Source organism: Nicotiana tomentosiformis, chromosome 8 (assembly GCF_000390325.3).
Source record: "Nicotiana tomentosiformis chromosome 8, ASM39032v3, whole genome shotgun sequence".
Classification (NCBI taxonomy): domain Eukaryota; kingdom Viridiplantae; phylum Streptophyta; class Magnoliopsida; order Solanales; family Solanaceae; genus Nicotiana; species Nicotiana tomentosiformis.
Genome location: NC_090819.1, coordinates 6,691,303 through 6,835,481, shown reverse-complemented (window position 1 = coordinate 6,835,481; position 144,179 = coordinate 6,691,303). Strand labels below are relative to the sequence as shown.

General features: G+C 38.8%; 7 protein-coding genes across 9 annotated transcripts; 6 read left to right on the top strand and 1 right to left on the bottom strand.

Annotated features, from left to right (window-relative positions):
* The first annotated feature begins 44,531 nt into the window (after positions 1-44,531).
* Positions 44,532-47,115, top strand: LOC138897027 (uncharacterized). The gene is made up of 6 exons (XM_070182981.1): positions 44,532-44,611; positions 45,043-45,437; positions 45,701-45,976; positions 46,085-46,279; positions 46,977-47,055; positions 47,106-47,115. Exons 1-6 carry the CDS (start codon positions 44,532-44,534, stop codon positions 47,113-47,115), a joined length of 1,035 nt encoding a protein of 344 aa, XP_070039082.1.
* Positions 47,116-78,069: 30,954 nt separating this feature from the next.
* LOC104121701 (tryptophan synthase beta chain 1) lies at positions 78,070-82,920 on the top strand. The gene is made up of 5 exons (XM_009633759.4): positions 78,070-78,541; positions 79,615-79,971; positions 81,649-82,091; positions 82,238-82,332; positions 82,538-82,920. Exons 1-5 carry the CDS (start codon positions 78,197-78,199, stop codon positions 82,711-82,713), a joined length of 1,416 nt encoding a protein of 471 aa, XP_009632054.1. The 5' UTR covers positions 78,070-78,196; the 3' UTR covers positions 82,714-82,920.
* Positions 82,921-84,515: 1,595 nt separating this feature from the next.
* LOC104121703 (uncharacterized) lies at positions 84,516-95,039 on the top strand. The gene is made up of 17 exons (XM_033652964.2): positions 84,516-84,809; positions 84,942-85,082; positions 86,016-86,107; positions 86,452-86,548; positions 87,595-87,638; positions 89,836-89,924; positions 90,326-90,417; positions 90,500-90,646; positions 90,907-91,054; positions 91,149-91,225; positions 91,823-91,894; positions 92,163-92,210; positions 92,302-92,429; positions 92,522-92,678; positions 92,816-93,026; positions 93,120-93,207; positions 94,341-95,039. Exons 1-16 carry the CDS (start codon positions 84,693-84,695, stop codon positions 93,164-93,166), a joined length of 1,707 nt encoding a protein of 568 aa, XP_033508855.1. The 5' UTR covers positions 84,516-84,692; the 3' UTR covers positions 93,167-93,207; positions 94,341-95,039.
* On the bottom strand, positions 94,206-105,286 carry LOC104121702 (homeobox-leucine zipper protein PROTODERMAL FACTOR 2-like). 3 transcript variants are annotated; one of them, XM_033652962.2, is made up of 9 exons: positions 105,198-105,286; positions 104,617-104,681; positions 103,554-103,994; positions 103,230-103,334; positions 102,545-102,745; positions 102,252-102,438; positions 96,140-96,405; positions 95,595-95,690; positions 94,206-94,820 (listed from the first exon to the last, which is right to left on the bottom strand). In XM_033652962.2, the coding sequence occupies exons 2-9, from the start codon at positions 104,662-104,664 to the stop codon at positions 94,446-94,448; spliced, it is 1,719 nt and encodes a 572-aa protein (XP_033508853.1). In that variant the 5' UTR covers positions 104,665-104,681; positions 105,198-105,286; the 3' UTR covers positions 94,206-94,445. The 3 variants fall into 3 exon arrangements, with proteins under 3 accessions (XP_033508853.1, XP_009632057.1, XP_033508854.1); XM_009633762.4 differs by having other exon boundaries at positions 103,230-103,331; positions 105,198-105,282; XM_033652963.2 differs by lacking the exon at positions 105,198-105,286 and adding an exon at positions 105,079-105,156.
* Positions 105,287-115,669: 10,383 nt separating this feature from the next.
* On the top strand, positions 115,670-117,523 carry LOC104121704 (vascular-related unknown protein 4-like). The gene is made up of 3 exons (XM_009633765.4): positions 115,670-116,110; positions 116,651-116,713; positions 117,245-117,523. Exons 1-3 carry the CDS (start codon positions 115,772-115,774, stop codon positions 117,380-117,382), a joined length of 540 nt encoding a protein of 179 aa, XP_009632060.1. The 5' UTR covers positions 115,670-115,771; the 3' UTR covers positions 117,383-117,523.
* Positions 117,524-122,827: 5,304 nt separating this feature from the next.
* On the top strand, positions 122,828-123,370 carry LOC138897026 (uncharacterized). The gene is made up of 2 exons (XM_070182980.1): positions 122,828-123,136; positions 123,272-123,370. Exons 1-2 carry the CDS (start codon positions 122,828-122,830, stop codon positions 123,368-123,370), a joined length of 408 nt encoding a protein of 135 aa, XP_070039081.1.
* A 2,271-nt stretch (positions 123,371-125,641) lies between these two features.
* LOC104121705 (rab GTPase-activating protein 22-like) lies at positions 125,642-131,476 on the top strand. The gene is made up of 13 exons (XM_009633766.4): positions 125,642-126,138; positions 127,622-127,717; positions 127,896-127,999; positions 128,076-128,248; positions 128,385-128,462; positions 128,816-128,938; positions 129,028-129,116; positions 129,347-129,452; positions 129,792-129,889; positions 130,008-130,265; positions 130,410-130,493; positions 130,909-130,975; positions 131,211-131,476. Exons 1-12 carry the CDS (start codon positions 126,025-126,027, stop codon positions 130,927-130,929), a joined length of 1,344 nt encoding a protein of 447 aa, XP_009632061.1. The 5' UTR covers positions 125,642-126,024; the 3' UTR covers positions 130,930-130,975; positions 131,211-131,476.
* Positions 131,477-144,179: the final 12,703 nt, after the last annotated feature.

The window sequence follows — 144,179 nt, the reverse complement described above, 5'->3', positions numbered from 1 at the left end:
ATCTGAATGCTCGACTGGTAGCTATTATTATAAGCAAACTCCGCAAGTGGCAAGAAATGATCCCAAGAACCTCCAAAGTCTATAACACAAGCGCGGAGAATATCTTCCAATATCTGAATAGTGCGCTCTGACTGTCCATCTGTCTGTGGATGAAATGTTGTACTCAACTCCACCCGCGTGCTTAACTCATGCTGTACAACCCTCCAGAAATGTGAGGTAAACTGCGTACCTCGATCTGAAATAATAGACACGGGCACACCGTGAAGGCGAACAATCTCACGAATGTAAATTTCAGCTAACCTCTCTGACGAATAGGTAACTGCCACTGGAATGAAATGTGCTAACTTGGTCAACCTGTCCACAATGACCCAAACTACGTCAAATTTTCTCTGAGTCCATGGAAGCCCAACAACAAAATCCATAGTGATACGCTCCCACTTCCACTCAAGAATTTCTAACTTCTGAAGCAAATCACCAGGTCTCTATTGCTCGTACTTAACTTGCTGATAATTCAGACATCGAGCTACATATGCAACTATATCTTTTTTCATTCTCCTCCACCAATAATGTTGCCGCAAATCTTGATACATTTTGGCTGTACCTGGATGAATAGAATACCTGAAACTGTGTGCTTCTTCAACAATTAATTCACAAAGTCCATCCACATTAGGCACACAAATACGACCCTGCATTCGTAGAACCCTATCTTCCCCCACAACAACCTATTTGGCATCACCGTGCCGTACCGTGTCCTTAAGGACAAGTAAATGAGGATCATCATACTGCCTCTCTCTGATGCGCTCATGTAAAGAAGACCGAGCGACTATGCAAGCTAGAACCCGACTGGGTTCTGAAATATCTAACCTCACGAACTGATTAGCCAAAGTCTGAACATATGCAGCTAATGGCCTCTCACCAACGGGAATATACGCAAGACTGCCCATACTCACAGCCTTTCTACTCAAAGCATCGGCCACCACATTGGCCTTTCTGGGGTGATACAAAATGGTGATATCATAGTCTTTCAGAAACTCCAACTATCTTCTCTGCCTCAAATTAAGACCTTTTTGTTTGAACAGATACTGAAGGCTACGATGATCAGTAAATACCTCACATGAGACACCGTATATGTAATGCCTCCAAATCTTCAGCACATGAACAATGGCTACCAATTCTAAGTCATGAACATGATAATTCTTCTCGTGAACTTTCAACTGCCGCGCCACATATGCAATTACCTTGCCATCTTGCATTAATACTACACCAAGCCCAATGTGAGATGCGTCACAATATACCGTATACGATCCTGAACCTGTGGGTAATACAAACACCGGCGTCGTAGTCAAAGCGGTCTTGAGCTTCTGAAAGCTCAACTCACACTCGTTTGACCATCTGAATGGGACACCTTTCTGGGTCAATCTGGTCAATGTGCTTGCTATAGATGAAAACCCTTCCACGAACCGATGATAATAACTTGCTAAACCCAGGAAACTCCGGAACTCTGTAACTGAAGTAGGTCTAGGCCAATTCTGAACAACCTCAATCTTCTTAGGATCCACCTTTATGCCTTCTACCGATACCACATGCCCCAAAGAGGCAACTGAGTCTAACCAAAACTCACATTTTGAAAACTTGGCATATAACTGATTATTCTTCAAAGTGTGAAGCATACTTCGAAGATGCTGCTCATGCTCTTCTCGATTGCTGGAGTAAATTAAGATATCTTCAATGAATACAACCACAAAAGAGTCCAAATAAGGCTTGAACACCTGATTCATCAAATTCATAAATGCTGCTGGGGCATTTGTCAACCTAAATGACATCACTAGGAATTCGTAATGCCCATACCGAGTTCGAAAAGCTGTTTTAGGGACATCAGAGGCCCTAATCTTCAACTGATGGCAACCAGACCTCAAATCGATCTTCGAAAATACCTTGGCACCCTGAAGCTGATTAAATAAGTCATAAATTCTTGATAGCAGATATTTGTTTTTGATAGTGGCCTTGTTCAACTGTCGATAGTCTATACACATCTGCATAGAGCCATATTTCTTCTTTACAAATAATACTGGTGCACCCCAGGGCTAGATACTGGATCTAATGAATCCCTGGTCAAGCAAGTCTTGTAACTGCTCTTTCAATTCTTTCAACTCTGGCGGGGCCATACGGTATGGCAGAATAGAAATGGGTTGAGTGCCCGGAGCTAAATCAATACAGAAGTCAATATCTCTGTCGGGTAGCATGCCTGACAGATCTGCAAGAAATACTTCTGAAAATTCACGAACAACTGGTACTGAGTCCATAGAAGGGACATCCGCACTGGGATCGTGAATATAAGCCAAATAGTCTAGACACCCTTTCTCTACCATACGCCGAGCTTTCATATAAGAAATAACCCTGCTGGCAGAATGGCCAGGAGTTCCTTTCCACTCTAACTGAGGTAACCCCGGCATAGCTAGGGTCACTGTCTTGGCATGACAATCCAATATAACATGATAAGGGGATAGCCAATCCATACCCAAGATGACATCAAAATTTACCATATCAAGAAGTAGAAGATCCACACTAGTCTCAAGATTACCAATAGTAACCACACATGAACGATAGACATGATCTACTACAACAGAGTTTCCCACCGGTGTAGATACACACACAGAAGCACTCAGAGAATCACAAGGCACAAGCAAATATAAAGCAAAATAGGAGGACACATAGGAATAAGTAGATCCTGGATCAAATAGAACTGAAGCATCTCTATGGCAAACTGGAATAATACCTGTGATCACAGTATCAGATGACTCGGCCTCAGGCCTAGTTGGAAAAGAATAAAATCGGGACTGGGCCCTACCACTCTGAACTGCATCCCTGGGACGGCCTCTAACTGACTGGCCTCCACCTCTAACGGTCTAACCTCCACCTCTAATGGTTTGACCTCTACCTCTAATGGCCTGACCTCCATCTCTACCGGCCCGACCCTTACCTCTAGCTGGTTGAGCATACGGTGAAGCAACCGGTGCAGGTATGATGATACGAGAATCTTGCCGAGATCTGTTACTCGCCAATCTAGGGCAATACCTGCTGATTTGAACACTTAAACCCTGCATGTTTTTAAAGCTTTGCTCTAGGCTTCTCATCTTCCGAGCCATTTCTTCCTGCTCGGGGTTTCTCATTGTTCTTTCCTAACCCATGAGAGACTCATATTGCGGGTGCTGAGGGTAAGAGTTTGGTGTAACGTGAGTTGTGTCTAGCTAAAGTTGCGAGCCTTGAAAAGTGAAAGCTGAAGGCTCGAAGCATGCCCTGGCACTGTTGGTTATGCCGTAGTGGAGACTGGTGGTGCAACGAATATTGCTGGTGGTACCCTTGAATCCGACGCCTGGGGGTGATCCATAGAAGGCATTCTGGGGCCATTAGACGGCATTAGAAGGTGCCTGCATGGGATGAGTGGGTTGGGCACAAGGATGTTGGTAAGCCCACCTGATCTCGGGATCAACTCAGGGAACCCAGGGATTGCACTTGAAGGTTCCCTACCATTAGACCAGGCGTCCCACATTTCCAACATGCGGAGACGCAACATTCTATTTTCTTCAGTAGTTGCTGATTCTGGCTGCGGCATCGAACCGATGATTGGTAGATTGATTGCGGAGGCCATCTCTGCCTTTGGATCTTGTAAAGGATGGGAGGATAGACTACCAACAAAACCAACCACCCAAACCTGGCGAATTTGCACACCCAACAACCTTGTTAGTTTTGAGACATTTAACATATAGGAAATCACATGTTGGGATGCAATGCCCTAACAGTTAAACGCTTCTACCATGTGTTTGAACGGTTGCGTATTTCATCCCGACCTTTAAATGTCCCTTTCCATTCTCTACCTCTAGCATTTCCATTTCGTATCTCTCTTCTTTTTTTTCTTTTCTTTTTTTTGAATTTTTCATATCTCGATTTCTTTTCCTTTCTCTTTTTGTTATTTTCGCTCTTTGTTTTTCTCAGTTAGTTTTGTCACTCTTTTTTTTTCACTTTCTTTTCTCTCTCGCTTTTTTTAATTCTATGGCTATGATCGAATCCTATGGAGATTGCATACGTATCATGTCGCCGCATGAATCAGATCTCGCGTAGTTCGGGATGATCGAGAATGAAGTAAATAAGCTAACTCTTCTTCTTTTCTTTTTTTTACTTTTATAAAACTTAGACCATGAAAACTTTTAGAAAAAGAAAAACATATATATTTTTTTGAATTTCGTTTTTCTTTTGTTGTTGTTTTTTTTTTGAAATTTTTGAAAGAAAGGCTTTAAAAGAAGAGAGAAAATATTTTTGGCTTTTTATTTTTTTTATTTTTTTTGAAATGTTTGAAAGAAAGACTTCTAAAGAAACAAAAAAAGTTTTTTTGGATTTTGATTTGTATTATTTATTATTTTGTTTTTTTGAATTTGTAGGAGAATTTTTTTTAGAGAACGAAAAAACATATTTTTTGGATTTTGATTGATTCTTTTTTTAATGAAAGACTTCTAAAAATTCTTTTTCTTTTGTTTTGAACTTTGGGAATTTCAAAAGTAAAAAAAAAAAAAAAATTGTTGAATTTCCATTCGTTTGTCTTTTTTTTTTAAAGAAGAAAAGATTTTTTTTTTTGGATTTTGAATGTTGCCTCTAAATTTAAAAAGAGAAACTTTAAAGAAAGTTTTTAAAAGAAGAAAAAGAATATTTTTTGGATTTTTGTTTCTGATTTCTTTTGAATTATTTGGGAAAAATACTTCAAAATGAAGGAAACCCATATTTTGGATTTTGATTGACTTTTTTTTAATTATTTTTTTTTATATGAAATACTTTGGAAAGAGGGAAAATGTGTTTTGGGTTTATAATCTTTTTTTTTTGAATTTTAAAAAAGAAAGTCTTCTAAAGAGGAATTAAAGGATTTTTTTTTTGGATTTTAAAAATTGGGGCCGGAACCGATGAGGTTTGCCTACATATCTCACATCCGGTGAGAATTAGACCCGCGTAGTTTGGTCAGTTTTTTAGTACCGGGGGAAACATGACTTTTTGAAAATATTGGCTTATTTCTTTCTCTCTCTTTTTTCGGTAGAGTTTCAGAATTTTCAAAAATCTACTTCTCACTCTTTTTTTTTTTTTTGATTTTGTTTCCCTATTCTAGAAGCCAGTCAACATGCAAGCTGAATCAAACAAATGCACAAGTAGCACGTAAGATGCATCATGTAACCACCCGGCCGGTCGTTTCGAGAGTTATAACCCAGTTTTCTCCATTTCTACTTCTTTTTTTGTTATTCAGGTATATTATGTTATATTGGGTTAGTTGGTTCGGGTCCGAAAGGAACTCGGAGTGAAATGAGACACTTAGTCTCATAATTAAAAATTTTAAGTTGGAAAAGTGGACCGGATATAGACCTATGTGTAAACGACCTCGAATTTGAATTTTGATGATTCCAATAGCTTCGTATGGTGATTTTGGGCTTAGCAGCGTGTCCGAAATATTATTTGGAAGTCCGTAGAGGAATTAGACTTGGAATGCCGAAAGTTTTATTTTTGAGAAGTTTGACCGGGTGACCGGGGGGGAGGGGGGTGACTTTTTGATATCGGGGTCGGAATCCAATTCTGAAAAATTGAAATACCTCTGTTATGTCATTTAGGACTCATGTACAAATTTTGAGGTCAATCGGATGTGATTTGATAGGTTCCGGAGTTGTTTGTAAAAATTAGAAATTTCAAAGTTCATTTGGCTTGAATTGGGATGTAATTAATGGTTTTAGCATTGTTTGAGGTGATTTGAGGATTCGACTAAGTTCGTATGATGTTTTAGGACTTGTTGGTATATTTGGTTGAGGTCCCGAGGGCCTCGAGTGAGTTTCGGATGATTAACGGATCAAAAATTAAACTACAATAGCTGCTGCAATTTCCTTCTGTTGGAAATTTCTTCTGCCAGATTCGAGCCCAGAAATCTCCCAGAAATCGAGCCCAGAGTCGAGGGTCACGGTCGAAGGCATGATCGATCCCAGAGCCGAGGGCCACGATCGAAGCCATGATCGAGCCCAGAGTCTAGGGTCATGGTCGAAGGCATGATCGAGCCCATAGTCGAGGGCCACGATCGAATCCATGATCGAGCCCAGGGTCGAGGTTCATGATCGAAGGCCAAGATCGAATGCCAAGATCGAGGCAGAACCGAGGTTGTCTGGGCAGAAATATAAAAACAGGGACTTCGTCCCATTTGTCATTTTTGACAAATTGGAGCTTGAGGAGAGGCAATTTTTTGATATATTTTCAAGAAAAACTTGAGGTAAGTCCCTTGTGATCATTTCTACTTCATAATATTGAATTGTCATCGAATAATCCGACTAGATTACATGATTTTGAGGTGTAAATCGGATATTGAAACCTAGAAATTTGGAAATAAGATTTGTAGATTTGAGGGTCGAATTGAGGTCGGATTTTGGTAAAATTGATATGGGTAGACTCGTGGTTGAATGGGCTTTCGGATTTTGTAACTTTTGTCAGGTTCCGAGATGTGGGCCCCACAGGCGATTGTTGAGCCAATTTCGGGCTTTAGTCTAATTTTGAAGCTTTTCTTGTGGAATTCATTCCATTAGCGTATATTGATGGTATTATACTGATTGTGAATAGATTTGGAGCATTTAGAGGCCGAGTCCATAGGCAAGAGCATTGTGGGGTAGAGATTTGACTAGTTTGAGGTAAGTAACGATTGTAAATCTAGTCCTGAGAGTATGAAACCCCGGATTTCGTATCATTCTACTATTTTGAAGTGACACACATGCTAGGTGACGAGCGTATGAGCATGCACTGTTGGGGATTTGTGACTTGGTCCGTCCCGTAGCAATTGTAAAGTTGCATACTTTGTTGAAACCATTTGATACTTATATGTTTTAGAAAGAATTTCTGTAAATTGGGCTGAATGCCATGTTTGGGCCTTGCGCCAATACTGTTTGGACCCTTATGGGGGTTGTTTCTTACCATCCTCTCATTGTTTTCGATTGAAAATCTATACTCAGTCATGTTTATACTTATTTACCATATAACTCAGTTTTTATGACTCTATTTTGATGCATATAAATGTTTTGGGCCGAATGCCCTATTTTACTGAAATGCCCGAGTGGCTTGAGATATTTATGACTGAGTGAGGACGAGGGCCTGATTGGTGAGGATGAGTGTGGATCGGGGCTGCCCGCCTATAGCATACTTATGACTGAGTGAGACCGAGGGCCTGATTGGTGAGGATGAGTGTTGATCGGGGCTGCCCACCTGCATCATACTTTATTATTATCGCACGTGAGTTGTCCGTGCAGATTATAGTGCTTGGGCTGAAGAAGCCCCTCCGGAGTCTGTACACACCCCCAGTGAGCGCAGGTACCTACTGAGTGCGAGTGCCGAGTGCTGAGTGACTGGGAGGCATGAGCGATTGTGAGGTATACCAGAGTGGCAAGAGTGATTATGAGGTATGCCCGAGTGGCACGAGTGACTGTGAGGTTTGCCCGAGGGGCTGTATATGAGTGATGTTTTTCCCGAGGGGCTGTTTTTGATTTCATTATTTTTGCTCACCTTTGCATTGAGCCTTTGTTTAACTGTTAGAAAAATGTCTTTAAATGATTTTTACTGGAACTGGGTTTAAACTAGAAAATTTGATTCAAATCCTGATTTTTTTTAAAAAAAAGCATGTGGTATTTTACTCAGATTTCCTGATATGAACGTTATATTCTTTATTGCTCGTCACTACTGCTCAGTCTTTATTTATTGTTGTTGCTTACTGAGTTGGCGTACTCACGTTACTCCCTGCACCTTATGTGCAGATTCAGGTGTAGCTAGACACGGTAGCGGTTATTGAGTGTTATGTTCATGACTAGTGACACCCCGATGTCGGGCTTTTCTTTTCCACACTTCTGTTTTTCTTTGATTTGGACTCTTTAAATGAAGGTTTTATGTTAAATAACCTTGGAATTATCTTTAAAATGAAAATATTGGTTTGTTTTGGAAATGAGTCGGCTTGCCTAGTTCCACGATAGGCGCCATCACGACAGGGGTTAGTTTTGGGTCATGACAGATTGGTATCAGAGCCTAGGTTACATAGGTCTCACGAGTCATGAACGGGTTTAGTAGAGTCTTGCGGATCGGTACAGAGACGTCTGTACTTATCTTGGAGAGGCTGCAGAACCTTTAGGAAACTTCACATTCTTGGATTCTTGTCGTGCGAATTTGTTGATTCTAGTAATTAAACATCTGTTGTTTCATTCTCTCATAGATGGTGAGGACTCGTACTACCGGTCAGGAGGGCCAGCCACCAGTACCACCAGCCAGGGCCGCGGTAGAGGCCATGGTAGGGGTAGAGGTGCAATCCGTACAATAGCTGGGGCAGTATATGCATATCCACCGGTTGTCCCAGATCAGGACCAGGTTCCAGTTGTCGATGCACCAGCTCAGACACCACCTGTGCCTATTGTGATTCCAAGCCTTCAGGAGGCCCTAGCTCAGATTCTGACAGCGTGTACTGGCCTTGCTCAGGCAGTCTCTATTTCGACGGCCGCAACCACTTCTCAGGCTAGGGGAGGCACTCAGACTCCTGTCGCTCGCGCACCCGAGTAGGTCATTCAGGGACTTCAGACACCAGAGCTACCACCAGCCCAGCCGGCTGCTGTTGCTCAGGATTATATGGTTCCTTATACGCATGAGTATGATCAACGCAAGTTGGAGAGGTTTGGGAGACTTCAGCCACCACCTTTCAGTGGCACAGAGAGAGAAGATGCTCAAGACGTTTTGGACAAGTGTCAGAGGATACTTCGTACTGCTGATATTTTGGAGACTTGTGGGGTCTCATTCCCTACCTTTCAGTTTTCTGGGGCTGCACTCAGATGGTGGGAGAATTACGAGAGGCATAGGCCTGTTGGCGCAGCACCCCTTACTTGGCAGCAGTTCTCCGTGGTCTTTTTGGAGAAGTTCGTGCCTCGATCCCGCAGAGAGGAGCTGCGTAGACAGTTTGAGCGGCTTTGCCAAGGTGATATATCTGTGATGCAGTATGAGATGCAGTTCTCTGAGTTGGCCCGTCATGCTATCTGGTTGGTTCCCACGGACAGAGGGAGTATCATGAGGTTTATTGATGGCCTCACTTATCAGCTATAGTTGCTCATGACCAGGAAGCGGGTTTCGGGTGCTACCTTTGATGAGGTTGTTGACATTGCGCGGCAGATTGAGATGGTTCGCGGTCAGGAGAGGGTTGAGTGGGAGGCCAAAAGGCCTCGTTGATGTTTGGCATATTTCGATATGTGTTGATGTTACTTTACCCATGTTTTAACCACTTCTTGATGTTATTTAATCTTTAAAACTCCCAACATGGTGTAATTATTAGTTTGATGACTAATTAAGTTATGTGTGACGATTTAAGGTGTTCGGAGTGCAAAATATGAAGAAAAGGTGGTTTAGCCAGAGGAAGAAGGGTTGGATGCGTCGCATCCAACCTAGGAAAACATCATCCTGCGTGCAACCTTAGCAGTGAAGTTGGGCCATAGCGTTCGCCATCGCGTGCAAAACTGGGAAGTAGAAGAGAAGGCTGGATGCGTCGCGTCTACCCTCACATGCAAAGTTAAGAAATGGATGCTAAGGTGGATGCGTCGCATCCGCCTTAGCATCAACCCCTGAAGCCGATTTGGACTAGAGCTAGGAGAACTCTAGATTACAACTTTTGGACGCAATATATAAGCTTTAAAACGCCTCTTGTAGAGGAGAGACGGGGGAAGAGAAGAAAAAAGGCTATAACCAAGTTCAAAGACCACGGAATTCGTCTGGAGTTTTATCCTTTCTTTCTTTTATTGATTTTTATGCAATCTTATGAAATTTGGGATGATTGCCTGAATATGAGTGGCTAAGAACCCTATTATTCTAGGGTCATGGGTATACATGAATGTTGATGTTTGAAGTTTAATTTGACGACGTTGGGTTTATCATATTGGGTTGTTTATTTAATTCTGTTTCTAATTATTTTGCTGAGTAATTAACAGTGAAATACTATCTACGAATCTAGAGTTGAACTCGAAAGTGGGAACCCTAGATTGCATATAGAAGTAAATAGAGTAAGTTTTCAAAACCCGGGCATCGGGGAAAGGATTCGCGATTAGGATAGACATATACCTAATTGCCTTACTTGGTTAAAATACAGGAATTGTAAATGAGTTCTTGTTAAACTTAATTCCATAGACATATAGGTATTAAGTTAACTTGAGCATGCGAGTAAGAACTCGACAGATTCTTACGAGTGAAATTAACCCTGTGAATCAACAATTCAGATAAATCAATTAGCTATTTTAAAATACGAATGCAACATGAATGTTAGATGACCCGTGACCCTGGAATATTATATCCTATTGATTGTTGAACAAAACTATTTAAGTGTTGTGTTGAATTCTTAGCGATTCATTATTTGATCGTCCGTAGGTAGTAAGTTAGAAAATTATATATTTTGTTAGAAATATCTTGAATCAATAAGCTATTCGAGTTTGAATTAGTCAAAGTTAATCATAAGTCTTCGTGGGAACGATACTTTATTCACTACTTTATTACTTGACGACCACGTATACTTGCGTGAGTGTGTTTGGCCGTAACAAGTTTTTGGCGCCGTTCGGGGACTTAGAAATTAGCTACGTGACTAAGTTAAGCTTTTATTAGATATTTGTTTTCAAGTTTTAATTTTCAGTTTGCCTGGTTTGTGTCAACGCAGGGTCTTCTCTCGAATGCAGAGGAGTAGAAGTGCAAACAACCTCATTCCTCTTGATCCAGAAATCGAACGAACACTACATAGAGTGAGAAGGGAACACGAAGCTAGAACGAGAATAGAAAGAGAGTTGGACATCGCAGTCCAACCACAGCCAATAGATATGGCAGGCAATGAAGAGCGTCCGGTAATTGAAGCCGCAAGGCCCAATCTTGCGAATATGACTCAGGCTATTGTGAAGCCTGATATCACTGGGCATTTTGAACTCAAACAGTACATGGTACAGCTGATTCAGTCCACAGGACAATATGTGGGTCTATCTCATGAGGACCCGCAGAGGCATATTCAGAACTTCTTGGAAATCACGGACACTTACAATTATCCGAACGTCTCCAAGGACTATGTCAGGCTGACACTATTCCCTTTTTCACTGTTGGGGGAAGCTAAAGAATGGTTGCAAAAGGAGCCCGCGAACTCTATCCACACTTGGGATGATCTAGCAAGGAAATTCCTGATCAAGTTTTTCCCAACTAAGAAGACAAAGTCGCTGAGGAGCCAAATTCTTGGGTTCCAACAACGGGATGGCGAGACACTTCGTCAAGCTTGGGAAAGATACAAGAAGCTACTCAGAGACTGCCCGCATCATTGTCAAACTGATGAGGTATTGGGTCACACTTTTGTTGATGGGTTAGATGAAGCATCAAAGATGAATCTTGACTCAGCTTGTGGGGGTAGTTGCATGGCAAGACCGTATAGTGAAATACAACTCTTGCTAAATAATTTCACTGCTAATGACCATAATTGGCAAGGAGAGGGGGATTCACGAAGGGGAATTAAACAGAAGGCCGCCGGTTTGATTGAGCTTGATGACTTTTCCGCCATGAGAGCCGATATAGCAAAATTGGCAAATCAGATGAATAGAATGACAACACAACAAATGCAACATGTACAGCAGATGTCTATTTGTTGCGAACTATGCGGAGACAGTCATATGATTGACATGTGCCCCACGAATCCTGAATCTATATACTATGTGGGGCAACAAAACAGAGGTCCTATGAATCAACATGCGCAATATGGGAACACTTACAACCCAAACTGGAGGAATCATCCTAACTTCTCATGGGGCGGAAGTCAACAGAATCAGTATAGGCCTCAGGGGAATTTTACTCAACCTCAGAAGCCACCCCAACAAATGGAAGAAAGTACGAATGACTTGCTGAAAAAGTTGTTGCTAGACAATCAACAGCTCAGGACCGATTTCAGAAATCTTGAGAGGCAAATGGGGCAGTTAGCAGCAAACCAAAATACTAGACCTACAGGCTCACTTCCCAGTGATACAGAGAAGAACCCTCAAATTAATGCAGTTACACTTAGAAACGGGAGGGAACTAGAGGAAGTGCCAAGGAAGATAAAAGAAAAACCTATACCTGGGGGGAGTTGACACCTAAGGCAACACAAGAGTCAAAGGAAGATGATGCAAGTTCAGAGCGAATGGAGGTTACAAGGCCACCACCACCTTTCCCCCAAAGATTGCAGAAAAGGAATGACGATCGCATGTTCAACAAATTTCTCTCCATGTTGAGTCAGGTTCAATTAAATATTCCATTAGTGGATGTACTTCGTGAAATTCCAAAGTACGCTAAGTACATAAAAGACATAGTGGCTCATAAGAGGAAATTGACTGAGTTCGAGACGGTTGCACTTACTGAGGAGTGCACATCAAGGGTCCAAAACAAGCTTCCCCAAAAGCTTAAGGATCCTGGCAGCTTCACCATTCCAGTACAAATCGGTAATATTGACGTGGGACGTGCTCTGTGTGATTTGGGTGCAAGCATAAATCTGATGCCTTTATCCTTGTTTAAGCAATTAGGTCTGGGAGCTCCGAGACCAACCACCGTGATGTTGCAATTAGCTGATAGGTCCATAGCCTACCCCGAAGGAGTGATTGAAGATGTGCTGCTGCAAATTGGAAAATTCATCTTCCCAGCTGACTTCATTATTCTAGACTTCGAGGCTGATGAACAAGTTCCAATCATATTGGGACGACCTCTCTTGGCTACTGGCGATGCAATAATTAAAGTGAGAGAAGGGAAAATGATTATGAGAGTGGACAACGAGGAAGCCGTCTTCAATGTCTACAAAGCAATCCAACTTCCCCGCCACTATGAGGAGCTCTCTATGATATCTGTGGTGGAGGTGGATGAGAAACTTCTTGACACGAGTGTATATCTAGACGACTGTTTAGAAAAAGCAATCATGATGTTTGATAGCTTGGAGATGGATGATGAGGTTGAGGAGATGATGCATATCCTAGATACATCATGTGGTTACATGCAAGGAATAATCCCGTTTGAGCCCCTGAATAGGCCAAGTGGCCCCCCACCAAAGCCGTCAATTGAAAAAGCTCCAAATTTGGAACTTAAACCCCTACCCCCTCACCTTCAATATGCTTATTTGGGAAGTTCTGACACTTTACCTGTTATTATTTCTGCTCACTTGTCTAAATTACAGGAAGAAAAGCTATTAAGGGTGCTACGTGAGCACAAGCGAGCAATTGGGTGGACAATGTCTGACATTAAAGGCATTAGTCCAGCTTTCTGCATGCACAAAATCCTCATGGAGGACGGACACAAGCCAAGTGTAGAACACCAACGCCGACTAAATCCAATCATGAAAGAAGTGGTAAGAAAAGAAGTGATTAAGTGGCTTGATGCAGGTATTGTATTTCCAATCTCTGATAGTAAATGGGTAAGCCCCGTTCAATGTGTGCCGAAGAAAGGGGGGATAACCGTAGTAGTTAATGAAAATAATGACTTAATTCCTACAAGAACTGTCACTGGATGGAGAATTTGCATAGATTACAGAAAACTGAACAATGCCACCCGGAAAGACCACTTTCCCCTTCCTTTTATTGACCAAATGCTTGATAGATTAGCTGGCCAGGAATACTACTGTTTCCTGGACGGTTATTCGGGGTATAATCAGATTGCTATAGCCCCAGAAGACCAAGAGAAAACTACATTTACATGTCCTTATGGCACGTATGCGTTCAAGAGAATGCCCTTCGGTCTTTGTAATGCACCTGCGACTTTTCAAAGGTGTATGATGGCTATTTTCACTGACATGGTTGAAAGATTTGTAGAAGTATTCATGGACGATTTTTCTGTGTTTGGATGTTCTTTTGATAGTTGTTTGATGAACCTTGATAAAGTGCTAGCTAGGTGTGAAGAGACGAACTTGGTGCTAAACTGGGAAAAGTGCCATTTCATGGTACGTGAAGGTATAGTTTTGGGGCACAAGGTTTCAAAAGATGGTCTACAGGTGGATAAAGCAAAGGTGGAGACGATTGAAAAATTGCCCCCGCCGACATCCATCAAAGGCATTCGCAGTTTCTTGGGTCATGCAGGTTTTTATCGTCGTTTCATTAAAGATTTTTCGAAAATTTCTTCCCCTTTGTGCAGGCTTCTAGAGAAAGATGTTACCTTCAAGTTTGATAATGCATGTCTGAAAGCATTTGAGGAGCTGAAGGGAAGATTGGTGACTGCACCAATTATCATTGGCCCCGATTGGGCACAACCATTTGAGTTGATGTGCGATGCAAGTGACATAGCAATTGGAGCGGTGTTGGGGCAAAGGAGGGATAAAATCTTTCACTCCATTTATTATGCAAGCAAAACTATGAATCCAGCTCAGATGAATTATACAGTGACTGAAAAGGAGTTGCTTGCAGTGGTGTGGGCGTTTGACAAGTTCAGATCCTATCTAGTGGGAACCAAAGTCATCGTCTACACAGATCATTCAGCTATCAGATACTTATTTGAAAAGAAAGACGCCAAGCCGAGGCTGATTCGTTGGGTCCTCCTCTTGCAAGAATTTGACTTAGAGATCCGAGATCGAAAAGGGACAGAAAATCAAGTGGCCGATCATTTGTCCAGATTAGAAAGTCGGGACCATGTAGCTGAAGGAGGGTCAATTAAAGAAACATTTCCGGATGAGCAAATATTAGCAGTCACCTCAGGTGAAGCCCCATGGTATGCAGATTATGTGAATTTTATCGCAAGTGGGGTGACGCCACTAGAATGGACAGCTGACAATAGAAGAAGATTCCTACATGATGTAAGGTTCTACGTGTGGGATGAGCCATTCCTATATAGGCAGTGTGCAGATCAGTTGGTGAGAAGGTGTGTTCCTGAGGAAGAGATGAAGGCTATACTACATGACTGCCATGCGTCACCATATGGAGGTCATCACGGCGGGGATAGAACCGCCCAAAAAGTGCTACAATCAGGTTTTTATTGGCCAAAATTGTTTAAGGATGCACATGCCTTCGTTAAAAATTGTGATAGATGCCAAAGAACTGGAACTATCACGAGGAAGCACGAGATGCCCTTGCAAAATATTCTGGCGGTAGAACTTTTTGATGTTTGGGGGATTGATTTTATGGGACCATTCCCATATTCTAACGGGCACAGATACATCTTGGTGGCGGTCGACTATGTTTCTAAGTGGGTAGAGGCCATTGCTCTTCCTACTAACGACGCAAAGGTTGTGGTAGGCTTTGTAAAGAAGCACATCTTCACACGTTTTGGGACCCCAAGAGTGTTGATAAGCGACGGGGGAACTCACTTTTGTAACAAACTGCTGAATAATATTCTTGCAAAATACGGAGTCAAGCACAAAGTTTCCACTGCCTATCATCCCCAAACGAGTGGTCAAGTAGAAGTTTCCAACAGAGAGGTCAAGCAGATTTTGGAAAAGACAGTAAGTATGAATAGAAAGGACTGGGCCGGGAAGCTGGATGACGCATTATGGGCATATCGCACTGCGTACAAGACCCCAATAGGCACTTCTCCGTACAGGTTGGTTTATGGGAAGGCCTGCCATCTGCCCGTCGAGCTTGAACACAAAGCATATTGGGCGATTAAAAAGCTAAATATGGAGATGGACTTGGCCGGTGAGAAGAGATTGCTACAACTCAACGAGCTTGATGAGTTTCGATTGCATGCGTATGAAAATGCCAAATTGTATAAAGAGAAGACCAAAAGATGGCATGATAAGCATATCCAACATCGTGAGTTTGAACCAGGTCAAGAAATTCTACTGTTTAATTCAAGGCTAAAGCTTTTTCCAGGAAAGCTTAAATCTCGATGGTCGGGTCCGTTTGAAGTGGTTAGTGTGAAACCTCATGGTGCGATAGAATTGTGTGATAAGGGGTCCAATACGACATTCTTGGTAAATGGCCAAAGAGTAAAACACTATTGGGGTGGTGACATTGCACGTCACAAGACCACAATGGATTTAGTGGAGGCATGAAGAACATGTTGCGTCGTGCCGCGACGTTAAATCAGGCGCTTCTTGGGAGGCCACCCAAGTTAGTTAGTTTATTTATTTTTTTTTTTTTGTAGGACGTAGATCTTAAAAAAAAAGTTCCCCAGATATGAGAAAACGAGGCGGATGCGTCGCATCCCCCTCAGCAAAAAAATTTTTGACGGGCCAATTGCTCAAGGCAGTGAAGTCTGCCTATCGCGTCCGTGTCGCGTCCGAAAATTTTTTTGAAGGAAGACAAGGGGATGCGTCGCGTCAAAGCTCGCACGCACAGGTAAGTACTATATATTTTAACACATCTTAAGATAACGAATTCGTTAAAAACTCTTCTTGCGACGCATCCACTCGTCTCTTTTTGCGACGCCTACGAACGCAGAACGGATTTCTTTAATCGAAATTGCAACGCATACAAATGCGACAGGTACGCATCATCCTCTTCGTTCTTCCGTTGGCTTCTCTCCTAATTCTTCTCTCTTCCCTCCCTCAATGGTAGCAACAAGTAGGTTTTGCAATTTCAAAATTTTTTAGGGCTGTCGTTCTTGGTCGTTGTAATGGTTGCGAGATGATAAACTATAATTCCCTTCATCTCGTCAAACTTTGGGAGGGTAGTTGCATTGCTCAACTGATAGAATGAACTAGGCACACTTGTTGCATACCACATGTTCGACGAATTGTCCCTGAGGAAAATTTAGGCGTCGGTGAAGTCTGAGTAACCGAGCAACATTGGTGTATGCTTGAGAATAAGTGTGGGGTCGAGTGAGGGGCTATGTGAAATTGAATTTTTGAAGAGAGTTATCACATACTTGCTGAAAGTCATGAGCTACAATTCCATGAAGAGTGAATGGCATGACTTTACGAATAAATTGAAGTCTGCAAGCTGTTGCAATTGCTTTCAAGCTGAACTTCGCTGTTTCATCTGCTAATTGTTGAATTCTTTGCATTGCAGGTACTTAGATTCGTAAAATGACAGCAGCGAGTAAACCATCCAAGCAACAAGACAAAGATGGTAACAAGCAACCGCCCAAAAAGCCTACCGGAAGGGCAGCGGGCGGTCCAAATCCACAGAAAAAAAGGAAGCGGACGGAGAAGGAAATGGAACTGCTGCCTAGGCAGTTAAGTGATGATTCAGAGCAAGAGGAGGAGGAAACATTAGTCAGGAGGACAGTGAAGAAGGGTATTACACCAAGCAAAGGAATAGAGATAAGAGAGCCTGTGACATACCAAAGAAAAGCTTCGAAAATGAGTGATCCGACTGATAAAGGGAAGGAGAAGATTACTACAGAATCTGAATCCGATTCCGATTCGGACAATGACCACCTACATGTCAACATGAGTGATGAAGACGAGGGTGAACCCATAGACCGAGTTGATTGGGAGAAATACTTTGTTAATGAGAAGGCATTCCGAGCCTATAAGAAGATACTGGTTTCAAAGAAGTATATTCCGGAAAAGCCGATAAACATCGGACCACTTAAGACAAAGTACTCAGAGTTTCTAAAGTCAATTCGAGAGGTGCAAAAATGGGGACCCATCTTGAAAGGTCACGGCAAAGCCAACCTCACCATTGTTAGAGAGCTCTACGCCAATTGGCGTCACGCCAGGGGAAACATTGTGCGAGTAAGAGGGGTAGATATTAATGTGTCAGCTGAAGCTCTGAATAACTTCTTAAGGGTGCCACACACACTTACAGATAGGTTTGACTCCATATGCAAAACACCAGATTATGCACACATTAAGTCTGTCCTATGCCCTACCAGGAAGGATGCAGAATGGAAGCATGGGAGTATGGAGTACCACTCTATAGCCAAGGAATTCATGAGTGCGTTAGCACGTGTGGCTCTAAATTTCATATGTAACCGCCTGATGCCATGCCAACATAAAACTGATATCCCTCGTTACCGCGCACTCGTATTATATGCTTTATTAGAGGGGATACCACTCAACTTCGGAGCCATCATGCATGATCAAATGCAGCGAACCAGGATGAATTACAAGTGGAGGCTGTTCTTTGCTAATACCCTAACGGCTTTTTTAACAGAGATGGGAGTACTATGGGACAAGGAGAATGACGACATTGAGGCTAAAGCTCCAGGACCATATGATGTCACTCATGTTCTAGAGCCGAACAAGGGAAGGTCTTCTAAGCTCACCATTCAACAATTATTTGAGCAAATGCAAGCAGATATGCAAGAGAACAGGGCTGAGCTGATAGCGACTCGTGTCGAGTTGAGTGCCACCAGGGATGAGTTGAGACAGACTCGTGCGGATCTAAGCCGAGTTCAGACCGAGCAGGCCACGATGATGAAGGAGATATCATTACTCCTCAGAGCTCTGGTTCAATGTGCAGGTACAGACATCTCCCAGCTGATTGCATCATCCACTGCCGGACCATCCACTCCTGTTCCTCCCATAGTCACCGAGGCTCCACTCAACAGGCCTATTGAGGTCGCTGTAACACCTGATACAGAATCAGCACCAGTTGTTGATGATAGGAAATGCTATGGATGCAGATGCTCCTCCACAGACTGCGGATGAGCCCTCCACCTTGACTTGAGGGAGTTCTTCTCACCCTACTTTACCTTGTTTATGTGCGTTGGGGACAACGCACAGTCCTAAGTGTGGGGTGGGGGTGATTCATGTTTTGATGTATGGATGAATGTACTAAAATATTCACTGGATTAATGGCATAAAATAGCAGTAAATTCATCTATATGGAGTAACTATCAGTTTATCATTATCAAAAAAAAATAAAAAATAAAAATAAAAATAAAAATATATATATATATATATATATATATATAGTATCTTTGTAGATAGTAATAATCCCCTGTGATTTTTTTTTGTGCCTCGGTTCTTTTCCATGGGATGTAGTTTGAACCGGGTAATTTTGTTTTCTTTTTAGAGTAGAGTAGGAATGTAGGGAATAAAAGGAGGAAGAATGATGAACCTAGGTGACCTTGACTTGGTTGATAATGGCATATTTAGGCTTTTACATATGTAATATCTTCCCTTCTCACTCTGAAATTATTGATGATGCCTTGTTAAAATGGATAGCATGTTTTGTGGCGCCTATTTCTCATTTTCTTGACTTGTGTTCACTTTGCGCTTAATGCTTAATATCTCGTTGCTCCGTGAATACTTACATTGTTTGAGAGTCGGAATGTGATCGTCCTTAGTGAGTCATGTGCCATGTGTGGTGAGGTTTTTGTGTAGTCCATGTAGTGTACTTGTGTCTAGAACTTGCCCGGTATGTGAGTTGAAGCGAAATTTTAGGTGATGCTCGGTTTGAAAAATGATTTTAGGCTTTCTTTGATCTTTTTGAGCTTATTGCTTATCACAAATAAAATCTATCCCTAGTTAACCCTTTTGAGCCTGTAGACCTTTTATTTGGTACCCACATTACAAGCCTATACCCTTTTTATTCTTAATTGACATTGTTTTGATCCTTTTACCTCTTAAAGCACTTTAATTGTTAGATGAGCACTAAAAGAAGTAAGAAGGGACTAAGTGTGGGGTGACTTTTGAGTGGAACCAATGAAAGAAAGAAGGGTACACTTATTTTGTAAAATAATACACCACTAGCGGAAATTAAAAAAAAAAAAAAAAGAAGAGGAAAAAAAAGAAAAAAAAAAAAGAAAAATATAAATGAATAAATTGTTGTCTTGTTCTTGCTAGTGGGTATGAATTAAAGTAGTGCTTAAAGAAAGAGGAAATATTGTTTGGAGTGATATTATTGGTGAAATTGAAAGGGTGTTGAAGAATTCGCGCTTAAGTTATTTGATGATGTGTTAAAGTGCTTAGGAGGGTGAGTCACTATTCCTTAAATATATCCTACCCGTCCCTTAGCCCACATTACAACCATGAAAAAGTCCTAATTGATTTTAGATCGAGCGAGCTTACATTAGTAGAGATTTACATTAAGGGCAAGCCTATGGTACCAATTACATGCATGTGACTTCTTTTGTGAGAGTGAGCAATTTTCTTTGTGAGCATGAGATTCGAATGTGTGGATTGATTTTACTCTCTCTGCTTTTGTTGTGAGGGCACATGGTTTCACGAGGGATAGGTAACGTTATTAGACTTCTCTATGATGTTGGTTGTTCAAGCCATGAGTGCATTGTGACATTGAGTCGGTTTTTGAGGTTAGGATTGTTGTGAGCATGTTGTCTTTGTTCGAATATGTTTAAAGAAGGGCATAAGAAAAGGGAAGTGTGTTGATGCATAGTCTAGAGCCTAATTGTAGCAAATAACCATGGTCATAGATGTAGTGTGCTTTGAATGATAAGAGCTTAATTTTATTTTGTTTACTATAGTGATGGTTTGTTCGAGGACGAACAAAGGTTTAAGTGTGGGGTAGTGATGTTTGGCATATTTCGATATGTGTTGATGTTACTTTACCCATGTTTTAACCACTTCTTGATGTTATTTAATCTTTAAAACTCCCAACATGGTGTAATTATTGGTTTGATGACTAATTAAGTTATGTGTGACGATTTAAGGTGTTCGGAGTGCAAAATATGAAGAAAAGGTGGTTTAGCCAGAGGAAGAAGGGTTGGATGCGTCGCATCCAACCTAGGAAAACATCATCCTGCGTGCAACCTTAGCAGTGAAGTTGGGCCATAGCGTTCGCCATCGCGTGCAAAACTGGGAAGTAGAAGAGAAGGCTGGATGCGTCGCGTCTACCCTCACATGCAAAGTTAAGAAATGGATGCTAAGGTGGATGCGTCGCATCCGCCTTAGCATCAACCCCTGAAGCCGATTTGGACTAGAGCTAGGAGAACTCTAGATTACAACTTTTGGACGCAATATATAAGCTTTAAAACGCCTCTTGTAGAGGAGAGACGGGGGAAGAGAAGAAAAAAGGCTATAACCAAGTTCAAAGACCACGGAATTCGTCTGGAGTTTTATCCTTTCTTTCTTTTATTGATTTTTATGCAATCTTATGAAATTTGGGATGATTGCCTGAATATGAGTGGCTAAGAACCCTATTATTCTAGGGTCATGGGTATACATGAATGTTGATGTTTGAAGTTTAATTTGACGACGTTGGGTTTATCATATTGGGTTGTTTATTTAATTCTGTTTCTAATTATTTTGCTGAGTAATTAACAGTGAAATACTATCTACGAATCTAGAGTTGAACTCGAAAGTGGGAACCCTAGATTGCATATAGAAGTAAATAGAGTAAGTTTTCAAAACCCGGGCATCGGGGAAAGGATTCGCGATTAGGATAGACATATACCTAATTGCCTTACTTGGTTAAAATACAGGAATTGTAAATGAGTTCTTGTTAAACTTAATTCCATAGACATATAGGTATTAAGTTAACTTGAGCATGCGAGTAAGAACTCGACAGATTCTTACGAGTGAAATTAACCCTGTGAATCAACAATTCAGATAAATCAATTAGCTATTTTAAAATACGAATGCAACATGAATGTTAGATGACCCGTGACCCTGGAATATTATATCCTATTGATTGTTGAACAAAACTATTTAAGTGTTGTGTTGAATTCTTAGCGATTCATTATTTGATCGTCCGTAGGTAGTAAGTTAGAAAATTATATATTTTGTTAGAAATATCTTGAATCAATAAGCTATTCGAGTTTGAATTAGTCAAAGTTAATCATAAGTCTTTGTGGGAACGATACTTTATTCACTACTTTATTACTTGACGACCACGTATACTTGCGTGAGTGTGTTTGGCCGTAACACTCGTGGTCAGGGTGGATTCAGCGGTGCTCATTTTGGGGATAAGTTCCAGCATGGTAGAGGTCGTCATTTCAGACAGGCTCAGTCAACTCGGCCATTTCATCGGGGTGCATCATTTGGCCATGGTTCTCACAGTTCTCATCAGGGCCACTCATCACTTAGTGCCCTTCCGGTTCAGAGTTCGTCCTGTGCCCCACCTGTTCACGTCTCTTTCATGCCAGGTTCTTCTACCAGTCATCCCAGTGCTAGGGGTTCCCTTCAGTTTCCGCCGCCAGCACCAGGGAGTTATTTTGAGTGTGGGGAGCTTGGGCATATGTGGAGGCAGTGTCCTCGTCGTCATGGAGGTCTATCTCAGCAGAGGAGTCAGCCTCCGACTACAACACCAGCTACCTCACCACCAGCCCAGTCAGCTCAGGGTGAAGGTCAGTCAGCTAGGGGTCGCCCTAGAGGGGGGGCAGATCATGGGGTGGTCAGGCCCGTTTTTATGCTCTCCTTACCAGACCAGATTCTATTGCTTCAGATGCTGTGATTACAGGTATTGTCTCAGTTTGCCACAAAGACGCCTCAGTATTATTTGACCCTGGTTCCACGTATTCATATGTTTCCTCGTATTTCGCCTATTTTCTGGATATGCCCCGTGAGTCCTTAGTTTCATCTGTACATGTATCTACTGTTGTGGGCGATACTATTATTGTGGACCACGTATATCGGTCATGTGTGGTGACTATTGGGGGTCTAGAGACCCGAGTAGATCTATTGTTGCTCAGTATGGTTGACTTTGATGTGATATTGGATATAGATTGGTTATCTCCATGTCATGTTGTTCTAGATTGTCATGCTAAGATGGTGACGTTGGCTATTTCGGGAATTCCGAGGGTTGAGTGGAGCGGTTCAGTAGATTATGTACCAAGTAGGGTGATTTCATATTTGAAGGCTCAACGCATGGTTGAGAAGGGTTGCCTATCTTATTTGGCTTTTGTGAGGGATGTTAGTGCAGAGACTCCTGTCATTTATTCTGTTCCGGTGGCACGTGATTTTCCGGATGTGTTTCCCGCAGACCTACCGGGCATGCCGCCTGATAGGGATATTGACTTTGGTATTGATTTGGTGCCGGGCACTCAGCCCATTTCTATTCCACCATATCGTATGGCACCGGCGGAGTTGAAGGAATTGAAAGAACAACTTTAGGAACTCCTTGATAGGGGTTTTATTCGGCCTAGTGTGTCACCTTGGGGTGCACCGTTCTATTTATGAAGAAGAAGGATGGTTCCATGAGAATGTGTATTGATTATAGGCAGTTGGACAAGGTCACAGTCAAGAATAAGTATCCTTTGCCTCGCATTGATGATTTATTCGACCAGCTTCAGGGAGCGAGGGTGTTCTCCAAGATTGATTTGAGGTATGGTTATCACCAGCTTAAGATTCGGGATTTAGATATTCTCAAAACAGCTTTCATAACCCGATATGGCCATTATGAGTTCTTGGTGATGTCTTTTGGGCTGACTAATGCCCCAACAGTGTTCATGCATTTGATGAACAACGTATTTCAGCCCTATTTGGACTCATTCGTTGTGGTATTTATTGATGTCATCCTGGTGTACTCCCGTATCCAGGAGGAGCACGCTCAGCATCTGAGGATTGTATTACAGAGATTGAGGGAGCAGAAGCTTTATGCAAAGTTCTCCAAATGTGAGTTTTGGCTCAGTTCAGTAGCATTCTTAGGACACGTGGTGTCCAGTGAGGATATTCAGGTGGACCCGAAGAAGATAGAGGCGGTGCAAAGTTGGCCCAGACCGTCCTCATCCACAGAGATTAGGAGTTTTCTTGGTTTGGCGGGTTACTACCGTCGCTTTGTGGAGGGATTTTCATCTATTGCATCGCCCTTGACCAAATTGACCCAAAAGGGTGCTCCATTCAGGTGGTCAGATGAATGTGAGGAGAGCTTTTAGAAGCTCAAGACCTCTTTGACCACAACTCCAGTGTTAGTTCTGCCATCAACTTCAAGTTCTTACACCGTGTATTGTGATGCCTCGAGGATATGCATTGGTTGTGTTTTGATGCAGGAGGGTAGGGTGATTGCCTATGCCTCGCGCCAGTTGAAGACCCATGAGAAAAACTATCATGTCCATGATCTTGAGTTAGCAGCCATTGTTCACGCCTTAAAGATTTGGCATCATTATTTGTATGGGGTTCATTGTGAGATCTATACTGATCACCGGAGTTTGCAGTATCTGTTAAAGCAGAAGGATCTTAATTTGCATCAGCGAAGATGGTTGGAGCTTCTTAAGGACTATGATGTTACTATTTTTTACCATCCGGGGAAGGCCAATGTGGTGGCCGATGCTTTGAGTCGCTGGGCAGAGAGTTTGGGGAATTTAGCATATCTTCCAGCAGCAGAGAGACCTTTGGCATTAGATGTTCAGACCTTAGCAGGACAACTTGTCAGATTAGATATTTTGGAGCCTAGTTGGGTATTGGCTTGTGTGGTCTCCAGGTCTTCTTTTTATGACTGTATCAGGGAGCGTCAGTATGATGACCCTCACTTGATCGTTCTTCAGGACAGGGTTTGGAGAGGTGATGCTAGGGATGTGAATATTGGTGATGACATGGTGCTGAGAATGCAGGGCCGGATATGTGTGCCTAATGTAGATGGGCTTCGAGAGTTGATTCTTGAGGAGGCCCACAGCTTACGGTATTCCATCCATCCGGGTGCCGCAAAAACATACCAGGATTTGAGGCAGCACTATTGGTGGAGGCGGATGAAGAAGGATATAGTTGGGTTTGTGGCTCGGTGTCTAAACTGTCAGAAGGTTAAGTATGAGCATCAGAGACCAGGTGGATTGCTTCAGAGGTTAGAGATCCCAGAGTGGAAGTGGGAGCGGATCACTATGGACTTTGTAGTTGGGCTCCCACAGACTTCGAGGAAGTTCGACGCTATTTGGGTTATTGTGGATCGGCTGACCAAGTCCGCGCACTTCATTCCAGTTGGTACTACTTACTCTTCAGAGCGGTTGGTTGGGATTTACATCCGAGAGATCGTTCGCCTGCATGGTGTCCCAGTTTCCATCATTTCAGATAGGGGCACTCAGTTCACATCGCATTTTTGGAGGGCCGTGCAGCGAGAGTTGGGTACTCAGGTTGAGTTAAGCATAAATTTTCACACTCAGATGGATGGGCAGTCCGAGCGCACTATTCAGATATTGGAGGACATGTTGCGTGCTTGTGTCATTGACTTTGGGGGTTCATGGGACCAGTTTCTGCCACTCGCGGAGTTTGCATATAACAACAATTATCAGTAGAGTATTCAGATGGCTCTGTACGAGGCTTTGTGTGAGAGGAAGTGTAGATCTCCGGTTGGATAGTTTGAGCCGGGTGAGGCTAGGCTCTTAGGTACAAACTTGGTCGAGGACGCATTAGATAAGGTGAAATTGATTCAGGAGCGGCTTCGCACGGCGCAGTCCAGACAGAAGAGCTACATGGATAGGAAGGTCCGTGATGTGTCTTTTATGGTTGGGGAGAAGGTTTTGCTTAAGGTATCACCCGTGAAGGGTGTTATGAGGTTTGGGAAGAGGGGCAAGTTGAGTCCCCGATTCATTGGGCCTTTTGAGGTGCTTCAGAGAATAGGGAAGGTGGCTTATAAGCTTGCCTAGCCACCCAGCTTGTCGAGTGTGCATCCAGTGTTTCATGTTTCCATACTCCGGAAGTATATTGGAGATCCGTCCCATGTTTTGGATTTCAGCACGGTTCAGTTGGAGGGTGATATGACTTATGATGTGGAGCCGGTGGCTATTTTAGATTGACAGGTTCGAAGGTTGAGGTCAAAGGATATAGCTTCAGTGAAGGTGCAATGGAGAGGTCAGCCTGTGGAGGAGGCCACCTGGGAGACCGAGCGAGAGATGCGGAGCAGATATCCACGCCTATTCGAGACTCCAGGTATGTTTCTAGACCTGTTCGAGGACGAACAGATATTTAAGAGGGGGAGGATGTAACGACCCGGACGGGAGTTTCGAGAGTTATAACCCCGTTTTCCCCATTTCTACTTCTTTTTGTGTTATTCAACTATATTATGTTATATCGGGTTAGTTGGTTAGGGTCCGGAAGGAACTCAGAGTGAAATGAGACATTTAGTCTCATAATTGAAAATTTTAAGTTGGAAAAGTGGATCGGATATGGACCTATGTGTAAACGACCTCGGATTTGAATTTTGATGATTCCAATAGCTCTATACTTAGGAGCGTGTCCGGAATATTATTTGGAAGTCCGTAGAGGAATTAGGCTTGAAATGCCGAAAGTTTTATTTTTGAGAAATTTGATCGGGGGGTTGACTTTTTGATATCGGGGTCGGAATCCGATTCTGAAAATTGGAATACCTCTGTTATGTCATTTAGGACTTGTGTGCAAAATTTGAGGTCAATCGGACGTGATTTGATAGGTTCCGGAGTTATTTGTAGAAATTAGAAATTTCAAAGTTCATTAGGCTTGAATTGGGGGGCAATTCATGGTTTTAGCGTTGTTTGCGGTGATTTTAGGATTCGACTAAGTTCGTATGATGTTTTAGGACTTGTTGGTATATTTGGTTGAGGTCCCGAGGGCCTCGGGTGAGTTTCGGATGGTAAACGGATAAAAAATTGAACTACAACAGCTGCTGCAATTTCCTTCTGTTGGAAGTTTCTTCTGCCAGATTCGAGTCCAGAAATCTCCCAGAGATCGAGCCCAGAGTCGAGGGTCACGGTCGAAGGCATGATCGAGCCCAGAGTCGAGGGCTACGATCGAAGCCATGATCGAGCCCAAAGTCGAGGGTCACGGTCGAAGGCATGATCGAGCCCAAAGTCGAGGGCACGATCAAAGCCATAATCGAGCCCAGGGTCGAGGGTCATGATCGAAGGCCAAGATCGAGGCAGAACCGAGGTTGTCTGGCCAGAATTATAAAAACAGGGACTTCGTCCCATTTGCCATTTTTGACAAATTGGAGCATGAGGAGAGGCGTCTTTTGATATATTTTCAAGGAAAACTTGAGGTAAGTCCCTTGTGATCATTTCTACTCCATAATATTGAATTATCATCGAATAATCCGACTAGATTACATGATTTTGAGGTGTAAATCGGAGATTGGAACTTAGAAATTTGGAAATAAGATTTGTAGATTTGAGGGTCGAGTTGAGGTCGGATTTTGGTAAAATTGATATGGGTAGACTCGTGGTTGAATGGGCTTTCGGATTTTGTAACTTTTGTCGGGTTCTGAGACGTGGGCCTCACAAGCAATTTTTGAGCCAATTTCAGGGTTTGGTCTAATTTTGAAGCTTTTCTTATGGAATTCATTCCATTAGCGTATATTGATGGTATTATACTGATTGTGAATAGATTTGGAGCATTTGGAGGCTGAGTCCAGAGGCAAGAGCATTGTGGGGTAGAGATTTGACCGGCTTGAGGTAAGTAACGATTGTAAATCTAGTCCTGAGGGTATGAAACCCCAGGTTTCGTATCATTCTACTATTTTGAAGTGACGCATATGCTAGGTGATGGGCGTGTGAGCGTGCACTGTTGGGTATTTATGACTTGGTCCGTCCCGTAGCAACTGTAAAGTTTCATACTTTGTTGAAACCATTTGATACTTATATGTTTTAGAAAGAATTTCTGTAAATTGGGCTGAATACCATGTTTGGGTCTTGCGCCAATGCTATTTGGACCCTTATGTGGGTTGTTTCTTACCATCCTCTCATTGTTTTCGATTGAAAATCTATTCAGTCATGTTTATACTTGTTTACCGCATAACTCAGTTTTTATGACTCTATTTTGATGCATATAAATGTTTTGGGCCGAATGCCCTGTTTTACTGAAATGCCTGAGTGGCTTGAGATATTTATGACTGAGTGAGGCCGAGGGCCTGATTGGTGAGGGTGAGTGTGGATCGGGGCTGCCCGCCTGCATCATACTTATGACTGAGTGAGGCCGAGGGCCTGATTGGTGAGGATGAGTGTGGATCAAGGCTGCCCGCCTAAAGCATACTTTATTATTATCGCACGTGAGTTGTCCGTACAGATTATAGTGCTTGAGCTGAAGAAGCCCCTCCGAAGTCTGTACACACCACGGTAAGCGCAGGTACCTACTGAGTACGAGTGCCGAGTGCCGAGTGTTGAGTTACTGGGAGGCATGAGCGATTGTGAGGTATGCCCGAGTGGCAAGAGTGATTGTGAGGTATGCCCGAGTGGAACGAGTGACTGTGAGGTTTGCCCGAGGGGCTTTATATGAGTGATGTTTTGCCCGGGGGCTGTTTATGATTTCATCATTTTTGCTCACCTTTCCATTGAGCCTTTGTTTGAAAAACTGTTGAAAAAATGTCTTTAAATGATTTTTACTGGAACTGGGTTTAAACTAGATAATTTGATTCAAATCTTGATATTTTTTAAAAAAGCATGAGGTATTTTACTGAGATTTCCTGATATGAATGTTATATGCTTTATTGCTCGTCACTACTGCTCAGTCTTTATTTATTATTGTTGCTTACTGAGTTGGCGTACTCACATTACTCCCTGCACCTTGTGTGCAGATTCAGGTGTAGCTGGACTCGGTAGCGGTTATTGAGTGTTCTGGTTGTAGATTTTCTTGGAGATAGCAAGGTAGCTATTTGGCGATCGCAGCCCCTGCTCTTCTCCCTCTTATCTTTCTCCAGTTGTATTTAGCTATTTTCCGGGCTGAGTTAGCCTTGATATTGTTAGACAGATTGTAGTAAATGCTCATGACTAGTGACACCCCGATGTCGGGCTTTTCTTTTCCGCACTTCTATTTTTCTTTGATTTGGACTCTTTAAATGGAGGTTTTATGTTAAATAACCTTGGAATTATCTTTAAAATGAAAATATTGGTTTGTTTTGGAAATGAGTCGGCTTGCCTAGTTCCACGATAGGCGCCATCACGACAGGGGTTAGTTTTGGGTTGTGACAGATTGGTATCAGAGCCTAGGTTACATAGGTCTCAAGAGTTATAAGCGGGTTTAGTAGAGTCTTATGGATCGGTACGGAGACGTCTATACTTATCTTTGAGAGGCTGCAGAACCTTTAGGAAACTTCACATTCTTGGATTCTTGTTGTGCGAATTTGTTGATTCTAGTAATTAAACATCTATTGTTTCATTCTCTCACAGATGGTGAGGACTCGTACTACCGGTCAGGAGGGCCAGCCACCTGTACCACCAGCCAGGGTCGCGAGGGGCCGAGGCCGTGGTAGAGGCCATGGTAGGGGCAGAGGTGCAGCTCGTACAATAGCTGGGGCAGTATCTGCAGATCCACCGGTTGTCCCAGATCAGGACCAGGTTCCACTTGTCGATGCACCAGCTAAGACACCACCTGTGCCTATTGTGATTCCAGGCCTTCAGGAAGCCCTAGCTCAGATTCTGACAGCGTGTACTGGCCTTGCTCAGGCGGTCATTATTTCGACGGCCGCAACCACTTCTCAGGCTAGATGAGGCATTCAGACTCCTATCGCTCGCACAACCGAGTAGGTCATTCAGGGACTTCAGACACCAGAGCTACCACCAGCCCAACCGGTTGCTGTTGCTCAGGATTATGTGGTTCCTGCTATGCCTGAGGATGATCAGCACAGGTTGGAGAGGTTTGGGAGACTTCAGCCACCACCTTTTAGTGGGACAAAGAGAGAGGATGCTTAGGACTTTTTGGGCAGATGTTAGAGGATACTCCATACTGCTGGTATTTTGGAGACTTATGGGGTCTCATTCACTACCTTTCAGTTTTTTGGTGCTGCACTCAGATGGTGGGAGACTTACGAGAGGTGTAGGCATGTTGGCGCAGCAACCCTTACTTGGCAACAATTCTCCGTGGTCTTTTTGGAGAAGTTCGTGCCTCGATCCCGCAGAGAGGAGCTGCGTAGATAGTTTGAGCGGTTTCGCCAGGTGATATGTCTGTGACGCAGTATGAGATATGGTTCTCTGAGTTGGCCCGTCATGCTATCTAGTTGGTTCCCACGGACAGAGAGAGGATCATGAGGTTTATTGATGGCCTCACTTATCAGCTACAGTTGCTCATGACCAGGGAGCGGGTTTCGGGTGCTACCTTTGATCAAGTTGTCGATATTTCTCGGCAGATTGAGATGGTTTGCGGTCAGGAGATGGTTGAGCGGGAGGCCAAGAGGCCTCATGGTCAGGGTGGATTCAGCGGTGCTTCTTTTGGGGGTCAGTTCCAGCACGGTAGAGGTGGTCATTTCAGACAGGCTCAGTCAACTTGGCCATTTCATCGGGGTGCATCATCTGGCCATGGTTCTCACAGTTCTCATCGGGGCCACCCATCACTTAGTGCCCTTCCAGTTCAGAGTTCATCCCGTGCCCCACCTGTTCAAGGCTTTTCCATGCCAGGTTCTTCTACCAGTCATCCCGGTGCTAGGAGTTCCCTTTAGTTTCCGCTGCCAGCACCAGGGAGTTATTTTGAGTGTGGGGAGCTTGGGCATATGTGGAGGCAGTGTCCTCGTCGTCATGGAGGTCTATCTCAGTAGAGGAGTCAGCCTCCGACTACAGCACCAGTTACCTCACCACCCGCCCAGTCAGCTCGGGGTGGAGGTCAGTCAGCTAGGGGTCGCCCTAGAGGGGGGCAGATCAGGGGGTGGTCAGGCCCGTTTTTATGCTCTCCTTACCAGACCAGATTCTATTTCTTCAGATGCTGTGATTATAGGTATTGTCTCAGTTTGCCACAGAGACGCCTCAGTATTATTTGACCCTGGTTCCACGTATTCATATGTTTCCTCGTATTTTGCCTATTTTCTGGATATGTCCCGTGAGTCCTTAGTTTCATCTGTACATGTATCTACTCCTGTGGGCGATACTATTATTGTGGACCACGTATATCGGTCATGTGTGGTGACTATTGGGGGTCTAGAGACCCGAGTAGATCTATTGTTGCTCAGTATGGTTGACTTTGATGTGATATTGGGTATGGATTAGTTATCTCCATGTCATGTTGTTCTAGATTGTCATGCTAAGATGGTGACGTTGGCTATTCCGGGAATTCCGAGGGTTGAGTGGAGCGGTTCAGTAGATTATGTACAAAGTAGGGTGATTTCATATTTGAAGGCTCAGCGCATGGTTGAGAAGGGTTGCCTATCTTATTTGGCTTTTGTGAGGGATGTTAGTGCAGAGACTCCTGTCATTTATTTTGTTCCTGTGGTACGTGATTTTTCGAATGTGTTTCCTGCAGACTTGCCGGGCATGCCGCCTGACAGGGATATTGACTTTGGTATTGATTTGGTGCCGGGCACTCAACCCATTTCTATTCCACCGTATCGTATGGCACCAGCGGTTTTTTGAAGGAATTGAAAGAACAACTTCAGGAACTCCTTGATAAGGGGTTTATTCGGCCTAGTGTGTCACTTTGGGGTGCACCGGTTCTATTTGTGAAGAAGAAGGATGGTTCCATGAGAATGTGTATTGATTACAAGCAGTTGAACAAGGTCACAGTCAAGAATAAGTATCCTTTGCCTTGCATTGATGATTTATTCGACCAGCTTTAGGGAGCGAGGGTGTTCTCCAAGATTGATTTGAGGTCCGATTATCACCAGCTGAAGATTCGGGATTCAGATATTCTCAAAATAGCTTTCAGAACCCGATATGGCCATTATGAGTTCTTGGTGATGTCTTTTGGGCTGATTAATGGCCCAGCAACGTTCATGCATTTGATGAACAATGTATTTCATCCCTATTTGGACTCATTCGTTGTGGTATTTATTGATGACATCCTGGTGTACTCCCGTAGCCCGGAGGAGCACGCTCAGCATATGAGGATTGTATTACAGAGATTGAGGGAGGAGAAGCTTTATGCAAAGTTCTCCAAATGTGACTTTTGGCTCAGTTCAGTAGCATTCTTAGGACACGTGGTGTCCAGTGAGGGTATTCAGGTGGACCCGAAGAAGATAAAGGCGGTGCAGAGTTGGCCCAGACCATCCTCAGCCACAGAGATTAGGAGTTTTCTTGGTTTGGCGGGTTACTACCGTCGCTTTGTGGAGGGATTTTCATCTATTGCATTGCCCTTGACCAAATTGACCCAAAAAGGTGCTCCATTCAGGTGGTCGGATGAATGTGAGGAGATCTTTCAGAAGCTTAAGACTGCTTTGACCACAGCTCCAGTGTTAGTTCTGCCATCAGCTTCAGGTTCTTACACCGTGTATTGTGATGCCTTGAGGATAGGCATTGGTTATGTTTTGATGCAGGAGGGTAGGGTAATTGCCTATGTCTCGCGCCAGTTGAAGACCCATGAGAAAAACTATCCTGTCCATGATCTTGAGTTAGCAGCCATTGTTCACGCCTTGAAGATTTGGCGTCATTATTTGTATGGGGCTCATTATGAGATCTATACTGATCACTGGAGTATGCAGTATTTGTTAAAGCAGAAGGATCTTAATTTGCATCAGCGAAGATGGTTGGAGCTTCTTAAGGACTATGATATCACTATTTTGTACCATCCGGGGAAGGCCAATATAGTGGCCGATGCTTTGAGTCGCTGGGCAGAGAGTTTGGGGAGTTTAGCATATCTTCCAGTAGCAGAGAGACCTTTGGCATTAGATGTTCAGACCTTAGCAGGACAACTTTTCAGATTAGATATTTTGGAGCCTAGTCGGGTATTGGCTTGTGTGGTCTCCAGGTCTTCTTTTTATGACCGTATCAGGGAGCGTCAGTATGATGACCCTCACTTGATCGTTCTTCAGGATAGGGTTTGGAGAGGTGATGCTAGGGATGTGAATATTGGTGATGACATGGTGCTGAGAATGCAGGGCCGGATATGTGTGCCTAATGTAGATGGGCTTCGAGAGTTAATTTTTGAGGAGGCCCACAGCTCACGGTATTCCATCCATCCGGGTGCCGCAAAGATGTACCAGGATTTGAGGCAGCACTATTGGTGGAGGCGGATGAAGAAGGATATAGTTGGGTTTGTGGCTCGGTGTCTAAACTGTCAGAAGGTTAAGTATGAGCATCAGAGACCGGGTGGATTACTTCAGAGGTTAGAGATCCCAGCGTGGAAGTGGGAGCTGATCACTATGGACTTTGTAGTTGGGCTACCACAGACTTCGAGGAAGTTCGACGCTATTTGGGTTATTGTGGATCGGCTGACCAAGTCTGCGCACTTCATTCCAGTTGGTACTACTTAATCTTCAGAGCGGTTGGCTGGAATTTACATCCGAGAGATAGTTCGCCTACATGGTGTCCTAGTTTCCATCATTTCAGATAGGGGTACTCAGTTCACATTGTAGTTTTGGAGGGCCGTGCAGTGAGAGTTGGGTACTCAGGTTGAGTTAAGCACAGCTTTTCACCCTCAGACGGACGGGCAGTCCGAGCGCACTATTCAGATATTGGAGGATATGTTGCGTGCTTGTGTCATTGACTTTGGGGGTTCATGGGACCAGTTTCTGCCACTCGCGGAGTTTGCATATAACAACAATTATCAGTCGAGTATTCAGATGTCTCCGTACGAGGCTTTGTATGGGAAGAGGTTTAAATCTCCGGTTGGATGGTTTGAGCCGGGTGAGGCTAGGCTCTTAGGTACAGACTTGGTCCAGGACGCATTAGATAAGGTGAAATTGGTTCAGGAGCGGCTTCGCACGACGCAGTCTAGGCAGAAGAGCTACGCGGATAGGAAGGTCCGTGATGTGTCTTTTATGGTTGGGGAGAAGGTTTTGCTGAAGGTATCACCCGTGAAGGGTGTTATGAGGTTTGGGAAGAGGGTCAAGTTGAGCCCCCGGTTCATTGGGCCTTTTGAGGTGCTTCAGAGAATAGGGGAGGTGGCTTATAAGCTTGCCTTGCCACCCAGCTTGTCGTGTGTGCATCCAGTGTTTTATGTTTCCATGCTCCAGAAGTATATTGGAGATCCGTCCCATGTTTTTGATTTCAGCACGGTTCAGTTGGAGGGTAATATGACTTATGATGTGGAGCCGGTGGCTATTTTAGATTGACAGGTTCGAAGGTTGAGGTCAAAGGATATAGCTTCAGTGAAGGTGCAATGGAGAGGTCAGCTTGTGGAGGAGGCCACCTGGGAGACCGAGCGGTAGATGCGGAGCAGATATCCACGCCTATTCGAGACTCCAGGTATGTTTCTAGACCCGTTCGAGGATGAACAGATGTTTAAGAGGGGGAGGATGTAACGACTCGGTCGATCATTTCGAGAGTTATAACCCCGTTTTCCCCATTTCTACTTCTTTTTGTGTTATTAAACTATATTATGTTATATCGGGTTAGTTGGTTCGAGTCCGGAAGGAACTCGGAGTAAAATGAGACACTTAGTCTCATAATTGAAAATTTTAAGTTGGAAAAGTGGACCGGATATGGACCTATGTGTAAACGACCTCGGATTTGAATTTTGATGATTCCAATAGCTCCGTATGGTGATTTTGGGCTTAGGAGCGTGTCCGAAATATTATTTGGAAGTTCATAGAGGAATTAGGCTTGAAATGCCAAAAGTTTATTTTTGAGAAGTTTGACCGGGGGGTTGACTTTTTGATAGCGGGGTCGGAATCCGATTCTGAAAATTGGAATACCTCTGTTATGTCATTTAGGACTTGTGTGCAAAATTTGAGGTCAATCGGACGTGATTTGATAGGTTCTGGAGTTGTTTGTAGAAATTAGAAATTTCAAAGTTCATTAGGCTTGAATTGGGGCGTAATTCATGGTTTTAGCGTTGTTTGAGGTGATTTGAGGATTCGACTAAGTTCGTATAATGTTTTAGGACTTGTTGGTATATTTGGTTGAGGTCCCGAGGTCCTCGGGTGAGTTTCGGATGGTTAACGTATCAAAAATTGAACTACAACAGCTGCTACAATTTCCTTCTGTTGGAAATTTCTTCTGCTAGATTCGAGCCCAAAAATCTCCCAGAAATTGAGCCCAGAGTCGAGGGTCACGGTCGAAGGCATGATTGAGCCCAGAGTCGAGGGCTACGATCGAAGCCATGATCGAGCCCAGAGTCGAGGGTCACGGTCGAAGGCATGATCGAGCCCAGAATCGAGGGCCACGATCGAAGCCATGATCGAGCCCAGGGTCGAGGGTCATGATCGAAGGCCAAGATCGAGGAAGAACCGGGGTTGTCTGGGCAGAATTATAAAAATAGGGACTTCGTCCCATTTTCTATTTTTGACAAATTGGAGCTTGAAGAGAGGCGATTTTATGATATATTTTCAAGGAAAACTTGAGGTAAGTCCCTTGTGATCATTTCTACTCCATAATATTGAATTATCATCGAATAATCCAACTAGATTACATGATTTTGAGGTATAAATCGGATATTGGAACTTAGAAATTTGGAAATAAGATTTGTAGATTTGAGGGTCGAGTTGAGGTCGGATTTTGATAAAATTGATATGGGTAGACTCGTGGTTGAATGGGATTTTGTAGTTTGTAACTTTTATCGGGTTCCGATACGTGGGCCCCACATGCGAATTTTGAGCCAATTTCGGGTTTTGGTCTAATTTTGAAGCTTTTCTTGTGGAATTTACTCCATTAGCGTATATTGATGGTATTATACTGATTGTGAATAGATTTGGAGCATTTGAAGGTCGAGTCCAGAGGAAAGAGTATTGCGGGGTAGAGATTTGATCGGTTTGAGGTAAGTAACGATTGTAAATCTAGTCATGAGGGTATGAAGCCCCGAATTTCGTATTATTCTACTATTTTGAAGTGACGCACATACTAGGTGACATACCTCCTTTTCCCCGAGGGGATAGGGGATAGGGAGTTTTTTCAATTTAAGTGACATTATTCGAAATGAGATTATTTGTTTAATTTCAGTGTCGCCACTTGGAATAAGTTATGGTGTCCCAAGTCACCATTTTATTTTAAATCCCAAATCGAGAAAATTGACTCTATTTTTGGTCCGTGAACACAAAAGATCGGGTAATGAATTCTATTAACCCGGGAGAAGGTGTGAGGCACTCTTGAGTTCCGTGATTTTAGCACGGTCGCTAAATTATCTGATTTATTACATGCTTAAAAACCTATTGTGCATTTTTTTTTTACTTTTAACCGCTTTTAACTATTTATGGAACTTATTTGAACAAGTCGCGATGTCGCACTCATTTGTTTTTGTACATATTGCGAATCGCATCACGTGAAACGCACTCACGATTTACAACATGTTTATTTTTATTATTATTCGAAGTTGAAATCAAGTCACGTGAAATGCGCACTTGAGTTGGGGTTTACGTATCGTGACCATGCCACGGGAACCGTACCCATAGTCACGATGATTTATTAATCGTGCCTATAGCAACTAGCACGAGTATGAATCATTTCTCCCTAAGTTCGAGATTATTGTAGGGCATGAGAATTATGGAAGGAGTTATTTTGGAAGTCAAGAAATATTTTGGCAATTTAAGGTATTGAGAAGTCATCCCCATTTAGAGATATTTACAAATTACTACTCTATCCTTGAAATTATGAGATAATTATCTATTATGGAAGAGTGGGCTAACTATTAATCTATTGACTAAAATTAATAAGGTCTGGCAAATTAAACTTGTAAAGCTAAATTATTACTACTAAATTGTAATTATAAAGCTAACAAAAAGAAACATAAAATAATTATAGCATCACAAAAATCTCAAACTAAGAACAATTCACCACATAAAAATAAAAATAGGGAATAAGTAATATCCAACAACAAACTGATAACAAATACACTCTAAAATTATAAAGTAGTAAAGTTAAAATCCACACATTTAGATGAAGTGAACAGGATAGAGACGGACCTTTATTGCTCAAAATAGTCGACGATTACATAGGAAAGGAAATACCACAAACAACGATCTTCAATCGAGCTAGGGACCCAGAAACTCAAACCGGAATCAACAACCTCGAAGGATTCAAGTTGTCTGAGTTGGACGATGATTTCGGGCTGATTTTCACACTGATTTAGGGTAGTTTCCGGTTGTACGGGGCTGGTTTTATTGCGTTTTTGAGGTTAGTTTGAGCAGCACTTTCAACTGGGTCTAGGAGGTGGTTTTGGATGATTTTCAGTCAGGTTTGGTTGGCCTTTTTAGGTACTTTGAAGCTGGATTTCAAGAGGTTTTTATGGCTGATTTTGGAGTGTGGGGGTGAGAAAGAAAACGGGAAAGAAAAGGGATCCAAAGAAGGCCCCCCTATCTATTTTCCCTCTCTTATTTTTGTGCCGAGAACCTCCTAGTTGCTTCTATCTCTTTTCCCCTTTTCCTCTTTGTGCATATATCCATTTGCTTGGAAAAAAAAGAGAATTTTCGAGAAAAATCGGGGGGGGGGGGGGGGGGTCTTGGCTTAAAAAAAACATGAGTGGAAATTAAAATTGGGTGCATGTGAGTGAATTGTGAGATTGTGCAAAAGAGTTTTATCCCATTTTGTCTTTTTGTGAGGGGTCCACACATAAAGAGTGGAAAAAATCTTTCTTATAAATCAATTTTTCTTTTTCTTAAATACTAAATGTCAAGATCCTTTTTGCTCTTTTATCGTCCTTTTCTCTCTTTCTCTTTTTTTTTTTGTTTTTTAAAAAGATAATAAATACCTAAACAAAATACTATTCTAACTAAATTACTAATAAACTAAAAAAGTATTGTTGAAATTACTAATTTAAGAACTAAACTATATTAAACTAAAGAAAGACATATTTTCAAAAACTTTAAGATGAAACAAAAGCTAAAATATCAAGATTAAACCTAAAATTATTTAAATACTAAAAAGTGGTGAAAATCTAAAAATATAATAAAATATTAGGTGCTCACAATGCCTTCATCAAGGACGAGGTAACCAAATTTCTCAAAATAGGATCCATTTGGGAAGTAAAGTATCCCGAATGGTTAGCAAACGCAGTGGTAGTCCATAAGAAGGGAAACAAACTTAGAATGTGTGTAGATTATAAAGACCTGAATAAAGCAGGCCCCAAGAATTCTTTTTCTTTGCCTAATATCGATCGTATGATCGATGCCACGATCGGCCACGAAACTCTCAGTTTTCTCGATGCTTACTCCGGGTACAACCAAATACAGATGAACTCGGAGGATCAGGAAAATACCTCGTTTATCACTAAGTACGGTACCTATTGTTATAATGTAATGCCATTCGGTCTAAAATGCTGGTGCAACTTATTAACGCCTAGTAAACTGAATGTTCGAAGAACAAATAGGAAAATCAATGGAAGTTTATATTGATGACATGTTAGTTAAGTCCCTGCGCGCAGAGGACCATTTAAAGCATTTGCAGGAGATTTTCGATATACTGAGGAAGTACAATATGAAGCTCAACCCAGAAAAGTATGCATTCGGGGTTGGCACGGGCAAGTTTCTTGGTTTCATGGTGTCCAATCGGGGAATCGAGATCAACCCCGATAAAATCAAAGCTATCGAGGATATCACGGTAATGGGTAATGTAAAGGCCATGCAGAGGCCGACGGGGCGGATAGCTGCCTAGGACGATTCATTTTGAGATCCTCAGATAGGAGCCACCAATTCTTCTCGCTGCTTAAAAAGAAAAGCAATTTTGCATGGACTCCGGAATGCCAGCAGGCCTTGGAGGAACTAAAGCTATATTTATCGAGCCCGCCGCTGCTTCACACCCCGAAAGTGGACGAACAACTTTACCTATACTTGGCAATCTCGGAGATAGCGGTAACTGGAATCCTGGTCCGAGAAGAACAAGGTACGCAATTCCCTGTCTATTATGTTAGTCGGACCTTAGGTGAGGCCGAAACTAGATATCTACACTCAGAAAAATTAGCGCTTGCTTTAATAAGCACCTCTAGGAAACTAAAATCATATTTCCAATGTCATCCAATATGTGTTATAACGACTTATCCCCCTTAGAAATATTTTTGCACAAACCCGAGCTTTCGGGTCGATTGGCCAAATGGGCCATAGAAATCAGTGGGTACGATATTGAGTATCGACCCCGAACCGCCATCAAGTCTCAAATCTTGGCGAACTTCGTGGCTGACTTTACGCCGACTCTTGTACCCGAGGTTAAAAAAGAACTACTGATAAAATCGGGTACATCTTAGGGAGTCTGGACCCTCTTTACGGACGGTGCTTCGAACATGAAGGGGTCCGGATTAGGCATCGTACTAAAATCACCCACATGTAATGTAGTTAGACAGTCTATCAGAATTACAAAATTGACTAACAATGAGGCCGAGTATGAGGCCATGATTGCAAGTCTCGAACTAGCTAGAAGCTTGGGGGCGGAGGTCATGGAGGCTAAGTGTGATTCCATCATCGTGGTAAACCAAGTTAATGGGGATTTTGAAGTCCGAGAAGACCGAATGTAGAGGTACTTGGATAAACTATAGGTAATTCTACATCCATTTAGGGAATGGACCTTTCAACATATACCTCGATAACAGAACATCGAGGCTGGCGCTCTTGCAGACTTAGGTTCATCGGTCGAAGACGACGAACTCAGCTCGGGGACTATCATATAACTCATGAGATCTGTAATCGAAGAAGGTCACGCCGAGATAAACTCCACAAGTTTAACATGAGATTGGAGAAACAAATACATAAAGTACTTAAAGAACGGGAAGCTTTCATCAGATCCAAAGGATTCGAGAGCTCTGCGCACAAAGGCAGCACAATTCACTTTGTCCAAAGACGGAACGCTGTTTAGAAAGACGTTCGATGGACCGTTGGTAATATGTTTGGGACCGGGAGATACCAACTACATCCTATGAGAAGTTCATGAGGGCACTTGTGGAAATCATTCCGATGCCGAATCGCTGATCCACAAAGTAATCAGAGCAGGGTACTATTGGACCGATATGGGGAAGGATGTAAGGGAGTTCATTCGAAAATGTGACAAATGCCAAAGGTATGCTCCCATGATTCATCAACCCGGGGAACTACTCCACCCGGTTCTGTCCCCATGGCCCTTCATGAAATGGAGAATGGACATCGTTGGCCCTCTTCCGTCGGCCCCAAGTAAAGTTTAATTTATTTTATTTATGACTGATTATTTCTCTAAGTGGGTTGAAGCACAGACTTTCGAGAAAGCCAGAGAAAAGGAAGTCATAGACTTCATTTGGGACCACATCATATATTGATTCGGGATGCCCTCCAAAATTGTATGTGATAATGGAAAATAATTCATCGGCAGCAAAGTAACTAAATTTCTTGAGGATCACAAGATAAAAATGATCCTATCAACTTTATCATCCCGGCAGGAACGGACAAGCCGAATCGACCAACAAAACCATCATCCAAAATCTTAAGAAGAGATTGACCGATGCCAAAGGAAAATGGAGAGAAATATTACTCGAGGTTCTATGGGCATACCGCACAACATCGAAATCCAGCACTGGAGCAACATCGTTCTCGTTAGTTTATGGTGCTGAAGCTCTGATCCCGGTCGAGGTCGGAGAACCTAGCATCAAGTTTTCATATGCAACAGCGGAATCGAATAATGAGACCATGAACACGAGCTTAGAATTGTTGGACGAAAGACGCGAAGCCGCTCTCGTCCGATTGGCCGCTCAAAAATAGCGAATCGAAAGGTACTACAATCGAAGAGCCAATCTTCGACATTTTAACATCGGGGACTTGGTGCTAAGAAAAGTCACCCTCAATACACGAAATCCGAATGAAGGGAGACTGGGTCTGAACTGGGAAAGACCGTACCAGGTTCTCAAAATTATCAGAAAAGGATCCTACAAGCTCGGCACGATGAATGGCGAATAACTGCCTAGCAATTGGAACGTATCGTACCTAAAATGATACTACTGCTACGGTACGACCCCTTCCATTTTCATTTATATTTTAAACTAAACCTTGCAGGTGTTCGACCAGAAACAACGATGGATTTCTTCCACACGAAGCCTTTAGGTCTGAAGGCATGCGTTGCACTCTTTTTCCCTTAGACCGGTTTTGTCCTAAATGGGTTTTTCGGCGAGGTTTTTAATGAGGTAACCATTGATCGTGCTAACTTAGAACAATTCAACAATATCCGAGGTTTCTTTACAATCAACCTCGAATACTGGGGGGCATTGCCCTCAAATGGCAACTTTGATGCGAAGAAATTGCTTCATGGCAACAGGGTCTCGATAAGAAAAATTTGTAAGGGCCAAACGGTCAAACGAACCATGCCCGAATAGTTTGCTCGAGCCCTGGCACAGAACATGTATGCATGTATAATCATTTATAAAGAGAAGTATTTTTCTTTGCCGATATCTCATGCCTTAGAAATTGTTTTCTACTTTATAATTTTATACTCTCGATCTATTATATAAACAGGCTTAAGGGCCGACCATAACCAGAGTTCAGATAATTACCCCCATGCTCGGGGACTGTCGTCCGAAAAATAAACGAGATCATAAGACCTTTTAGGCAACCCTCAATTTTTATAGGCCACTGCCACCCTACTCAGGGATTGACACTTCGGGCAAGCTCGAAGTAAAACGGGAAAATAAGCCCAAGGGGCAAATCCCGAACTAAAAAGGCTACGACCGAATTAACACGGTGCGGAGACGTCCGAATTTCGTAACAAAATAGACCTTCAAATTCCCTCATAAAGCTAGTTAAAAGGGCTACCCCCGACAAAATCACAAAAGGCTTTGATAATATCAAGCCTCGAATACTCTAAGGAGTACAAAATTGTTCGAACTCCCGAACAGTTCCTTATTTCATGCTAAGGCATTACAAGTTTTGCAAAATCAAATGATAAAAAACATTTTCAAGCCGAAAAGAGAGAAAGCCATAAGCAATCTTTTTACAAAGCCTATATTGGCCTAATGCAAAAGCCTAAGGGCTGTTTTTGCTTTGAGTTCGAGAGACCATACTCGCTCAAATAAAAATCCTAAGGGTTACCTTACTTCGAGTTCGAGCAAGCACTCACTCGATCGTAAAGCCTAAGGGCTATACTAGTTGGATTTCAATTAAATTGTCTAAACCTCGGACCCTAGAATATAACTTCATAATTTTATAAGGCAGAAAGGAAGAAAGTTTTTATATATACACGTCAAAAATCATTTACAAAGGCAACATGGGCCGATCAAATTTCTCTACAAAAGACCGAAACGGTCTTAAAAGAAACACAAAAAATACTAAAGGACTTAGTCTTCTCCGGGAATAGCATCTTCGCTCTTGAGGCCTTATCCACTTTCAGATCCAATTATACTCCCAAAATCATCATCATCAGGAAAGGACAACACTCTGGCTTCCGCTTCGAGCTCCTTAGCATTCTCGATCTCGGATGTAAGATTGAAGCCACAAGCATGGATCTCCTCGAGAGTCTCATATTACACCCTGTGCGTCCCAAGGTGACGTAATGAATATAAGACTTGTTAATCAAGATTTAAATGATTTTAAATTCATAATATGGCTATATATGATGTTTGGATAGAAAATATGAAGTTTGTGAAAAATCGGATTAAAGTTGCGGAAAAATCGACTATGGATTTTACTTGTAACAGAGCTTTTTGAAAAATAAATTCCGTATACTATATGATGTCTTTTTGGGACATATTATATACAAAATTGAAGGTCTTGGAATGTAGTTTCCAACTCTCTTAACCGTTCATTCATACGACACCCGGATAAAAAGTTATAAGAGTTGAAAGAATGGCCAACCATAGGGTGCCAAGTTGCACCTTTTTGACTTTTAAGAAAAATGGGCTATATACATCCCATCTCGTCTCTTTCTCCATTTCTCCAGAGAGCACGCCCAAATAACACCCTTAAATTTACTCTTAAGCTCTCTACAATATCTTCAAACAATATTATCATCCCGGGCACGAAATCAAGAAGCAATAACGTTAAAACGATCCCTATGACGTAAGTATCGCTATATCGCCTCTCTTTTTCTTTGTAGTTTGAGTTTTGGAAGGTACTTCATAGTTAAAAAAATGTGTACTTTCTGTATTTAAGTGTTTAAATATCAAGGAATATTGATAAATTCGTTTCCTAATAGTTAGAACTCACGGGACAGTGATCGGAAGCTGTGAGTTCGAGTTAGTTGACTTGTAGTGGACTGTTTTGTGGGATGTGTCGTGTTGCCTTTGGGTTGTATATTTTTTTTACTGTTTAATAGAGTTTTAGAGGACAAATTATGTGGATAAACACCACATAATGACGGAATGGTGGGCTGATCGTTCGTCGTTACATTTCTTTTAGTTGTTTGACACTACTTTGGTTATCGTTTTATGTATGAAGTGATTAGGGTGTGTGGGCTGCTTTGTGGTATATTGTGATAGAGATAAGGTTAGAAAATGATTCTTACACACTGTTATTGTTGTGTTTTTGTTGTTGTTGGTATATGGTATTGGAGGAGGGCCTAGATACAGGGGAGATGCTGCCCAAATTTACGTAAATGAGCTACTAGTTTAAGTTGCGGACTTAGCCTTTACTCAGCACTGATTTTAAATCTCATTATGATGTGGTAGATTGGGTTGAGTTGTTTGAAGAATTTTTTGGAAGGTATTAAGGACTCAACGGAGTTAAGGTATGTTAAGTCTATCCCTTCTTTCCTTTTGGCATAATCCATACGATACAAACGAAATGAGCAAATGCACAACTTTCATAAATGACTCTATTCATAGAAGTACTAGAAGTGCCTATGTTCTTGATTCCCCATGTGTCCTATTATTCTATCATCTGTTTTTGGGTCTCAGAAAATACGTAAGTTGATAAAGTTTATTTTCATGATATTAATCGAAGGCATATTGATTTTATGACATACCGAAAGATCTTAGGAATGTACTTCTTATGCATTTCATTCATTTATATGTGTACATTGACCCATGACCAGATGGCATTATATACGTGTATATTATATGTATATGGGATATGGAAAAAGGTTACAGAGTTATATACACACCACCACTTGATCAGCTGGTATACGTTGATGATTTGCCCACAGTGGCCGAGATGATATGATGGGATGCCCTCATAGGCTTGATGATGTTATGAACGCATATACCTCTGCATGGTATGACATTTATACGCATATGCATGGCATTGTAAATATTAATTAATTCACAGAGCTATTCAGGCTTACATGTTGAGTCCTTTACTCCATGTTTCTCTCATGAGTTTTATTTACTGATGTTCATTCCTTACATACTCGGTACTTTATTTATACCGACGTCCCTTTTACCTGAGGACACTGTGTTTCATGCCCGCATATCTCAATAGACAGGTTGAGAGTCCTCCTAGTAGACTATTAGCTCAGCGGAAGATGTTGGTGCACTCCACTTGCTCCGGAGTTGTCTATTTGGTCAGTATGATTTAGACATGTATTGATTAGTATGGCGGGGCTATGTCCAGACCTTTATGAAATTTATGTAATCTTAGAGGCTTGGAGACAAATGTCATGTATACGGATACTGGAATGGCCTTGTCGGACTATGTTTTGAGTATATTAAGGATCATGCCGGCCTTATAGGCCAGTACGTCATATGTATAAGTCGGTATATCAAGTTGGGTCGCCCTATATTGAGTATTTCCTCATGTTTTATTCTACTTATCTCACGACAGCCTCTCCGGCTCATTTACCTATGATAGTATGATGCGAAAGATATGTTACGTTGTTATTCGGTTGAGTAAGGTACCGGGTGCCCATCGTGGCCCATTGGTTTGGGTTGTGACAGAAGTGGTATCAGAGCAGTTCTATCCTAGGGTTGTCTACAGACCGTGTCTAGTAGGGTTTTGTTTATGGGTGTGTTGTGCACCACACATATAGACTGGAGGGTACAAGATATTTAGGATGGTTACTTTTCTTTCTTATCTTAGATCGTGCGATATAAGAATTCATTTTCCTAACGACATGTTATGTTTTCAGCGATGCCCAAGAAGGCTACAACCACCCAGAAAGGCAAGTCCATGAATGATGAGACTACAAGTAGAGCGCCACGAGTTACCAGGTCTCGGGGAGAGTCGCATAGTTAGACTCCATCTCATACTTCACATACCCTGCCATCTCCAGAGGATATCTGAGGGACACCAGCTCCAGCACCCGCTCCAGTACCCCAACTCCTCATCCAGATGCACCGGGTCAGGAGATGAGAGATGATATTCAGCTATTGACTCGATTAGTGGTCGTACATGCTCGACACTAGGAGGTAGGTATCGGTCATGCAGATAGGGCCATCAGTGCGAGGGTTCGCGATTTCATTAATTTGGACCCTCATATATTCACTGGAGAAGATCCAAATGAGGACCCTCAAGTATTTATCGATAGGATGCAGATGACTTTGAGGGTAATGAAGGCCACTGCGACTGAGTCAGTTGAGCTAGCTTCCTATAGACTTCGGGATGTTGCAATTAATTGGTATGAGTCTTGGGAGTTGTCCAGAGGTGAGAATGCTCTTCCAGCAATATGGCAGGAGTTTACAGAGGCTTTTCTTTGTAATTATTTGCCACCAGAGCTTAGACGGGTCAGATTTGATAGATTCTTGACCCTTCGACAGGGTAATATGAGTGTTCGGGAGTACATCCTTCAGTTTGATTCTTTGTCTAGGTATGCTCCCACTATTGTAGCTAAGATGGAGGATCGGGTTCACCGGTTCGTGATGGGGTTGGAGCCACACCTTCTCAATGACTGTATGTCGGTCTCACTTTATCCAGGCACTGACATTTCTCATATTCAGGCATACGCTCAGGGTGTAGAGGAGCGTAAGCAGAAGCGGAGGGCCGATCACGAGTATGATAGGGTCCAGAGTAAGAGAGTGAGATCTTCAGGTCCTTCTGGTGAGTTTTGAGGTGGTCAGAGACAGCAGTACCCGAGGTATTCAGCCCAGCCATCGGCTAGTGCACCCCCTCAGTTTGTCGGTAAGAGATTTGATCGTTCCACATATTCAGGGCCCAGTTAGAGTTTCAGGGCCTCTAGTTCTCAGTATAGGGGTGAGTCAAGTCAGATGAGTCCACCCTTGCCACGATGTGCTCAGTGTGGTAAGCAGCATGTCGGGCAGTGCCTTGTAGGGTTGGGTGTTTGTTATACTTGTGTTAACCAGGCCACGTTATGAGAGATTGTCCGACAAGAGGTGGTGCAAGTATAGTACAGCCAGCGAGATCTGTAGCCAGTTCGTCATCATCAGTATGCCTCCTTGGGCAAGGTTTACAGGCACCAGCTGGTCACGGTAGAGGCAAAAGTGGGGCATCTAGCTCGAGCGATCCTCAAAACTGTATCTATGCCTTAACGGGGCGACAGGATCATGAGTCATCACTTGATGTTGTTACATGTATCTTATCAGTCTCCTCATATGATGTATATGCATTGATTGATCCAGGTTCCACCTTATCGTACGTCACTCTGTTGGTTGCTAGTAAGTTTGGGATAGAACCTGAGTTGATTGAACCTTTTGAGGTGTCTACACCTATTGGGGATCCATTGATAGCTAGACGGGTATATAAAGACCATATAGTAGTAGTCCATAGTCTTTCTACAGTTGCAGACCTGATTGAGTTAGATATGGTGGAATTTGATGTTATAATGGGTATGGATTGGTTGGCTTCTTGTTATGCTAATGTTGATTATAGATCAAAGATGGTTCGGCTCCAGTTTCCAAGGGAGCCAATTCTAGAGTGGAAAGGTAATAATGCATCGCCGAGAGGTAGGTTTATTTCCTATCTCAAGGCAAGGAAGATGATCGAAAAGGGCTATATTTATCACTTATTTTTGGGTACAGGATGTGAAAGCAAAGTCACCGACCCTACAATCTATCCCGGTGGTTAATGAGTTTCCCGATATTTTTCCCGATGAGCTTCCAAGCCTTCCGCTGGAGCGGGAGATTGAGTTTTCTATTGACACATTACTAGATACTCAGCCGATATCTATTCCTCCTTATAGAATGACACCTGCAGAGCTGAGAGAGTTGAAAGAACAACACAGGAATTTGCTTAAAAAAGGCTTTATCAGACCCAGTACATCACTGTGGGGAGCACCTGTGTTATTTGTGAGAAAGAAAGATGGTTCCTTGTGGATGTGTATTGATTACAGACAGTTGAATAAGGCGACGATCAAGAATAAGTACCCGCTCCCGAGGATTGATGATTTATTTGATCAGTTGCAGGGTACCAGGTGTTTCTCGAAGATAGACTTGAGGTCGGGGTACCATCAGGTAAGGGTTAGAGAGAAAGATATTCTGAAGACAGCATTGAGGACCAGATACAGGTGCTTTGAGTTTCGTGTTATGTCGTTCGGCTTGACCAATGCCCTAGCGGTATTCATGGACTTGATGAACCGTGTGTTCAGGACCTTTCTAGATCTATTCATGATTGTATTTATAGATGATATTTTGGTTTATTCTCGTTCAGAGGTTGAGCATGTAGATCATTTGCGTATTGTGCTCAGAGATCTACAAGAAAGGTATTTGTATGCAAATTTCTCTAAATGTGAATTCTGGTTAAATTTTGTAGCCTTACTTAGTCATATTATTTTGGGTGAGGGTATCTTGGTCGATACACAGAAGATTGAGGCAGTGAAGACTTGGCCTAGACCCACGACACCGATAGAGGTTCGTAGCTTCCTAGGTTTGGCAGGTTATTACAGGAGGTTTGTAGAGGGGTTTTCTTCCCTTTCAGCACCATTGACAAAGTTGACTCAGAAGGCAACCATGTTTCAGTGGACTGATGCTTGTGAGCAGAGTTTCCAGGCATTGAAGGACAGATTGACTTCAGCACCAGTTCTGACACTTCCAGAAGGGACCGATGGTTATGCTATCTATTGTGACGCTTCGGGCGTTGGATTGGGTTGTGTATCGATGAAGCATGGTAAGGTTATCGCTTATACTTCTAGATAACTAAGAAACCACGAGAAGAATTACCCGACCCACGATTTAGAGTTAGCCGCGGTGATTCATGCACTAAAGATGTGGAGGCACTATTTGTATGGCATTCAGGTTGATATCTATATGGACCATAAGAGCCTTCAGTATATATTCAAGCAAAAGGAATTGAATTTACGTCAGAGGCGATGGTTGGAGCTACTAAAAGACTATGATGTTGATATTTTATACCATTCAGTAAAGGCGAATGTAGTAGCCGACGCCCTCAGCTGTAGATCTATGGGTAGTTTATCATATTTATAGCCAGAGAAGAGTGAGATAGCTTGTGAGATTCATCAGCTAGCTAATCTTGGAGTTCGATTATTAGATTCAGGTGGTACCGGAGTTACTATTCAGGACACGGCAACATCCTCTCTAGTAACTGAAGTGAAGGAACGCTAGTATGAAGATCCTGTGCTAGCTCACTATAGAGATACAACCCCTCAAAAGGAGAAGACACCATTGGATATTACATGAGATGGAGTCCTCAGATATCGAGGTCGATTATGTGTTCCTAATGTAGCAGGGTTGCGCCAGCAGGTTATGGGAGAAGCTCACTATTCTCGTTATTCTATTCATCTAGGAGTGACGAAGATGTATCGAGATATCAGGGGAATATACTGGTGGGACAGAATGAAGAAGGATATCGCAGAGTTTATTGCTCAGTGCCCTAATTGTCAGCATGTTAAGATTGAGCATCAGAAACCCGGTGGATTATTGCAGGCTATAGAGATTCTGACTTGGAAACGGGAAGTGATTAACATGGATTTCATCATAGGCTTACCTCGTACCCAGTGTAAGTTCGATTCTATATGGGTTATTATTGATAGACTTACAAAATCAGCCCATTTTCTGCCTGTCAGGACTACATATTCAGTAGAGGATCATGCACGGATTTACATTAATGAGATAGTACGACTTCATGGTGTCCCTATATCTATTATCTCATATAGAGGTGCTCAGTTTACAACTAATTTCTGAAAGTCCTTCCAAAAAGAATTGGGGACTCAGGTGAGTCTTAGTACATCATTTCATTCCCAGACAGACGGTCAGGCTGAACGTACTATTCAGACACTAGAAGATATGCTACGGGCTTATGTGATGGACTTCAGGGGTAGCTGGGATGATCATCTTCCACTTATTAAGTTCGCATATAATAATAGTTATCATTCCAACATTCAGTTGGCTCCATACGAAGGTCTTTATGGACGAAAGTATAGGTCACCTATTGGATGGTTCGAGGTTGGGGAAATTATGTTAGTAGGACCATAGTTGGTACAACAGGTAGTTGAGAAAATTAAGCTTATACGGGAAAGGCTATTAGCAGCTCAGAGTCATCAGAAGTCCTATGTAGATAATCGACGATGAGACTTGGAGTTTCAGGTATATGACTAGGTATTCCTAAAGGTATCACCGATGAAAGGCACTATGAGATTCGGTAAGAAATGAAAGCTTAGCCCTCGATACATTGGACCTTATAAGATCATACGCCGAGTAGGCCAAGTAGCATATGAGTTAGACTTTCCTTCCAACTTGGAGTCAGTACATCTAGTTTTTCACGTGTCTATGGTCCGCAAGTGTATTGGAGATCCTTCTAGAGTCGTTCCAGTTGACGATTGTTCAGGTCACAGAGCAACTATCATATGAGGAAGCTCCCATTGCTATACTATATAGACAAGTTCGGAGATTGAGAACTAAGGACGTAGCTTCAGTTAAAGTACTTTGGAGGAACAATAATGTGGAGGAGATGACTTAGGAAGCTGAAAAAGACATGAAGTCTAGGTATCCTCACTTGTTTCCTCTTCCGGAGGAGGATCAGACTGAGACATCACATCCTTAGGTACGTATATGTGTCACGACCCAAAATTCCCACATTCGGACCATGATGTCGTCTAATATTTCACTTGCTAGGCAAGCCAACGTTAGAATAATATTAGACATTTTAAAACAATTTTTAAATTTATTAAGAACAAAGAAACAAAAGCGGAAGTAAGGTCTGAATTGTAGTGAATAATCCATAAAACTAACGGTGTCTAAATACCATCCCAGAATTGGTGTCACAAGTGCACGAGCTTCTAGAATAATACAAATAAGGGTCTGAATAAAATAAAGTTGTCTGAAAATAATTACACAGCTAAAATAAGATAGACGAGGACTTCAGAACTGCGGACGCTGTGCAATTATACCTCAAGTCTCCTCTGAGTAGCTGAAATCCGAGCAAGCCTATGGTACGCCGCTGGAACCAACTCTGAAATCTGCAAAAGAAGTGCAGAGTGTAGTATCAGCACAACCGACCCCATGTACTGGTAAGTGCTGAGTCTAACCTCGACGAAGTAGTGACGAGGCTAAGGCAGGTCACTTACATTAACCTGTACGCAATATTAGTAAAAAAACAACAATAATAGAAATAAATCAGGTAACTCATTTTTAATAGTTGAGGCCAACTCAGCAGTCATAATCAATTATTATTTCAATCAATTTCCGTTGCAACGTGCAACCCGTTTCCATAATAAATTCAGTTTCAACTCTCTAATATATTTATTTAATCAAGTATATATATATATATATATATATATATATATATATATATATATATATATATATATATAGACTTTTAAATAAGTCTGTTACGGCGTGCAACCCGATCCCCAATATGGACTTTTTAATAAGTCTGTTGCAGCGTACAACCAGATCCCCCAATATGGACTTTTTAATAAATCTGTTGCGGCGTGTTACCCGATCCCCCAATATGGACTTTTTAATAAGTCTGTTGTGGCGTGCAACCCGATCCCCCAATATGGACTTTTTAATAAGTCTGTTGCGGCGTGCAACCCGATCCCCCAATATGGACTTTTTAATAAGTCTGTTGCAGCGTGCAACCCGATCCTCCAATATATTCATTTACCAATTCTCATAGAAGAAATTGCCCCAATAAATGCAACAATTAATATAAAACTTTAAGACAACAAGCATAGAATAATTATGATTTAATTATGAAACAAATAATGAAAAATAGCAATTTATTATGGAAATCAGGGAGAAAATAGGCAGTTTAATGTTTAATATGCTAAATGTCAAGTAGCAATTAATGCACAAAATAAGCATGTAGCAATTATTACAGGAATTCAAGAATTAATATTTGATAAAGAATAGGAGAGAAATAATTATTATAACAATTAAATCGTGTATTAAAACAAATTTAGGATTTTCAAATAATTATGCAAAAAATTAATTTGACGACGTATAGACACTTGTCACTTCGCCTATACGTCGCTCACATGCATTTTACATAACAAATAATTTAAGGGTTTTATTCCCTCAAGTCAAGGTTAACCACGACACTTACCTCGCTTTGCAACCAAATTCAAGAATTCAATAAACCCATGCCTCGCGAATTCGTGTCCGAAATCCTCAAATCTAGTCATAAACAATTCAATATACCCAATACAAATCGTAGAAATTAATTCCCTATGAATTTACTAATTTTACGGATTAAAATCCGAAATTCATCTAAAGAATTATCAATGGGGCCCACATCTTGAATCTCGAAAAAAACTTACGAAATCCGAACACCCATTCCGAGATGAGTCCAACCATATAAAAATTATCAAATTCCGATGTCAAATGAACCTTCAAATTTTAAATTAAAATCTTTGAAGATTTCTACCATTTTCAACCCAATCTTTACCCATTTAAATTCAAAAATCTTCCTAGAAAACTTATTGGTATAAGCATATATAAATAATACTCTTACACCCAAGAATCATACTCCTAATCAACCATCTTCTCCCCAAATCCGAAATTGAAAAACTAGGATATGAAACCTTACCTCTTAGATGAAGAACTTGAGAGATTTATTGTTGGATTTCAAGGCTAGAGCAAGATTTGATGAACAAGACACTTGAGCTTCTTCCTCTCTCTAGAACACTCTCACTTCTCTCTAAAATATCAGTTTTTAGCTCAAAAATGACTTAACCCCGCTCCCTACCCGGCCTTGAGGGGTATTAAATGAGCTCCTACGTGCGCGGTCGCGCACCTGAGGCAGAAAGTCTCAAATATGTGTGGCCGCACATTTGGGCGCGCATATGACACAGGTCTAGTAAAATGGCCATAACGTTCTGTATACATATCCAAACGAAGAACGGTTTGAAGCATTAGAAACTAGACTCGAATATCTTTCTTTTGATAGGCTGTCCATCACATACTCCTTATATATATGTATATATGCTCGTCCAAAATTTGGTCTTGTGCGTACTCATTTGAAACTTTAGTCTATTATGAAATTTTCCAACTTGGCTTAGACTTAGGACTTTCCTTAGACCCCATATCACTTATAATATGACTCATACACTTATTATCATATCCAATAGATGTCCATCATGTTAATAGTCCTCGAATGAGAAGTAGTGTCTGTCCCCAAACACATAACATAACTTATCTCTTCTTTCGCACATTTTAATTTCTCGAATTTTACTAACTCCCAAAATTTTGCCAGAGTTTCCTTTGTAACTGGGCCTATCCACCTGCCAGAGAATCCTAGAAACCAATTCTAACAACACATACATAATCCAATCAACGTAACATAACATGAAAATAATACTAGCAGTGGCCTCATAAGCAATATATTTCTAGAAAATGAACGACATTAACATCAACTATTCAAGTGATACATAACTCATAGCAGGTAAGCTCCCAACATCTTCATAAAATACAGAAATGAATGTTTAAATTAAAGATGACATTTTTGGGTCATCACATTCTCCACCTCTAAAATAAACGTTCGTCCTCGAACGAAGTTAGAAAAAGTACCTGAGCTGGTGAATAAGTGTGGATATTTACTCCGCATGTCCGACTCGGACTCCCAGGTAGATGCCTCTACCGGCTGACCTCTCCATTTGCACTCGAACTGAAGGATAACTCTTAGACCTCAACTGTCGGACCTGTCGGGCTAGAATAGCTACCGGTTCCTTCTCATAAGTCAAATCCTTGTCCAATTGGACTGAGCTCAAATCTAACACATGGGACGGATCACCATGATATTTCTGGAGCATAGACACATGGAACACCAGATGAACCGCTGATAAACTAGGTGGTAATGCAAGCATGTAAGCTACTTCACCCACCCTTTCAAGAATTTCAAAGGGTACAATATACCTAGGGCTCAACTTGCCCTTCTTTCCGAACCTCATTACACCTTTCATAGGTGAAACCCGAAGCAATATTCTTTCTCCAACCATGAATGCAATATCATGAACTTTACGGTCAGCATAACTCTTTTGCCTAGACTGAATTGTGTGAAGTCAATCTTGAATAACCTTGACCTCATCCAAGGCATCCTGTACCAAATTGGTACCCAACAATCGAGCCTCTCCCGGTTCAAATCAGCCAACTAGCGAACGACATTGCCTTACGTATAATGCCTCATATGGAGCTATCTGAATGCTTGACTGGTAGCTATTATTATAAGCAAACTCCGCAAGTGGCAAGAACTGATCCCAAGAACCTTCAAAGTCTATAACACAAGCGCGAAGCATACCTTCCAGAATTTGAATGGTGCGCTCTGACTATCCATCTGTGTGTGGTTGAAATATTGTACTCAACTCAACCCGCATGCCTAACTCACGCTGTACAACCCTCCAAAAGTGTGAGGTAAACTGCGTACCTTGATCTGAAATAATAGACACGGGCACACCGTGAAGGCGGACAATCTCATGAATGTAAATTTTAGCTAACCTTTCTGAAGAATAGGTAACTGCCACTGGAATGAAATGTGCTGACTTGGTCAACCTGTCCACAATGACCCAAACTGCGTCAAATTTTCTCTGAGTCCGTGGGAGTCCAACAATAAAATCCATAGTGATAGGCTCCCATTTCCACTCAGGAATTTCTAACTTCTAAAGCAAACCACTAGGTCTCTGATGCTCGTACTTAACTTGCTGACAATTCAGATACCGAGCTACATATGCAACTATATCCTTTTTCATTCTCCTCCACCAATAATGTTGCCGCAAATCTTGATACATTTTGGCGGTACCTGGATGAATAAAATACCTGGAATTGTGTGCCTCTTCAAGAATTAATTCACGAAGCCCGTCAACATTAAGCACACAAATACGACCCTGCATTCGCATAACTCCATCTTCCCCCACAACAACGTGTTTGGCATCACCGTGCCGCACCGTGTCCTTAAGGATAAATAAATGAGGATCATTATGCTGCCTCTATTTGATGTGCTCATATAAAGAAGATCGAGTGACTGTGCAAGCTAGAACCCGACTAGGTTCTGAAACATCTAACCTCACGAGCTGATTAGCCAAAATCTGAACATCTGCAGCTAATGGTCTCTCACCAACCGGGATACATGCAAGACTGCCCATACTCATAGCCTTTCTACTCAAAGTATCGACCACCACATTGGCCTTTCCGGGGTGATACAAAATGGTGATATCATAGTCTTTCAATAACTCCAACCATCTTCTCTGCCTCAAATTAAGATCTTTTTATTTGAACAAATACTGAAGGCTACGATGATCAGTAAATACCTCACACGAGCCACCGTAGAGGTAATGCCTCCAAATCTTCAGCGCGTGAATAATGGCTGCCAATTCTACGTCATGAACAGGATAATTCTTCTCGTGAACTTTCAACTGCCGCGACGCATATGCAATCACCCTGCTATCTTGCATTAATACTGCACCATGCCCAATGTGAGATGCGTCACAATATACCGTATAAGATCCTGATCCTGTGGATAACACCAACACTGGCGTCGTAGTCAAAGTAGTCTTGAGCTTCTGAAAGCTCAATTCACACTCGTCTGACCATCTGAATGGGACACCCTTTTGGGTCAGTCTGGTCAATGGGCTTGCTATAGATGAAAACCCTTCCATGGATCGACGATAATAACCTACTAAACCCAGGAAACTCCGAATCTCCGTAACTGAAGTAGGTCTAGGCCAATTCTAAACAACCTTAATCTTTTTAGGATCCACCTTTATGCCTTCTGCCGATACAACATGCCCCCCAAAAGGCAACTGAGTCTAACCAAAACTCACATTTTGAAAATTTGGCATATAACTGATTATTCTTCAAAGTATGAAGCACACTCCGAAGATGCTGCTCATGCTCCTCTCAACTGCTGGAGTAAATCAAGATATCATCAATGAATACAACCACAAAAGAATTCAAATAGGGCTTGAACACCCGATTCATCAAATCCATAAATGTTGTTGGGGCATTTGTCAACCCAAATGACATCACTAGGAATTCGTAATGCCCATACCGAGTCTGAAAAGTTGTTTTAGGGACATCAGATGCCCTAATCTTCAACTGATGGTAACTAGATCTCAAATCGATCTTCAAAAATACCTTGGCACCTTGAAGCTGATCAAACAGGTCATCAATTCGTGGCAGCGGATATTTGTTCTTAATACTAGCTTTGTTCAACTACTGATAATCTATACACATCCGCATAGATCCATCTTTCTTCTTTACAAATAGTACTGGTGCAGCCCAGGGTGAGACACTGGGTCTAATGAATCCCTGATCAAGCAGGTCTTATAATTGCTCCTTCAATTCTTTCAACTCCGGCGGGGCTATACGGTAGGGTGGAATAGAAATGGGCTGAGTGCCCGGAGCCAAATCAATACAAAAGTCAATATCCCTGTCGGGTGGCATCCCCGGCAAATCTGCAAGAAATACTTCTGGAAATTCATGATCAACTGGTACTGAGTCCATAGAAGGAATATCCGCACTAGGATCGCGAATATAAGTCAAATAGGCTAGACACCTTTTCTCTACCATACGTCGAGCTTTCATATAAGAAATAACTCTGCTGGCAGAATGACCAGGAGTTCCTTTCCACTCTAACCGAGGTAACCCCGGCATGGCTAGGGTCACTGTCTTGGAATAACAATCCAATATATCATGATAAGGTGACAACCAGTCCATACCCAATATGACATCAGAATCTACCATATCAAGAAGTAGAAGATCCACACTAGTCTCAAGACTACCAATAGTAACCACACACGAATGATAGACATGACCTATTATAACGGAGTCTCCCACCAGTGTAGATACACACACAGAAGCACTCAGAGAATCAAAGGGCACAACCAAATATGAAGCAAAATAGGAGGACACATAGGAATAAGTAGATCCTGGATCAAATAGAACTGAAGCATATCTATGGCAAATTAGAATAATACCTATGATCACAACATCAGATGACTCGGCCTCAGGCCTAGCTGGAAAAGCATAAAATCGGGGCTGGGCCCCACCACTCTGAACTGTGTCTCTGGGACAACCTCTAACTTGATGGCCTTCAACTCTAACGGTCTGACCTCCACCTCTAATGGCCTGACCTCCACCTCTAATGGCCTGTCCTTCACTTCTAGCTACCTGACCCCTACCTCTAGCTGGCTGAGCAGGCGGTGCAGCAACCGGTGCCGGTATAATGGCACGAGAATCCTGCCGAGATCTGTTACTCGCCAACCTAGGGCAATACCTCCTGATGTGACCAATGTTCCCACACTCATAACACCCATCCTGATATTGTGGCTGCTAAAACTGATGTTGACCCGAATGGGCCGGATAACCGCTATAGTAACTCTGGAGTGGTGGTGCACTTATAGGAGCTGAATGTGCACTAAATATTGGTTGTCCATAGTAAGGCATAATAAGACAATGACTTCCTGAAGTACCGAGAGATGCATGAAGTGCTGAATGAAACGGTCTAGGAGGATCACCCCTACCAAAATTACCCCTGCCTCCAGACGAGGCACCACTAAAACCACTGAACTGACGAGGCTTCTTATCTGACCTCTGTCCTCTCTCCTGAAAATAAATCTCACTTTTGGTCTCCATGGCCATCTGAAACCTGATAGGGTGAGTGAGTCCCTCAATAAACCTCCTCACTCTCTATCCCTCAGTAGGTAGTAAAAGGAGAGCATGACGTGCCAAATCCACAAAACGAGACTCATACTGAGTAACAGTCATACTGCCCTACTGTAGACGCTCAAATTGCTTGCGGTAATCCTCTCTCAGTGTGATAGGAAGGAACTTCTCCAGAAATAGCTGAGAGAACTACTCCCAGGTAAGTGCAGGCGATCCAACTGGTCTGGCCAATGTATAATCTCTCCACCACCTCTTAGCGGAACCCGTTATCTGAAATACAGCAAAATCAACCCCATTGGTCTCAATTATATCCATGTTCCGCAGTACCTCATGGCAGCGTTCAAGATAATCTTGTGGGTCCTCATAAGGAGTACCACTAAAGTGAACTGGAAAGAGCTTGGTAAACTTATCCAGTCTCAATAAGGCCTCAAAAGACATGGCAGGCCCATCACCGGTTTGTGTCGCAACAACTAGATGAACTACCCCAACTGGCGGGGCTGCTGGAGCCTGATTCTGGCAAGCCATCTACTCCAGAGCGGGAGTAGTGGGAGTTTGTGCTCCTCCCCAAGCCTGTGAGATGGCTGGTGCTACTGGAAATATACCATTCTGGGTCACGCCCTCCATAAGACTCACCAGACGGACTAGAGCGTCCTAAAGCACTAGAGTAGCTATGAACCCTTCCGGAACATGGACTGGTCCATGTAATGACCCAATCAGTCATTTTGACTTTTAGAACCCCGTTACCCTAAATAAAACTCTTTGTATGTACTTTTATAAATTTATGACTTGCAGAGATGGTTGGTTCGGGATTTGGAAGGGTTCGGGTTGAAATCAGAACACTTTGTTCCTTAAGTTGGCCTTAAAATGCTTAATTTGACTTCGGTCAACATTTTGAGAAAATGACCCCGGAATATAATTTTGATGATTCCAACAGCTCCGTATGGTGATTTTGGACTTAGGAGCGTGTTCAGAATTTTATTTGGAAGTCTATAGTTAAATTAGGCCTGCAATGGCTAAAATAGGAATTTAAGCTTGGAAGTTTGACTGGGGAGTTGACTTTTTGATATCGGGGTCTGAATCCAGTTCTGAAAATTTTTATAGCTCCGTTAGGTCATTTATGACTTGCATGCAAAATTTGAGGTCAATCAAGCTTGATTTGATAGGTTCCGGCGTCGTTTGTAGAAATTAAAAGTTTCTAAGTTCATGAGGCTTGAATCTACATGTGATTCGTATTTTTAGTGTTGTTGGAAGTGATTTGAAGACTCTACTAAGTTTGTATGATGTTTTAGGACTTATTGATATATTTGGTTGAGGTCCCGATGGTCTCGGGCATGTTTCAGATGGTATTCAGAGTATTTTACTTCATTTTGGCACTGTTGGTAGCTGTTGATTTCTGGTATTTTAAACCTCCTTCGTGATCGCGAAGATTGGGACGCGATCGCATAGGCTTAGTTGAGGCAATGTTGATTTTGTTCTTCGCGATCGCGTGAGGTCAACCGCGATCGCGTAGGTTTCGCAAGCTGTGCATCGCGATCGCGTAGCGTTGTTTGTGATCGCGTAAGGTTAATTGAGGGCTATTGATTTTTGTGCTTCGCGATCACGTGAAGCGGGATGTGATCGCGTAACTTTGATATTTTGTGACTCGCGAACGCATGAAGAAGGTCGCGTTCGCATAGAGTAACGTAGTAGAAGTGGAGGTCACGTATTTGCTCTATGCGATCGCGTAGAGCTGGGAACTCTGTGCTTTGCAATCGCGTGGGGATATCCACGATCGTGTAGAGTTAATTTGAACAGTGGAAATTTGTGCTTCGCGATTGCGTGTGGATGTTCGCGATTGCGAAGAGTAAAAGCCTGGGCAGAGAGTTTAAGTTCTGAAAATGGGACTTCGTCCCATTTTCCATTTTTAACGATTTGGAGCTCGGATTGAGGTGAGTTTTGGGAGATTTTCAGAAAAAATATCGGGGTAAGTGTTCTTAACTCAATTTTGGTTAGATTACCCAAATCCATCACTGTTTTTATCAATTAATTGGTGATTTAAGTTAGAAAATTTTGAAAACCCTCTTGGATATATTTGAGGATTTGAGGGTCGAATTGTTATTGGAATTTAGTCATTTTGGCATGGTTAGACTCGTGGTTGAATGGGCATTCATATTTCGTAACTTTCGCCGGATTCCGAGACGTGGGCCCCATGGGCCATTTTTGAATTAATTTCGAATTTTATTGAAAAATGTAGTATTTTCTTATGGAATTGATTCTATAATTTTTGTTGACTATAGCAAATTATTTATAGCTACATACGAGTCGATCGGAATCGGAAAATCGAGGAAAAGGCGTACGACTTGGTTAAATTGGAGCAAGTCGATGTAAGTGACTTGTCTAACCTTGTGTGGGGGAAATTCCCCTAGGATTGATATTAATTGTAATGTGATGAAAGTAGTGTACACAAGGTAACGAATGTGTACACGGGCTAAATGTGAAGGATTATGTTTTTAAATCATGTAGATCATTGTTGCATATTAATTAAATTAATAAATCTTTTTATATTCCCCATCATTGATTTGATTTATATACTTTAAATTTGCTTGACCGTTTTCCTGCTAATTGTTTTACCTGTTTAGTTGGAACTTGGTTTCTTTTATTTTGTTCATTATTTGAAGGTTGATTTTCTTTATATTAAATATTATTGATATGAAGTATTCGATATTTTTAAATTTGGTATTGAAGCAACGTATTAAAGATTTTGAAATATTATTTTGCTGAATTATTTATTCCTGAATATTTTTGTAATATTTTCATACTCATTGTGATGGAGCCGTGAGCTCTTTACTGTGAAAAAATATTATTGATGATTTATTTTGGCATGAGCCGTGAGCTCTTTATTGTGAAAAAAAATTGTTGTTGAATTATTTTCGCAAGTTAAATTATTTAAGGACTTGAGGTGAATATTGTGATATATTATGATATTGATACGCATGCGGTGGTATAAGGTCTGGGTATTGAAATGCATGCGATGAGATAAGGGTGGCTTGATACGTGTGGCTAGTAGGGGAACTACTAGATGTCATGCGGTGTGATAAGGATGGCAAATACGCGGGATGCTATTTCGGTAAAAATGATTTCTTTAAAATAAATTGTGAAGGCTCCCGCGGTGAGATAAGGAAAATGAGATATTGTGAATTTATTATGACTTGGGACTACGAGGAGGTACCTAGGGAGTGCCCTTGTTGATATTGATTTATGGTCGTAGTTGCCTTTGATTTTGTTGTGATTTTTCTTAAAGTTGAAAAGAAATCTTCTTTTGTTTCACGATGTATTATTTGCCATTATTTGTGTAATTAAATGGTGACGTACTACTTGATTCATTTCCATTGTCATTTTATTTTATTATATTGTGAAATATTTTACCATGCCATTTATTATTATTTTCCAGTAGGGCATGACCTGACCTCGTCACTACTCTACTGAGGTTAGGCTTGGTACTTACTGGGTACCGCTATGGTGTACTCGTGCTACGCTTCTGCACATCAGATTCAGGTACTTCTTACCAGCCCATACATCAGTGAGTACCTGTGCACGGAGACTTCGAGGTATATCCACCAGCGTCCGCAGACTCCGGAGTCCCCTTCTATTATTGTTATGTTGCTTCCTTATTTTTTTAGACTCTATTTTATAAAGACATTGAGGATAACTCCTTAGAAGCTTGTGACTTATTTCTACCAAATTTTTGGAGTTGTAATTATGTAAAGTTTTAGATTTCTATTTTTATTCCGCATTGATAGGCTTACCTAGTCTTAAAGACTAGGTTCCATCACGACATACTACGGAGGGAATTTGGGGCCGTGACAAGTTGGTATCAGAGCACTAAGTTCATAGGTGTTATGAGTCACAAGCAGGTTAGTAGAGTCTTGCGGATCGGTACGGAGACGTTTGTACTTATCTTGAGGAGGCTATGGAACTGTTAGGAAAATATTCACTTCTTTGATTCCTTATCGTGCGCAATTGTTGAATTTAAAGTTCTAAACCATTATCTTTCTATTATCTCACAGATGGTGAGGACATGCACAACTGGATCCGATGATTAGACACTCGCGCCCCCTGTTGGAGCCGCAAGAGACCGGGGTCGGGGCAGAGGCCGAGCCAGAGGCCGAGGAAGACCATGTGGTGCAGCCAAAGCACCTGCACGAGCTGATGCACCAGATCCACCAGTAGTTCCAGTTGGAGAGCAGGCACCTGAGACGCCTGTTACTACTGCTGCACTTGAGGAGACTCTTGCCCAGTTTTTGAGCATGTTTGGAACTCTAGCTCAGGCAGGGTTAATTCCACTTGCTCCTGCCACATCTCAGGCCGGGGGAGGAGCACAGATTCCCGCCGCCCGTACTCCAGAGCCACGGGCCCAAGTTGACCATGCCCTAGAAGTTATACCAGTGCAGCCAGTTTTCCCAGTTCGACCTGATATTAGGACAACCGTTTCAGAGGGGGAGCAGCTCAGGCTCGAGAGGTACAAAAAGTACCACCCTCCCACTTTTAGCGGTTTAGCTTTAGAGGATGCTCAAGGTTTTCTAGAGGAATGTCATCGTATCCTTCATACCATGGGTATTGTGGATTCCAGTGAGGTTTCTTTCACGGTATTCCGATTTAGAGGAGTAGCTTACCAGTGGTAGCGGGCATATGAGTTAGATAGTCCCGCTGAGGCATCTTCACTCACTTGGGCTCAATTTTTAGATATGTTCTTAAGGGAGTATGTTCCTCAGAGTCTTAGAGATGCATGATGCGTAGAGTTTGAGCAGCTGCGCTAGGATTCTATGACCGTGTCAGAATATGCGGTCCAATTCAGTGATTTGGCTAGGCATGCACCAGCCTTAGTTGCAACTGTTCGAGAGCGGGTTCACAGATTTATTGAGGGTCTCCACCCTAGTATTAGATACAGTATGGACTGAGAGCTAGATATGGACATCACATACCAACATGTGGTGTCAATTGCTAGGATATTGGAAGGTATGCAGACTCAGGAGAGGGAAGAGAGGGAAGCTAAGAGACCCCGAGATTCTGGCACATATAATAATTCTCGTGCCCTAGTTGCAACCCGTCATGGTAGAGGTTATGTGAGTCGTCCTATTCATTCAGCACTTCCAGCTTCCAGTGGTATTCCGGCTACTCCGAGACCTCAGGTTCCATATTATGTACCGCTAGTGTCCATTGTACCTCCTGTACGGGGTGCTTTCAGCGGGCAGTCTAGTTGATCAGGCCCGAGCCAGTCCCAGCAGCCACGACCTCCGAGGGCTTTTTTTGAGTGTGGTGACACTCGTCATATTATGAGTGATTGCCCTAGATTTAGGAGGGGTGCACCTCCACAGATATTTTAGGCCACACCTAATCCACAGGGCCCTCAGGCTTCTCAGGCCATGATTAGTGCACCAGTTGCCACTCCACCTGCACAGCCAGCTAGAGGTGGAGGTCGGACAGGTAGAGGTTGCCCTAGAGGGGGCGGCCATGCCAGATATTATGCCCTTCCTGCTAGGACAAATGTCGTTGTATCCGATTCTGTTATCACAGGTATTATTTCGGTCTGTCATAGAGATGCATCAGTCTTATTTGATCCAGGCTCCACTTATTCTTATGTGTCATCTTATTTTACCTCGTATTTAGGCGTATCACGTGATTCCTTGAGTTCTTCTGTTTATGTATCTACCCCCGTGGGTGAATCTATTATTGTGGACCGCGTGTATTGGTCGTGTTTAATTGTTATCAGTGATTTTGAGACCAGAGCTGATTTATTATTGCTCAGTATGGTGGATTTCGATATTATTTTGGCATGGACTGGTTGACCCCCTATCATGCTATTCTTGATTGTTACGCTAAGATGGTGACGTTGTCTATGACAGGTCTACCGCGGCTAGAGTGGAGAGGTATCTCGGATCATGTTCCTAGCAGGGTTGTTTCATTTCTTAAAGCTCAACGAATGGTTGAGAAGAGGTGTGATGCGCATCTGGCCTATGTGAGAGATGTTAGTATTGATACTCCTATCGTGGAGTCAGTTCCTGTAGTAAGGGATTTTCCTGATGTATTTCCAGCAGATCTTCCGGGTATGCTACCCAACATGGATATTGACTTTGGCATTGATTTGTTACCGGGCACTCAACCCATTTCTATTCCACCATACCGTATGGCCCCAACAGAGTTGAAAAAATTAAAAGAACAGTTACAGGAGTTACTTGATAAGGGTTTCATTCGGCCTAGTGTATTGCCTTGGGGGTGCTCCTATCTTATTTGTAAAGAAGAAGGATGGTTCTATGCGGATGTGTATTGATTACCGCCAGCTGAATAAGGTTACAGTGAAGAACAAATATCCATTGCCACGTATTGACGACCTATTTGATCAGCTTCAGGGTGCCAGAGTATTCTCTAAAATTGACTTACGTTCAGGCTATCATCAATTGAAGATTCGGGAGACGGATATCCCAAATACTGCTTTCAGGACTCGGTACGGTCATTACAAGTTCCTTGTGATGTCTTTTGGGCTGACCAATGCCCCATCAACATTTATGCACTTAATAAACAGTGTATTTCAACCCTATCTGGATTCTTTTGTTATTGTGTTTATTGACGATATTCTGGTGTATTCTCGGAGTCGGGAAGATCATGAACAACACCTGAGGAATGTGCTTCAGACTTTGAGAGAAAATAAGTTATATGCAAAATTTTCAAAGTGTGAATTCTGGCTCGATTTACTGGGATTTTTGGGCCATATAGTTTCGTGCGAGGGAATCAAGGTAGATCCGAAGAAAATTAAAGTAGTGCATAGTTGGTCTAGACCGTCCTCAGCTAAGAAAATCCGGAGTTTCCTTGGTTTGGCAGGGTATTATCGCCGATTTATAGAGGGTTTCTCTTATATTGTTGCATCTATGACCAAACTAACCCAGAAGGGTGCTCCGTTCAGGTGGACCGAGGAATGTGAGGAGAGCTTCCAAAATCTCAAGACAACCTTGACTACAACCCCAGTATTGGTATTACCTACAGGTTCGTGGTCTTATACCGTGTATTGTGACGCGCCGCGTATTGGTCTCGGCGTAGTGTTGATGCAAGACGGTAGGGTGATTTCCTACACGTCTAGACAGTTAAAGGTACATGAAAAGAATTATCCGATCCACGACCTTGAGTTAGCAGCTATTGTTCATGCCTTAAAGATTTGGCGACATTATGTATACGGTGTCCATTGTGAGGTCTACACCGATCACCGGAGTCCACAACATCTATTTAAATAGAAGGATCTTAATTTGTGGCAGCGGAGATAGTTGGAGTTACTTAAGGATTATGATATCACTATTCTCTATCATCCCGAGAAGGCCAATATAGTGGTTGATGCCTTAAGTCGTAAGGCGGAGAGTTTGGGCAGCTTAGCATATTTACTGGTAGCAGAGAGGCCTTTAGCCTTGGATGTTCAGGCCTTGACCAACCAGTTTGTCAGGTTGGATGTTTTTGAGCCGAGCCGAGTTTTGTCTTGTGTGATTTCTCAATCTTCTCTTTATGATCGTATCGAAGAGCGTCAGTACATTGACCCTCATCTGCTTGTCCTTAAGGACATAGTTCAGCACGATGATGCCAAGGAAGTCACTATTGGAGATGGCAATGTCTTACGGATGTAGGGCAGGCTATGTGTGCCTAATGTAGATGGTTTGAGAGAGTTGATTCTCCAGGAGGCTCACAGTTCATGGTACTCCATTCATTCGGGTGCTGCAAAGATGTATCAGGACCTGAGACAACACTATTGGTGGAGGCGAATGAAGAAAGACATAGTGGAGTATGTAGCTCAGTGTTTAAATTGTCAACAGGTGAAATATGAGCATCGGCGACCGAGTGGATTGCTTCAGAAGTTAGAGATTCTAGAATGGAAATGGAAGCGAATCACTATGGATTTCGTTGTTGGGCTCCCACGGACTCAGAGGAAGTTCGATGCAGTTTGGGTGATTGTGGATAGGTTGACCAAGTCAGCTCATTTCATTCCTGTGATGACTACCTATTCTTTCGAGCAGTTGGCTCAAGTCTATATCCGCGAGATTGTCAGACTTTATGGCGTACCGATATCTATCATCTCTGACCGGGGTACACAGTTTACCTCACGGTTTTGGAGGGCAGTACAGCGAGAGTTGGGTACTCGTATGGAGTTGAGTACATCATTTCACCCTCAGACGGATGGGCAGTCCGAACGCACTATTCAGATACTAGAGGATATGCTTCGTGCGTGTGCGATATATTTTGGGGTGCTTGGGATCAGTTCTTACCACTTGCGGAGTTTGCTTACAACAACAGTTATCAGTCAAGCATTCAGATGGCTCCGTATGAGGCCTTGTATGGTAGGCGATGCCAGTCTCCAGTGGGTTGGTTTGAACTGGGCGAGGCTAGGATATTAGGTACAGACTTGATTCAAGATGCCCTGGAAAAAGTTAAGTTGATTCAAGATCGACTTCGTACAACCCAATCTAGACAGAAGAGTTATGCGGATTGGAAGGTTCGTGATGTCGCATTTATGTTTGGTGAGCGGGTCCTGCTCCGGGTTTCGCCTATGAAGGGTGTGATGAGGTTCGGGAAGAAGGGCAAGTTGAGCCCTAGGTATATTGGGCCTTTTGAGATTCTTGAAAGAGTTGGAGAGGTGGCTTACAGACTTGCACTACCACCTAGTCTCTCTGCAGTTCATCCGGTATTCCACATTTCTTTGCTCCGGAAGTATCATGGCGATCAGTCTCATGTGTTAGACTTCAGTTCAGTTCAGTTAGACAAAGATCTATCTTATATTGAGGAACCAGTAGCTATTTTGGACAGGCAGGTTCAAAAGCTGAGGTCAAAGAACATTGCTTCCGTGAAGGTTCAGTGGAGGGCTCATCTAGTCGAGGAGGAGATTTGGGAGACCGAGCATGATATGCGCAGCTGTTATCCTCATCTTTTCACCACTCCACGTATAATTCTAAACATGTTCGAGGACGAACGTTTGTTTAAGAGGTGAAGAATGTAATGACCCAATCGGTCATTTTGACTTTTAGAACCTCGTTACCCTAAATAAAACTCCTTGTATGTGCTTTTATAAATTTATGACTTGCGGATATGGTTGGTTTGGGATTTGGAAGGGTTCGGGTTGAAATCAGAACACTTGGTTCCTTAAGTTGGCCTTAAAATGCTAAGTTTGACTTCGGTCAACATTTTGAGAAAACGACCCCTGAATGGAATTTTGATGATTCTAACAGCTCCGTGTGGTGATTTTGGACTTAGGAGCGTGTTCGAAATTTTATTTGGAACTCCGTAGTTAAATTAGACCTGAAATGGCTAAAATATGAATTTAAGCTCGGAAGTTTGACCGGAGAGTTGACTTTTTGATATCGGGGTCGGAATCTAGTTCTGAAAATTTTCATAGCTCTGTTAGGTCATTTATGATTTGCGTGCAAAATTTGAGGTCAATCGAGCTTGATTTGACAGGTTCCGGCGTCGTTTGTAGAAATTGAAAGTTTCTAAGTTCATTAGGCTAGAATCTACATGTGATTCGTGTTTTTAGTGTTGTTGGATGTAATTTGAAGACTCGACTAAGTTCGTATGATGTTTGAGGACTTGTTGGTATATTTGGTTGAGGTCCCGAGGGGCTCGGGCGTGTTTTAGATGGTATTCAGAGTATTTTCCTTCATTTTGGCACTGCTGGTAGCTGCTGATTTCTAGTATTTTAAACCTCATTCGCGATCGCGAAGATTGGGACGCGATCGCGTAGTCTTAGTTGAGGCAGTGTTGATTTTATTTTTTGCGATCGCGTGAGGTCAATTGAGGGTTGCTGAGTTTTGTGCTTCGCGATCTCGTGAAGCGGGATGCGATCGCGTAGCTTTGATATTTTATGACTCGCGAACGCGTGAAGAAGGTCGCGTTCACGTAGAGTAACGTAGCAAAAGTGGAGGTCACGCGTTTGCTCTATGCGATCACGTGAAGAGGACTGTGATTTCGTAGATCTGGGAACTCTGTGCTTTGTGATCGCGTGGGGATATCCGCGATCGCGTAGAGTTAATTCGGACAGTGGAAATTTGTGCTTCGCGATCGTGAAGTAAAAGCCTGGGCAAAGAGTTTAAGTTCTGAAAATGGGACTTCGTCCCATTTTTCATTTTTAACGATTTGGAGCTCGGATTGAGACGAGTTTTGGGAGATTTTCAGAAAAAACATCGGGGTAAGTGTTCTTAACTCAATTTTGGTTAGATTACCCAAATCCATCACTGTTTTTATCAATTAATTGGTGATTTAAGTTGGAAAATTTTGAAAACCCTCTTCGATAGATTTGAGGATTTGAGGGTCGAATTGTTATTGGAATTTAGTCATTTTGGTATGGTTAGACTCGTGGTTGAATGGGCGTTCATATTTCGTAACTTTTGCCAGATTCCGAGACATGGGACCCACTGGCCATTTTTGAGTTAATTTTGGAATTTATTGAAAAAAATAGTATTTTCTTATGGAATTGATTCTATATTTTTTGTTGACTGTATCAAATTATTGATGACCAGATACGAGTCGACCGGAATCGGAAAATCGAGGAAAAGGTGTACTACTTGGTTAAATTGGAGCAAGTCGAGGTAAGTGACTTGTCTAACCTTGTGTGAGGAAAATTTCCCCTAGGATTGGTATTAATTATAATGTGATGAAAGTCGTGTACACGAGATGACGAATGTGTACATGGGCTAAATGTGAAGGCTTATGTTTTTAAATCATGTAGATCACTGTTGCATATTAATTAAATTAATAAATCTTGTTATATTCTCCATCATTGATTTGATTTATATACTTTAAATTTGCTTGACCTTTTTCCTGCTAATTGTTTTACCTGTTTAGTTGGAACTTGGTTTATTTTATTTTGTGCATTATTTGAAGGTTAATTTTCTTTAAATTAAATATTATTGCTATGAAGTATTTGACATTTTTAAATTTGGTATTGAAGCAAAATTTAAAGATTTTGAAATATTATTTTGCTGAATTATTTATTCCTGAATATTTTTGTAAGATTTTCATACTCATTGTGATGGAGCCGTGAGCTCTTTATTGTGGAAAAATATTATTGATAATTTGTTTTGGCATGAGCCGTGAGCTCTTTATTGTGAAAAAATATTGTTGTTGAATTATTTTGGCAAGTTAAATTATTTGAGCACTTGAGGTGCATATTGTGATATATTATGATATTGATACGCATGCGGTGGTATAAGGCCTGGGTATTGAAATGCATGCGGTGAGATAAGGGTGGCTTGATACGTGTAGCTAGTAGGAGAACTACTAGAAGTCATGTGGTGTGATAAGGATGGCTAAAATGCGGGATGCTATTTCGAAAAAAATGATTTCTTTAAAATAAATTATGAAGGCTCCCGCGGTGAGATAAGAAAAATGAGATATTGTGAATTTATTATGACTTGGAACTACGAGGCGGTACCTAGGGAGTGCCCTTGTTGATATTGATTTATGGCCGTAATTGGCTTTGATTTTGTTGTGATTTTTCTTAAAGTTGAAAAGAAATTCTGTTATGTTTCACGAGGTATTATTTTTTATTATTTGTGTAATTAAATGGCGACCTACTATTTGATTCATTTTCATTTTTATTTTATTTTATTATATTGTGAAACATTTTACCATGTCATTTATTATTATTTTTCAGTAGGTCCTGACCTGACATCGTCACTACTCTACCGAGGTTAGGCTTGGCACTTACTGGGTACCGTTGTGGTGTACTCATGCTACGCTTCTGCACATCTTTTTGTGCAGATCCAGGTACTTCTTACCAGCCCAGACATCAGTGAGTACTTGTGCACGGAGACTTCGAGGTATATCTGCCAGCGTCTGCAAACTCCGGAGTCCCCTTCTATTATTATTATGTTGCTTCCTTATTTTCTTAGACTCTGTTATATAGAGACATTGAGGATAAATCCTTAAAAGCTTATGACTTATTTCTACCAGGTTTTGGGAGTTATAATTATATAAAGTTTCAGATTTCTATTTTTATTTCGCATTAATAGGCTTACCTAGTTTTAGAGACTAAGTGCCATCACGACATTCTACGTAGGGAATTTAGGGTCGTGACAGTCCAACTGGTACAGTCTGATCGGAACCTCCTCGTGAAGATCCACCTGAGATTCTACAACAGGTGCAGCTGCTCGAGCTCTAAACTGAGCTCTACCTCTGCCTCGGCCTCTAGCACGACCTCGACCTCTACCCCTGGCCATAGTTGCCACCGGGAGCTCTGGTCCCTGTCTATTGGTAGATGTATTACGTGTTCTCACCATCTGTGAGAGAATAAGAGTAGAATGGTTCAATCATCGATGATAGAATAAAATCGCACGACAGAATAAGAAAGAAGTGATATTGTTCCTAAACTTCATAGCCTCTAAGAGATAAGTACAGACGTCTCCGTACCGATCCTTCAGACTCTACTTAGCTTGCTCGTGACTCATGAGACTTATGTAACCCAGTGCTCTGATACCAACTGTCACGACCTAAAATTTCCACCTTCGGACCGTGATGGCGCCTAATATTTCACTTGCTAGGCAAGCCAACGTTAGAATAATATTAGCCATTTTAAAATAATTTTTAAATTTATTAAGAACAAAGAAACAAAATAGAAAGTAAGGTCTGAATTGTAATGAATTATCCATAAAAATAACGGTGTCTAAATACCACCCCAAAATTGGTATCACAAGTGCACGAGCTTTTAGAATAATACAAATAAGGGTCTGAATAAAATAAAGCTGTCTGAAAGCAATTACACAACTAAAATAAGATAGACGGGGACTTCAGAACTGCGGACGCTGTGCAGTTATATCTCAAGTCTCCTCTGAGTAGCTAAAATCCGAGCAAGTCTATGGTACGCCGCTGGGACCAACTCCGAAATCTGCACAAGAAGTGCAGAATGTAGTATTAGTACAACCGACCCCATGTACTGGTAAGTGCTGAGCCTAACCTTGACGAAGTAGTGACGAGGCTAAGGCAGGTCACTTACATTAACCTGTACGCAATATTAGTAAAAAAAAATAACAATAATAGAAATAAATCAGGTAACTCATTTTTAATAGTTGAGACCAACTCATTAGTCATAATCAATTATTATTTCAATCAATTTCCACTGCAACGTGCAACCCGTTTCCATAATATTCTAGTTTTAACTCTCCAATATATTTATTTAATCAAGTATATATATAGACTTTTAAATAAGTCTGTTGCGGCGTGCAACCCGATCCCCCAATATGAACTTTTTAATAAGTCTGTTGTGGCATGCAACCCGATCTTCCAATATGGACTTTTTAATAAGTCTGTTGCGTCGTGCAACCCGATCCCCCAATATGAACTTTTTAATAAGTCTGTTGCGGCGTGCAACCCGATCCTCCAATATATTCATTTATCAATTCTCATAGAAGAAATTTCTCCAATAAATACAACAATTAATATAAAATTTTAAGACAACAAGCATAGAATAATTATGATTTAATTATGAAACAAACAATGAAAAATAATAATTTATTATGGAAATCAGGGAGAAAATAGGTATTTTAATATTTAATATACTAAATGTCAAGTAGCAATTAATGCACATAATTCAAATAAGCATGTAGCAATTATTACAGAAATTAGAGAATTAATATTTGACAAAGAATAAGAGAGAAACAATTATTATAACAATTAATTCGTGTATTAAAATAAATTTAGAATTTTCAAATAATTATGCAAAAAATTAATTTGACGACGTATAGACACTCGTCACCTCGCCTATACAATGCTCACATGCACTTCACATAACAAATAATTTAAGGGTTCTATTCCCTCAAGTCAAGGTTAACCACGACACTTACCTCGCTTTGCAACCAAATTCAAGAATCCAATAAACTCATGCCTCGCGAATTCATGTCCGAAATCCTCAAATATAGTCATAAATAATTCAATATACTCAATACAAATCATAGGAATTAATTTCATATGAATTTACTAATTTTACGGATTAAAATTCAAAATTCATCCCAAAAATCATCAGTGGGGCCCACATCTCGAATCTCGAAAAAACTTACGAAATCCGAACACCCATTCCGAGATGAGTCCAACCATATAAAAATTATCAAATTCCGATGTCAAATGGACCTTCAAATTTTAAATTAAAATCTTTGAAGATTTCTACCATTTTCAACCCAATCTTTACCCATTTAAATTCAAAAATCTTCCTAGAAAACTTATTGGTATAAGCATATATAAATAATACTCTTACACCCAAGAATCATACTCCTAATCAACCATCTTCTCCCCAAATCCGAAATTGAAAAACTAGGATATGAAACCTTACCTCTTAGATGAAGAACTTGAGAGATTTATTGTTGGATTTCAAGGCTAGAGCAAGATTTGATGAACAAGACACTTGAGCTTCTTCCTCTCTCTAGAACACTCTCACTTCTCTCTAAAATATCAGTTTTTAGCTCAAAAATGACTTAACCCCGCTCCCTACCCGGCCTTGGGGGTATTAAATGAGCTCCTACGTGCGCGGCCGCGCACCTGGGCAAGTGGTCGCGCATCTGGCCGCGCACCTGAGGCAGAAAGTCTCAAATGCGCGACCGCGCATCTGGGCACGCATATGACACAGGTCTAGTAAAATGGCCATAACTTTCTGTATACATATCCAAATGACAAACGGTTTGAAGCATTCAAAACTAGACTTGAAGATCTTTCTTTTCATAGGTTTCCATCACATAACTCTTATATATATATATAGATATGCTCGTCCAAAGTTTGGTCTTATGCATACTCATTTGGAACTTTAGTATATTATGAAATTTTCCAACTTGGCTTAGACTTAGGACTTTCCTTAGACCCCATATCACTTATAATATGACTCGTACACTTATTATCATATCCAATAGATTTCCATCATGTTAATAGTCCTCGAATGAGAAGTAGAGCCTGTCCCCAAACACATAACATAACTTATCTCTTCTTTCGCACATTTCAATTTCCCGAATTTTACTAACTCCCAAAATTTCCAAAAATTTCGCCAGAGTTTCCTTTGTAACTGGGCCTATCCACCTGCCAGTGAATCCTAGAAACCAATCCTAACAACACATACATAATCCAATCAACGTAACATAACATGAAAACAATACTAACAGTGGCGTCATAAGCAATATATTTCTAGAAAATGAACGACATTAACATCAACTATTCAGGTGATATGTAACTCATAGCAGGTAAGCTCCCAACATCTTCATAAAATACAAAAATGAATGTTTAAATTAAAGATAATATTTTTGGGTCATCACAATATGGTACTTCATTCTTATGTTAGATATTGTCATTGGTCATGTGAGACCATTGGTGTTATTTTTGACTGTGGCCCTATATGTCTTTGTATTGTTGGGTTTTCTGCCAGACAGGTTGATAGTGACACAATTACAGAGGAGACTCTGCCGAAATTTCTATAAATATCTCTGAGTTTAACATTCGAGGACGAGTGTTTCTAACGGGGGGAGATTGTTACACCATGTGCGTCCCAAGGTGACGTAATGAATATGAAACTTGTTAATCATGATTTAAATAATTTTAAAGTCATAATATGGCTATATGTGATATTTGGATAGAAAATATGAAGTTTGGGAAAAATCGGATTAAAGTTGCGAAAAAATCGACTAAGGATTTTCCTTGTAAAAGAGCTTTTAGAGAAATAAATTTCATATACTATATGAGGTCTTTTTGGGACATATTATATACCAAATTGAAGGTCTTGGAATGTAGTTTCCAACTCTCTTAACCGTTCATTCATATGACACCCATATAAAAAGTTATAAGAGTTGGAAGAAGAGCTAATCATATGGTGGCAAGTAGTACCTTTTTGACTTTTAAGAAAAATGGGATATTTACATCCTATCTCGTCTCTTTCTCCATTTTTCGAGAGAGCACGCCCAAATAACACCCCTAACTTTACTCTTAAGCTCTCTACAAGAGCTTCAAACAAGATTATAATCCCGGGCATGAAATCAAGAAGCAATAACATTAAAACGATCCCTACGACGTAAGTATCACTATATCACCTCTCTTTTTCTTTGTAGTTTGAGTTTTGGAAAGTACTTCATAGTTAAGAAAACGTGAACTTTCTGTATTTAAGTGTTTAAATATCAAGGAATTTTGATAAATTCATTTCCTAATAGTTAGAACTCACGGGACGGTGATCGGAAGCCGTGAGTTCGAGTTATTTAACTTGTAATGGACTGTTTTGTTGGCTGTTTCGTGTTGCCTTTGGGCTGTATATTTTTTTTACTGTTTAATGGACTTTTGGAGGACAAATGGTGTGTAGAAACACCACATAATGACGAAATGGTGGGCTGGTCGTTCTTCGTTACATTTTATTTTTAGTTGTTTGACACTACTTTGCTTGTCGTTTTATATATGAAGTGATTAGGGTGTGTGGGCTGTTTTGTGATATATTGTGACGGAGATAAGGTTGGAAAATGATACTTACATGTTGTTATTGTTGTTTTCTTGGGTTTGTTGGTATATGGTATTGGAGGAGGGCCTAGTTACAGGGGAGATGCTGCCCAAATTTACGTAAACGAGCTACTAGTTTAAGTTGCAGACTTAGTCTTTATTAAGCACTGATTTTGAATCTCCTTATGATGTGGTAGATTGGGTTGAGTTGTTTGAAGAATTTCTTGGAAGGTATTAAGGACTCAACGAAGTTAAGGTATGTTAAGGCTATCCCTTCTTTCCTTTTGGCATGATCCATACGATACAAACTAAATGAGAAAATGCACAACTTTCATAAATGACTCTATTCATAGAAGTACTAGAAGTGCCTATGTTCTTGATTCCCCATGTATCCTATTATTCTATCATCTGTTCTTGGGTCTCAGAAAATACGTAAGTTAATAATGTTTATTTTTATGATATTAATCGAATTCATATTGATTTTATGACATACCGGAAGATCTTACGAACGTACTTCTTATGCATTTCATTCATTTATACATGTACATTGACCCATGACCAAATGGCATTATATACGCGTATATTATATGTATATGGGATATGAAAAAAGGTTACGACGTTATATACGCACCACCACCTGATCAGCTGGTATACGTTGATGATTTGCCCACAGTGACCGAGATGATATGATGGGATGCCCTCAGAGGCTTGATGATGTTATGAACGCATATACCTATGCATGGTATGACATTTATACGCATATGCATGGCATTGTAAATATTAAATAATTCACAGAGCTATTCAGGCTTACATGTCGAGTCCTTTACTCCATGTTTTTCTCATGACTTTTATTTACTGATGTTCATTCCTTACATACTCGGTACTTTATTTGTACTGACGTCCCTTTTGCCTAGGGACGTTGCGTTTCATGCCCGCAGATCCCGATAGACAGGTTGAGAGTCCTCCTAGTAGACTATAAGCTCAGCGGAAGATGTTGGTGCACTCCACTTGCTCCGGAGTTGCCTATTTGGCCAGTATGATTTAGACATGTATTGATTAGTATGGCGGGGCTATGTCCCGACTTTTATGAAATTATGTACCCTTAGAGGCTTGTAGACAAATGTCATGTATACGGATACTGGCATGGCCTTGTCGGCCTATGTTTTGAGTATATTAAGGATCATGCCGGCCTTATAGGCCAGTACGTCATATGTATAAGTCAGTATATCAAGTTGGGTCACCCTATATTGAGTATTTCCTCATGTTTTATTCTACTTATCTCACGACAGCCTCTCCGGCTCATTTACCTATGATAGTATGATACGAAAGATACGTTACGTTGGTACTCTGTTGAGTAAGGTACCGGGTGCCCGTCGTGGCCTATCAGTTTGGGTCGTGACATCTCCCTTCGAGACTGGCATTTAGTATGCTCGGCAACCTAGTTTGCTCGAGCCTGGGCAGCTTCGGCAACCTCCTTTGCACGAACCTGAGCAACTTCAGCGTCGGACCGGTAGACGGACACCATTGCATCAGCATTAGCCATGGGCGTTTCGACCTTCGATTTGGCCGCTGCAAGTTCTGTGGCCAGCCTCTCTCGATCGAAAGTTGTTGAATCCAACCGAGACTGGAACTCATCAATTTTATTGGCTTGCACCAAGGCTTTCTCTTTCAAGCTTTGGAGTTGGGTCTCAGCCGAGGCCAGTTGAGCTCGGGTAACTTTCTTTTCTGAGGCAAGGCAGTCCATGTTATTCTTCCACGCCTCAGCCTCCGCTTTCACTGCGTCCACTTCCTCACGAAGACGCACGATCACATCGAGCTTTCCCTGGACCTGTGGGACCGAATAGTTAGCCACCACGCCCGAGTCACTATCATTAACTTCAAAGATTCTTTTTACCTGCTCGGCCATATCAACTTGTTCTTTCTGATATGCTTCTAGCTCAACCCGAAGTCCTTTTACTTCCCCTTCTCTCTGCTCACTGAGAAACTTGAAGGCATCTCTCTCATCAGTAAGTCCTCGGTTTTCGGCTTCGTACCGGCTCAGCTCCCCTCGGGATCGGAAGAAAGTCTCGTGATGAAGCACAGAAGCCTACAAAAATAGAAAGAAAGAATTATACAAGGGGAGAAAAGTACAAGTATGAAAATTGACAAAGAAAATATGAACTTACCCGGTTTAGGGCCTGTTGGGCTTTGTTGAAAAGACAAGGCACTCTCACCTCATCCATCTGGGCTCGGTCTTATTCTGTGATAAAAAATCGGAGGTAGCTAGCCACCCCTACGGGGGCAGCAAGAACCCGGGCATCCTCCGGGACCGTGATAATGATTGTTCGCTTATGCCCGGGATTAGCACTAGAGGCTGGAAACCGATTGGTCAGTTTAAAACTCGAGGAAGCCTCGTCCGAGTCTTCTTCGGAGCCTCCAAGTCATTCAGATCAGTGACATCTTCTACCCCAATAAAATAACCACGGAAAGGATCTTTCTCTCCGTGGGATCCCTCCCCGTGACACGTCTCCACGGACTGAGCGTCGCGTATCATCAACTCAGAAAATGAAGGAAATGAGGGGGAATCCACGATTTCTATTACCCCAAGTGGGTCTTTTGGGGTGCCGCCTCCGTCTTGGGGAGCCTCAAGCCGGTTTCTGCACCGGCATCCACCGCCTTTTCAATGGTCTCTTCGCCCCGAGATAAAATATCTTCGATTTCTCTCGGCTCGGGAACTTGGGCCGAAGTATCCTCCTCGACCTCATCAATCCTAGACGGAGCAGTATCAACTCCCACTGGTTATGAAGATCTCCGAATCTCGGTGCTAACTCGCACACGGGCCACCAACCCGGAATCATCTTCTTCTTTTTTTTTCTTCTTCTTCTTCCCTTAGTCTTTGGACTGACTCCATAGTCAGTGGATTTGTGTTCCCCTTGGGTTTACAAGTTGTTCTCTTCTTGTGTTTTTGACCCTCGGAGTTCGAGGCCCTTTTCCTCTTATTCTCCTTTGCTGGTTTCGAAATAGGTGGTGAAACTTCTTCATCACCAGGCAGGGGTCTCATAGTCGCATCCTTTCCGAGACCTGCAAAAAGAGAAAGTAAGTAAACTCATGTTTGAGAAGATGCTTGAACGATAGGCAAATCGGTAAGTCAGGAAGAGGGCTTACAATGAGTACGAGCCTCCCACCGGCCCTTTGACAATCATGCCATGCACGCTCGATGTATGTTGACATCAAAACCAGGCTTCTAACCTAGTTCTTGAGGTGGGGAATCACACCCGGCATCTAAGCAACAACTGCATCGAGAAAAACACTAATAAGAAAGGATGAAGAAGTAAAAACAACGAACAGAAATTAAAGACGGAATCATACTTACGCTTCATATTCCACTTCTCAGGAAATGACATGCTCTCAGCCGGGATTAGGTCCGTGGTCTTCACCCGAATGAACTGGCCCATCCAACCCCGATCTTTGTCTTCATCTATACTCGAGATGAGCGCCTTAATGGCCCGACGTTGAAGCTTTATGAGCCCATCTCGATAGAGTCGAGGGCTATATAATCTGATGAGGTGGTCAAGGGTGAAAGCAAGCTCGTCGATTTTGCTCACGAAGATACGGAGTAGTGTCATGATCCTCCAGAAATAGGGGTGAATTTGCCTGAAGTTCACCTGGTATTTTTTGCAGAAGTCTAGGATGATCGGATCGAGGGGACCCAACATGAAAGGATAAGTATAAACACTTAGGAACCCTTCCAGGTGGTGATCGCTTCTTCTTGTGCCGGTATAACAACCTCTTTGTTTCCCCAGTTGCAATCTTTCTTCACCTGGTCGAGGAGGATTTTGGGTATCGAGCATATATATCTTGATACCAGGAACCGGTGAGGTTTTCTCGACCCTAAAGTCGGAATCTACGACACCCCCCCAAGAATAAGTTTTTCAGGGCGTGGCTCCACCACTGGTTTCTCGCCGGCCGGCCGAGATGAGGAAGCAGCCTCTTTCTGTGGAACAATTTTAGATGTCTTGGCCATTTAGTTTTTGTGGGCAAAGAAGAATGAAGATTGAAGTATTTGGTGTTTTAGGAAGAACAAGCAAAGAAACTCAAAAATTTGAAGATAGGAAGCTTTGAAGAAAGCAAAGAACTATGGAGATTGGAATGAAGAAGATTTGAAAGTAAAATTTGAAATAATGAAGAAGGGCGCTATTTATCGTTTTCACAATGATGGTTCAAAACTGGTAGTGGCCGACCGTCGACTGACGCGCATTAAATACCTGGGAAACTGTACCGAGGAGACGTTTCTGTCATTCCTACTGCTTATGTCACGACGATTACGTCATGATCGAAGGCTCAAATCGTTTCTTGTCATTACTCTCCAAAAACCGAGGGGATTATCTGTAAAGGTCAAAATCGTGCTTACCCGATTTTGTATAGTTAATCGAGACTGGGGTGGCAGACCGAGGTTCAATCTCAAGTTATATTGGATTGTTGCGTGAATAAATATTGCCTAGCTCGTGATTCAGGGATCGATCGAGACCAGCTAAGGTCGAGACCGAGAAGGATAGGGATCTAGCGAGATCAAAGGAAGCCTACTAAGTCGAATAACAGAAAGCCGAGGAATCCGTGACCGGGCGAGGATTGTGGTGGAGATCTCGGCATATATCAAGTCAAGACCGGTTGATTAGCCAATCAGAAGATTTCTTTATGTATTTAGAATTGTACCATATGTAGAACTCCTCTACTATATAAATGGGGATTGACGCATAACAAAGCAAGATATTACATTTTCTCTCTTAAGCTCTCTTATTCAGTTGTTCAGTTCTTGCTTCTCAATAATATACTCAGTTGGTTCGAGGGCGACCTAGCTCGAGAGCCAAAGTTGCGCGTTACATTGGTTTGCTTCATTTTACAGTTAATTTCTAATTTCAATTCTTATATTTCTTAGTTTGTGCCAAATGAAATCACATATCCTTAAAACACTTACAAATTTAATTATTATCCGATTTTAAGGGTAAACAATAATTCATTCACGATGGACACATTTTTAACTTTGTGTAGTATTTATATGCTAATACTAATATATAATAATATAGATAAATATAGATATAGATAATTAAATCTAAGGCATCTTAATATTAATTAAATCTAAGTGGCGGACCGACTGGCTGAGACTATACGAGAGGCGCTCGTATCATACATAATGAATGTGTTTGTTGTTCGGTCAGAAATAGGATTTTGTGAAAGGCAAAACGAGCCACGTTTCACAATATTCCCTATTTAAACTATTCGTCCCCTCTTGTTACTCTCAAAAGACAAAAAGTAGAATTCCAACTTTTTATTACTAATTCTTATCATTCAAACATGGCCTTCTCCTCCTCCACTGCTCAAACAGCTTCACCTCTATCCTCCAAACATTGCTGCCGCCTCTCGTCCTCCGCCGCCTCCTCCGCCTCTTACTTCCCTAAATTCCAAATACCCTTCAAATTCGACAAAACTACATCTTGCCCTTCCTCAATTTCCTGTGTCCTTACCAAACAGGAATCAATGGCGGCTCAAGAGGCTGCTGAACCAGCGGTTCTCCTGCGTCCCGATTCGTTTGGCCGGTTTGGTAAATTTGGCGGGAAATACGTACCTGAAACCCTAATGCACGCTCTTGACGAGCTTGAGACCGCCTTCAAATCGCTCGCTACCGACGAAGCTTTTCAGGTTCTCGCTGATTTTTTATATTTTGTATATATAATTCCAGTTGCATAAAATTTTCAAATTGGTGGTTTGAATTCGTTTTCCTTAAATTACAATTATTTTGTATTGAACTGATTGAATATTGATTGGTGATTTGATTTCATATCGTTTGGTCGCTTTTGTAATTTTTATTATATTTTGACCCTGCATTGTGCCGTAGGATATGCTAAACAAATTGAAAATGCGATATAGCTGACAACAATTTTCAGGAATTAGTGCTTTATCGATCTTCTACATTTTTCTACTTGCAGTTCAATAAGAGTGGGCTATGCAAGGGTGTTCATAGTCTATATTTTAATCAATAACAAGTAATATTTTACCCTGTATACAATATAATCTTTCGGCCAAGGGTGTTCAGTTGACCACCCTTGGTCACACATGCTTAGCCCCTGGCTACTTGACTAACTTGGGATAGGGAAGAGTAGGCATATACCACAAGCAGCATCTCCCATGTATTTTTTGCAAAGAGGATGCTTTCAATTGTGCGAACGCCAAGGCCAAGGCTTACCCTCGGTATCGGGATTGATAAGTGGCGCAATTCGTGCTGTATATCCCTCTTAAACTACTAGTTCAATCGAGTCATCAACCTTGATTAGCGAAGTAAGTTGGTAATGTAAAGTTTATGTCTTTCTACCTCTTGAATATATTGGACCCAAGTAAGGCCGATATTCAACTAGCAAATGCAATTCCTTTTCTTGAAAAGTTCTGTAGCCCTGACAACAATGGGTAGGATAGTGTGTACCTACCCTTATCCCTACCTTGCAGAGAGGCTGTTTCTAGAAGACGCTCGGCTTAGTATAAAAGAAGTTATTTTGCTGTGGCAAGAAAGGCTTTTCATACAGTATTTATCAAATTACAGGAGTGAAACCTTTGTTAGACTTTCAGCACAGTTCAAGTCTTTCTTCTGAAAAAGCAATTTTAGCTATGACTTTTTCTTTTTGTTAACACCTCTTTTCCCCCCCATCCTATTTGTTGTGAAGGCTTATGATGTCCTACGTAAAGCGTCTAATCTTTTAATTAATTTATGCTGTCTGCAGAAAGAGCTAGATGGAATATTGAGAGATTATGTAGGCAGAGAGAGCCCTCTTTATTTTGCAGAGAGACTTACTGAGCACTACAAACGTCCAGACGGCGAAGGACCATTGATCTACCTGAAAAGGGAAGATCTTAACCACACGGGTGCCCACAAAATCAATAATGCTGTTGCCCAAGCTTTGCTTGCCAAGCGCTTGGGCAAGAAACGCATCATTGCTGAGACAGGCGCCGGTCAGCATGGTGTTGCTACTGCTACTGTTTGTGCTCGCTTTGGTTTGGAATGTATTATCTACATGGGTGCTCAAGATATGGAGAGACAAGCACTAAATGTCTTCAGAATGCGGCTGCTTGGAGCTGAGGTTTGTTTCCGACGATTATGAGTTATGTGATGTGTTCTTAGCTTATCTACGAGATTATTGGAAAGTTGCAAATAATTTACTTACTGACTTTTCTGTTCAGTGAAATTCACCTGTGTTCCTTTCATTAATTTGTCGTTTAAATTGTGTGGTAACTTCTCTATGCCCACTTAAATGCATGTTTACTACATATATACACCCCTCACCCCCCACACACAACCAAATTGAATGTCAACCTTTCTTCTTTAATGTTCGTCAATGAATGTTCATTTTCTCATAAAAACATTTGCCAAACACTCGAAACAAAGGGGAGAAAAGGCTAGAAGGGGTGTTCTTTCCTTTTTCTAAAGCAACTTTTTTTAATGTTCTTTCATAAGAAATGGAAGGGCCCGGCATCTTCTCACCGTGTAAAATCAAACTAGAATTTTAATTTTGGTAGGAAGGAGTAAGTTTTCTCTTGCATCTGATGCTTAATTGGAGTTGTGACGTGGTAAGTGCAGTCCATAGTTTCAGTGACCAAAAGTTTGAGCTCCGAATATCGGTAAATGGGAGGAATTAGTATCTGATACAATTCTGATGATGTGGAACATATCATGAGAGTATATGTATATAGATAGGGAGAGGGAGTTACTTTTAAAATCTATGAACGAGCGAAATGAATGCACACGCAAATGCAAGGAAGAAGTTTACCTGGAAATTGTGTTGTTGCAACACCTGTGAAAGCCATCACTGTCTTTTTTATTTCACCTTCTAAAAGACCATCTTGGAGGAAGCTGACTCACTCATCTGGAAGGGGCAAAAAAAGGGTTTATTCTCAGTCAGGTTATGTTACAAGTTGCTAAACAATGGAACAAACTGCTGCCCCCACTCCTCCAGTGGCCTTGAAAGATGATACGGAAATCAAGAGCCCCATATAAAGTTGCATGCTTTATGTGGGGAGCTGCCCATGAAGCTTGCCTTGCCCAGAATAATTTACAGAGAAGAGGGATAACCATGTACAACAGGTGCTTTTGTGCAACAGGGAAGAGGAGACCACCAACCATTTGTTCCTGCATTGTATTACGGCAACACAGCTGTGTGGTACCTGTTCTGCAGCATTTTTGAACAGCATTTGATAATGCCAAAGTCAATCAGACAACATTTGGATTGGGTGGGGAAATTGCAACCTTCACATATCTCTTAAAAGAGCTGGAGGACAATCTCAACATGTGTCTGTTTGATACAAAGGAAAGAGGGGAACTTAAGGTGTTTTGAAGACAGAACTAGATCAATTCAGATTCTAAAATACAGATGTTTAGGCTTGCTGGCATCTTCTTTTGTATTGTATAGAGGGGCCTCTCGTTTTGTAATGTCCAACATTAGCTTAGTGCTTGGCTGCTTCTATTTATAAAATATAACTTACTGATAAAAAGGACCACCCCAAGTGGGCTAACAACTGGACTCATCTAAAGCATGTACCCACACAGTATATCTGAAACATAATAAAAATGAAAAAGTAGTATTTTGGTTGCTGGTTACCTTTGGCTTCCTTTTCTTCCTCTTCGCTACATGTCAAATTGCAAACTATAGCTTCTATATTCGATATAAGAATGACTGCATTCTCAAAGTGTTTGAACCAGTTTTTTATTAATTGATCATAAAGAGCTATTCTTGATTTCATTTTCCATAATTTTCATGCAGGTTAGAGGAGTCCACTCCGGGACTGCTACGCTCAAGGATGCCACTTCAGAGGCTATAAGGGATTGGGTTACAAATGTTGAAACAACTCATTACATACTTGGATCTGTTGCAGGACCACATCCGTACCCCATGATGGTAAGAGAGTTCCATGCGGTGATTGGTAAAGAAACAAGGAAGCAAGCATTGGAAAAATGGGGCGGGAAACCAGACGTGCTTGTTGCATGTGTTGGTGGAGGCTCAAATGCTATGGGACTGTTTCATGAGTTTGTTGATGATAAAGATGTTAGGTTGATTGGGGTAGAGGCTGCCGGATTTGGTATAGATAGTGGAAAACATGCTGCAACTTTGACTAAGGGAGAGGTCGGAGTACTGCACGGAGCTATGAGCTATCTGCTGCAAGATGAAGATGGGCAGATAGTTGAGCCCCATTCTATCAGTGCCGGGTAATAACTTTTTTTCTTCTGGGTTCATGAATTTGTTTATTTTTGTTAGAATCAAAGTTGGAACAGGTCATTTCCCTGTAGATCTTTACAGCGACTCACTGGTTCATGTTTGCTTTTCTTTTCTTCTCCTCCTTGTGGCATACTAGATTGGATTACCCTGGAGTTGGGCCAGAGCACAGTTTTTTGAAAGATTTAGGACGAGCAGAGTATTACAGCATTACAGATGAGGAGGCTTTAGAAGGTGACTGTTGACTTTCTACTTGTTCTTAATTCCGAGCTTGATTTCTGCTTGGGTTCCATTGAACTCACTCTCTTTTAGTGTTTAGCTGAGGACTAAGACAAAAAGAATACAAATGGCTTGCGCTTGGTTTTAACTTTTGTAATTGCTTCTGCTGGTACCATTTAAGTTTCACTGATTTTTCCTGCTGTCCGAATGCTCTTTGCAGCCTTCAAGAGATTATCTCGGTTAGAGGGCATTATTCCTGCCCTGGAAACATCTCATGCACTGGCTTACTTGGAGAAGTTGTGTCCAACTCTACCCAATGGAACTAAGGTGGTGCTCAACTGCAGTGGCAGAGGAGATAAGGATGTTCACACAGCTATTAATTATTTGAAGGTTTAATTGAATCCTTATGGATTTATTGTACTTTAGGAAATTGAGTGAAACAAGTTTGTTGTACTCGCTGTACTTTAGGAAACTGAGTTAAACACAAGTTTATTGTATGGCCAAATGCCCTTCTGATGAATAAAAACTGAGTTAAACAGGTTTATTGTATGGCCAAATGCCCTTCTGATGAATAAAGATTTTTCTTGAAAAGTTTTTGTTTGAGTTGCTGGTGTGCTGCTTGTTTTATCTCATTAGAAACACGCTAAGTGTCGTTTGGTTGGTGGTGATTGGGGAGATAAGGGATAACAATTTCGGGATAAAATGTGCGATTATCTTATCCTACATTTGGTTATGAACTTATGAGTATCAATTAGTCCCGGAAATTATTTTGTACTAAAATAGTCGGATTAGCTATCTCATATAGAAGGTCTAGCTTTCGCACCCGTTAACTTAATATATTGTTGTTACTATTGTTTGCTACTTGTTGCTTTGTCTCCACTGTTCCTTGAGCCGAAATCTATCGGAAACTTTATAAGGTAGGATTAAGATCTGCGTACACACTACTCTCCTCACACCCCATTTATAGAAATACACCGGTTTGTTATTGTTGTTGTATATAGAAGTTCTAGCTTTGTCATATCTACCAAATTCTACGGGGCTGATGTAGCATAAACTAAAAAGTATATAGAAGTTCTAGCTTCCTCATATCTACCAAATTCTATGGGGCTGATGTAGCATAAACTAAAAGAAGAAATGTCCCTAGTCTTTTTTACAAAGTGAGAGTTGTCTAGACACAAATACAAAAATTCTATGTCCTAGTCTTTTTTACAAAATGTGAGTTGTCTAGACACAAATACAAAAATTCAAATCGGGAGCCGTGAGATCATTCACACTAAATTAAGCTAGCGTTTGACCATAAATTTTCAAATTTGTTCTGAAAAATCTGATTTGGGTGAAGTTTGGTTTGAAGATGAAAATGTGTTTGGACATCAGTTTTTAAAACATATTTCCCAAATTTATTTTTGGGAAACATAAAACATGACTTATACCCACAAGTTCTAAAAATTATCACAAATACCCAACAATACCGTTATCAATAACATTCATTATATTATCGCAAACTACAATTTTGAACATAAATAAATTTGATACAAAATTATCATTTTTTATATTGAACTACATGATACACTATCAGGTAACCGAGAAGACGAAACAACATTGTTACAAAATAATAAAGGGTGAATTCTTTTATAAAATATAAAAGATTGAGGCAATTTTTAAAAAATGTAATAGTGATATTTTGGTTGGTTTTGGGATTTGGGATTTAGGATTTTGCCAAAATGTAGGCAAAATCTATGACCAAACATGTGTTTGCCAAATAAAATTCAAATTTATTTTGACAAAATTTATGGCTAAACGGGTCCTAAAAGTTTCGGGGTTGAGTCCTCAAAATGAAGAACTTTTCAGTAGGCAGCATTTTACCCCCACACTAAAACCTTTTTGACACAAATTCAGATTTACTCAAACAGTTCGGGATAGATCGGGAGTCTCGAGTCCTATCGCCCTTAACTAGAGGTCCTAATTTCAAATTTTAAAATAAAAAATTTCTTAATAGGCAACGTTTACCTAACTTGCAATTAAATCCAGATTAGTTATACGAGTAAGAATGGAATACGTGATGATTAAAAAAAAAGGGTCAAGGCTATTATAAGTCAACCTGCCATTTAATTACTTTAATATCGGTTTTTACAAGATATCACTTTCATATAAATTGTTTTAATTTGTTTTCATCTTGTTCTTCTATGTTTTTCATTTTGTTTATTGTTGACAATTTCCTAATTATCAATAATAAAAACATTTTTTTTTGTTTTAAAAAAGAAAAAACCAGGTAGAAGAAGAACAACAAGAAGAGGGTGGACGACAAAGCCGTTAATCTGCAACATAATAACAGTAGCAGTAGCAGCAATTCAGCCATTGATGCAACTTCAAAAAAAATGGCCGGTGGAGACAAATACAAGGAGTTTGATTTCCATTTAAGATCCTTATCCCACAGTGCCAGGGACTCCAATTTCGCTAACGACCCCGCCTCCGATCCTTCTCTCCTCAATTCCGTCAGTTTTTTTCGCTTTTTCCACACACACACACATACACAGAGTTGCACGCATTGTTCAATTGATACAAAATTAACTCATTTGGAATTGAGGTGTAGTAGTTGATTTTATTGATTGTGTTGTCATTTTCAGGTCAAAAGTCTTTGCGATTTATGCATAAGTGAGAAATCCGAAGATTTGATCGCTAGGGTTTATCCTCATTTAAATAGGATATTTCAGCGATGTGTTGCTTCGATTTCGCAGTCTCAAACCTCCAATGGCCTTCTTCTATTGGTACTCTTTCCCCCCTGCTTTCACTTTTATGCTGCGTCTATTTGAAGTGAATTTCTAACTGCACTTTGCACATTAATAATTGAAATTGTTAGAAATTTCAGTTTTTTTTTATTTAAATATATCGATTATCAGATACTTGTCTCTGTAGGAAGAAGGTAAAATTTCTCCATTTTTACTGCTAGTTTTGAATCAAATAATTTAGTTTAATTTCGGTGTAGCTTATAATAGCAGGACAACGAGGGAGATTAAAAAGGACTATTCTAATATTATCTAATCGGATAACTGTGTCACGAGCAACCTCGGAGGAAAATGGGCAGTTTTTTCAGATACTCCCTCAGTTCAAATTTGTTCGGTATAGTTTAAGTAGATACGAAATTTAAGAAAAAATGAGGACTTTTAACACTTCTGGCTGGCTAGAAGACTTTTGATACTTGTAGTTTAAACTTCCCATAACATTGTGTGTGGCATGAGAAGCTTCTCTTAAGGATAAAATAGGAAGTTTAAAATTAATTTTATCAAAATATAGAATTTTACACAATATTTTTGGAATGGACCAATAAGAAAATAAGACGAATATGTCTACCTACACTTGACAAGCACTCATATGTACTTGTATTCCCATTATACTTATGTTTGCGCACTTGGACATATACCCTTTGGTTGGACAAAAATGGTGCATTAATATGTGAAAGTGAAGTTTTGAACTGCTGTTGTGAACCTTTTTTGATGTGAAGTGTTTCATGCTGATTGCTTTAATATCCATGGTATTCTAATTTCATAATAGAAATTTTACCTGGCATTCTGATCGATGATTAAATTCGGGCCACTTTATGGCTGTATTTTTCAAAAGCAAGCATTTATTTCTATTATTGTGTTTTTTTTTCTGGGACAAGGTATATGCTAATGCTAAAGATGTCTTTTTTTGTTATATAGGCTATACTCCAGTTTTTTCTTGACTTCGGAGATGTGGTCCTGCATGACGCTGATCCTAGTTTACGGACTTTTTTTAAGTCATGCTTGAGCCGGTAAGGAATCATTCCTTTCCTTTGTTAGAAGTTTGAAGATTTTCACTTGCGCCTAGCCTTTCATAATTGTGGTAATATGATGTAAGACGATCTGACCGCGAAAGCACGGCAAATATTATACATTCGTTGTTCATCACCTTCCTAATTGAATGTGGTTCAGTTGATTAGTATGCTATTAGAAATTCCCCTTGTAATTTGTTCACCTCATGCTATCAGCTTCAAGTAGTGTAGCTTCCATTTTTACATTTCTTGATTTACTAGAATGATATATTTCTATTTTACAAGACATAAGTAATAAATCACTCTACTTGGATTTGTTAAGCAATCCCTAATGCTTACTGCAGTGAGTTTGCAGACCCTATTGTTGCAGAAGCAACCCTTGGCTTTCTGAATGCAAACAAGAAAAAAATTTCAAGTTCGTTCCCTACTTTACTTCCCCAGGTACATATTCAGCTTTAGTTGCTGAAATTAATTCTAATTTGTGGGAGTGTAATGCTCAAGTCATCAATTGTAACAGAGTAGAATAGCATCTTTTAAAGAGTGTGAATTTGATACCTTCATGTTGTACTATAATTTCTTTTTTCTTGACACAGTGCAGGTGAAGTGAATATTCTCTCGCCTTCTCCTTTTAAAATTCTGTAATTAGTAACAGATGTAACAGTTATACATATTAGTAGAGAACATCTGTAGCTTTTACACATTGATTGATCCTGGATGTATGGTCATATTGATGTAGCCTGATAACAGGTTGAATCAGCTAACACTATTGAATAGTCTATTAGATATGATATATGCTATAATTTTGCTAAACATGCAAATTCATAGGAGTCCTGCATATCATGCTGGCCTTTACTGTACACCCCTATCTGTCTAATATGCACTAGCCTTCTGCTTCATCTTGAGTTAACCTAGCATTGATTATTCTCTTGGTCGTGCTAGTGTAGTCCAAATTATTTCTAATTGTAGACAAGATCTTCCCATATAATCTACTTACAAAAAGATGTTTCCATAAAACGTTTTGGTACCTATGAAATGTTTTTGATTCTTCCCTTTCCAGGAAACCAAAAAAGAAAGAAGAAAAAAAAATAGCATCATAACATTCTCCTCGAATAGAAGGGCTTTAAATTTGAACCACAGTAGTGATGTTGGACATCCTTTCCTTATATAATCTTCTTATGGCAGTGTGACAGTTACAATGCATTTGGCATAGTACTATAGGTGAACTGATTTTGGATTTACCTCTCTATGGTCATTTGAATAATTATGACCTAAGTAGAGCGCCACAGATACAAAGGATACATATAGCTGGCTCCAAACTAATTTGGGACTGAGACATTGTTGATTGATCTCTATAATCATTTGAAATCAAGCATAATGTGAACCTTGTATGCATATACACACTCTTCTGTAAGAATGGAATACACTAGCCATTAATTTATTTGGGTGTTTATATGCACTTAGAAATCTGATCTCTCATGACATTGCAGTTTTTCCCGTTATTGCTGAAGCTAATTGCATGGAATGGGGAGAAGTAAGTCTGGTTGTTATCTCATTTTATTAGATAAAAAATGGAAATTTTGTAGAATTATGCCTATGAATGGATTGATTATGTTACTCCTTTTTTTTTCTTGTTCTTTGTTCTTGTATTCTATAATTGGCTACTCAAACCTTGTTTTTGAAATGTTGAGAAACTAATTTGGTCCAATATCCTTATTTTTTCAGCTTCTTTTTATTTGTTTCTTTTTTTCGAAAATTCTGCTGAAATAAATTTCCTTTATTGCAATACATGAAACCAAGATGTCATTTAAATAATATGGATCAGATTGGTTGCTGCATGGTTTTACGCGGAGTGTAGCATTTATTATTATCAGAGAGTAGAATTTGTTGCTTGTTCTTTCAAATGCATGTAGAGGGCACTTTATTTATAATTGTGATGGCAATGCTCATTAAGGCACTGAAAAGTGAAAAGTTCCATTTCGCCTCCTAAATTGTAGTATCATCCTTCAAGAGTTGGTGTTGCAGCCACAAAACCAAAGACTTCTAAACTTCCTGAGTTTCTTAAATTTTGAGCACTGGGTCGCTTGCCCCTTGGCCTATTATGGAGGAGGATCAGATACTAACACGATCAAGACCATTATTTTTGTGTTGGATGCAGAAAAGAAGACAGAAAAACTTTGGAAATAGCGCAAGAAGAATAAGACACGGGATAATTTATGAATTTAATCTATCAAAGAACATTAAGAACTGTGAGCACAACATATGAAGGAGAGCTCCATCGAATTCGTAGGTCCTGACGTCACAAACAACATATTCAGGTCATGAAAAACTGAACAAAGTATAGGAAGTATCTCATATACTTAAAAGTGCTCTCGAAAACGTTATTAATACGACTTAATGTCTAAATCTAGTGCAGAAGTCTTCTCTTCTTTTCTGATATGTAACTTGGTTTTATAAAAGGGATTGAAATATTTGTATATTCTAAAAAGTGTCAAATTTTCTTTTTTTTGAAGTTCGCGTTTGTGCCCAAAAGAAAGAAGAGGTAGTTCAGAAGTAGTGCCTAGTATCCAAAAGAATGATACGAGTTCCTGAATTTAGAAAGAATTTTCTAAATTTTGAGAAAAATATAATAGTATAGGAAGTCTCAATTACATGTCCAGGCATCTGACTATTGTCATGTTGGACTTGAGTATTACTCCCATATGCAACCTAAAATTTGGTGTCTGTACTTTCTCTTATTTGTAGAATTATACAGTTAACCGAATTCTGCCATTTTTTATTTGTCATCATGGATGCTCCATGATTGCAAGAGTTTTGCTTGAAAGTTTGTACTCTCATGTGCCCCCAAATTGGCTAAGCGCGTAACTAGCACCCTATGCCTTTACCTCCCATCGAGTCAACCATCTATCCCATATGTTCCATTTATGATTAATGATGCAACATGCCAAATGTAATACCATTATGCACATAGATTAATATTAGCTCATCGGCCTTATCTTATGAAGAAAGAATGTTTCATCCATGAATGACATAATTAGTACCCATGACATATCCAAAAACCCATAGTAGGTCTATGGAGCCTATATGATAATAGAATGAAATGAAAAGCGAAAAACGCAAGAAAGGGATAAAGCGCTGTTGGGGCTTAAAGCACAAAGCACACTTAAAAGTGTGGGCTTCACCGGAAAAAGGCGCAATATGAAGAAAAATGTTTAATATATAAGAGTACCCTACTTGATTTCCTAACTTCAATTTTTGCTATCTTTTGACCTTCTACCAGTCCAATGCTTTGCCAATGCATCCCAAACACTTACATTTATGCCTCTATCATCTCACTTTGTCATATGACCTCATTAACCCGTATATTGAACTTTAATCACGTATTTCAGTCCGTATTTAATTGAGATTAAGGTTTAAAATCTGTGGGACTTTACACTTTGCCAGCATGCAAATCCATGTCATGAATGGACACTTTGCAACATTTTATGTCTCATATATTTGGACTATTTGGTGTAGCTATGCTGGGCTAAAAGTGGAGAGGATAATGTATAGCTCCTTTTCTCAGCTAGTTTCTCCTAAGCATTGTTTTATTTTATTTTATTTTATTTTTTTGTTTAGTCCAATGGCTAACAAAATTTGCTTTATGTGGTACTTATAAAGTATGGTAGACCTAATTCTCCTATTGTTATTTATGGAACGACACTTACAAATACTTTTGATCATCCATGCAGATTGGAAAAAGCATTTCTTAGACTATTTCCTGGTTTGATTTCCCAGGGGTCATTTCTTCCACTTTTTCCATCAATCATAGACTTGCCTAGTGAGTGTTACTTTATGGCTTTTTTGCTCATCCTCACCCCAAATGAGAAAAAAGTAAAACAATAAGATCAGGGGTTATACATGAATTCTATGAACTGAACAACAATGACCATTATACACTTTTACTTACCTTAATAAGTGGTCCCCTCCCTCTATCCCTAAAAGGCGTCAACCTTGGTTCATTGGCAATGGGTTCTGATTTTACACTTTGAATTGTTCAATAACAACTTATGCTTGATGCTTGCAAAGTGATTTTTGAACAAAAGCTAAAAACAGAAAAAGGTTTGTACTTTTGTACTTTAAGCTGTTGTTCTATCAAGTAGCGGCAAAGATCCATTATTGGTTTATTCTAGTTGTTCCTCTTTCTATGAGAGTATAAGACCTTCTCTTCATCTTTGGCAGTATTGGTTGTGGCACTGGAAAAGGTGGAGAAAAGTTCAGGATCACTGGTGGGCAGTAGCATAGCTTCGATACAGAAGAGTACAGCTCCTGAGGTTATTATTTACTATTCTGAATGATAGATTACTGAAATTTCAGTATTGTGGATATGATTGAGGAGATTCCTCTTGGTAACAGATGTTGCTAGCACTCATGGATGAAGCGTATACTGGATCAACCATAGGAGATGGAGGGGTCGACTCTGAATCTGAGGATAGCACCACTATGGCAGTAGCTGATCCGTTCTTTCTTGAGCTTCTCAAGGATGAGAACGATGGTCTAGCTGTATGATCTTTTCTATGTCTTAGAAACTCTAAATTGCTGCAGGGTTGCATGCTGTAAACAGAGAGATTAGACGTCCAAGTAAAACCGCTAGCATTTATTTTGCTTCAAAAAGTGCAAATAACTACGTTTCACTTCCAAAATATTAATTCATGCTCATTCTGATGCTCTCTTTGATGATATATTCTACTAGATCATCCTATAGTTTGTTTTCTTACCAAGTTTTTCTAATTTATCTCTTTCACGGTTCTCTTAATCATTAGGAACGCCACTGGGCTTCTCCTGCAGTGGCTGCGGCTCTACAAGCAGCAGTTAGCTCGCCTATGTCTGATAGACTGAAACAAGCACTGAGAATGACGCCTCGGCTGCTTGATATGTATATTGCTACAGTGATCCATGAAGTCAGTGATTGTAAGTTCATCCATTTTATGCAGGAGGGCTTTTTCTCTTGATAAACAAGGAAGCAGCTCTATGAAGAGTTTGATTCATAATGTTTCTGTTGCAGCTCTAATATGTGCTCTGGTTCCCCTACTTATGGCAAGATATTCCAATTTATTTCCAGACAAGCTATTCTTGTACGAGGTATCTAAGTTCGTGTAGATAAATTGAAGGTTGCCTTCTCAAATTGTAGCATCATGTTGATTATGCAATATTCTATGGAGAAATTTCCTATTGTAGTTCCATAAATTATCATTATCATTTTTTTATAGCTTTGTGGTTTTAAAGGTACTTGGATTAGTCTTCTAAAAAAAGTACTTGGATTAGTGGTCCCTTTCTGTAGAGCAGAGATATGAATGGCTCCTTTCCAGTGGAGCAGATTGCCTGCTTCTTTTTCTTCATGCATTTTCATGAATGTTGAAAAATGAAGTTTGCTTTCTTTTGAATCTAAGAATTGTTTCAAGGCATTGAAGTTTATACTCAAAACTGAATGATATCCGTGCAACGAACTTTTGTAGAGTTTTAGAAGGACGAGAATTTGGCGGATACAAAAAAAATTTAGGAAAGAAGGAGCATTTTTTAATAGAATAGTTATGGTTCATCTTTTACAGGAGGATCCCTCTCCTAATGCTGGGACCCTTTGAGTGGATGCCACCTTTGCACAGTATCATAGTAGTGCTTTTAACTGTTTGAGTGTACTTGGAATTTTAGTTGGTGATACATTCCAACTCATATTTGTAGGTTCAAAAGAGGATCTTAGAGCTCATGCTTGCAGCCTTTAATCGATCTCCTAGTTTCATTGCACTTCTGAAGGTATTGGTCTTAATTATACCTAGCAAGTCGTCACTTTGATCTTGTATAGTAATTCAAAGTCGTAATTGGTTAGAATGGTAATGAAGTGCATTTCTGCATGACTTGCGCACCTTCGTGTATTTTATTTTGCCCATATCTCATCTCATAACTTTTTTATATTTGAGTTTTTCTCAATGAATCATAAGACCCGCAATCCCCTCTCTTTCCTCTTTACCTTCCCTGTTTTCCTTGATTTGGTGTACTTTTAGCCACCCCTATGTTTGTGCAGAAGCCTATAGTGGACAGACTTGGAGAAGCTTATGATAGTCCGACAAAGGTGACTGGACCTTCTTTCCAAAGTCACAATAAGGCATATATCTCTATCTCATTTAACCTGAAAGAACTGACTGAAGGTTAACTGTTCTCAGACTGAATTGGCATTACAATTATGCTGGGTAATTGGGGAGCATGGAGGTGGTGGTGAAGCCCACAAAGATGCCGCTCGCGAACTCTTTGAGAGCTTGGAATTACTTTTGTATGAAAACCTTTCTTCAAGGTAGACTGTTATTGACTGCTTTGCACAACATCAGAGATTCATTTTGAGATGCCACTCTTTACTGAGTCTTATGTTTTTCTTTTGCTGATAAGCCGTCTGGGTCTGCGTGAATCAGCTCTTGGGTCTAATACTGCAAAATTCAGAAAATCATCACAATCAAGATTATTGTGTTTCGTTGTGACAGCCATTGCCAAGCTTGCCACATATCACCGTGAGCTTTTGCCCAGGGCCCGTGTATCCTTGGCAAAGGTTAGTGTATCTAGCTTTTATTGTGGCAGTTTACAGCGATCACCTTTTAGAGAAAGTATTTCGTGGCAGCAGTTGATATGATGGTAAATGTCTCAGATTTTGGGTTATTATGCTTAATTTGTCAATCTGATTGACAGGTTGCACGTTCTCGGATCTCAGATGCAAGAGTCTGGAGGCGTGCACGTGATTATTTGGGTCTGATGAATGAACCTGCTATATGTTTGTCTATCTTGGGACCATGTGAATCTCCAAGTAAAGGGATGCAGAAACCTGGCACTGTGAATTGGAGTGAAGGGGGAACTAAAATGATTTCCCATGTTCCGTTTTACATTTTAGGTGAACAAGAAGGTAAGCTGACTGTAACTTAATGTTATCTGAATTTTATTTTTCAACGAAGACAGCTTGAATTGTTATTAATGAGGTACAAAAAATGAAACGCAGGTCCTCCCCATGATTACTCATTTACTGATATTCTTCCTGGAAGATAGTGTATCGTCTGGAATTGCTCGTCATTCACTACACAATCTGGGTGAGTAATGCTAACAGAAGATAAAGAACAAAGTGTTAGAGCAAATATGTAAAGAAATCCATTTGTTCCAGTTTTCTACATCAGGCAATGTGCCCCGACCCTTCCCTGGACTCTGTGCATAGCGGGAGCTTAGTTCACCGGGCTAACATTTTTTGATAAGAGGGGTGGTTTTGCTTTATGCTGGCGCATTAGATCAAATGTACATTAATCTATTCTCTTGTGTATGATTTGGTTTTCTGCCTTTTTTACTTTCTGGGTGCTGAGAAATTATTATCAGCGTTAGAAGCTTTTGGTCCAATGAACGAATGAAACGAACCAGTCCGTGTATATTGGGATAAATTAAAAAATAGCTAGATTTACAAGTGGTAATTGAAAAATAGCCACAGTTTCAAAAATAATCGAAATTTTGCCACTTTTCATGTAAAGATAAATCTGAACGAAAATTAATATACTGGAACTCTAGCATATTATACTAATTATACTGGAACTCCAGTATATTATGCTGGAGTTCCAGTATAATATATTGGAACTCCAGTATAATATGCTAGAGTTTCAGTATAATATACCGGTCCAGCATAATATGCTGGAAGTTCATACACAGGTGCTCCAATCTCCAGTATATTATGCTGGAACTTTCCGCGTGTTGGAGTTCCAGCATAATATGCTGGAAGGGTGCACCAATCTCCAGTATATTATGCTGGATCGGTCCGTATTGCAGTAAAATAGTGATTATTTTTCAATGACTTTGCAAATGCTGTCTATTTTTGAATTACCAGTCTGAAAACTAGCCTTTACGTATATATTTCTTCGACCAGCTATTTTATAAATCCAAATTCGTTTTGATATTATCCATAGACATCAAGTTTATTTCATTCCTATACAAAGTTATTCGTCTTTTAAATATCATATATATCTAGAGGAGTTAAACTGTAGCCTGGCCTTGGAATGATCAAATCCACCAAATATCACTCAAAAAACCAGAAAACAGAGTAATCAGCTTTTTCCAAATATAATGCAGCTTATATTGGTAATTTATTTTGCAGGGGACTGTCATACTTGAAAAACATTTGAAAAAAATTACAATTTCGATCACTAAACATGAATCTTAATGTTCTCTATTCTCTATTTAATAGGAGGAAAAAAAAGCAAGGGAAATGACAGTCTTGGCATAGTTTCTCTAGATGCCAAACATCTTCTCATCTCAGTAAAGAAGAATATTAAGGAACAAAATAAATGTTTCAACATACAGAGTTGAACAACAATGAATCCTTGATTAGGGAAACTGTTTCAGATATGAGTTTGTTTGCTGTAAACACCGAGTGTGGGGGAAGATACTCCGGCGTTGATAGTTCTTCATCCATCAACTGAAATGCTATGGTTAGAACACTTCCACCAGTAAGAATATCCTCTGGAAAGTTTGTTTTTTCAGGAGAGAAAGGGAGGATAGCAAATCCTGAAGCCAACATTACTACATCATCTGAGTATTTACCTTCCATAATATGCTGCACAGCTGAGGCATCAACTGGTGCATAAATTATGTACATTACTGTTGAATCTGTGAAGCTTTCTTGGAGGTAAAACATTTCTGATTTGTCTTCTCTTCCATTGGGAGGCTATTAATCAAGAAAACTGTTAGAAACTGTTGAAATGTGTGACCGTCAGAGAGAATTCTCAACACAGTCGTCACGTGTTGGCTTATTACACTTGGAAATATGTTTTTGCTTTTTGGGTGACAGTCAGAGGCGGATTCAGGATTTAAACACAGTGAGTTAAATATTTAAGGTTCTTAGTACCGAACCAATTATATTTATAAAGTTATGGGTTGAGACCCATTATGTGTTGCAATTTTAGTGAATTTTTACACTAATTTTTTGCTCTACGTCAAAAGTACTGGGTTCAGATGAACCCGGTACTATAACACTACATACGCCTCTGGTGACGGTGAGATTTGGACACAGAACCTCTGTCTGCTCTAATACCATGTTGAAGCGTGCGACCATCTCATCTAGAAGCTTAAGCTGTTAGATAGTACACTTTTAATTGCTTAATTATGTTATGTATCAACCTTGCTGTCCGGTCTCTCCAAAAATGTCCTCGGGAGCATTTCTGATCCTCCAAAAATAGTGCATTTTTGGAGGATTCGACACGGGAGTCCGCGCAACATATGTCTCAACTTCATTCCTTGTAGAATTCTAAATAAAAAAATATTAGGTGAGTTTTCCCTTCTACCTAAGTCTTGGTAGGCATAATTACCCTCCTGTGTTTATGGGAGGTAGTAGGTACCCAATGGACATGAAAGCTGGCTCGACACCACCTTTGTAAAATAAAATAAGAAATTAAAATCAAAACGTACTACTTACGGAGTACAAGTTATTAAATTGACATACCTCTACCATGACTAGTGAAACAGAGTTTGCAGGGTCTCGTGCTGAAGAAATATGTAGTTCATCGCGAGTCATACACCCAATGGAGAGTAAATCCCACTACAACAATATGTGGTAGCAATGAAAAATGGCATCAGTTCAGAATACAGATTGCAGCACTGAAGATGGATGTAATAAGTGGAGTTTTAATTAAATGGAATAAACTCTATCAACTAAGAAGGCTTTACTCCCAAAGGCGTCTCGACAGTTGAATCCTAAACTCACCCTCCCCAACATTCCCCTCTATATATTTGTATCATTGAACCTAAAACTGGTGCAAAGAGAAAAAGAAAAGTGAATCTGCTCTAAGAATATAACAAAAACACACTACTAATGTACTAATTGGAAACAACCTCTCTATCCTCACAAGGTAGGGGTAAGGTCTGCGTACACACTACCCTCCCCAGACCTCAGGGTGTGGGATATTACTGGGTATGTTGTTGTTGTTGTTGTACACTACTAATGTACTAGCATGGCTAAATGTTGAAGAGTTCTATGTAGCAGATTACCTTGCAGCGATTTTCGCCTGCTCGAAGGAACTCAAAAACGTCTTTCTGTGGGATCGGTAGCCACACAGACGTTGAAATCGTTACTGCAACACCACGAGGGGTTCCTCGAGCATCTAAATTCAAGCTTGTTTTCGCGAAGTTATTCCCACCACCTTGTATCCTTAAGGGCATCCACTGGTTTTCATTGCATGAGCTAAAAATAGCATTATAACTTCTCACCATCCGTTCTGCCAACTTCATTAAATTCTTCCTTCCTTCTTCTATGTCTAGAATATAAAGATAAACACAAGAATAGCCGATGATCAGTACTAAAGCTAGTTTTCTCTTTACATAATAGACTATATGTATTCCTTTAGAGTTTTAGACATCGATGAATGACAAGGGAAAGGTCAACTTTACCTATTCACTATATACAACAACATCAACAACCCAGTAGAATCCCACTAATGGGGTCCGGGGAGGGTATAATGTACGCAAACCTTACCCCTACCCCGAAGGAATAGAGAGACTGTTTCCGGGAGACCCTCAGCTCAGAGACAATAGATTCGTAACCCCAACAGAAACCAGAAAAATAGTATCAGCATCGTAAAATACAACAAATAAATGGAAAGGCCAAAATATGGAAAAAAAAAAAAAAAAGTGAAACACAACAAAAACCGCTAGCAGTCCTAGACGAAACACTATCAGACTAGCCGACGCAGCGAAGAGAAATGCTCGACTACCCCCTAACCTACAATCCTAATGCTCGACCTCCGTACCTTCCTATCAAGGGCCATGTCCTTGGAAATCTGAAGTTGCGCCATGTCCTGCCTGATCACCTCGCCCCAGTACTTCTTATGCTGCCCTCTACCTCTTCTCGTAACTGCCAGAGCCAAACGCTCACACCTCATAACCGGAGCATCTTGGCTCCTCCTCCGCACATACCCGAACCACCTAAGCCTCGCCTCCCGCATCTTGTCATCCACGAGAGCCACGCCCACCCTCACCCGAATATCCTCATTCCTAATCTTATCCATCCTAGTGTGCCCGCACATCCATCTAAACATCCTCATTTCTGCTACTTTCATCTTCTGGATATGTGAAATCTTGAGTGGCCAAAACTCAGCCCCATACCACATGGCCGGTTTAACCACCGCTCTGTAGAACTTACCTTTAAGTTTCGGTGGTACATTCTTGTCACACAGGACTCCGGACGCTAACCTCCATTTCATCCACCCCACCCCACCCCGATACGGTGCGTGACATCCCCGTCTATCTCCCCATCTCCCTGGATGAAATATCTTAATTATACTATCCGTTATACTTCAGGGTCATTCATACCCTTGGTCGTTAGTATTAGTTTACAGTATGTATAGTGTAGTCTTGTCCCACATTGGAAGAGCAGTAATATCTCCTTATAATGTATAGCTATAAATAAAGACCTCTTGTATTGTATTTAAACATCTAATATCAATAATATATTTTCTCCCGTGCTTTCTCACATGGTATCAGAGCATTAGTGAGAAATCTGTCACTGTGTATCATTCCAGCGACTTCCGGAAAGAAAGACCTCTTCGCCGTGCTATTTTCCGGCGACTTAAAAGGTTGTCCGTAAGCAAATCACTTTCTGTTGGTGTTGTGCAAAAACCAACACCACTACAAGACTCCTCAAGCTCCGGCGACCAAACCCCAGTCAACCCCACCGGAAAACACACGTCTACACGCCCTCACGTGCCGGGAAAAGAAAATTTTTCCGGCGAGATCTGACCCACGCGCCGGAGCGTGAACACTGTTCCGGCCAGATTTTGAAAAAGTTCCAGTTGAATAGTAGGATCGCCTGGTAATTCCGATCCTACCCTCACTGGTTTTGTTTCATTCCGACCACTTTGAGTTTTTCCGTCAGCTACAGTAGATTCCGGCGAGCTACAGTATTTCCAGCGTGAACAGTGTTCTGTTTTCCTGTTGTAAACAGTGTTTTTTAAGCTATTTCTTCAGTTTTCTCACAGGAGTTACTTATTTTCACTATTTCAAGTTAACCCTACTACTACAAATTGTAGCGACATGAGAACCAATGCTTTGAATAGTCGGATGGTTTCTTTAGCAGATTATATTGAGTTCCTTCAGTACAAAGCATGTAAGCAGACATCTCGTAGCGATATGAGAACCGATGCTTTGAATAGTCGAATGGTTTCTTTAGCAGATTATATTGAGTTCCTTCAGTACAAAGCATGTAAGCAGACATCTTCTGAGATAGCTTCTGTTGTTTAAACAGGTAATAGCGTGACTTATTTCTCCCATACTTCATCCTCTGAGTCTTGGGTCATTGATTCAGGTGCATCAGCTCATATATTTGGTAACAAATCTTTTTTCACTACTATTTCATATTCTCAATCTCTTCCAAATGTCACAATGGCGAATGAGTCTCAAACCATGGTAACTGCAATAGGTCAAGCAAGCCCACTTCCTTCCTTACCTTTAGATTCAGTCCTTTATGTTCCCAATAGTTCTTTTAATCTTATAGCTGTTAGTCGCTTAGCCAAATCACTTAAATGTGCCGTTTTATTTCTTAATGACCATGTTTTTATACAGGAATGCAGTACGGGATAGATCATTGGTACCGGGTATGAATCAAATGGACTTTATTACCTTATCCTTGCTAAATCACATGGACTCACATCTTGTCTTCCTTCTACAACTTGTCCTGTATTACTGATTCACCAGATTTATTACATAAACGGTTGGGACATCCCAGTTTGTAAAAACTTCATAAAATGGTATCTGGTTTATCTCACTTGTCAGCTCTAGAGTGTGAGTTATGTCTGCTCGGTAAGCATACTCGCTCACATTTCCCTCGGCGTCTTGATAATCGAGTAGAGTCACCTTTTATTTTAGTCCATTCAGATGTTTGGGGTCCTAGTCGGGTCAGTTCCACCTTGGGATTCCGCTACTTTGTCAGTTTCATTGATGATTATTCGAGGTGCACTTGGATATTTTTGATAAAAAATCGATCTGAGCTGTTTTCTATTTTTCAGACCTTCCACGCTGAAATTCAAAATCAATTTGAAGTTTCTATTCGCACATTTCGTAGTGATATTGCCCGAGAGTATTTGTCTTCCCCATTTCAGCAGTTTATAAAATCTTATGGAATTATTCATCAAACATCTTGTCCGTACACATCTCAACAAAATTGGGTAGATGAAAGAAAGAATAGACATCTTATTGAAACTACTCGTACCCTACTCATACAATCTCATACTCCGTTGTATTTTTCGGGGGATGCAGTTCTTACATCTTGCTATCTTATTATTGTATGCTATCTTCAGCTATCCAGAACCAAGTTCCATTCTCTGTCATGTTTTCCCACTTACCTTTGTTCTCTCTTCCACCCTGTATCTTTGGAAGCACTTATTTTATCCATAACCTTACTCTAGGAACAAATAAGTTAGCTCCTCGTGCTCTTAAGTGCGTATTTCTGGGTTTCTCAAAAATATAAAAGGGGTATAGATGCTACTTTTCTGACCTCCAGCGGTACCTTATGTCCGCTGATGTTACCTTCTTTGAAACCCAATCATATTTTACAGGTTCAGGTCATCACTTAGATATTTCTGAGGTACTACCAGTTTCATCTTTTGGAGATTCAGTCACTCTAGCTCCACCACCTACAACTCCAGTTATAGCTCCACCACCTATAGCTCCAGTTCCACCACCTACAACTCCAGTTGTAACTCCACCACCTATAGCTCTAGTTCCTCCACATAATCCAGTTCAACTTTCTGCAGCTCCACCACTCTTGACTTATCATCGTCGTCCACATCCAGCATCATGCCCAGGTGATTCACGCCCCGCATCAGATTCTGCACCTACTGCGGACTTGTCTCCTCTTAGTCAACCAATTACACTCCGCAAAGGTGTACGATCCACACTTAATCGTAATTTCCACTATGTCGGTTTAAGTTATCATCGCCTGTCGTTACCTTATTATGCTTTTATATCTTCTTTGTCCATTGTTTCTATCCCTAAGTTTACAGGTGAGGCACTATCTCATCTAGGATGGCGACATGATATGATTGACGAGATGTCTATTTTACATGCGAGTGGCACTTGGAAGCTTGTTACTCTTCCTGCAGGTAAGTCTACTGTTGGTTGTCGTTAGGTTTATGTAGTCAAAGTCGGCCCGGATGGCCAGGTTGATCGGCTTAAGGCTCGTCTTGTTGCAAAAGGATATACTTAGATTTTTGAGCTTGATTATAGTGATACTTTCTCTCCCGTGGCTAAAGTAGCATCTGTTCGTCTCTTTTTGTCTATGGATGTCGTACATCATTGGCCTCTTTATCAGTTAGACATTAAGAATGCTTTTCTCCACGATGATCTTGAGAAAAAAGTTTATATGGAGCAACCACCTGGTTTTGTTTCTCAGGGGGAGTTTAATGGTTGTGTGTGCAGATTGCGCAGGTCACTATATGGTTTGAAACAGTCCTCTCGAGCTTGGTTTGGTAAGTTTAGCACAATTATTCAAGAGTTCGGCATGACTCGTAGTGAGGCTGATCACTCTGTGTTTTATCGGCATTCTGCTCCTAATCTGTGTATTTATCTAGTGGTTTATGTTGATGATATTGTTATTACTGGCAATGATCAGGATGATATTACTAATCTGAAGCAACATCTCTTTCAGCACTTTCAGACTAAGGATCTCGATAGATTGAAGTATTTTCTAGGTATTGAGGTTGCTCAGTCTAGCTTAGGTATTGTTATTTAACAGCTGAAGTATGCCTTAGACATTCTTGAGGAGACTGGAATGATGGTTGCAAACCTATTGACTCTCCTATGGATCCGAATGCTAAGCTTCTGCCTGGACAGGGGATCCTCTTAGAGACCCTATGAGATATATGAGGTTGGTTGGCAAATTGAATTACCTCACAGTAACTAGACCTGACATTTATTTTCCGGTGAGTGTTGTAAGTCAGTTTATGGATTCTCCCTGGGATGCAGTTATTTGCATTCTTCGGTATATAAAGTCAGCTCCAGGCAAAGGATTACTATTCGAGGATCGAGGCCACGAGCAGATTGTTGGGTACACAGATGCTGATTGGGCAGGATTACCTTTTGATAGACGTTCTACGTCTGGATATTGTGTTCTAGTAGGAGTTAACTTGGCCTCGTGGAAGAGCAAGAAACAGAATGTAGTTGCTCGATCTAGCGCCGAAACCGAATATCGAGCCATGGCTATGGTGACGTGTGAGTTAGTTTGGGTCAAGCAGTTGCTCAAGGAGTTAAAGTTCGGAGAAATTAGCAAGATGGAACTAGTGTGTGATAACCAAGCTGCTCTTCATATTGCATCAAATCCGGTGTTCCATGAGAGGACTAAACACATTGACTGTCACTTTGTCAGAGAAAAAATACTTTCAGGAGATATTGTTACAAAGTTTGTAAAGTCGAATGATCAACTAGCAGATATTTTTACTAAGTTTCTTACTGGTTCTCGTATTAGCTACATATGTAACAAGCTCGGTACATATGATGTGTATGCACCGGCTTGAGGGGGAGTGTTAGTTTACAGATATGTATAGTGTAGTCTTGTCCCATATTGGAAGAGGAGTAATATCTCCTTGTAGTGTATAACTATAAATAGGGACCTCTTGTATTGTATTTAAACATCTAATATCAATAATATATTTTCTCCCGTGCTTTCTCATAGTTAGCAAATCGTCTTGTATTTGCCCTTGGCTTTAACGGAGCTCCAGTGTGGACATATTGGATTCTATACATCAATATACTGCAGGAAAAAAGTTTTCAATTTTTTTGATAACCATGGTGTCGGGCCAGCTTGCGCGCACTTCGACTAATTCCACAGCATACATGCTACCTTCTACTAACAACACGTATCAGGTAACTCTATCCACCAAGGCCGAGTAAGGTTAACATTTTCCTCCGAACCTTGGAGATCTGTTCGGATCAAGGGCAAATACGAAACGATTTGCTAACATGTACAAGTTTGAATGACTCTAAAGTATAACGGAGAACAAATTAAGATATTTTTTTAATAGTAAAGAGGTATTTTTATCCTTTTTCCGAATGAAAATGACGACGACTAGGATCATACAGTTTAATTTTGAGAAAAAGCAAACAAGCTTACTATTGTCTTGCAAGGGTTGTTCCAATGGTTGATCATGCTGTTTCTTCACAGTTGCATTTCTGTCATAATGTCTCTCCATGGTCAGCATCCAGCGCTTTGCACTGGATGCAACACCTGATTTAAGTATCTGCCTGAACATTTGGGGAACCAAACCATTGCATACTACATTATGCTCCACCCAAGTAACCTAAAATTAACACACGATGATCCTAACAATTAATGTACTAACTAGGAACCGAAATCTTGTTAAGAATAATAGCTGATTTGGATCAGTAAGCTGTATTTTGCTTTACCAATGATAGTCCAGTTTGAAGCCCTTGAATTAGACATCCTGATGGTCTTCTTTGACATTGGACTAATGGATTTGGAAAAATACTCTCCAAGGAGACATCAGTTACCAGCCAAGTGTTGAAATCTAGTTGTCGAGAATACCTCGCGAAATAGACCTCCCGGGGCCTAACTAGTGGAGAAGGAAGATGAAATTGTGCTGTCATCTGAAAAAAAACCAGTCTCTTAATTTGCTTACATACACCAGAAACTCTAGTGTTCACTGATATAACAAGAACATGAGATTTTAAAGTAAGACGACACCACGGACTTCAAAAGTTTGACCACATTCTGCGCTCAATGGTGTGAACTAGTAGTCAATGAAGTGGATGAAAATCTTGGCAGACTAGAGTTCAAATCTCACCAGAGACAAAAAATACTAAGTAATTTCTTCACATCTACCTAATCCTCGGTGGGTAGAATTACCAACTACCAAGTACCTTGAATAGTCGAGGTGCGCCAACCTGGCCCGAGCACCGGCGTCATAAAAACATTTGGCCACATTCCCCCTCCCCTAATTCAAATGTCTAGATTTGTATGTGGCTCCTATATGATGAAACCTATGCCTACCAAATGTATAGCTAGAAAATTGTAGCAGAATTCAAAATGGCTTTGTAGCTCAACAAGATTAGACTAAGTGCTTTAGCTTACCACTTGCAAGGCTCCATTAGGATTTCCATCTTCTCCTGTCATTAGAAGTCCAAGATTTGTTGCTTTTGAGACAATGTTGGAGAACACACATGACCACTGCTCCTGCTTTCATAACAATTAAGTATCATATTTTCAATTTATTGACATAACTCAGAATAGTAAGGTTAAAACAGCTATATTGCACGAACTTTCAAAAATGTTGCCGGACCCTCGTCGGATCCTCCAAAAATGCACTACTTTTGGAGGATCCGACACGCACCTGGCTACATTTTGGAGAGTCCGTGCAACATATTATAATACTAGTTCTATGTATCTATAACTTACAACATCCATCAACATATTCACAAGGTTGATTGGATCCACAAGGACAATCCCAATAGCTCTTGATGCTTCAATTTCAGAGGGCATTGCTGAATTTTCCATTTCTAACATTGACATTTGTGCATTTTCACTTGTGTCATCAACATTTCCATTAAGATTTGGTATGTCAATAGGCCCTCCTCTTGTAATGACTTTGATTATTTCCTCTAATGTAGGATCAAGATGGACGAATCGTCGCTTATATTCTGCTTCATTGAGAATCTCAGTTTGCTTGTTGGTATCAAATAGCCATAATGGTTCTTGTTCTTGAGCCATTTGTTTTAGCTCTTCACTTGCTGCTAAAGCAAGATCAACAATTTTGCCTTTATATACTTCAGCACACATTGAAACTGATAAAAGAAGATCACTTGCTCGAGGCATGTCCCTTTCCAAGACTGACATGGACTGAGAATCAAAGTTTAGATTTCTAAGTAGAGAAATTTGCTCATCAAAATTCAGTATGTATATCAGAGGCGAACTCAGAATTTAAATTTGACGGTTCAACCATTGGGTTCTTACTACTGAACCGATCATACTTTTGAAATTGTAAGTTCAGAACTTAATAAAAAAGGGCAGTCAGGTGCATAAAATATCCTATATTCATACAAGGTCCGGGGAAGGGTCGCATCCCAGGAGGTGTGATGTAGACAACCTACCCTAATGCAAGCATTAGTGGCTGCTTCCACAGCTCGAACCCGTGAACTATAAGTCATTTATTAAAATTTAGTAAGAGCAACCCGATGCACTAAATTCCCGTTATGCACGGTGTCCGGGAAAGGGCTGGACCACAGGGGTCTATTGTACGCAACCTTACCCTGCATTCTACAAGAGGCTGCTTCCACAGCTCGAACCCGTGACCGTCTGGTCTCATAGCAACAATTTTATTAAAATTTAATAATGTATATATTTCGTGTAAAAAATATCGGGCGATATTTAATCCCTCCCTGCAATTTTGCGTATATTCTCATGGTATTAAATTCATGTCAAAATAACATACTTGTGATTTAATTTGGTGAATTTAAAATACCTCTAAATATCCATAGTGCTCCAACCCTGGTTTCTCTTCAGGGGACATCTTGTAATTTGCAAAACCTAATAACAATCAAAACTCTCATCAAAGATATAGAGAAACTATAAAAACTGAAAAATACTGCTATAAGAAAGACCGATCATCAAATTCTAAAACCCCAATGCCATTGTTTCCATTTAAATAATTTAAAAAATGGGCAGCCCGATGCCCAAAGCATTCCGCGTTCACGAAGGGTTCGAGAAAGGGCCGCACCCCAAGGGGTGTGATGTAGGCAGCCTCTAATGCAAGCATCAGTGGCTGATTTCACGGCTCGAACCCGTAACCTATATGTTACAAAAACCATAACCAATATAAGGAATAAATCGTCAAAGAAATACTAATCAAATTTAAATGAGGGGAAGGCTGTGATATTAAAGGCAGAATCGCTTATCATTTAAAGAAAACTAATGAAAAGAGTACCGCTTGAAAATGAATAACTATGAAGATAAATTAAATGAGAACTATATCATGCATTCCCATGCATAATTAATTGTAGTTTATGTGAAACAAAATTAATCAAGAAATGAATTATACTAAACCTGCTGCCGTGTCTCTATTCTTCTCTCTCTAGGTCTTTTGTTCATTAAACTTTCCACTATATAAATGGTTTGCAGTGTCGGGTTCATCTAAACCCAATATACATTCGCCACGTAACGTAAACTTAGGTGTAAAAATTCACTACAATTGCAATAAATGATAGGCCTAAATCCATAGGTTTAAAAATAAAAGGGTTTAATACTAAGAACCTTAAATGTTGAGCATATAAAGTTTAAATCCTGGATCTGTCCAAATCCTATATTTATATTAAAATATTCACTAAATTTGTATAAAAAATAAATTCAGAACCTACTTATTAATACTTAATATCGCTATTAGAATTTAGAGTCCTTAAAATTCAAATTCAGAACCTAACTACTTAACACAAAGAGTTTGACTTCTCTTTTCTATAAAAAGTTTGCTAAACTTATAATGTGCCTTCAAAATTCAAATTGAAATGTTTAAGGAAATAAGAAAAAGACTAATTCCATTAACGAGAAGTCATAAAAAGTGGAAGAATTTGATTCTGTCTCCCCTTAAATAGGAGTAAAAAATATCTTAAACATCATAATTGTATTTCACCCATATTTATCCCAAAATAAACATTACCGTTCCTTTTTTTTTTTTCAAGACTTAACTATGTCATACTTCGGCCTAGATAAAATTTTAATCAATTTTCTTTGAGTTACCGACATATTTTAAAATATATTCTTTCTTCTACAATCTTTAAATATTACTTAAACATCGACCAAATTGTTTAGAAAAAATAGCAGATAATATAGGAGAAGTGGAGTATTATAATATAATAAGAGGTCTTTTTTTAGCAGGCAAGCTTGTTAAATTTCTTAAGTCTTCTGCACTTTTTTCGTAGATAAGCTTTATTTTTTTATTTTTTTTTGTGGTTCGAGATGTGAAAACAATCACTAATACTTGCAACATGGTAGGTTATCTACATCAAACTCTTTAGGATGCGATCCTTCCCGAGATCCCGGATGAATGCAACATACTTTGTGCATCGGGCCGGGCCGGGGCTGGCCTTATCTTCCACTCAACTTTTAGAGGATATATTCATTTTAATTTATTATATTAGTTCTACGAAATATACAATGATAACACATGCATCATATGCTTGCTACCTGGGACTTCCTTAGATCAAGTGTTAGAATTAGTAATGTAGTATTATTCAAAAATTTCACTTGAATATTCAAACCAGAAGTTAATTAAAACCATTTATTTAATTTTGGAATATTCTCCAAAATACTGCTTTCTGGCACTATAATTAAAGCTTCTGCAACTTCTTCGCTAGTGAGGTTTTTGCTTTCATTCTCGAGTTTTTTTTTTTTTTTTTGCTTTAATTAATTTGACGATACAAATTATTTAAAGAAATTTCTGAAAAAGAGGAATTTATATGAAGAGCAATGTTTAACCAATAAATTTGCTATTAAAACTACGCTCCCTTATACTTGTCCGGTTTGCATTTTGTACTGCGCTTAAGAAATATTAATTAAGTATTTATTTTACTAAATTATTATTGTTAGTGATACTTTGGAAATCTATATTTGACTCTAATTAGTACATATTAGTTTGGAAAGTAATTACTTAATGATAAGGGTAAAATTAGAATAATAATTATAATTAATTTTCTCTTGATTTGCTAAAGTGGACACATAAAAGAGAACAATAGTAGGAGTATTTATAATAAACTTATTGTTATCTAATTTAGTATGAAAATGATTAAACAAGAAATAGACAAAGCTTTGATTTTAAAAACTTGCGTAATGAGTCATGTTCATTCAAACTTGGAAACTTGGAAGAATTCAGATTCACACAAGGAAATAAAGTTTTTTGATTAATTAGCAAGCTCTAATATTCTAGGAAAGTTGAAGTGGTTAATTATATAGGAGCCCATAAAAATAATTCACTTTTTAGTATGTAGTATTTCATATATTTTATTATGAATTTGTTGCCATAAAAATTGAGTCTAAGAATGATTATATTAATTCTAAGAAGGTATGAAGTGAAAATAGACTTATGTACCAACTCCTAACGTGTTAAGAACTTGGAAACTTGAATGTAATGTCACCATACGAGGAATTAAATTTTTTTTTTTAACATAAAAGGACAGAAATTCTAGGAAAATTAAAATGCCAAATTTATAATTTACTTCAAAATCCTATATGTTAGTTCATGTATAATTTCAATAAAAGAATTTTAATTAGTATTTTATTTAACATAGAATGTATGTAGGGGTGTACATGGGTCGGGTTGGTTAGGAATTTCTAATTACTAAACCAAACCAATTGTATCGAGTTATTAAATCTAAATACCAAACCAAACCAATAAAAGTCGGGGGTTTTAATCTCGATTTTTCTCGAGTTTTTTCGAGTTTTTTTCATAAAGTCTTCATAGCACAAAACGTAAACTTTGTGCTCCAAATATTTCTTTAATCGTAGTAAGACAGAACTATATAAGGTGTTTTTCAATAAAATAACATAAATATGAGATCAGTCATGGCATTGTACTAAAATATTCAATAATAAAAATAATAAAATCGCATAAAATAAATATTATTAATAAGCCATAATGAAAACAAAAATAATTTAAATTTATGACTAATAAGTACTATTATTTACATGACTAACCACTAAAAGAAAAATAAGTTATACATTTTATCTAAATTATGAAAAAATCTAAATTATGAAAAAACTAAAAAATAGATATCCAACACTATTTTCATGCATAGTACAATTGAATTGATTGTATTAGCATTAGCATTATTATTGATTTGATTTTGGTTTAGGATTTATTTGAGTTACTAACATTTATGGACTACAAAACTTATTGGAGCATCCAAAAATTATAAGCCCAAACTTGAAGTAATATGTTAAAAGATAAAACTATGAAAAAGCTTAAGAAATATTTATAAACTACACTACCATAAATATTTTTATGTATTAAATATATTTAAAACTTCTATACATATAATGTCGGGTTTGTTTGGTTTCGGTTTGACTTTTTTTAGTTAAAACCAAACCAAACCAAATATAGTCGTTTTTTTTTTCCAATACCAAACCAAATCAAACCAAACCATAGTCGGGTTTTTTTTCTCGGTTTGACTCGGATTATCGGATTGGTGCGGTTTATCGGTTTCATTTGTACACCCCTAAATGTATGTATTGATGTGTAAAAAAGTCGATCAACATTTTATTTTACAGTTTCATGATTTTACAACAATATAGAAAATAGATAAAATATATAGCATACGATTTTATTTACTTTGTTTATTTGATTTATTAGATAAAGTTCAATTAGAAAAAGAAGTGTCGTCTAAACACGAGAATGGATAGGACTTATAGGAGTCACCCACATTTTGGGCGTAACATGAAGCGGGTATGCATCCCTTTCTCTCGTGTCTCATATTTTTAATGTTCATATTTTATTTTATTTTTGATTTTTCGTTCAGTGTTCGGTACCTGCGTAGGTGTTCGACTAATCCGAATTCGTGTTGAAAAGTTTTACTTTAGGGGGCTAAGCCATTCTTATTAAAGACGATTTCATACACAAAACTCGAACTCAAGATATCTGATTAAGGGTGAAAGAATACTTATCGCTCCACCATAACTTTTGATGATTTTAATATTTATATTTGAGTAAACTCTAGATATGGGAATCATGAAATGGTTTGGTGCAAGATTGAGGAGGGTGACTCCCCCCACCCCCACCCCTGAAAAATAAATTAAAAAAAATCATTTGCTTATTCTGAGAATAATTAAAATACAAGTGGACTATTTTAGTGCCCTCCGACCAACGGCATGATAACAATTTGTCAATCCTACAAGAATGAAAAATTAGAAGGTCATTATCAAGACTTCTTTTGTATTTTTCGGATAGAAAAATAGTTTAAAGTTTAGAGCTTCTTTGCCTGAGAATTCATAAATGTTTAATAATTTGTGTTAGGCAAATATTAAAAAAATAATTTGAATGTCTAATTACGAAAAAGGATTTATATGCAATGCATTATTTTATAGTCAATATCATTCAAATTGATACATGATTTGAAATATTTATAATTATGAGAGACTTTAATTAAAATTTTCAATTTCATTTAATTGAATTGTGAAAATAAAATCGAGAGAGAGAGTTTTGTCCCTACTTTGTAGATAGTTTGATAAATTTAATATTCGTCCCGAAAAGATTAAAAACAAATCTAGTTTTGTTGTTAAGGAGAAGCTGCTATTTATTTTTTTCGCAATAAGAGAACAACTTCTTCTGCTACTCAATTTATGAAAGCATTTACTTTTTCCAAGAAACTTGGCCAAACACCTAAATTCTTTAAAATAAGTAGAGTAGTAATTTTTGTAATTTTATAAATAAACACTTTTTAAATTCCCAAAAGTTTGGCCAAACATATTATAATTAGTTCTTTATCTAATAAGACAATGACATATTCAATTTTATTTTGTTTTCACATAGTTAATAGAAGAGTTTGAAATTAATGTCCAGCTAGATGGTAGAGAAAATATTCAATTTTTTTTGAAATTGTAGTTCAGATTGTAATCGTTTAACCAATGGGATGGCCGTTTGAGGTCCAGTATATATAGTTCTTTATTATTCCAAAATTAAACTGTATAAAGTAGTGTTTAGAATTTAAGTTATATATATTGTCAGTACAATAATTTCTTACACCATCAGGTCACTCAAATACTATTTATAGGTAAATTTTCTTAAAATATAAGATTCCTAATCTTGAAAATAAAATGAGTTCTCTACTAAAGTAAGTAAAAGTAACTCGATAGTATAAAAATTATTTATAGTGACGATATATATAACGTATACTCATTTAAATAACCAAAAGACATATGGGAGGCAATTATTGGAAGGGTTGAAACATATTTAGGAAAATGTTTGCACAGAAAAATGCAAAAGGGGAAGTGATGAAGTTGGGAAAGGATGGATACTTAACCTTCAAAATTCAACGTTTGTCCTACAATAAAAGGACTCTTGGGGATAGAGACAAACTGAAAATGTTTTGGACTCAATTTGAAACTTATTAAGTGATGTCTTTATTGAGCTTGAGATTAGGCGAAATCAGAATTTGAAACTTTTCGATTTAGAATTTTAGTCCGTTTAAATTATTAAATTTAAAGTATAATTTGATTAAATTTTATGGGTGGTCATTCAACTTTGTGTTCATTACCCAAAAGTCACTATTCTTTCTTTTGTTACGTAAAAGTCATTCAACTTTGTGTTCATTACCCAAAAGTCACTATTCTTTCTTTTGTTACGTAAAAGTCATTCAACTTTGTGTTCATTACCCAAAAGTTATTTTTCTTTCTTTTGTTACACAAAAATTATTTTACTATGCTCCAGTTATCACAATAATCACTATAACCCGATTTTACAAATATTTTACCTGAAAAGTCTATTATGCCCTTGACATTATAAACTTTCCATTTATGTAATACCTTCTATAGTATATGCCATATAATATACTTTTACTCAGATATTTTACTTATAATTAAAATAACTTAATATTATTTTATTTATCATTTTTATAATATATTCGTACATTTAATTTTTTTCTTAATATTAATTTTCAAGATATATAAGTAGCATTATTAAATTTGTTAGTAACATTACTGTGAACAAATCTCAAGTCCACGTTCTTAATCATGCTTAATAAAATATGTTTAATAAAAATTTAAAAAACAAAGCTCATTGATTTATCAGCCCAGTCATACCCATTAATTTAATAAATAAAATACCCACATTTAGCAAAATGACACATCAGATTAATACTTTCAAATAAATAATATTAACAGATAAAGCTTTACAAAACTTAATACTAAACACAAATATCTTTGAAACTTCTTTTAAAATTTTTATTGACTATAAAAGAGCTATCATTTGTTAAAGAAATATGTTTTTATTTTTTTAAATAAATATTAAAAAATAAATAGTTTTTTTTTGTATATTTAAAACATGTTCATGTTTGAATATGATTAAACAAATTGAATGCCATGAAAAAATTAAATATATGGATATATTATAAAAAATAATAAATAAAATAATTTAAAGTTATTATAATTATAAATAAAATACCTAGGTAAAAATATATTATATAGTATATAATATAAAAGGTATTATACATAAATGAGAGAGTTTATAATATCAAGGACATAATAGACTTTTCAAGTAAAAGTATTATAAAATATGTCCAAGGTGACTTTTGTGATAAATAGAGCAAGGTAAAATAGTTTTTGTGTAATAAAAGAAAAAATAATAATTTTTGGGTAATGAACACAAAGTTGGATGATTTTTACGTAACAAAAAAAAGAAAAATGACTTTTGCGTAATGAACACAAAATTGAATGACCATCTATGAAGTTTACTCGTATAATTTGCGCATAATAAATTATTTGAAATGATACAAAACTTGAACAAAAATTACCGAACGAATTTGACCGGGACAGAAGCTCTAGATCCTTCCCTGGCTCCATCTATTGTCCTTAAGACCTTAGATGAAGTTTCTTTTTTCAAGAATACTTTAAAAGGTCATAAAGAAAAAGAAAAAAAAATCTTATAGGAAAATTGGAAATATTCTTCTAATATAGGAAAATAACTCTTCCTTATTAACTTCTATTCCATTGAATTTTTTTTTTTTTTTTTGGTTTTTCACGGGTGTCTGGAATTGAATTCGAATTCACACATGAAAATTTTATATTGGGGTAAAGCGTTCCCTAACAATATTGAAAAATACTAACCCCAACTTGTTGCAAGTCAGCAGAAATTTGCGTGTTTTTTCCCTTTCTAAAACGCACTTTGTAGTTAATCACTCAAACACAGAGCACTAATATTTACTCGTCTTTATTCATGTTTGTATTTGTCAATCTTTTCCTAACCTAAGTTTTTTGGTTCTAAGATTTTTCCTTTTAAACATCCCTGTCCAAAGAGAAGCAGGTACTAAACTAATGGGTTCAGTCTTTATTTTCTCATTACAAAACTAAATGCATGTAATTTTTCTATTTTCTTTATTTGATTTTTTATAATTTATTTTAGATTATAAATTTTAAAAATCTTTATTTTTTTGTTTTTTAAATTCGTGCTCAATCAAAAACTATCACATAAATTGAGAAGTAGCGAGTACTACTTTAAAAAGAATAATGCACGAAAAAAAGAAGAGATAATGGCACGTTCAGAAAACAAAAATGGCAATAATTAGAATGAAACTTTTTGTTGATACGTCAGCGAGAATATTAAACTAATGGTGATTATAAATTCCCTATAGTCATAAGCTCCTTAAATATTATAAGAAAAATTGTTATGTCAAACCGTTATTATACACTTGTCTCTCTTGCTGACGTCAAGATATAATTCCATCCAATTATAAGGTCCCATGAGTTGACAATCACTAACTATAACTAATTTCATTTATCAGCAAAAAGATGATAATCAGCAAGAAAATAGCACCTTTTGAAATCCAATATCCTTATTCTCCCAAGGCGCGTCTTATCCCCGCTATCAAAATAATAGTCGAATATATATATATATTCTGTATGTTATATACAAAAATTATATAAATTTTATATATTTTTTCGATTATCGAATATAAATAATTTCTAGCGCGAGCTTTAAGTAAAAAAAAAAACAACAACCTTTTTTTGGTAACTAAAACGTTATAGGAAGATCCCCGTAATTACTCATTGAAAATTAACTTAAATAGACGTCTCCCAAAAAAACATATTTATTATTAAGGGCTGTAAATATTTTTGAGCGAGCGGTTAAATGTATTAAAAACCCTAACTCATTTAATTTAAGGTGCATGTTTCACCAGAACTTTTGGTTGTAGAATTTATCTTTCTTCATTTTTAGCTTGACATAGTTATATTCTCATTCACCATAGAGATATACTTTTGAAGAGGTCAGAGATGTGCTCTAATGGTTGGTAGATAGTCTCATTAGCGAGCCTAATCTCGATATAATGTTTTTTCTTTGAAACAAAGAAATGGTTGATTTAGGGCCGTTTGTTTTTCTAAAATTAAGATATTTGAATTTGAATACACATGCGAATATTAGTAGATATTGTATTTAGATCTGATACTAAAAGATTAAAATTATTCCTTTTCTCAATATTTGTATGTTTTCAATTTATTTTTATTAAAAATTTAATAAACATAAAGTTCAAATAAAATAATTTAAATATTAAATTCACAAATTATTATGTCATAAGGTGATATTATGCGACAGTGATAGCTGATGGCGGTGATAGTTAATTATGCGGGTAATAATGTTTGGTAATGATAGTACTAGTGGTGGTTGTGATGTGAAGAAAGTTCGTGAAGTGGATATGGTGGTGTTGGTGATGGTTGGCAATAGTGGGGTGGTGGTCGTTAGCGGTAGTTGATGAGAGTGACTGACGATGATGGTAGTGGCGGTTTGATAGTGGTAATATATAGTTGTGATGGTGGTGGTTGGTATGATAACGATTGGCAGTGGTGGTTGGTGATGGTAATGACGTTTATAATAGCTAATAATGGTAGCGACTAGTGGTGATTGTTGGTTATGGTAATTGTCGATGGTGGTGATGGTCGTTGACAGAGTGGTAATGAAAAACCATCTTGATTGCAATTAGTCAGCAAGAATTTATAGCCCGTCTGGACATAAGAAATTTTTCTCTTTTTTCCAAAACAATTTTACTTTTTTTTGAAATCAGCGTTTGTTCATAAATTTTTTAATTTTCATTTGAATATGCATTTTGAAAATTTTCGAAAATTTGAAAAACTATAAAAAACTGTTTTTCAAAATTTTTTCACTCACAAAACTTTAAAAACAACTCAAAATTATATTCATGTCCAAACACAACTCTAAATTTCAAATACCATTTTCACTTGAAATTTTTTTCCCCCCTATTTTAGAATTTTACAATTCTTATGCGCAAACGCCCACTTAATTTCTTGTTTTTTTTTGGTCTCTGAAATGCACTTTGTAGAATTTAACTCAAACCGAGCAATAAGATGTAATTGTCTCTCTATTCATGTTTGTACTTGTCTATCTTTGTCTTACTAATTTTTTGTTCCAACTTTTATCCTTTTCAATATCCCTATCTAAAGTATATGTACCGGAAAATACATTGAGCCCGAGAGCATAAATATATATGATTTGTTTTAAATTATAAATTTTAAATATTTTACTTTTTTTCTTTAAAATTTATATCCAATCAAATAATGTCACATAAATTGAGACGGATGCTACAATAATTGAAAAAAGAAGTGTGTACGAAAAATGCATAGATAATGGCACGCTTAGAAAACAAATGACAATTATTAGAATGAAAAATGTTGTTGATGTGTCAGGGAGGATACTAAATTAATGATGATCGATTATCAAATCTCTTAGCATAAGATCCTTAAATACTTTAGAAAATTGTTTTGTCAAACAGTTATTATACCCTTGCCTCTAATTTCTGAAGTCAAGACATAATTCACATCCAATTATAAGGTCTCATGTGTTGACAATCACTAACTTTTATTAATAAACCATTTGTCATTAAATAGATGAATAATTAGCAAGAAAATAGTACCTTTTAAAATCCAATATTCTTCTTTTTTCTTATGCCTTATCCTCTCTTTTATTTTTCTTGTACTTTTCCTACCCCCTTCCCTAATTCTATCTAAATAATGACTTTATTTCTTTTCTTTTTGGCTTCAAAAAACAATAAACAACATCAATATATTTAGTGTAGTTTCATAAGTGGAGTCTGGAAAGGATAAAGTGTATGCAGATCTTACCCCTATCTTGTGCAGTTAGAGAAGTTGTTTCCGATATACCCTCGGCCAGAGGCGATTCCAGGATTTAAAGTTTATTGGTTCCTATAGCGAACTTAATTAAATATACAATAAGTAATTGAGTTCACGATCAAATATTTATGGATATTTAGTAAATTTTTTAATATATATACAAGATATGTGCAAAAACTACTGGATTCACGAGAACCCACGTATAATAAGCTGGATCCGCCCCGGCCCTCCGCTCAAGGTAATCATAATCATAATCATAGCATTTTATTAGTAGTAATAATGAGTTTCTGAGAAGATTGTAAAAACTAAAAAGAAAGCTCAAAAAAGAAGGGAGAAAATGACCAATGAAAAAGTCTCAAGTGATATGATGACCTAATGACCATTTCAATATATTAAATTGAAAGGAAATAACACCATAGAAAATTAGATTCTGCAAATCTTTGTTCCACTAATTTAATCCTAAAATCATAAAATGTCAAATCCTTCTAACTTCTCTCTCTCTCATCTATTTTTTCTGTTGCATCGTCTAAACTTCTCCTTTTCAACTCTCCTCTGGCCCACAATCAAGATTCCAATACCCCCCCCCCCCCCCACAATTCAACTGATTTCTGGTATTCTTGTTCCTCTATATAAATTCTCACCAATCATTCTGAATTTCTGTGAGACTAACAAGAAAAACTAAAGATAACGGAGGGCAAAAGTGCTCTATTTACGATAATTCACGAGTATTTTTGGCCCTTTTTCGTAATTCTTTTTTATCCATTTCCTCTTCATTACAAATGGATAATTATTCTGCATGTAATAAGGGGTTATCTTATAGTGCAAATTACTCAGATGAAAATCCAGAGGAGAGTAGTTGGACATTCTACTTACAAGATTTCATGTCCAACAATAATGAACAAATTACTTCTTCATATTCTGGTTTTGAAAATAATTCCCTTTCCTCTGATGCTGCTTCTTTAGCACCTTATGAACTTACCAATAATAGAAATGGTGCTATAGACATTACTGAAAATAATACGAATTTTGGTTCCAAAAAGAGAAAGATGAAAAGAGCAGCAGCAGCAGTAGATGATGATCTTGAAGATACTGCTAGTTCACCTGTCAATAGCCCCAAGGTCAGTCCAAGAATACGACAAATATTTTTCTTGATTTCTTACCCGATGTTCTGTATCCGCGCACTAGGCCAAATTAAATTCAGATTCATGTCGTGCAACGTTAGAGAGTAAAGTGCTCCCTGACAAAGGTAACTTCCTTAATCAAGATTCGAATCCGAAACTTCTGGTTAAAGACGAATGGATCAAGGGCAGAGCTAGCTAGAACACATGTTACGGATTCGGCCAAACCCAATAGCTTTAATGAAAACTCTATATTTTCCTTAAGAAATCTATTGAATATGTATAAATTATTAATTTAGAACCCAAGAACTTAAACGTATTATAATCCTGAACCCGTAAACTTTAAATTATGATTCCGCCTCTAGAGGAGTAGTTACAGCTCCACCGCAACCCTATATTATAATAATTTCTATAAAACAAATTTTATTTATATGACTAGCTGGTTTTCTTCTTTTAATTCACTTTATTTTAAGGTTCATGTTCTCTTATTCTTATTTATCTCTCTCATTTTTCTCTTCTTCTATTTCTTTTATTTTACAGGTTTCTTATATGGATCAGTTGTGCATTAGTCAGAAAGGGAAGAGCACTGCAAGTATTTTTGAGGTAAAAAAAAAAGGAATTGAAAAATCAAAGTTGTTTAATTGTTATTCCTTTTGTTTCATTTTATATGACAGTATATTATCGCGCGGGTCTCAAAATTTCGTAAAGAATTTTCCTGCTAACATTCAAAAGTAAAAAAAAAGTTAATCTGGTGCACTAAGCTCCCGCTATGTACGAGGTTCGAGGAGGGGTTGGACTACAAAGGTTTATTGTACGCAGCCTTACCCTGTATTTCTGTAAGAGGCTGTTTCCACGGTTTTAACCCGCGACCTCCTGCTCACATGACAGCAACTTTACCATTCACGACTTACGCCAAGGCTCCTCGAACTTCTAACATATCGAAAGTACTTTAATAAAAACTTCTCGTCTTAAATATATTATGTTATTTACTATAAAAGCATGCTATTAACGGTAAAATAAAAAAGCTTAAAATAAAAAATAATTCAAATTAAAGGTGTGATTATAACACTGTAGCTATATAGTTATTTGTTATTTGTACTCAAGAAATTTGTTTTGGAAATTTGGTTTCAACAGGGAAAGGGAAATGCCACTGGCCAGATGATGACTAGTGGATTGAATGTTTCTACAAAGGAAAATGACTGTACAGAACTGAAGAAAAAAGGATTATGTTTAGTACCTGTATCCATGTTCACAAAGTATAACATGGATTAGTTTTTGTACTGCGCTGCCCATAAACAATAACAACTATGCCTCAATTCTAAACACGCCGGGCCCGATATAAATGTACATATTTTTCTATTAATTCTATATTATATACATGGACATAAACTGATGTACCATATATGTCTCCTATATCAATTCTCATCAGCTGCAATGATCTGTTGATCTTGTTATATATTTTGGGAAGCTAAAATTTTAAGTTTATGAGTTTAAAATTTAAAAAACAATAATTTACTGCGTTCTGAATAAATTATTTATAAAAAAGTAAAACTGTAGCTCCGCCCTATTGGGAAATACCAATAATGCTTGTTTAAAGTGATAAATAGGAGTATGTCGAGAAAATAATTTTTCCTCCCAAAACAAAATCTCTTTTTTTCCTTTTCTTTTTATTCATTTTTAGAATACTTTTTTTCCCTTGATTATTTACTTAATCACTCTTAAGAGTTTAAGGGTTTATCTGATAACTTAAGGGACCGTTTGATAATTCATCTTTTCCACATAAGCAAGAAAATTCTCAGTGATAGATAAATATATGTGTAACTCATCATTATTGTTGGAGATATCATTAATTAATTAGCTATTTAGAGCTTAGAAAATATACTGCTGACAGGAAAGAATAAAGTATTTGACCTTTATTTTAAAGGGTAGAGTTGACATTCTCCTAAGATTTGCTTAGGTATAAAGAAAATCAGAAATTAGGGATATATTAGCAGCTGACTCCAGAAGTCCTAATCCACTAATTGTCTAATAAATAATTTGTTTAGTGAAGTCATCTTCTTTTAGGTGGAATTTAATTAGCAGTCCATATATGTAACTTTCAAATTTCCCAAGCTACCCCTTTTTTTGGTTTATGTACGGTACCCATATAGCCATGTTAGAGCCCGACTAAATCCGGACACCGAAAAATTCCATATTAGAGGATAAAGGCTCCTTAACAAAGACGACTTCATACACAAGACTCGATCCCTAGACCTCCTTTTGTTTTGCAACATTGACATTAATCACTAGGATTTAGCATACTTCTTATGGGTTCATCCGAAGTCGGAACTTAGTAGAAGTTAGATCGAACTTGTATATGTATTTAAATTTTTTTATTAAATAAGTATAAATTATAGATTATGAATCCAATAAATCAAATGTCCTGTGTTATAATTCTGAACTCAAACTCATAAATCAAATGTCCTGTGTTATAATTCTGAACTCAAACTCATATATTTAAATTTTGATTTTGCCGCTATATATAAAAAGTACGTTAGTGTGTCAAATGAAACTTCCCGTATAGTATTCCAGTTTTTTGAGCATAACGCAAAAAATGCACTAACTGATCATGAGCTATCCAAAGTACTTTCTACAAAATTTTGGATTCCAACTGACAGGGATGGAGCCACACCGTTGTAGTTACGACTTTGGCAAAACTCAATAACTATAACTCAAATCTTATAGTTCATTAAAAGTTCATTTAATATGTATATATAATCTATTCAAATATCGTAAGTAAAAATAATTACTCCCCCAAGTCTATTTTAATTGATTTTTGGCTATTTTTGCATATATTAAGGAATCCAAGTTTTAGCATTACTTAATAATGAATTGACTATATTAACCTTAATTTGTTAATTGGAAATATAACAAGCATTCCCAAACTCTTTACTTCAAGGGCAACTTTGGAAAAAAGAAATTAATTCCTTCTTAATATTTGAAAAAATCAAATATTATGGAGTATAAAAAAAACCAAAAAATTAATTAAAGTGGACCGAAGAGAGTATAATTTAGAGTGGTATTGGCTAGACAATAAATACTCCATAAAACGATGCATTTAACTTTTAAGGCAATGAAACGACGCATTTCTAAAGGCTATGTGTGGTATTGGCTAGATAATAAATAGTCCATAAATAACGTACAGAGTGCTACATGTCATATTTGGTATTTGATTAGATCATAGATGACATATTGAGAAGCCAACCTCAACATTGTAGCTTTCTGGTTAAAAGCGAATTTATAATTTAGAGTAAATGAATTTAAAATATGTTTTTCATTCGCTCCAGTTTATATAACATACTTTATTTTAGTTCGTTAAAAATTAAAAATAATTAATTTTAAACTTCTTATTTTGCTCTTAATTAAAAGTTGTTACAATCACGCAAATATTTTGACAAATTTATGACCGAGTTAATATCCTAAAATCTCCCTAAACTATCAAGTTTTTGTCAGCTTCCTACTTAAACTATTCGATGTCCCCAAAAATCCCCCTGAACTATATTGCCCTTCATATTAAAACCCTCTACTTGTATTCTTAGAGGTGCGTCTAGTACACGCTCCTAATTGCCTAAAATACGTGCCATGTAGCACTACACGTGGCTATTTAACTCAACCTAAATCCCGCCTAAATTATCATTTTTTTTGTCAGTTATCTACTTAAACTATCTGGTGTCCCCAAAACCTCCATGAACTATATTCTCCTATATATTAAAACATCATATTGGACTTTTAAAGGTACGTCTGGCTATCTATATTAACTTATGGTTTGTACAAAAATTTTATATAGTTTACTCATGATGTATTACTCTCGAATGATTAATTAATTCTAGGAGTTTTGACTAAAATAATATCTAATGTACTGTGTTAATTTTAGGTTTAATGGTGATTGTGCTTTATGTTAGACTCCAATTGATAAGTCCTTATCTATATTCACTTTGTAGTACAGTTAAAATATAAATAAAGGCATATAGTGTTGTATTTCTTAAAAGTCATCTTATATTACATAAAAAAGATTACACAAAATAAAATTTTGCAAATAAAAAACCAATTACCCAGCAATTACATTCTCTAATTCCAGATTACATAAGAGATGGTTTAAGAGATTCAACTTTATTCTTTACAAGGTGTTGAGTTTAATAAGAAGATTTAAATTGGTATTCTTTCAACAATATGTGTAAGACATGAAAGAAGACTAAAATAAGAAAGAGAATAAATAATTTCAGAAGAAACAAGAGAGGAAGAAAATTTTCCAGAGGAAACCCATGTAGAGAACTGAAGAAAAAAGGTTAAAAAATGAAGAAGAAGGTGAAAAACAAAGAAGAAAGGTGAAAAAATAAGGAAGAATGATAAAAAATGAGGAAGAAAGATGGATATAACTGAAATAAGGAGAATATTTATTAAAAAAAAATAAATTTGAAAGAGGGTTAGGCTAATTAGCCATTATGTTCCGTTAGGTGAGCCATTTTCAAGGCTTTTTTCAGCTACCACGCGCTCACAAGCGAGTATCTACACATGTTCTGCCAGATCAACGACGAGGTGGGTTTAATACGAGCGATAATATAGTTTAGAAGGGTTTTGGGGATACCGAATAATTTAAATAGAAAACTGACAAAAATATAATAGTTTAAGGAGATTTTACGATATTAACTCTTTATGACCACATGTTTTCAAAAGTTTAATATTCACAGATCTGTAGTGATATGTTTTAAGCCATAAATTTCAAGAGTTTTTATTTTTTCCTAATTCCGTGTCAATTCAAATTAAATTACATAAATTAAAACAGAGGGAGTATAATCTTTATCATATGTATACCACCTTTTGAATGTTTTCCCCATACATGTATATATTATGAATTGAAAGTAATGAATTAAGTTGTACCTATTGAACTTGCTTTAGATCCACCTCTCGTAATTAAGAGGGATTGATGCAGCTCTAATATATTAGTGTGGTCGTGCACTAGTCTAAAATTTTAATTTTATGGTTCGATATTTAAAATTTTTAGTATTGAACTCATTATATTTTTAAAGTTATGAGTTCATATATACTATTTAATATAATTTTAGTATTTTTTACATATAAATTTATGTTCCGCGCCAAAAGTATTGGGTTCAATTGTAACTCTATATTGCATCCGCCTCTGGTTAGAACCAATGTAGTGAGCTGTGGAAAGAGCATTCCCGGTGGAAGATCTAGCTTTTAGACAACGGGTTCGTTTGAAACCAATATTTTGACATGAGCATCATATATATGCGAAATTGTATTAAAATTTAATATATGTGAACCCATAATTTTAAAGTTAAAATGAGTTTAGTGCTAACAATATGAAAGATCGAATTTATTATGTGTGATGCCATGTTGTAGTTAGATCAGTTATAATTTACTAAATTAAACTATTCTTGAGCAATAATCTGAATTTCATCCTCTGCAAATTATATCAACCCCACTTCCCCTGCCTGCAGCTAGCCATCTGTAACCTGAAAGAAGAATAAAACTAGGAAAATTGATAATTAAAAGATCCTGGAAAACATAATAGTATTTTCAAGTGCTATAATATCCTATTCCCAGTGCCGGAGCTACATAGCTTCAAGAGGTGTCAATTGACACTCGTTCGTCGGAAAATTATATTGTTTAGATAGGTAACAATTTTTTTTATATATATACTACTCCTTCCGTTCCAATTTATGTGAACCTATTTGACTGAGCACGAAGTTTAAGAAAAAATAAAAACTTTTGGAATTTGTGGTCCTAAACAAGTCAAAAAGGGGCCAGAGTATTTGTGTGGTTATAAAAGCTTATAATTAAGGTAGAATTGTAAGTTAAGCAAAAATTATTTCCAAATTTAGAAAGGGGTCATTCTTTTTGGAACGGACAAAAAAAGAAAATAAGTTCACATAAACTGAAACAGAGGGAGTATGTGTTAACTCTCCTTGACTTTTTTGTATATTTACTTCTTTAAATTTTGACACCACTCAATAAAAATGCTACTTTGTTGTTCTTTAAATTTTGACACCCCTCAATAAAAACGTGACTTCGATACTGCCTATTCCCGGGCACTATGAGTGTGGAAGACCTCATTAGTTACTGTTACTTAGTTGAGGAGTTAAGAATACACAAAATAAAAAGAAGTTTCTTTTTCTTTGTTACTTTGAGCAAAACTAAAGTATTACTATTTGTGCATGACTTATCTTTGTCAAATGACCCATAAATGTATCATATGTGAATATTTCAAATATTAAAAATAAAAAATAAAGCTTTTGCAGATGACATTGTATTGATTGACGAGACGCGAGGCAGCGTTAACGCGATGTTAGAGATGTGGAGGCAAACCCTGGAGTCTAAAGGTTTCAAGTTGAGTAGAACTAAGTTGGAATATTTTGAGTGTAAGTTCAGTAGGATGACTCACGAAGTGGAAGGGGAGGTGAGACATGATTCACAAGTCAACCCTAGGAGAGTAATTTTAAAGTACATTGGATCTATTATACAAGGGATGAGGAGATCGATGAAGATGTCACACATCGTATTCGAGCGTGATGGATGAAATGGAGACTTGCTTCCGATGTCTGGTGTGATAAGAAGGCCCTAGCAAAACTCAAAGGTAAGTTCTACAGAACGGTAGTCAGGCCGACTATATTGTATAGGGCTGAATGATGGCTAGTCAAGAGCTCCCATGTCCAAAAGATGAAAGTAGTAGAGACGAGGATGTTGAGATGGATATGTAGGCACACAAGTTTAGATAGAATTAGGAATGATGTTATTCGAGACAAGGTGGTTGTGGCCCCAATTGAGAACAAGATGCGGGAAGCGAGAGTTAGATGGTTTGGACATGTAAGGAGGCGGAGCACAGACGCTCCGGTCAGGAGGTGTAAGAGGTTGACATTGGAAGGCCTAAGGAGAGGTAGAGGTAGACCGAAGAAGAATTGGGGTGAGGTGATTAGGCAAGACATGTCGCAGCTTCAGCTGATCGAGGACATGACATTTGATAGGAAGGTGTGGAGGTTGAAGATTAGGGTAGTAGGGCAGTTAGTTTCGAGTTCTCCCTATCATACCGGTAGTATTAGCACGTACGTTAGTATTCTGCTGGGATTAGATTTCTATGACTACCTGTCATTTCTTTCATTGCAGTCTCCTGATTATTTGGTTGTTAGTTATGCTGCTTTTAAATCGCCTCTCACTGTTGCACTTGTTTTGCTCTTCTTTAATATAGTGCTTATGCTTCTCTGAGCCGAGGGTCTATTGGAAACAACCTCTCTATCTCCACAGGGTAGGGGTAAGATTGCGTACACACTACCTTTTCCTGACCCCACTATGTGAGATTATACTAGGTTTATTTTTGTTATTAAAAAATAAAGCTTTTAAAACATATAAGTAGCATGAAGTCTTGATCGATGACAACACAACAACAACAACAACACAGTAAAATCCCATCAAATGAGGTCTGTGGAAGATAGAGTATACGAAGACCTTACCCCTACCCCGAAGAAGTAGAAAAATTATTTTCGGGAGACCAAATCTTGATCGATAAAAAAAAGTGAAAAATGAATTCGATGTTAAACAATAGTCCATACAAACATTTGTTTTGTACTTTTTCAAACATTGGCTCTACTATTAAATTAATAAACCTTAATGCAGATGATCACACTCAACTTTAGTCCTAAAAAGGATAAGCGGTCGCTGCAAATATAATTCGGTCTAAGAGTTCGAAGTCAAATCCCACAGAGAATTAAGATTTAGTTATAATTGTTCACTATCACTAACAAGACAAGTTCGAACAATTCTTAAGTTATAAATATTATTCCCATTACTCCCCCGTTTCAAATTAGATGAGGTACTTTCCTTTTTAGTCTGTTCCAAAATAAATGACACATTTCTAAATTTGAAAATAATTCAACTTTAAACTCTTTATTTTATCCATTTTACCCTTAATGAGAAGCTTTTATAACCACACAAATTTCATGACCCCACAAAACTTTTACCCCTTAAGCTTTTAAGACAATAAATTTCAAAAGTCTTTTTTTTTTCTTAAACTCTGTGCCGAGTCAAACTACCTCATCTAAATTGAAACGGAGGGAGTAAGATTCCTATGTCTAACTAATTAACTAACAAATTAAAGTAATAAATTAACAACTAAAGATACTAAGAGTTGGAGACAATATTAAGGAGGCATAAAGTTATGATTTCACCAATTGTCGAAATTCTTTCCGCTATATCTCCCTCACTATGACCACGTCAAGGCTTTGTTATTCCTAAACTCACCTTTAAAACCGTCGTATTGATTTCTTACATATATTAGGAGTGACGTTATTCACAACCACCTATATATGTACCATTTCTCAAGCAATACATAATAAATAGGTACAGTCAATTGATGACCATATAATCAACAACAATAAACACGTAGCTGAACAAGTAGAGAAGTCCAACGACTCAATTATATAAAGATATAACAAAAATTCATCCTACCAAAGGTTCCATCAAAACCCTAGATAGCAAATTAGCTATTTATTATAGTATGTAAAACTACAATACTAAAATTTATAACCAATAATGGAAAATTGGAAGACGAAAGGAAAAACTCGTTGCTGAATCTTCTGCCTTGCTCCTAGGGTGTTCTTCCTCTCTAAAGTCTTCTCTAACCCTAAAGTAGTGTCACCTCTAAAGTTCTGTAAAATCATGTTTAGAGTGTATTTATATGACCTAGGTAGGGTGGATCGGAGGGTCGTCCAATGCAATCCAATCTCGGATAGGAAAGCCGAAATCCGCGTCTACGCTCGCACGTTGCGCGTCCTTAGACGCGGATTCAGCCTTTGAATTTTTTTCATTTCGCGAAGCGATCCGTACCTTCGCTTTACTTCACTGTTTTGTGCACTCAATTGTCTTCTTTTCGCGTCTGTTTTCGTGCCATGCGCGAGAATGGACGAGCTCCTATTTCTTCCTCTCATTTTTGCAACATATTGACATCTTTTGATCACTTATCATCCAAATTTACTCCTACACACAAGAAACACGTAATGAGCATATTTCACTTCATTCAAAAATTACGTAATCTCCCGCAACTCACACAAGAAATAATATGTAAATATACTCAAAAATATACACTTTTCATCATTTATCAACATACATCCTAAGATTCTTTTTAATTCTAATAACGGAAAAAATTTCAGTTCGAATTATATATACATATATAAAAATAATAGGTTTGAATTCGAATTAGATTATAGATCGCCTTTTGTGATTTCAGACCAAAATATGATGAAATAGTCGAGGTACGTGTAAGTCGACTTAAACACGAATGGACAATTTCCAATTCGTTCCAAGTCAAATTGACCAATGAACGACCATTCAAAAGTACCACTATTCAATACCCGCGTAGGGAGGGGAAATGGGTAACAACTAACAAGTCCTTCGATCCCGCGTCTTTCTCGCTATAAACTTTTCTAGAGGAAAAAAACACAAGGTAAGACTGGTACGTAGAAAACGAAGACAAAAAACGTAAGACCAGAGAACACATTATATAAGTTATTTACGCATTAAACGGCCAATGTTTGTGTGTGGATGTGTTGGGGGCCATTAAACAGACAAAAAAAATTGTGACAACAAAGAAGAAAAACAACAGAAATTTACAAACAAGAAGAAAACCTTTAAAAATCCCCCCCAACCACAACGCCACCGCCAGCAAAAACAGCAAAAACAAAAGCAAGAAAAGGAAAAAAAAAAAACCATTTTCTTGCTTCTTTTTTTTTTCTCTCTTCAAATTTTGTTTGTTTTGTTTTTGTTGTTTCGACTCCACCAGCAAAGAATTTTTTTTTTGAGGAGCTGCAGCTGGTGGGTGCTGGTTTTATTTTTGGGATTAATTTGAGGAAATATTATATAAAAAGATGACAACTTTAGATATTTCGAAAATGTGGAGGGATCCTGGTGCTCCGGCTGATTCATTTTATCAGGTTCGCCCTGAATGTACAGATGTTCCCAAGTCCAAGTTTAGAATCAAGGTTTGTATTTTCTGCACACCTATTATCACCATTGCTATATTCTTTCTGTTCCAATTTAGGTCACATAGTTTGAATCGGCACGGAATTTAAGAAAAAAAAAAGGAATATGACATAAGATATATGTGACTATAAAATTTTTGAAACTTGTGGTGTCCTAACATTTGCGTGGTTATAAAACTTTTTTTTTTTTAGGAAAAAATAGTAAAATAAAAAGTTTAAGGTCAATTATTTCCAAATACAGAAATGTTACTTTTTTTTTTTTTAAGCGGACTAATAAGGAAATAGGGTATGGAGTGTTATTTGTTTCCTCCCCTTTTTCCTTTTTTTCTCTTATTTTTGTTGAGATGTGCACGTGCATGTTTCAGCTTGTAAAATCTTTATGTTTATATTCAGAGTAGCAGTTAGTAAACGTAGTTGAACTTGATCTGAGGGAACAACTTGGAGCCAGGCCTTCTTTTCGCACTATTACGGATATGAAAATAATGTTCAATTACAAGTTTTGTGTTGGGGTTGGGAGGGGGGTGGAGGTGGGATCAAGAAATTACAAATTGGATGTATACTTTCATAGTTTAAGGAGCTAAAGAGCGAAACTTGATTAGTAACCTTGACATGCTAATAAGAAATGATCAGTAGTTATTTGTAATACGTGTGGCACAGATGGTGTGAACTTGTTCGAAATTTCTCTTCAGTCAGAACAGCAGTGGCCACTCTTATTAGACTGCAGATTGTGATTTTTGAATGTCCAACAATAACATACCCAATGTAGTCCCACAAGTGGGGTCTGGGGAGGCTAGAATGTATACGGACCTTACCTCTGCCTTTAAATAAGTAGAGAGGCTGTTTCCGGTAGACCCTCGGCTCAGGATGATTTTTGAATGTCCATATTTGCAAATTTGGGACAAAATGAAGTTCTTTCATCCAGAAGTCCATTGTGGAGGTTGGGCGGGCGAAGCAAGAGTGAACCTTAATCCAGGTTAATATTAGGGCGAAAGAGGTAAGAACGGCCTCTTATTCTGGTTGTAGGTATGTATGTCCTCATTATATATTGTCCGGAGTAGTGGCGGGGCCACCTTAGGTTAAGGGGTGTCAATTGGCACCCCTTCGTCGGAAAATTACACTGTGTACCTAGGTCAAAAGTTTATTTTTATGTATATACACTATATGTTGAATCCTCTTAGTTTCTTCATGTGTTTACTCTTTTGATATCCCTTAATGAAATTTTTGGCTCCGAAGGCTGGACAAGCATTTGAAGACACAGAGGAGGTGTTTTACTTTTGACTATCTCTGCTGTTGTTTAGCTCTCAAAAACTTGATCTAATTTGTCTGTTTTCCGCTACAACTCTGAATCTAATTTTATAAGATTGGTCAGAATTTCTGATGATATTTTCCTGGCTATAAGTTTTATGCCTTACTGCATATCCCTGCTCCCCTTGCTTTCATATGTTCTACTCATGTTTTACTATCTAACATTCTACTTATTCAGAACGGAAAAACTCTAAGCGCAAGAAAATGGCGTGCTGCATTTTCCCCTGAAGGTTATCTTGATATAGGCAAAACACTTGGTCGAATCCATCGTGGGGTAAGCTTAAATTTTCTGAAGCTTTATGTGGCATATGATGCACAATTATTGTGATTCTTTGTGGAACAAAATGAATTAGTCTTACATTATTTTAGTCTTTCCTAAACTAATACAAGGCGAGACGATTATTATGGTAAAATAGTAGACGAATATTTTACATGTATCTGTGACATTTTAGGGAATTCATCCATCAATTAGAGGTGAAGTTTGGGAATTCTTACTTGGTTGCTACGATCCAAAGAGCACGTATGCAGAACGAGAGGATATACGAAAGCTACGGAGGTACTTTACTTTCTTTTCAACAAAAGTATAGAATGCTTATATGTTGTCTAAAATCCTTATAATGCTTAATCATTAGGACACAATATGCTGTATTAAAAGAAGAATGCCACACAATGTTTCCGACGATTGGAAGCGGTAGATTTATTACTGCACCTGTAATAACAGAAGATGGTGATCCCATTTTAGATCCTTTAGTACTTCAAGAGGCAAATGCAGCGAAAGAAGCGACTTCAGCTGGTCAAGCAAATGGTAATCCTGAAGATGTAGAGTTCTCAACTTGTCTTTTCGTTTCCTTTTTTCTCTGTTTTTCTTCTATATATGGCTATAGGGTTGTTGGACGCGTATGGTGTTGAGATTTAATCATCGTTTGACCATGCAATAACAGGTGATTCCAGTGGTTTTGAAATGGTAAAGGAACATGACAAAAGAGTAATAGAGTGGAAACTCTCATTACACCAAATAGGTTGGTTATTTATATAGATTTCACTTTACTTTTAATAGTCAATCTGCAAAAGTCTTTGTCTGCACACAGTTTTCAGTTCGGTAAATCAAGTATGGATTTGAGGGATGCACTACAGATGTATCTTATCAATATGAGAATACTTATCGTCTATGTTGCTCGGACTTTCCAAAAACGTCGTGGCACCCACGTTGGATCCTCCAAAAATGCACTATTTTTGAACTCTCTGACATGTATCCGGCAGTATTTTTGAGGAGTCTGAGCAACATAGTTTATCGGCTTCCTTTCTCTTCATATTGCAAATTTCTTTGTTTATGTCTTGTAACCTTTCATTCTTGGATTCGTACTTGTGCTAGGACTCGATGTGGCTCGCACAGACAGGTCACTTGTGTTTTATGAGAAACAAGAGAATCTATCAAAGCTTTGGGATATCCTTTCTGTGTATGCTTGGTTTGACAAAGATGTTAACTATTGTCAAGGTGTGTTATCGCAAAATCTTCTTGAAATAAAATGTTTTATTACTTCTTGTTTGTTCTAAAACTATAAAGATCTTGTCATTGCTGAACAGGGATGAGTGATCTTTGCTCGCCCATGATTATTCTTCTTGACGATGAAGCAGATGCGTTCTGGTGCTTCGAACGTTTAATGAGGAGACTGGTACATACTTATAATCTTTGCTCAAACGGCATTCTTACATTATATCTAATGATATAAAGTACTTATCAAATATGTATTTTCCGAGTATTACTTTTATGCTCATTGTTCCCCGAATTTTCCTGAATACTATGTTACATTTTGAGTAACATCTTCAGTTATTTGCATTACTGTATGTTTTATGTTTTTGCAATTCTTATGACTGATACCAACTATTGTGCCAAATTTCAAAGAGAGGCAATTTCAGATACACCGAGAGTTCTGTTGGCGTAGAATCACAGCTAAATAACCTAGCTTCAGTAACTCAAGTTATTGATCCCAAACTTCACCAACACTTAGGTAAATCTCTTTACTTTCATATTAAAATTTTGAGCAATAAAGGGCAGTCCGGTACACAGGGCATCCCGCGTTCACGCAGGGTCTGGGAGCCATTTTCATTGTTACTGTTCCGGCTGTTAAGAGCCGCACCCCAAGGGGTGTAAATGTAGGCAGCCTACCCTAAAGCAAGCACTAGTGACTGGTTCCACGGCTCGAACCCGTGACACACGGAGAGAACTTTGCCGATGCTCCAAGGCTCCTCTTCATTTAAATACTGAGCAATAAGCAGACAATTTAACTTCCTCATTTCCCTTCGCGTAAAAAGTAATATAGTATTTTCCTTCTGATCTTGGCCTACAGATAAATTAGGTGGAGGTGATTATCTGTTTGCTGTTCGGATGCTCATGGTTTTGTTTCGCCGAGAGTTTTCCTTTTGTGATTCATTATATCTTTGGGAGGTAAGTTTTTTCTACTGAAAAACCTCTTCTTAGTTCAGAGCTATTTATTCAATGATCTAATACTGATGCTTTTATTGTCCCTAAATTTTTTGGCTTTGTCTTAACCTTTTTTGAACAGATGATGTGGGCACTGGAATTTGATCCGGACTTGTTTCTTTTGTATGAAGATCCTGAATTAGTTGCTGAAAAATCTGAAGAATCTAAATCTAAATCAAAATCGCGCCATATTGGGAAATACGAGCGAGAAAACATGAAAAATGGTGGCAAAGCTTCAGAAGCTCCCCTACCGATATCTGTTTTTCTAGTAGCCAGTGTCCTGAAAGACAAGAGCGATAAGTTGCTGACAGAAGCAAGAGGACTAGACGACGTTGTTAAGGTTTTCACATACATAAACTTAAATGTTATTCTGATTTCCAACTCAAGGAGTAATACATACTTGTATTTATACTGATTTTTAGGAAGGTTCATTGCTTGCCTCTTATATGGATTCATACTTTAGTCATTTGTTTTCTATTTGCAGATACTGAATGATGTTAATGGAAACCTGGATGCTAAAAAGGCTTGCACTGGTGCAATGAAACTTCACAAGAAGTATCTTAAAAAGGTAATTTCTTAATCCTGTTGATGGCTACATGCAAATTGTCCATACAACAGTGATAGGAAAGTAAAACACAGCAAAGTTTGGTGCAGACAAATTTTATCAGAAACTGTCATTTGCGGGTTTAAGTTATATACACCATCAGTGTAAGGAATATTTTTGCTCTATCGGGTCACTCAAATGATATTAACAGGTAAGCCTCCTTAAAATGTGAAGTCTGTAATCTTGAAAATAAGATAAGTTACTTGCTACGGTAGGTAAAGATGACCGGATGGTGTAAACATTCCTCACATTGACGGTGTATATAACTTAAATTCGTCATTTATTAGTATTAGTATGTTACAAAATATGTTAGCAATATATGCAAGATTATTTCTGCAAGAAGTTATGACCTTTCAAATACTGACGCTGGTTAAAACAGGCGGCCAACACCAACAGGTAGCTAAGCTGAAAAGACTGCTAGATGATTCTTAAATCATGAAGCTCATGTAAGTAACCTTTGTTGCTCTCCTCCTTTAACCTTGCGGTTATCTTTCGTATCTAGGACGAGTTCTGTGGGTTGAACTGAACACACTACTTTCTGCTCGAACTATGTATACATATGCAAAAACACACACTATAAGATGCATTGATGATACTGATTCTGAATCCACCGATTCTAAATCCTGGATTCGCCGGTTGTCTTTCGGAGTTTTCTCAACGAACTTAACCATTTTGCTGCAGGCCAAGAAGACTGACAAGTTTGATATTCGGATTTTTCGGCCATGCCAAAGGGACAGTGGCTGCTTATGTATACTGTGCTTGATTTAGCAAGAGAAATGTAAATTGCCATTCTTTCTGGTTCCATATTGGGACTAACATCATGTAAATGTATTGTTTTTTCCTAGTAGCAAATGTGCCCTCAACGGTTGATGTATACAGAGACACTCTTCCAAAGCTTGTATAATATGAATTTACTGAGTAGAGAGCCATATTTATCTTGGTTGTGACTTGTTATTCTTTCATGTAAGCTGATAGGAAAAATATTATGATAAGGAAAAGAGTCTTAAAAATGGCGAATGAATTAAAGAAAATAATGGAATTATGATAAATATAGCGGTAATCATGAAAGTTTTTTGTCAACCGGAATGATTTCTTGCACGTAGCAAACATTTGATTGGTAACCTAAGGCCGTATCTGATGGATCCACCAATTTTTTGGGTCAATCGGAGTTCGTCAACGAAATTCAGGAAAATCATCATGTAAATAAACACACGAAAGAATAGACATATTCTCTAATTCATGTTGCATGACCCCGAAACGCCATAATACAATGTTAGTCATGGCGAGTATTGATCACAAAGTCGTTTTCGATGGACCTATCAAATTTCAGGCAATCAGAGTCCGTCAACTTTTTGAGCGGTAGAATCCAAGTGGTCGTGCATAGTTTCTTATGACCACGAAATGCCAAAAGGTAATATTAGTCCTGGTGACTATAGCTCCACGGGCCGTATCAGATGGATCCATAAATATTTTGGTCAATCGGAGTCTGTCAACCAAATTTAGGAAAACTAACATATATATAAACATATGAAATAATGGAATTAATCATTAATTTCTATTTCATGACTCCGAAACGCCAAAAATTAATGTTAATCATGGTGAGTATTGTGCATAACATCGTATCCCATGGATCCAAAGATTTTTAGGCTAATTGGAGTCCGTCAATCATATTTAGGAAAATCATCATGTATATAAACACATGGAAAATAGAAATAATCATTAATTCCTATTTTATAATTCTGAAACGCTAAACAATTAAATTAGTAGTGGTGAGTATTGCTTGCATGGCCGTACCATATGAATCCATCAAATTTTAGGCCAATCTGAGTTCGTCAACAAAATTCAGGAAAATCATCATGTATATAAGCACACGAAAAACAAAAATAATTTATCAACTCATGTTTCATGTCCCTAAAGCGCAAAAATGATGTTAGTCGTGATGAATATTGCTCACAAGGTAGTATCTGATGGATCCACCAATTTTTAGGCCAATCAGAGTTCGTCAATCAAATTCAGGAAAATCATGATGTATATAAACACATGAAAAAATAGAATAAATATTAATTCCTGTTTCAGGACCCGAAACACCAAAAAATACTGTTAGTGATGGTAAGTATTGTTCATAAGACCGTATCCCATAGATCTAAGGATTTTTAGGTCAATCGGAATCCGTCTATCAAATTCAGGAAAATCACGGTGAGTTTTGCTCACAAGGACATATCTAATGGATCCACTAATATTTTGGCCAATCGGAGTCCTTCAATAAAATTTAGGAAAATAATTATGTATATAAACACACTAAATAATGGAAGAAATCATTAATTCATGTTTAATGACCCTGAAATGCCAAAAATAAAGTTAGTCATGATGAGTATCACTCACAAGGCCGTATTTGATGAATCCACCAATTTTAGGCCAATCAGAGTACGTCAACTAAATTCAGAAAAATCATTATGTACATAAACGCATGAAAAATAAAAATAATCATTAGTTCTTGTTTCATGACACTGAAACGCCAAAAAACAATGTTAGTCATAATGAGTATTGCTCACAAGGCCCTAAAACGACAAAAACAAGGAACAATCATGGCGAAGAAATGACTATAGTTCATTATGTCATTTCTGATGGGCTCAAAAATTTTTAGGCGTTTCGAAACCCATCATCCGAATTCATACAGATGACGTGTACTATAGCACACAAAAATTTGAGAATCATCTTGAAATCCTGTTTTATGGTCCTAAATACCAAAAAATAAGGAACGAGCATGGCGAAGTGATAACTATTGTTAATTATGTCGTTTTAATGGGCCCGCAAAATTTTAAGAGATTCGAAACTGGTCGTCTGAATTCATGCAGTGGCGTGGACTATAGCACACAAAAATCTGAGAATCGTCTTGAATTCCCGTTTTATAGCCCAAAAACGTCAAAAGATGAGGAACGGTCATGGCGAAGCGATGACTATTATTCATTAGGCCATTCTTTATGGGCCCAGAAAATTTTAGGAGGTTCGGGGTCGATCGCCCGTATTTATGGAGATGTCATGAACTATAGCAGTCGAAAATCTTGGAATCGTCCCGAATTCCTATTTTATAGCCTTAAAATGCCAAAATATTATGGAACGGTCATGGCGAAGCGATGACTATTGTTCATTAGGTCGTGTTTATGGGCCCGCAAAATTTTAGGAGAATCGAAACCGGTCGCCTGAATTCATGCAGATGGTATGGACTATAGCACATGAAAATTTGAGAATTGTTTTGAATTTCTATTTTATAGCCCTAAAACGCCTAAACATGAGGAACAATTATGGTGAATTGATGGCTATTGTTCATTAGGTTATTTTTTATGGGCCTGCAAAATTTTAGCAGATTCACGGCCGGTCGCCCGAATTTATGTAGATGGCATGTGTTGCGCCCCTTTTTCTCGCGAAAACGCGTTTCGACGTTGTGACAACTCTTTTAAATGGGTATTAAAAGAGGAGAGTCGTCACCTAACGAATTTTTAAGGTGCGTTAGGGTACCTATTTGCAAAAAACTCTGTTTGACTAGTCAATGCCACCAAAGATCGGGTAAGGGCTCAAATTACCTCAAATAAAAGGTGTTAAGCACTCTTCGAGGTCCATAACTATGGGTCCCGGCCGAACATAAGATTATGTGAATTACATTTAAACTAGGTGATCAAACAAATAAAGGGAATTCAAAAGTCAAAGAACATGATAGTACAAGTTTTAGTACAAATATAGGGATACAATTATTTAGATCTAATAACCACATATAAATAAAAAAGGGGGGGAGGGGGTCCTAAGTTTTTTTTAGCCTAAAGGATCACCTCGTGCAACATAAATAATACTTCGTAACTCTCTTAGAATATGGAGTTACTCATATTATTCAGCGGGCACAGACTATGTTAAAGTTGTTACCTAAAAGCGTTCTAATTCAATTCTAAGTCGTACCCTACGCGTGCACTACCCGTCCTATACCTATGGTCCAAAAGGTATTGGACCTCTATTTGGGTGCTTCTAGACCTCACTTAGGCTGCTCAGAAATGTCAAAACCAGGCGACACACAAAAACACATTGGACTTCACATATAGGCAGTTAAGGCTCAAGTTTGCCTCCATAATTCAGCAACAAATGCACGCAAGGCAAATTTCATGTTAAGCAATCCATAATTAAGAAACTTAAATCCGTATAGACATGATTTCTATGTGACAATTCATCAAGGTTTGCAAGCAATTTCAGAGGCCAAGCGTTGATCATAGACAGGATTATACGATTTGCATGCTGATTAATGAAATTGCTGATTTTCGGTTATTAAGCCTGCTGTGTCTAGGTGACTCGTGCAGTAAAGAATAATAAAAGGACCATTGGGAGGATCCCAGAAGTGCATAATAAACCATATTGAGAGGTGCAACATTGATTCTTATTAAGACGAAACAGTGTTGTCCTATAGACAGGATCTCTAATGTTTAGCACTTGGAGCTGATTTTATCATTACACTCAACCTTATAGACATGTTTTCTAGGTGAACAGTGCGATGCAATAATGAATGAGATGATTAAAATCCTATAGGCATGGTTTCTAGTGAACAGTACGAGATAATAGCAACTGAGGTGATCAAAATTCTATAGGCATGATTTCTAGTGAATATGCTGAAATGAATTGAAAGAAAGTTCATTGATATTTGTTCCTATAGGCAGGTTTTCTAGTAACACTTAGCATTAAGAATAATTGCGGCATTTGAATTAATGTTTGCCAACAGACAGTGTGTGTGTGTGTGTGTTTATCCTAATGACATGGTTTCGACAGTGCACATATAAATTGAACGACACATATAGCAAGTGAATCAATGAATCCTATAGACATGTTGTCTACCCCCTTTTACACAAATATTAAGAATCTACCTCTATCCCATTTTTACTAATACCCAAATCGTTTATACAAAAGTTATTACAGGTCCAACAATGAGTAAGATACAAAATGTTATACAGATAATGATAATAGGCCAAAAACAGGCCCAAATGAAATACCCGGCACTGTCTGGGCCTTCAGCAGCATACCCAGACTTTCAACAAAGAGCCATGTTCATTAACACAACCCAGAATCAATAGAAGAGCTCGAAGCCAAATCACACAATCATATTGCCAAGCAGTGAATTACTTAAACCAACCAACTTACATGTTCGTGGAATAATAATAAGAAGGAACTGGGATAATTCAGGTTCCAGTATTAGGAGAAATGATTAGGGACCCAAATCCTAGTGTGTCAGAGTTCACAAGGGCCTCAAAAGGACCTCGAGCAGTTCTCACACTAGGGAGGTCAGTAGCAAAAACCTTGGTAGCCTTGGCTTTAAGCCGGCTAATAATAAGAAGTTAAGAGAGCACAGGTAACAAGTGAAGGAGAGTGAACTAAGGTTGAGAGACAAGAATTGAGGGACACAGACATAGTCAAGTTGAGCATATAAAGCAGATAATCGAACAGGTCACAGGATTTAAGAACAAACTTAGTAAAGATTTAGAAACAAGTTCAACACTTAGCGCATAGGCAGTCACACATTAGTAGAGTTAAGAAAAGAACAAGTTTGCAAGATTGGCAAAAATTATCATACACAGATTCATAATACCAAATAAGTGAAAACCTAATAGGCCCAAATTATGTTAAGTATAGGTCCTAGTGTTACAAAATAGTCGTGTTAATTTAAACATGATAGGGAAGCAGATTATGACAATTACTGGTGAATCAAGGGAGCCAAAAACATGCTAAAGGGCATATTAATAGAGAACTAGTCATGGTTGATAAAAAAAAAACGATCTTGATATAGGATTAAAACATGCTACATAGGCAAAGATACCATTACAGAAATTCAGAATAGAATAGGAAGAGAAACTCGTGCCATATAGCAAATGCAAACACTCAGGTTTTGAACACAATCGACTAGTTAAACTAAAGAGAGTACAAATTATGCAGATGAAGCATGTTCGAATAACAAAATTGGAATTTTGAGAAGAACTAAACACTAAAAAGATGCTAACTAGGGCAAAGGTCACACACAGTAGTGGTTCAGAACATATTCATTTAGGAGAATCTAAATTACTTGAATCAGGCTTAGGCACGTTTCGACTAGCAACATTATAAAGTTAAAGGTTAAAGAGACCTAAAATTGAAGTAAAGCAAACATAATTGCATACAAGAATAACCCAGAAAACACATTAAGCTATGAACCTCAGAAGTGAAAACATATGTGAATTTCAGATATATAAGAATTGAAATTGCAAAAGTACAGTCACTCACCAGTTAAACGAATAACAGTAAAGAATCAAAATTTCACAAGAACCCAGAATCTCAATGCGTTAAAGTTCCCAAGAGCTTCGAAAGAACTCCGGGCAATGCTCGCACCAAGAGGAGGTTGAATAACAAGGTCTTAGTGGCCTTGGCTTTCAGCCGGCCAAAACAGAATATAGAATAAGAGAATAGCAAGAGCCCTAATTTTAGTGAAGAATATGTCGATTAAAGTCTATCTCCAAGGGGAATAGGGAGGGGTTTATATAGCAGTAAAAATTAAACGACCACACAAGGAAACAAAGTAAATCGAACAACAAATAAGGAAAGAAATCATGCAAAATTATTTCATAATCAATTTAGGAGAGAAATCGGGTAAACCCTAGTTTTTAGGGAAAGTGTAAATCAACAGAGATCTAAATGAAATCGGACTCACATAATATGGTATTGAACATATGTAGATGAAATAATTCTCAAAATCAAAGATTCGAATCATGTTCAATTTCAGAGGGTATTGCTTGCCATGTTTAGGCAAGCATCTAGGTAACACCACAAACGGACAACCAGTACCAAAAGGTTTCAAATATGGCAAGAGAATAGTAGTCGAATCCCATTATTAGTGGGATTAGGAGAGGGATTAAGGGGAAGCTGCTAGGGTTTAGTGAAGATGAGATGAGTGACAGAGGGAATAGAGGCGGCTATCTTTAGGAAATGGGGTTAAGATTAGGTTTTGGGGATATAAGGAAAGGGAGTGGGGTGTTGTAGGCCATTGATCGCTTTTGATCAACGGTTGAGATTAAAAATGAGCTGGGTCGGGTTTTGGACTGGGCAGGGTCGCTTGGGTTGGGCTTGAGGATTGGGTCAGGGATTTGGGTCTGTCTGGTCCGAAAAATAACTCAAACATTGGGCTAGCTTTTAAATAAGAGATTAAAAAGGAAATAATTTAATAAAATAGTTAAATAAATATATAAAGAATGATATTTATGCAAATTAATACTTTAAACAATGGTAGAAGATTATAAAAATATAAAAATATCATTTTGACCCTAAATAAAATGACAAATGCAATAAAATACAAAATATAGGCTATTATTACAAGATTGTGCAAATAGCCTATGAATACCAATATAATTAAATAAAATAATGTAAAAATATTTGAAACATGAATTATGGATACAAATAATAATTTTAGATGATTATATCATCACAAGAATAATTTAAAGGAATAATTAGTAAACATTCAGGTAATTTAAATGCAAGAAAATTAATTTTAGGCTCTAAAAATTGTGAAAAAATTAAAAAAAATGCTTGTATAAATCTTGTAACTTAAATAGTGATGTAGAATGACATGTTGAAAAGACATATATACTATTTAAAAATATGAGGGTAAAATTGGGTATCAACAGCATGGACAGTACATGAAAACCTAGGAATAGTCCTAAATTCTGATTTTATGGCCCTCAAATGCCAAAAATGAGAAACGGTAATGGAGAAGTGATGACTACTATTCATTAGGTCATTTTTATGGAACCGTAAAATTTTAGAAGATTCGGGGTCGATTCATGCAGATGGCGTGGATTATAGCACACGAAAATCTAGGAATCATCCTGAATTCCTGTTTTATGGCTTTAAAACGCCAAAAACGAGAAACGGTCATGAAGAAGCGATGACTATTATTCATGAGGTCAAAACGAGAAACGGTTATGAAGAAGCGATGACTATTATTCATGAGGTCATTTTGTATGGACTCGCAAAATTTTAAGGAGATTCGGGGTCGGCCACCCGAATTCATGCAGATAGCGTGGACTATAGCGCAAGAAAATTGGGAATCTACTTAATTCCTCTTTTATGGCCCTAAAACACCCAAAAATGAGTAACGGTCGTGGCGAAGTTATGACTATTGTTCGTTAGGCCATTTTTTATGAGCCCATAAAATATTAGTAGATTCGGGGTCGGTCGCTTGAATTCAAGCATAATGTGTAGACTATAGCGCACAGAAATCTAGGAATCGTCCTGAATTCCTGTCTTATGGCCCTAAAATGCCTAAAACGAGCAACCGTCTTGGTAAAATGATGATTCTTGTTCATTAGGTCATTATTGATGGGCCCGTACAATTTTAGTAGATTCGAGGCTGATCGCCCTAATTTATGCATGTAGCACACAAAAATCTGGGAATCGTCTTAAATTTCTGTTTTATGGCTCGAAAACACCAAAATACGAGGAACGGTCATGGCGAAGCAATGACTATTGTTCATTAGGTCATTTTTCATAGGCCCATAAAATTTTAAGAGATTCAGGACCGGTGCTCGAATTCATGCAGATGGTGAGGTATATAATATACAAAAATCTGGGAATCATCCAGAATTCCTGTTTTATAGCCTTAAAATGCCAAAATATTGTGAAACGGTCATGGTAAAGCGATGACTATTGTTCATTAGGTCGTGTTTATGGGCCCGCAAAATTTTAGGAGAATCGAAACCGGTCGCCCGAATTCATGCAGATGGTATGGACTATAGCACACAAAAATTTGGGAATTGTTTTGAATTTCTATTTTATAGCCCTAAAACGCCTAAACATGAGGAACAGTTATGGTGAATTGATGGCTATTATTCATTAGGTTATTTTTGATGGCCCTGCAAAATTTTAGCAGATTCACGGTCGGTCGTTTGCCCGAATTCATGTAGATGGCATGTGTCGCGCCCCTTTTTCTCGCGAAAGTGGGTTTCGACATTGTGACAACTCTTTTAAATGTGTATTAAAAGAATAGATTTGCCACCTAACGATTTTTTAATGTGCGTTAGGGCACCTATTTGCAAATAACTCTTTTTGACTAGTCAAGGCCACCAAAGATCGGGTAAGGGCTCAAATTACCTCAAAGAGAAGGTGTTAGGCACTATTCGAGGTCCACAACTATGGGTCCCGGCCGAACATAAGATTATGTGGATTACATTTAAACTAGGTGATCAAATAAACAAAGGGAATTCAGAAGTCAAAGAACATGATAATACAAGTCTTAGTACAAATATAGGGATACAATTATTTAAATCTAATAACCACATATAAAGAAAATAGGGGGGGGGCTAATTTTTTTTTAGCCTAAAGGATCACCCCGTGCAACATAAATAATACTTCGTAACTCCCTTGGAATATGGAGTTACTCATATTATTCAGCGGGCACAGACTATGATCTCCTGCTACCTGATTACTATGTTAAAGTTGTTACCTAAAAGCGTTCTAATTCAATTCTAAGCCGTACCCTACGCGTGCACTACCCGTCCCATACCTATGGTCCAGGAGGTATTGGACCTCTATTTGGGTGCCTCTAGAACTCACTTAAGCTGCTCTGAAATGTCAAAACCAGGCGACACACAAAAACACATTGGACTTCACATATAGGCAGTTAAGGCTCAAGTTTGACTCCACACTTAAGCAACAAATGCACGCAAGACAAACTTCATGTTAAGCAATCCAGAAATAATAAACTTAAATCCCTATAGACATGATTTCTATATGACAAGGCATCAAGGCTTGCAAGCAATTTCAGAGGCCAAGCATTGCTCATAGACATGATTATACGATTTGCATGCTGATTAATGAAATTGCAGATTTTCGGTTATTAAGCCTACTATGTCTAGGTGACTTAAGCAGTAAGGAATAATGAAAGGACCATTGGGAGGATCCCAGAAGTGCATAATAAACCATATTTAGAGGTGCAACATTGACTCTTATAAAGACGAAATAGTGTTGTCCTATAGACAGGATCTCTAATGTTTAGCACTTGGAGCTGATTTTATCATTACACTCAACCCTATAGACACGTTTTCTAGGTGAATAGTGCGATGCAGTAACGAATGAGATGATTAAAATCCTATAGGCATGGTTTCTAGTGAACAGTACGAGATAATAACAAATGAGGTGATCAAAATTCTATAGGCATGATTTCTAGTGAATATGCTGAAATGAATTGAAAGAAAGTTCATTGACATTTGTTCCTATAGGCAGGTTTTCTAGTAACACTTAGCATTAAGAATAATTGCGGCATTTGAATTAATGTTTGCCAACAGACAGTGTGTGTGTGTGTGTGTGTGTGTTTATCCTAATGACATGGTTTCGACAGTGCACATATAAATTGAACGACACATATAGCAAGTGAATCAATGAATCCTATAGACATGTTGTTTACCCCCTTTTACACAAATATTAAGAATCTACCTCTACCCCATTTTTACTAATACCCAAATCGTTTATACAAAAGTTATTACAGGCCCAACAATGAGTAAGATACAAAATGTTATACAGATAATGATAATAGGCCAAAAATAGGCCCAAATGAAATACCCGGCACTGTCTGGGCCTTCAGCAGCATACCCAGACTTTCAACAAAGAGTCATGTTCATTAACACAACCCAGAATCAATAGAAGAGCTCGAAGCCAAATCACACAATCATATTGCCAAGCAGTGAATTACTTAAACCAACCAACTTACATGTTCGTGGGATAATAATAAGAAGGAACTGGGATAATTCAGGTTCCAGTATTAGGAGAAATGATTAGGGACCCAAATCCTAGTGTGTTAGAGCTCACAAGGGCCTCAAAAGGACCCCGAGCAGTGCTCACACTAGGGAGGTTAGTAGTAAAAGCCTTGGTATCCTTGGCTTTCAGCCGGCTAAGAATAAGTAGTTAAGAGAGCATAGGTGACAAGTGAAGGAGAGTGAATCAAGGTTGAGAGACAAGAATTGAGGGACACAGACATAGTCAAGTTGAGCATATAGAGTAGATAATCGAACAGGTCACAAGATTTAAGAACAAACTTAGTAAAGATTTAGAAACAAGTTCAACACTTAGCGCATAGGCAGTCACACATTAGCAGAGTTAAGGAAAGAACAAGTTTGCAAGATTGGCAAAAATTATCATACACAGATTCATAATACCAAATAAGTGAAAACCTAAAAGGTCCAAATTATGCTAAGTATAGGTCCTAGTGTTACAAAATAGTCATGTTAATTTAAACATGATAGGGAAGCAGATTATGACAATTACTGGTGAATCAAGGGAGCCAAAAACATGCTAAAGGGCATATTAACATAGAACTAGTCATGGTTGATAAAAAAAAGATCTTGATACAGGATTAAAACATGCTACATAGGCAAGATACCATTACAGAAATTCAGAATAGAATAGGAAGAGAAACTCGTGCCATATAGCAAATGCAAACACTCAGGTTTTGAACACAATCGACTAGTTAAACTAAAGAGAGTACAAATTATGCAGATGAAGCATGTTCGAATAACAGAATTGGCATTTTGAGAAGAACTAAACACTAAAAAGATGCTAACTAGGGCAAAGGTCACACACAATAGTGGTTCAGAACATATTGACTTAGGAGAATCTAAATTACTTGAATCAGGCTTTGGCATGTTTCGACTAGCAACATTATGAAGTTAAAGGTTAAAGAGACCTAAAATTGAAGTAAAGCAAACAGAATTGCACACAAGAATAACCTAAAAAACACATTAAGCTATGAACCTCATAAGTGAAAACATATGTGAATTTTAGATATATAAGAATTGAAATTGCAAAAGTACAGTAACTCACCATGTAAAGGAATAATAGTAAAGAATCAAAATTCCACAAGAACCCAAAATTTCAATGCATCAAAGTTCCCAAGAGCTTCGAAAGAACTCCGGGCAATGCTCGCACCAAGAGGAGGTTGAGTAACAAGATCTTAGTGGCCTTGGCTTTCAGCCGGCCAAAACAGAATATAGAATAAGAGAATAGCAAAAGCCCTCATTTTAGTGAAGAATATGTCGATTAAAGTCTGTCTCGAAGGGGAATAGGGAGGGGTTTATATAGCATTAAAAATTGAACGACCACACAAGGTAACAGAGTAAATCGAACAACAAATAAGGAATGAAAGCATGCATGATCAGTTCAAAATCAATTTAGGAGAGAAATCGGGTAAACCCTAGTTTTTTAGGGAAAGTGTAAATTAACAGAGATCTAAATGAAATCGGACTCACATAATATGGTATTGAACGTATGTAGATGAAATAATGCTCAAAATCAAAGATTCAAACCACTTTGTTTTGATTTCAGAAGGTATTACTTGCTATGTTTAGGCAAGCACCTAGGTAACACCACAAATAGATAACCAGTACCAAAAGGTTTCAAATATTGCAAGAGAATAGTAGTCGAATCCCATTATTAGTGGGATTAGGAGAGGGATTAAGGGGAGGAGGCTAGGGTTTAGTGAAGAGGTGATGAGTGACAGAGGGAATAGAGGCGGCTATCTTTAGGAAATAGGGTTAGTGTTAGGTTTTGGGGATATAAGGAAAGGGAGTGAGGTGTTGTGGTTCGTTGATCGCTTTTGATCAACGGTTGAGACTAAAAATGAGCTGGGTCGGGTTTTGGACAGGGCAAGGTCGTTTGGGGTTGGGCTTGAGGATTGGGCCAGGGATTTGGGTCTGTCTGGTCCGAAAAATAACTCAAAAATTGGGCCAACTTTTAAATAAGAGATTAAAAAGGAAATAATTTAATAAAATAGCAAAATCAATATATAAAGAATGCTATTTATGCAAATTAATACTTTAAACATGGGTAGAAGATAATAAAAATATAAAAATATCATTTTTACCCTAAATAAAATGACAAATGCAATAAAATGCAAAATATAGGTTATTATTGCAAGATTGTGCAAATAGCCTAAGAATACCAATATAATTATAAATAATAAAGTAAAAATATTTAAACATATATTATGGATGCAAATAATAATTTTAGATGATTAGATCATCACAAGAATAATTTAAAGGAATAATTAGTAAACATTTAGGTAATTTAAATGCAAGAAAATTAATTTTAGGCTCTAAAAATTGTGAAAACATTAAAAAAATGCTTGTATAAATCTTGTAACTTAAATAGTGATGCAGAATGACATGTTGAAAAGATATATATACTATTTAAAAATATGAGGGCAAAATTGGGTATCAACAGCTGCCCCTCTTTACCCGGGAATGATGAAGGAGTTGTCGGGTAAATAAAATGATGACCAATTTTGGCTGAATGATATGATTTGAAAAAATATGGAGGCCGAACCCTGGTTCCTGAGTTGCCTACATATCCCTGGTGTTACGAGAATCAGGCCGCGTATAGTTCTGGATCCAACGGTGAACTGAGCCGATGGAGTTGTTATAGGAATGGTCGTATGTTTCGGAAAAAGGGTTCTTTTGGGTAGGACAGTATCAAATGAGTTTATATGAAATCATGAATGTGAGTCTGAAATGTTACAGATGTATCTCAGAGCGAGTATCTAAATGGTTATAAAGTAAAAGGCGGGTAATTGATAGTGGTTGGTTATGTTGAAATAAGTGCAGGATG

Excerpts from the sequence above, each read along its gene's own strand:
- LOC138897027 (XM_070182981.1), top strand. The coding sequence starts at position 44,532 with ATGCCCAAGAAGGCTACAACCACCCAGAAAGGCAAGTCCATGAATGAT. Across the intron at positions 45,438-45,700 it reads GAGATCTTCAGGTCCTTCTG|GCCACGTTATGAGAGATTGT; the intron begins GTGAGTTTTGAG and ends TGTGTTAACCAG. Across the intron at positions 45,977-46,084 it reads ATATGCATTGATTGATCCAG|CTAGACGGGTATATAAAGAC; the intron begins GTTCCACCTTAT and ends ATCCATTGATAG.
- LOC104121701 (XM_009633759.4), top strand. The coding sequence starts at position 78,197 with ATGGCCTTCTCCTCCTCCACTGCTCAAACAGCTTCACCTCTATCCTCC. Across the intron at positions 78,542-79,614 it reads CTACCGACGAAGCTTTTCAG|AAAGAGCTAGATGGAATATT; the intron begins GTTCTCGCTGAT and ends TGCTGTCTGCAG. Across the intron at positions 82,333-82,537 it reads AGATGAGGAGGCTTTAGAAG|CCTTCAAGAGATTATCTCGG; the intron begins GTGACTGTTGAC and ends TGCTCTTTGCAG.
- LOC104121703 (XM_033652964.2), top strand. The coding sequence starts at position 84,693 with ATGGCCGGTGGAGACAAATACAAGGAGTTTGATTTCCATTTAAGATCC. Across the intron at positions 86,549-87,594 it reads TCCCTACTTTACTTCCCCAG|TTTTTCCCGTTATTGCTGAA; the intron begins GTACATATTCAG and ends ATGACATTGCAG. Across the intron at positions 89,925-90,325 it reads ATCAATCATAGACTTGCCTA|TATTGGTTGTGGCACTGGAA; the intron begins GTGAGTGTTACT and ends CATCTTTGGCAG.
- LOC104121702 (XM_033652962.2), bottom strand. The coding sequence starts at position 104,664 with ATGTCCCCTGAAGAGAAACCAGGGTTGGAGCACTATGGATATTTAGAG. Across the intron at positions 103,335-103,553 it reads TGAATATGTTGATGGATGTT|CAGGAGCAGTGGTCATGTGT; the intron begins GTAAGTTATAGA and ends TTGTTATGAAAG. Across the intron at positions 102,746-103,229 it reads CTAATGGAGCCTTGCAAGTG|ATGACAGCACAATTTCATCT; the intron begins GTAAGCTAAAGC and ends GTTTTTTTTCAG.
- LOC104121704 (XM_009633765.4), top strand. The coding sequence starts at position 115,772 with ATGGATAATTATTCTGCATGTAATAAGGGGTTATCTTATAGTGCAAAT. Across the intron at positions 116,111-116,650 it reads CACCTGTCAATAGCCCCAAG|GTTTCTTATATGGATCAGTT; the intron begins GTCAGTCCAAGA and ends TTTATTTTACAG. Across the intron at positions 116,714-117,244 it reads GCACTGCAAGTATTTTTGAG|GGAAAGGGAAATGCCACTGG; the intron begins GTAAAAAAAAAA and ends TGGTTTCAACAG.
- LOC138897026 (XM_070182980.1), top strand. The coding sequence starts at position 122,828 with ATGAAAGTAGTAGAGACGAGGATGTTGAGATGGATATGTAGGCACACA. Across the intron at positions 123,137-123,271 it reads ACATGACATTTGATAGGAAG|TCTCCTGATTATTTGGTTGT; the intron begins GTGTGGAGGTTG and ends CTTTCATTGCAG.
- LOC104121705 (XM_009633766.4), top strand. The coding sequence starts at position 126,025 with ATGACAACTTTAGATATTTCGAAAATGTGGAGGGATCCTGGTGCTCCG. Across the intron at positions 128,463-128,815 it reads ACTCTCATTACACCAAATAG|GACTCGATGTGGCTCGCACA; the intron begins GTTGGTTATTTA and ends TACTTGTGCTAG. Across the intron at positions 129,453-129,791 it reads CAAACTTCACCAACACTTAG|ATAAATTAGGTGGAGGTGAT; the intron begins GTAAATCTCTTT and ends CTTGGCCTACAG.